This window comes from Perca fluviatilis, chromosome 19 (genome assembly GCF_010015445.1).
Source record: "Perca fluviatilis chromosome 19, GENO_Pfluv_1.0, whole genome shotgun sequence".
Classification (NCBI taxonomy): Eukaryota; Metazoa; Chordata; class Actinopteri; order Perciformes; family Percidae; genus Perca; species Perca fluviatilis.
The window spans coordinates 6,595,802-6,739,980 of NC_053130.1; the positions used below are offsets into that span (position 1 = coordinate 6,595,802).

General features: G+C 40.9%; 1 protein-coding gene across 1 annotated transcript; it reads left to right on the forward strand.

The window, feature by feature from the left end:
* Positions 1-239: 239 nt before the first annotated feature.
* LOC120548221 (G patch domain-containing protein 8-like) lies at positions 240-76,223 on the forward strand. Its single transcript, XM_039784314.1, has 5 exons — positions 240-767; positions 59,596-59,700; positions 66,872-66,999; positions 70,221-70,345; positions 73,255-76,223. Exons 1-5 carry the CDS (start codon positions 657-659, stop codon positions 76,152-76,154), a joined length of 3,369 nt encoding a protein of 1,122 aa, XP_039640248.1. The 5' UTR covers positions 240-656; the 3' UTR covers positions 76,155-76,223.
* The last annotated feature ends 67,956 nt before the right edge of the window (positions 76,224-144,179 follow it).

Below are 144,179 nucleotides of genomic sequence, written 5' to 3' on the forward strand. Positions count from 1 at the left end.
GAAAAAAAAAAAAAAAAACCCAAAAAAAAAAAAAAAAAAAAAAAAAAAAAGCCTGCTAAAAAAAAAAAACCCCAAAAAAAAAAAAAAAAAAAAAAAAAAAAAAAAAAAAAAAACTGAGAGATATAGAAAAGTAAAGAGGGGCAGGAGACAGATAAATGAGGACTCAAGACTAATCAATGAGAGGTCGGATACATAAATTTCAGAGCAATAAAGAGAAAAAAATGTATTTAAAAGGAAGACCTAGTGGGAGGCTTTTCTTTTTTTTTTTGAAAAGAAGAGAAGAATTAAAAAAAAAACACATTTAGACAACGACAAGAAGATCAGATTGGAAAGAAAGGAGGAGCAGAGGGTGAAATATTTAAAAAGAGACTGAGGCGAGATGAGCAGAGAGAAGCCAAAGTCAAAGAGTCACCGGCAAAAACTTAGAGAAGAGAGAGAATAAATCAGAGCAGCTGGGGGGAGAAACTGCGCTACGCCTTTTCTTTTTCCTTATTTCTTCTGTCCCTCTACTACTTCATAAAACAGAGGAGGAGAGACACAATGAGGAGAGCGGAAGAGAGTCGAGGAAGATAGAAGAAGAAGGAGGAGAGGAAGCAGACTTTTTCTTCAAATTCCAGATAGATACACAAGATATTTAAGTGCAAGAGACAAATCCAATGGCGTGCTACTACATTGTGATCAGTTCCACCCACCTGCATGATGGGCAGCTGAGGAGCATCAAGGGGGTGTTCAGAGGTCCAATAGGAACCAACAGCCAAAGAAACACGGTAAGGCCTTGTGTCCAATGGTTACTGGGCTTTGTTTTAGCTGAAAAGAAAAGTCAAATTGAAGTGCTTTTATTTTGAAAAGGTTAAGTGTTTGACGTCTGCAATGTGGGACACTGATTTTGACGTTGGGACTCATTTCAGCTTTGAAGCTACCTACAGTACATTTAATCCAGTTAAATGCAAAGTGCATGTTAGTCTTTGTGAGGGGATTTTTTTTTTTTTTTCTTTGCCAGAAAGTCATTACCTCTAAATCAGCATGGCTCGAACCACTCCCACTCAGTTGATTGTCAGGTCCTTAATCATTGTGTTTGCTGAGTTAATTAATTGCCACTTCCATTAGGTTAATTGACTTTGTATTGGAGGCAAAAAGATGCAGATGGGAGGGTGGGGGGAGTTGGAAAAGGGTCGCCCTCTTACACTAAGAGCTCCTCTGGCTCCGTGTCCGTCATCAAACATGCCCGTCATCCTGATTTCTACCTTTTAAGTGTTTAAGATGTTTGAGGTCAGCAAGAAGTCAAGAGGTTTTTTTCTTCTCTTTACATATATATTTATCCTTAGTTTGACACGACACATATATGCTTTTTTACCAAGGGACTCTCTAAAACACATGCGGAAGCCACACATTCACAGTTTTATGCACGTTTGGTGGTAGAGTTGAACCTAATCTATTTAAAATCCTCCTTGTCAAAAGATTTAAGTGAGCTGCTAAAAATAAAATAAAATAAAAATCTTATTTGAAACTTCTGGAAGTCAAAATACTAATCTAGTATAGTATAACTGGAAAACATTTTATTGCGTTAAAAATATAACTTGGTGACAAATTAAAAACCTACGTGCATTTGATTAAAATCTGAATGAAAATGAGTCGAGAGAAATAACTTGTGGAGTGCAGTCCTGGAAACTGTGTGGGTAGATTCGAGCCGGCCAGATGAGTCAGAGGCTTCTTGACTTTTTTGTTCTCATAATCTAAAATCCAACTAACACTCGTACTTCATTCCCCCTCGTTCTCGCCGAGCGTTACAGGCAAACATAATTACGGCGAGTCCTTGTAGAGACGCACCAAAAAGTCCTACAGGGAGAGACATCAGATGAGACATCAAGAGGTTGTGTGAGGGCAGTGCTAGAGTAGCTGCATCACACATAAAACACCACAGACTCCTTTATAGATGAAATGAAATCACATTTACTCATTTTCATTATAGTCTATTATTTCAAATAAACCAAAATTACAGAGTTTACCCTCTTTAAAACAAGAACAATCATCATTAGAGTCATGTAGCGACCATTAAGAATAAATTAAAGACATCATTTTTACACAGGCAGCGCAGTACACTGTCTTTGTTCCGTCTCTCTCCGCGCGGCCACTTTGCCTCGTGCGATATCACTGTCAGATCATATTTCACTCCCACTTATGTCAATACTATCAATAAGGGTCATTAATCATAAATGATGATGGCATGTCATGAAATGATATAGGGCTATAGGTCTGTGAGAGTGACTCGGCTCACAGTCAGATCAACAATGCATCTGACTGCAATTAACTTGAAGGCACACAATAAAGCCTGCAGCAGCACTGAACCGTTTGTGTTGTGTTGTTTTGTGTTTTTAATTAAAATAGCAACAACAAAAAGTAATGAATACATAAAATAGCAATGGTATGGTATAATTCTGGTATGTATGCTTTAAAATGAAAACTAAAATCCCAAATCTGGATTACCACAGAACTGAGAAAAGGTGACCAAATCTCATACTGTAATCTCGTGCCGTGTATCGCAGAGATGGAGGTGCTGACAGCAGCAAGAAGTGTCTTTAAGCCTTTGGGCACAACGCATCTTTTAATGAGCCCGATGAAGCACTGAGCGAAACGCATGGCTCTTATCAGTGTTAATAAAAGATCCTAGACCCTATTTTTATGGAATGGAATGTGCGGTCACCTTGATATTTAACTTTCAAATGTATATACTTACAATCCCCAAATTAAACTACACTAGAATGAGATAAAACTGTAATAATCATAACATCGTCTGTATTTCCCCCAAAAAACTAAGTCAGGAAAAAAGGACAAAAGGTGGCACTGCTGAGGACAACAACAGCTAAAGAATAATTTTTTGATCTTTTGGGTAAATTTGTTTCCAACCTCAGCACCACAACATAATTTGTCAGTCTCCTCCAAAAGCGTTGGATACAAAAATAAAAGCGTTTCCTGATCTGACACTGCTGTGACTGAGGTTTTGTTGAAGGGATATTTTGCAGATTTTAAACCAGCTCTGTGTCATCTTTGTGTGGGCAGTGTGTTTAGTCGTTTCGCGTCATGAGGTGGATCGCTGCAGACCTCAGACCTGCAATCCGTGCACTGAAGCCACGGAGGGAAGCCATACACCGTTAATCTAAACACACTGCCCACACTGCCATGACACAGAGCTGGATTCAAATCAGCAAAATATCTCTGTAAGTGACAACATGGTCAGGGTTAGAAAAAGACCATGGTTTAGGTTCACATGACTTCATCTTTCAACCTTTGGTTAGTCTTCGTGGTTGAAGTTTGCATAATACGTTTTGCATAATACAACTTTTAATACAATTCAGTAATAACATTACAGTTATTGATCCTTGTTACAATCCATCACTTTGGGGGGCATTTTGGGAATTTGCTTGTTTGCTGGGTTGATAGCAGGACTTATTAGCTTAACTCGGAGACTGGAGATGGGGGAAGGCAGTCAGACTCTTGCTAACACCAAAGTTGTCTTATTTACGTGTTGTGGGTTCTTAGTTAGCTGGCTTGCTAACGTTAGCCACTGGTAAGCCTGCATTTAGGAATTGCTTTTGTTTGGAGTTAGGTGTGTAAACCTCTTTGTCTGCAGGGCTGACGTTAAGCTAGCTGTTGATGGTCAGTAAAGATTCTTAAAACGTAGGCCGGAGATTAAAATGTCTTGTTTTCTATGTCTACTAAATAGTGAAAATGTGTTTAAAGGCTGTTTTGACGTAGCTGGGTTGAGAAATGTAAGTATTGTAACTGATTATTTTTGCTGATGAGTAGGTAGAACAGTAATGTGATTATGATTTAAGTGAGTAATATGTCTTGTTTTCTATGTCTACTAAATAGTGAAAATGTGTTTAAAGGCTGTTTTGACGTAGCTGGGTTGAGAAATGTAAGTATTGTAACTGATTATTTTTGCTGATGAGTAGGTAGAACAGTAATGTGATTATGATTTAAGTGAGTAATATGTAATGAGTGATTGATTACATTTACAATGCAGCTTTTGGCAGGAAAACGGGAAGCGAACAGCGGTCTCCCCTGTCAAAGTCCAACATTTTGTATCTTCTCATCTTCTCTCTCTGCAGACTTTGTATAACAACGTCACACCATGATGAAAAAGAGTCATTATAACTATGGACGAAAGAGGTCTTTGTCACTTGAACATATACAAATGTAATTTTGGGGCATTTGCTGAAACGACTGATGCTGTCAGCCTTAAATATCCTCTCTTTTGTTGAGATATCTTTGTTCTGTTCTAACATATTTAATAGTTGAACCCAAATTCCTCATTAAAGACTGTCAAAGGAAAGTCAAAAACAGATGTTCACTTACTCCTCTTCCTAATTATTGTGCTTCACGATAGATGTCAAACTAATGAAGCCATTATAGCACCTTTAACAAGTTGAGAGCTTTTTCAAACTTATTTTACGGTATCAAACTCAGGAAACACAAGGTAAAGTTTCCACTGCTAACACAATACTATAAATAAATCTTCTTTAATTACCCACTCAAGAAAACTCAAGCATTTCAGAGGCACGTATTCAACTCTGTTCGTCACCTAATCCAGGAATAGAAAGCTATATCAAGAGATTTAATTGGCCAACAACCACACATAAGTATCACCAGTCACCTTGGATCCCTGTATACCCAAGCTAATTTTAACTGCAAGTTCTTTAGCGCAGGCAGTTCTGATGAAATTGCATGAAACGATCCCGTCTTCAAAATTCAAATAACATGCTCTGTGCATGGGAAATGAGAGAGAGATATGTTTGCGCCAGCACAAAAGGATTGCATGAGAGAGACATGAGCAGAAATAGTCAGCGGAGTCTGAAGCCAAAATAGTGTAAAGTGAGAGTGTAGAGATCTGTGGGATGGATGAGTGTCTACAGTTTCCTTTTAACTCCAATGACTCAAGTTCAGTCTTATGTTTATGCAAAGATGTTTCCATGTTCAGCATCTTTTTTTCTCAATCGGGAACAAAAGCTTAAATAAACATAAAGGAAGTTGTATTCTTAGCTCTTTAACTACAATTCACATAAATACAAGGAGATTTATTGATTTCTGTTCCAGACAGCCATTATTATTTACCATTCCTTTCTATAAAGGTATTAAAATCAATCACAGTGAACATCAAGTCTGTATTTTTTTTTCCCAGCGATGCATTATCCTTGCATGGTAATGCCATTTAAATTGATATTAATATGGAAAGTGTTATCTCACACTTGTGCTGAACATACTGTTAATTTTGTGTGTGGGAGGGATACACTTCCAGCTTCTGAAGATATCTAGCTCCTATTTTTTTTTTACAGAGGTTGAATGAGTTTATTTTAAAGCTGGGGTAGGCAGTTTTTTTTTTTTTTCGTTATTGGGCAACAATTCCATAATAATCTTTCAGCATATTGTAATTCAAGTACTCTGACAGAAAACTAGACTTCAGACTAGTCTCACCTCCTCTTGGCTCTGCTTTCAGGCTTTAGATAATCTAGCACGTGATGGGAGACTCTGGCTTTTGGCACAGGTCCTTTCAGAGAGAGAGAGCGCGTTCCTATTGGCTGTTCTACCAATGCAAATGTGCGTGCATGGCCCTTCAGATGGTGAAAATCCTGCAGAAGTAGATATTCCAGCAACAACTGCCTACACTGCAGAGCAACCTAAAAAAAGGGAGACGAAGTTCTCCAAAAGAGTCTAAAGAGCAACAAAACACGTGTCAACATCGGCGAAGCGTTTTAGAGATGGAGAGAAAATGTTGCTAATACTTTAGCCTTCTGCTAACCGTAGCCATAGGCTCACGGCTGCGGCTAATTGAAGCTCATGCTGCTAGCTAGAGACTGGAATCACAGTCTGACATCTCAAAGGGACTTTCTCATAAGGGTCATTCTCATATTACTGTCTATGTGCTATTTTTGTCGCTATACAACTGCATCAGGAACAAAATCGCAGTCATCATCGTGTGAGGAACACCTGGAAATGTAATGTCCAATTCAAACCACCACAACACAATCTTTTCTGTTTCGTAACTGCATTTCAGGCTTAATTCTTATTTCCTGAAATGTTTGACACTTTGTTGTTCGACAGGTGAGCATTTTGCTGCTGCGGAGAGCAAGCAGATCTCACGCTGCATGCTGATATCACCATCTTCTCTCCTTCGTAATGGAAAACAAATCACTCCAACACCCTGAATCAAATGTTTTTTTCTGTACCTTAATTGCCTGAATGTGCCAAAGATATTTGGGCACGTTGCCTGTGTGTCTCTGTGTTACTATTCCTGCTGTCAGCCCGGCTCATCTCACTGGGTGGTCCGAAGTCTTCATTTATTAAAACAACATTTAAAAATCATTCAACGACGAGCATGCCAGTCCTCTGCTCTTTATCTTATACATGTATGTGTGTGTGTGTGTGTCTGCTTGTGTCTATGCGTGTGCTTTTGTAAATCGGGTAGTTAACAGAGCCTCCGCGGCGACATTAATTCATAATAGCTCACCAGCTGTCAGGGAATTTTTCACACCTTTCCCCAATATCAGCGAGGCCAGAGTGGTGTTGCTATAGAAACATTGATTCCAGTAAGTTAAATAACACTGATTTCCTACACCTTACTTGGCCAAAAAGTTCCTTCTGAGCATGTCATTTTCTCTCTGCGGTAATGTTTCCGAGCAATTTATTTGTTTTGGAAGCTTCCTTGCACCAGATGTGTGAAGTGATGCCTTCAAGCAAGTGAGAGTGATTTGTTTTAGACCTCTAGACTTACAAAACTCCAGCAGTAAAAGAAGGGACTAGTTAACTGTGTTCTGGTTTATTTTCTTTATCAGAGGTCTCTATTTAGTGTTGAGTGCTTTCAATTAAAACCACAGGTGCTGCTGACTGTCTTGTAAAAGCAATAATGTCCCTGAGCCGCGGGGATATGGTGCAATATTCTCACTCGGTGCTATTGGCTATTTGACATCAGGCCTAACAACACCCGAGACAATACTACACTATAACCTACTTCCTCTTAGCCATTAATGCTTTAAACCTGTGTGTGTGTGTGTGTGTGTGTCAGTGAGAGAGAGAGGGAGAGAGAGAGAGTGTGTGTGTGTGTTATGAGGAGTGAGCTAAGTCTCCAACAACATGGCTATACACTCCATAAATTAGCGCCAATGAGGACACTCTGTGTGCATTTCTGCATGTGTGACTAAGTGACTGTACATGCACGTTTGTGTGTGTGTGTGTGTGTGTGTGTGTGTGTGTGTGTGTAACAGTAGTGGCCCGTCTGGGTTCGAGCGGTTACGCATGTGTGCAAGTATGTTTCTCTGTGTGTGTTCATTGGTTGTGACTTACATGGCGCGCGTGTGTGTGTGTGTGTGTGTGTGTGTTCAGTAGTTGTGAGTACATGGTGTGCTTCATTGATGTGTGAAACATCAGCTATGACTGTGGAGCCATCTGCTCCAAAGGGAAAGAGAGTGCAAGCAAGTCTCTCTCCACGCATGAGTTTGTTTTTGTGTCACAATAGTGTGTGTGTGTGTGTGTGTGTGTGTGTGTGTGTGTGTGTGAGTGAATTTCTGACACAGTCTGACTACTTGACTGAACCAACAAGTTTTTTGGACATGTGGGACATCATGAACTTTCAAAGCTAAAATGTCTCCTGAATATTTCCATCTGCACACTTTTTCCATCTGCATTTACATGTCAGCTTCTGTTGTTTTAAAAACAGTCTTATTTCAGTTACAAATTCATTCAATACAGATATTTCAAATAGTGAATGAAATACTGAACAAGTCCTTTGTAATGATGGAATTTCCTCTAGATCAAAAAATAAATACATTTTCTGATCTGATGCCTCTATCAGCAAGACAAAATCTTTTGTCTGTGCTATGGTTAAGGTTTGGTTAGATTTGGTGCGATCAAACCCCCGTTGCCATCATTCTGTCGCTAAATAATTTGATCTCTTCAGAGTTTTTGTGTCCTCAAGCAACTGTGTTTTGTGATCGCCTGGCCATATTTCGATGAGGGCTTTCACCGCCGTATTTGACCACGTCTGTCCACGGGACATTTTTCATGCCTGCTACTTCCTGACTCGATGTTGATTCCCAGTGCGGGATAAAAAGTCTCCACTCACCTTCAACTCACAATGCACTGGTTTTAGGTTCACTTCCTATATTTTGGTCGGATGGCGCTCTCACCTAAAGTGAACTGAACTCAAGCGTACATGAAAGTCAACGGAGACCCACGTTTTCACGCGGGGACGATTTTTGTTGTTTGGTCCGCACCATAGACAGTAAAATTGACCAACAGATCCCGTTGCTCTGGACGGAGACCAGTGAAGGATATTAGAAGCACTTTTCCGCTGAGCGTTACTGAGCAGCCTCCAACTGAGAGAGACAACTTAAATGTGACGTGAGCAACGTGTCTGAAAGTGTGAAGTCTTCTGGTAGCTGTGCCAAGAGAAATCTCAATCATTCCCAATCTTACAGAGACGGAGAGCGTAGGTATATGTAAGGAGATAACATAAGCACAGGCTAATTATTGCTAACTAAAATGCTAGTTAACATTAGTAATTAAAAAAAAGTTGACTGTTGGAAACCGGAAACAAACAGCGGCCTCCAGTGTTAACATTTCATGTTTCGATTCAAAGGTTCAACATTCCTCTTGATGCTGTGCTAAAAAGGCTAGTGTATAATGAATAATAACAATTAGGAAATGAGTAAAAATAGCGAGAAAAATAAATATAAAGGGTAAAACCTCAAAGCTAAAACCTAAAAATGAATGCAATATAGGTATTAAAAAGCTAGAGTGTGTATTGTCCTGGTGTGTTGGCGGGCTGTGCAATCTGTCAATATGTAAAAATATCAGATAGGCTACATGAAAACAATACAATCAAGGTCGTTCATGATGTATAAGATTTAGTCATAAATAGGGTTGGGTACCGAAATCCGGTCGACCGGTGTTACGGTTTAACTGTTTTTTTTAATTAAAGGCAGATGTGGTGTAGGCATGGCCTTCCATTCCCGACTAACCAGGAAATAACAGCCCGGTTTCATGGCAGGGCATGATATGGTCACGTTATTGAATCTATTTTTTTTCGTGTGGCGAGGTGGTGGATGGGTCAAACAACACAGGACTTTCACCCCGGAGACCGGGGATCGCATCCCGCGTGTTGCAGTTCCTTTCCTCGTTATTCTCTTCCTAACCACAACCGTCCCGCTGTTGTTGGCGTGTCCCACGTGTGACGGTTCCTTTCCCCGTTCTTCTTTTCCTAACCACAACCGTCCCGTTGTTGTGGCGTTTCATTTCCCCGTTGTTGTGAGCCCCGGCGCCTGGGGATGCGCCTGGGGATCGCGTCCCCTGAGTGGCGGCCCGCCCTGTTGTTGTGGCCGGCGTGTGGCGCCTCATTTCCCCGTTGTTGTGGCCGGCGTGTGGCGCCTCATTTCCCCGTTGTTGCGTCCCCAAGAGCAGGTTCCAAAATCGTGACCTGTAAACATTCAAAATTCGTGACGTGTACACGAAATAAACGTCAAAATCGTGACCTGTAAACGAATCAATAAATCTAAATAACGTGACTATTTCACGACCTGGCGTGAGACCGGTTTGGGAAATAAACATGCTGATCGCTTCGCCTCTATTTCACATTCATTTGTCGGTGTCTTGTGAAACTTGACAATAGAAACGAGTTCCTGAGCATCTGGTCCCGGTTAGCCGTTGTCGTTACGACATATCATCCGTTGTCTGGCGAGTGTGTCCCTCACTGCAAGCCACGGAGACACCCACATCAATTTGTGACATTTACATTAGTAAAGACTTCACCGTTAAATCAACACTGTATCTAAAATGTAAGCAAACTGGGGTATTATATATTGTAGCAAAAATATATGTCTTAATGTAAGTAATTAACTGGGGAAGTTTCATGTTGATATCTGTTATTTATTTTTACCCTATCGCCTGTAATGTCTTGCAAAATGTGTGGGATTTTGTAATCTATATCTTTAAAGGCCGTTTTCTCGAAATGGGTTTTTCTCAGACTCTGAGTCAGAAAACTCAACTTCAGTAGCACTTACATACACCAAACTTTCCAGTTTCACTCTTATCTACTTCTGAAGGCATTTACAGAGGGGTTTGTTCAGATATCATTCATAGCCTAATTTCTGTTACATTTTATATCTAAAAAACATGGCGAAAATGGATTTCTTTTTATGGCTGTTTACACCATATTCTGATTTATGCAGTGCTAAAAGGATATATCTAAAATTCCCTCTGTAAAACCCTTTGACTCTAATATGTCTACAAAGTAAAAGAAGAATTTGGAACCTGGCTTCCACTTTGTGGATATTTTTACTAGGCATAGTGAAGTTTTGAATATTTTAAATTACACTATATCTGGAATGTTTTTTTTTCATTATGTCTATCTAAAATGAAGATAACTATTAACAACTGGATTGTAGATATCTGAAATGGTAGTGTTTCCTAATAATTATATTGCAGATATTCAGCCATTCAATAACTTAAGATAGACTTTATTGAACCCACACTGGATTGAACTCCTGCCACTTCAAGTCAAGTCAACTTTATTTGTCAATTCTGCAATATGTACCAGACATACAGAGCAATTGAAAATATGTTTCTCTACGACCCACAATATGCAATATGCACTTGTTGCAATACGAGAGAGATGCTGTCTTATCTGGATGAATTAGTAGGCATAATGAATATTTAAGAATGTGGGTTTGATGAGCCTGTAGCTTTTAACATAACACATCTACGTAGACAATATAATTTAATTTCTATTTTAAATGCCTACAGTTGTATCACAAGTTAATCTGAGCGGATCACATTTTGCCACAGCTGACAGCTGTCTCCATGCTGCGTTCAGCTGGGTGTAAAAACCTCATATGTAGCTTATGTTTTCTTTTATTTTTTTTTTATTATTTTCTTTTATTGGAAAAGCATGCTGAATTTTACAATTGTTTGACAAATGAAGTACACTACGTTGCTTTACCATTTTGTAGCTTATGTTTTACTAACAGGCTGTATTTAAATATTAACAGATCTCAATACACTTGATCCATGTTGTACTGTTATTGAATTAACTTGTGATGCAGTTGCAAAAACGAAGACTGACAACGTAGGTGGCCGTGTCGATGCCTGTTCACAATTGGCAAATTTGGACATGACTGTCAAACTCCCATTTTATAGTGATTTGGATATTAGCTAGGCGCAGGTGTGGAAAAGTGAAATATCAGGTTTGTGCTTGTGTCTTTGTTGTTAGCTTGTTTGTTATCTATAATACGCCTACCTATAAGTTGGACACCGTTTTATAACTAACTAAAGCGTTTAACTATGAATGTCACTAGATAATCTAAAAAAATCGGTACATCCGTGGTTTATAGTCAGAGACCGTGGTAGAGACACACAACGTTACACTCGCCAGACAACAAGTGATATTTTCGTAACGAAAACGGCTCATTTGTTCATGTGTGTCTGTCTGGGCCAAAACTACTGTCCCAGCAACCCGTTCCTACCGTAATGTTTCACAAGACCCCGACAAATGAATGTGAAAAAGATGCGAATTGATCAGAATGGTTTAGGCTACTGCAGCCCCGCCTGCAACACATATCACCAGTTAATTTAAAAACCAATTAAACTGTAACACCGGTATCTACCGGACCGAATACTAACACGGATTTCGGTACCTCATTTCGGTGCTACTGAAATGCCAGTGATGCCCTCTGATGCTCCGAAACGGACGTTAGAAGTATCACGTTCCATCTGGTGGTTGTTTTTGTCGTTTACCAGCAATTTACTGGTGAAATAAGTTATTACATTATCAATAAATCATTTCATTTTGACCATATGGCCTTAGCAATAAACAAGCCATTCTTAAATGTCGCAGACTGTCGATTTGTGCTCCTTTTTTAAATATGTACATGGCACCATTTAAAAAGTATCTTTTTAGCACTGGTATCGAAAAAAAATAAAATAAAGGATACCCAACCCTAGTCATAAACCACCTAAAAGAGGCGGATAAGTGAAAATATAATAAAATCCATTTTAAACTAAATCTAATTTTCCATCACATCGTCCTTAAACATTGTAATACCCACTAAACTAAAACGTGGTCATGATTTTAGCGCACAGTATGCAGATTATGAACAACAAATAAACTTAGAGATACTTCCAATATTTAAAATCAGATCAAACATCACACTGTGGAAGTGAAGAATTTGTTAATACTAATTTGGTTAAACATCGGGTTAAACAGGAAAATCAATCTATGTACTTAAAAAGGATTTCACTTTCATTCCCCATTCATCCAGTCTTTCGCCAAGAATAATGTTCAGAAGATCCTGAACGTGTTATGTGATCAAATATAGGTATTAAAGTGATGGTTCGGAGTAATTCACCCTAGGGTCCTTTGCACCATGACCTCGAGCCAAACACCCCCCCAGAAGCTTTTTTCACCTGGGTCGAACATTGGGAGAGTTAGCTAGAGTAGCGTTATCAGCTGAATAGCTTAGCGCAGGGGCTAATGGACCCACGTTTGTATCTCGTAAGTTACCCCACTAATAATGCCCGAAATGATACCAAACGTCTACAAGTAGTACAAATAGGTTATGCTCTCATAAAACGATGGATTGGAAAGTTTGTAAGTAAGTGGGGTAACTTACAAGATACAAACGTGGATCCATTAGCCCCTGCGCTAAGCTATTCAGCTGATAACGCTACTCTAGCTAACTCTCCCAATGTTCGACCCAGGTGAAAAAAGCTTCTGGGGGGGTGTTTGGCTCGAGGTCATGGTGCAAAGGACCCTAGGGTGAATTACTCCGAACCATCACTTTAAAAAGCAAAAAACAAGTTTTGTACCAACACTACACTTTACACTCTACACTTAAAAAGCCACTAAGGGAATTCTACTCTCACTCTCTCTACTTATACAGCTCAATCTGCCCACCAATTGCACTATTGCAGAGTAAAATGTTTCCTTCCCACTAAAAATAACCCATAGTCTTCCACAGAAAGTACAAAACCACAACTACTATGCTTCAGTAACACAGCAGCAACAACAGCCCTTAACCTGAATACATTAACATCCTTACACACATCACTTTATAATTACGTCAAAATGAGAGTGATGTAAAGGAATAAACATAAAAAGATGGATTCTACATGTTTTATGTAAGCTAGAAGTCCAGAACAAACTTTTTTTATCCAAGCCAAATGTTTTTAATAGACGCCGACATCTTTTGGCGTGCAAATCACCGAAACCTTAAAGACTTGATGAGCTGCTCCGCGGTAGGCTAGTTCGACTTTGGAAAAAAAAACATGTTTTGCAAAATCCACAAGCTTCAGCTCCTTGAAATCTTAATGGATTTAATTTCATCTCCATAAAATCCTCTCGCTGCATCTTGAAGCCAGACACTCTCTCTACGTCCAACTCCCATCAGGTTTTTCACAACACGCACAACTGCTCAGACTCACGACATGCAGTATGTTGCTGTTAAATGCTCACAGAATAATCACTGTTTTATCTTTGGTAAAAAAACTAAACAACATATAGTCATTTTAAATCTGACTACCCAGCAGTTGAGTCAAGTCAAAATGTACATGACAATTAGCCTAGAAATCTAGACGCATCCTTGCGACAGCAAATGGTGCCATTGTGTTACATAGCAGTATAAATGTACAAACACATAAAAAAAAAATGCCTGTTTTATCGTATCAACAACCATTCCCTTCGAGCCTATAAATGAATAAGCTTGATAATAACAATGTAATTTGCAGCTAGGGTACGTCTAGCAATTTCCGTTGGCTTGCGAGCTGGAAAAAACAAACTCTGGTCAGGCCAATCACATCGTGTATAGAGTCGGTGGGCGGGCTTAACATAAGGACGGCAGAGTTGCAACGGTTCCGCGTGAATTCCCCGCTACTTGAAAACAAACAAGATGGCTGCTGCTGCTGGCGAACAGCTGTCTTTGGAATCAGATTTAGCCGCGACTCTGGAAGACTTGGAGTTGAGCTCTGAAATCATTCTTAAAAAAGGAAGATATGTTCGGAGTTTTGCTGACCGGATACGGCAAAAATTTAATCCATCAACTAGCGTTGCTCTGGTTGGCTATGAGTGTAGAGGGAATTTGAAAGACAACCGTTTATCCCGCCCCTCAGATTGAGCCCTGCCAATGGTGAGTTCCCAGACCCAAGATCTTGATGTGGGTCTGGCTTGTCAGGCCACATAACAATATCACAAATCACAGATTTGCCTCAAGGGGCTTAACAATCTGTACAGCATACAGCACCCTCTGTTCTTACACGCTGGATTAAGACAAAGAAAACTCCTCAAACAAACCCTTTAACGGGGAAAAATGGAAGAAACCGCCAGAAGAGCATCTGAGGATGAATCCCTTTCACCTGGACGGACAGAAGTGCAATAACATTGTAAAAAATAGACCAACATGATAAAGTTACAATATAGACAATCAGGACGATAACAGCAGAATATTCATTCAGTTCTTCCAGAAAAATGCAGTTTTTTTGTGATTGTTGCGGGCAAAAATCCTTGATTATGCGGCACATTTTCTTAAAAAATGCGATGGAATATGCGGTATATTTATGCAATTTTATGCGATGAAATTGCGGGAACTTGCAAAAACTGCGGTTTGATGAAAAAGAGAAAAAAAGTGATTCCCCCAACACCCTGCTTTTCGATGATGTTCACGTCACGTAAACGTCACTTCATAATGTTCCCATGGCAACAGGGGAAAATGGCTGCTCTTGTGTGAAGTAAACGCAACATTTTTTAACTTTCTGCTAAGATATTTGTGACTTTTTTGCAACAAAAATGCGGGGATTATGAAATCATGCAAGCGGAAATCGGCAATTTATGCGGTGAAAGTGCGGCGTATTTAAAAAAATGCGGCCCCCCGCATAAATATGCGGACTTTGGCTGATTATGCATTGAATTATGCGATCGCATAATCGCGTTTTTCTGGAAGGACTGTTCATTTAGCAAAGAGAACAGACAGACACACACACTCACACACACACACACAACACACACACACACACACACACACACACACAGACAGACACACAAACACAGACACACACACACACACACACACACACACACAATAACCTTTATTCACACTCAAAAAAACACATTGAGGAACAGGAGGCCCCTACATCATAACAGTAGTGATAAAAGAAGCTAAAATATCCAGTAATTGAGGGGAAAAAGTCAAGATCCGTTGTAATAACAGTAAAAACATTACTTGTAAGTATCACTCAATAGCATCAGTGTGTTGCAATGAACATGTGTAGGGCTAAGATGAACCATGTCCTTATTATTCCATGAAGATGGAGCAGTGTATCTGATAAGTTCCAGATGTCCACCTGAGAAATGAGAATACGTTAAATGTCAATCCATTTAGCAGACCTTTCAGGAATAAAGGCTTTTCAGAAGAATCAATAAAAACATTTAAGAGAAACAGACGCTATGTGGAGCTAGATGTAAGCTACGATAGGGGGGCAGGCTTCCATCTGTCTGTTGTTGCTGGTCAGCCATGATGTCAGCCACAATATGTTGACCCATACCACCTATCTGTATTTTGGAAGAGAAAACTTTTTTTTTAGTGCTTTCACACATAGAGAAAGACCAGAGACATCTCTCGCTCTGCGAAGAGTTAATATCCCACGTTAGGGATGCTTCGCAGACAGCTGAATGGAAGACTGATTTTGTGAACACGACGCCGGAGCCTTCATACCCAAATAAGCTTTGTTCTGACTCTCTCATGAGTCGTGAACTAGAAAATGTTCTCTTGTACTCATGAAAATCCTCCCCCCCCGGGGCTACTTTTACCATCATGTCACGCTTGGCGGAGCAGCTCCAGCTTCTTTACATGCCGACGACCTCACAGGTTCATGTGCTCATAAACACGCGCAGGGACGTGAGCAACACAAGGTGCTGAAATCAACTGCCGTGGCCCTTTAACGAGAGCAATGCCCCGAGAGATGAATTCTTCTCTAAGACGCTCTTAATGAGTTGTGAAGTGCTGAACGTTAAAGCATATATTTATGTAGCACGGTCGCTACTCGATTACCATGGAAACTGAGGTAGCATGCTGGAGGTGAGTGGGCGTCAACGCGACTTGGATGAACCCTGCGAATGTGGTAGGAGGGACGGAGAGAGAGAGAGAGAGAGATAGACAGAGAGAGACAGAGTCATAAAGAGAGAAAGTGACAGAGGAAACAGAAGCAGATTGAAAAAAGTAAGAAAGTTTTGCTGCTACTGTACGAGAAGTGTGCTCCTGTTTTTTTTTTTCCTTCCTTCGCTTCTCTCTTTTCCTCTTCCATCCTCTTCTCTGAAAGCGACATTTTCAACTTTACTCATCTTTTCCTCCTTCCAGTACGGTATTTAGAGTGAACAAATCAATTTGTATTTTAAATAAAATTAAATTAAAAAGAAACCAACAGCACTCTCCGGTGTTAAAGGTCCAACGTTTTGTTGACCCATCCATCTATTTCTTCTCATCTTTCCTTTCTCTGTCATCTCTCTATTCTCCTCCCCTTGCTTTTGATCTTCTCCACTTCTTTAAAAAAAGACTTTTGACTCTGTGCATTCCTTCCTCGTTTCTCTACTGTCCTCTCCTTTCTTATTTCCTCCTCATTCCTTCACTCCTCTGCTTCCCTTTCTGCCTGAGATGTTCTTCTCCCTTCTCCTCTCGTCTCTCCTCTCACTTTCTTTCTTCTTCTGTCCGTGTTTAAAGCTTTTCATCCTCTTTTCACTTCTCTCCTATTCCTTCATCTGGACTCATCCTTTGCTCTGCTCCCTTCTTCACTCCTTTTTCTTCTCTCCTCTCCTCCTCTCAACAAGACATTTGCATCCTCGCTTCCATCTCTTCTCTCCTCCAGTTTCTTATTTTCCGCTCATTTCTCTCCTCCTCTCCCTTTCAACAAGACATTTGCAACCTTGCTTTCTATTTGTCTTTTTTTCTCCTTACATCACTTCGCTGCTTCTCTGTTATTTAGCTCTTTCTCCCACTTTCCGTTTTGTTTCCCTTGACCCCTCTTCTGTGGCATTTCAACAAGTTCTTTGCAACCTTCCTTGCTACTCATCTTTTCGTCCTTCAGTCTCCTCCTCCTTGATCTGCACTTCTTCTCCTCTCCCCCTCCCCGCCCCTTTTTGTATTTTGTCTTTATTTCTCCACTGGCAGCCTTGCTTTTGACTTATCTTTTCCTCCTTCCATCACTTCTCTGCTCTCCTCCCCTCACCTTTCATCATTATTTGATGCTCCTCTTATCTGCTCTTCTCCTTGTTTTGTCACCTTTGACTCCTCTCCTTGTTTTACGTCCTTTGAAACCTTGCTTTCTTTTGTCCTTTCTTCTTCCTTTCATTTCTCTGTTGTTTCTTTTGTTCTTATCCATTGCTTGTCTCTATTCTCCTCCTTTTTTCTTTTTTCATTAGTAATGTCGTTTCTCCTCCTTCCATCACTTCTCTGCTCGCCTCCCCTCACCTTTCATCATTATTTGTTGCTCCACTTATCTGCTTTTCTCCTCGTTCACCTGTTTTCTCTTCCCCTCTTTTTCTTTAACCTTTGAATCCTCTTCTTGTTTCAACCTTGCTTTCTTCATCCTTTCTTCTTCCTTTCATTTCTATCCTGCTGTCTTCTTTTGTATGTAGGCTATTCTTTGCTCTTCTCTACTCTCCCCTTTCTTCTTTTCTGTCCACTTCTCTCCTCTACTCCTCTTATTTATTAATAATGCCGTTTTCCTCCTTTCATCACTTCTCTGCTCTCCTCCCCTTACCTTTCATCATTATTTGTTGCTCCTCACATCTGCTCTCCTCTCTCTCTCACCTGTTTTCTCTCCTTGTTTTAACTAGACCTTATCTCCTTTCCTCCTTTTCTTCCTCATGTGTTGCTCCTCTTATCACTTCCTATTTGTCTTGTCCTCCTTCCATCCTTCCTCTCCCATTTGTTCCTTATGTGTTGCCGCTCTCATCCTCCCATCCTCCTTACCTTCCTCCTCTCCTCTGCACTCTTCATCCTCAGTTTAGTGAGCAGTAAAAACAACGATAAAATAATAATAAAAACAACAACTGTCCCGTGATTATAAAACCATCTCCATCTGGATCTCTAACACCCTCACACTGACACACACACACAAAAAAAAAAAAAAAAAAAAAAAAAAAAAAAAAACACACACACACAAACACACACACACACACACACACACACACACACTGAGCCGAATAGGAAGTCAAACAGAAGGCCAATAAGACACGCTTGACTGGAGGCGACTCTGCAGAGAATGTGTGTGTGTGTGTGTGTGTGTGTGTGTGTGTGTGTGAGATAGATAGAGAGATAAAGCCAGACTGTGTGTGCGTGAACAGGGAGAGTAGTCACTCCTGTTATTGTGTGAACCTCGTGTCCTCACAGGAAAATGAGATAAATCCCTAAACATTTTCGTTGATACTCGAGGAAACATTTCAGACTGAAAACACCTGGAGGTCGCATCCCGTCGCAGTCAAATAGTAAAAATAAAATGTAAAAAAGTAACCGGTTATCAAGCTAAAACGACTGCAGTCATATTGAAACTGAACCTGATTAAAATACGTTATATTTAACTGATAGAAGCGTGTTAATGACATCCTGTTTAAGTCATTAGATGTCTGGATGTCACCCTCTAAAACATCCAGGGAGAGTTTTTTACATTTAGGTTTTAATGATCGACTTGATCATGATTTTATTAAAGTGGACGTATTATGCTTTTTCGTATTTTCTGTCACATCTACAATGTTATAATGTCGGATTTTCGTGTTAAACGTGGCCAAATAATGACTAAATAAATACGTATTTTAGAGAAACCCCTGTGAGCTAAAACGTTCAGATTTCCAACTCTTCTGAACGCTCCGGTTTCCACAGTTTTTTGTACTCTTGGCTAAGTGTTACGCAACTCTTAGCCGGCCTTCTATGATTGGTCATCTGCTCCAGGTAGGCTGGACTGGAGTGTTTTTCTACTAATCTACTGCGGTGGTGTTAACATTGTCACATGTAGCTACATGCTAATGGCAGTAAAAATGTCATCTTGGCTGCCAGTGTTCTCCCCAAATCCAGGTCAAATTACTCCTAAAAATTCCCGGTCATGTAGTATTTGGTTAAAAAGCCTTTATCTGTGACTACTGACTGTAGAAAGTGCTACTACATTAGGGTGACCAGACGTCCCGGTTTGACGATTTTGAATTGCTTGTCCCAAGTCCCGACAAAAGCCTGTTGGGACGCTAAAATGTCCCGGTTTACACCAGGAGCGGCGTCAGCCGCTTTTGCCGGTGCTTCAGCCCCGAATGTTTTGAGTGTAGCCCCGAATGTAACTTTGTCCAGTTTATTCTTATTCTTATTTATCCGACCATGCTGTATTTGTTTCTATCACCTAGCAACTGTCTCTACGTGAGGAAAGCTGTAAAAGGTGTTATTTTCGGAGGAATCATAGCCAAATCAGTCTAATACATTGACGCCATCAACACAAAGTTTAGGAGCACAATACTAATGATTTTGTCTGAAGTTCCTGTGACGTTTCAAGTCTAAGGTTCAGACTCAAACACACAGAGTTCTGAAGCAGACCTGTAAAATGCAGGGCAGCTTCAGGTTTATGGATGCGCTCTGCTGTGGACATGCTGCGGCAGATGGGTTGCGTTTGTGCTCCGTGTATTTCTGCAGTAGTTTCGGGTTTCCACCTCCGATGTATAGCAGCGTACAGCCACTTCCCTAGCTAAACTCTTTGTCTTATTCAGACAGCGAAGCGGGGCTCTGAGTCTGTCAGAAGTTCTGAGATCTACCATATCAGCAGAGCAATCACTTAATGCACAGCAGACTATGGTGCAGGTAGCCTTTAGATTATTTTTTTTAAATATAGTGACTTTATTCTTGTAATATTATAACTTTATTTTTCTCAAAATATCACGACTCCTCCAAATCACAGATATACTGTGTTTTGAATGTGCACAAAGTTTTGGACATTGCTCAAACACATTTGAAATATTACAGTCCAGGGGTTTATTAATACATTAACAACAAAAGACGCAAAACAGGAGGGAGGAGTAAATGATGCCTAGGCTACATGTGTGCTGACTCAGATATAATTAGAAAAGTTGATCCAAAGGAGAATAAATAGTTGAAAGCAATACAGAATGCCTCAGGGCCTTACTTCAATATATTCCATTATGTTTTTATGTTTGGATTGTAATCTATGTTTCCCTTTAGATGAAGATATTTGCAGCATACATTGATTCAGAAAAAGGTAGAAATAGGTGCATAGAAATTCACCAGAATGCAGGAAATGAAGTGTTTAATACTCAAAATGTTCAATAAATCATTTTAATTCTTTTGGTGTTATTGGAATAAATAACACTTCAAAAAATCTCAACATAAATCTCACACTAAACTGAAAAAGGCTGTTGCTGCAATTTTGTTAATTTTACCGGAAAAAAACACTTTCAATATTATTAGATGAGGAGCCTACAATCAAAATAATGAAGTAACTGTCTGTGTATATGTCTGACCTGGGCTGGCACATGTTCACACTAAAAAGCCTGTGCGTGCACGAGCACTACGGTCATGCGCAAAGTGTCCCGGTTTTAGCTCCGGAAAATCTGGTCACCCTATACTACATTCTATTAGTGTCCACTGCTGACTATAGTAGCTCCATGCTAACGGCAGTAACAAGATGTCATCTTGGCTGCCAAATTGTTAAATTCTTCCCAATTTTGGGTCGCATTCCTGCTGAAACATGTCCGATTGGGTAGTGTTTAGTTCAGAAGCCTTTATCTGAGATATATAGTAGTCGCCCTTTAATACAAACCTGTGTGTGTGTGTGTGTGTGTGTGTGTGTGTTTGATGAAGTTTAAGGAGCAGTGGTGCAAAACATGATGGGCACATCTGGTCATAACAGCCTGAAGGAGATAGACAGACATGCGCAAGCTTGCGCACACACGCACACGCACACGCACACACACACACACACACACGCTGAAGATTTTAAAACAGCTCATCCCAACAAGAGAAGTACAAAAGAACAAATATGGATGAGCACCAAGATTCTGTATCTGAATTCATTACCTTTTTACACATGGTATTATGTTTTTTCTTGTTATTGCAATTCTGCCCAATATTATGACCGAATCTGAATCAGGTAGACGGAGCTGCAGACAACACACAGGCATGTCTGACGTCTAGGAAAGTGATGCTGCTGTGTGGCCTTTACTTTTTTGCAAACTGTGCAATCATTTACACTTGCATTAGCATTATTTGTCCTTCATCCAGATAAGATATCCTGATATGATAGATTGCATGTTAATACCGCGTGTCATTTTCTCATCTTGTCAATGTCACATGATCAGTTATTTGCTAAACTGAAAAAAGGATCATAGTATAATGTAGATTTTGCATTTACGGCAATTACTGTGAAATCTCTCCGGTTTGAATTTATTTGCATCCATGAGTAATCGGACAGAACAGCAGCACATAGATGACAACTCAAAGTTTTTAATACGGCATATTAATAATAGATATCTTGTGTTATGTTTCAGACATTTCACTTATAAAATAATATAAATAAAATAAAATTCACATGAAAGAGAAGGCATGTGTAGTTTTAGGTCATTTTGGGCATTAAATATAGGATTTCACATGATGATGATTTATAAGCTGAATAGTTTAATTACATTTTTATTTATTTTTTGTCATTTAAAGAAGAGATGTGTTGTACCAGATTTAGCTACCAGCTCATTTTCATCTGCAGTCTCTGGGCCAGTAGACACAAAAACAACTAATACAATGATACAATAATAATAGAGTTGAATCAAATTATTGTTAGCATTTTCTATTCGAATACAACATCAGAGCAGGAACACAAACAACATGAACAGAAATGAATGAACCACATAGTTGACCCTTCCTCAGTGACCATAAAAGGACACAAACTGTCTGTGAACTACTACCTCCGTTATCTCTGCTCAGCGGTTGTTAGCTAACGTCCTGTACAAGTCCTCCGAGCAGAGCGGACGCCGCAAACACCGATGACATATAGATGCCCTTGCTCCGGGGCACGTCGGCAGTGTCGGGCGCTGTTGATACCTGAGATCAAACAAGTAATTCCTTCCTCCTGCTCGGTGGCCTCTTCTAAGAGGAAAGAAAGATAGTCCGATATTTTGGCACTCAGGCTCTGCTCTAATGACATAGCAGACGAGCAGATAGCATTGATCAGAGTGACCCCTCTTTCTAAATCAATAGAAATGATCCCATCTAGATAACGTTACACACAATCAATAATGCTCTGTCTGTTGGTGTGTCTCTGTGTTGTGTGTGTGTGTGTGTGTGTGTGTGTGTGTCTCCACTCGTTCCTGATAATCTGACCTGTGTATTGGTGAGGATACCTGTGTGTGTGAGCCTTAATATAGTTTTGAGAGCACATGTGTGTATTCGTGCATGTGTAAGTGTGCGTGTTGTGGGGGGGGGGGTAAGGTCAGCCAAGGTGATGGGTAATGGGACTCTGACTAGATCCAATCTGGGACCACTTGTGGCAAAATGAATTGGCCTCACACATAGGAGGCTGAGTCTATCCCTGAGTGCGTGCGTGTGTGTGTGTGTGTGTGTGTGTGTGTGTGCACGCCCAGCTGTCTATGTTAGTATATGTGTAAAGGCCATGCTTGCTGTGGAAAACTAATCTAATTTTGACAGGTTCGCGCAGACAAAAGGCCACATTTATTTAAAAAAAAAAAAAGAAACGCCACGTTGGCTTTTCCCTCCGAGTGTGTACAGGTTCGCATGCTGAACTCATCGAATGTTTCACACACCAGCCACCACTCTGTGATCGCCTGTGATGAAGTGTAAAATGCCACATGATTGGTTGTGTTGCGATGTGGAAAAGCATCTCCGTTTCCTGCCGTCTGGTTTGTGGCTTCGTGGTCGACTCTGCAGATCAGATGCCGTCTTATAATCTCAAATTCTCTCAGCTGCCTTTGTTGCTCCTTCACCACAGAACTGTTGACCGTCTTGTCACTGATATTCCCACATTCCCTGACTCAATATATGTGGTTTGCAGGTCAAAAGATGTCTAGACATCAAGGTTAGAACTGAGCTAGATTTGGTTAAAAAGTGAGAAGAGCTGAGATTTCTTTAAGACGTTAGGTTATTTAGAACCACACTTTCAACAGTGTTTAAATGAATATGCATCATATTAAGATATAGTCATTTAAATGCCCCTGAAACCATAGTTAAGTACGAAGTATAGTAAGTTACGTAAACCATAAAAACATGTTTACTTCTCAACCACATTTAGTCCAGTTATAACCCAGATGTCTCAGTGTCGTTTGACCTGCAAATACAGGGCTCCAGACTGCGACCAAATGGTCGCATTTTGCGACCAAAATTTGAGAGTGTGCGACTGAATTTGACATCCAGTCGCACATGTGCCTGTCCTCCCTGAAAATTGACAGACAGCAGAGCTCTGACACAAACACACACACACTCACACACACGCAGAGCTGCAGGCGATGCAAACTACGTCAGTTTTGTTGAAGTCACAGTGAGTCACGGAAATGCCGATAAAGTGGTTTCAAGTGAGGTTACAGTTTTTCATAACTTCACGCAGACAGCGTTTGCTGCGATATGATATTAATGGCGAGCCGAACGCGGTCGCGGTGCTGTTGACGTTACACTTCCTCGGAGACGAGCAGCAGGCACAACAGTGGTTTCTATGCCCTGGTGACTGACTGACAGGCTGAGGTTGTAAGGCAAGGCAACTTTATTTCTACAGCACCTTTCAGCAACAAGGCAATTCAAAGTGCTTTACATGAAACATTAAAGAGCAATTAAAAAACGGTCATGATGAAAATAAAACAATAATAAACAAAATATACATTTTTTTTTTTACTGTCATGACAGCGATGGGGCTGTCAGTTTATAATATGTTGCATCTTCAAAAGTGACACTGAATTTGAAACAGCACATTGTCATTTATGCATCTATTATCAAAGTATTTATTAGTAATACAGTGGAAATTAGTAGAAATGTGAATATTTGGTTAGCATGTTGATTTACGGTGTGTGCGCCTAAATTTTATGGTTGTGTCTGAAGCCCTGAAATGTCAGTCAATTTCTCTTTAATCACCAGCTGTCTCCGTGCAGATCAGAGTGCAAACAAGCGAATTATAAGAATTGAGAGTATACACACATTTGTATGCAACAAGGAGTTGGACCGTCTTGTTTTTAAGGTCAGTTTGACTTCTTGGTCCACCTTCCTCGGTTCCGTCACAGCACAGGAACAAACAAACACTTTTGCACTTAATGAACAATTCAGAGTTTCCCCCTTCACCTGACCTGAATGTACTTTTACTCTCTGCATGCTCGAGTGTTTGGGGAGAACTCCACAAAGTAAAGACCGCAGGTTTGAACCCAGCCGGGACCTTCCTGTTGTGCAAAGGTCACAATATTCAAGCAGTGATCCAGCGAAATGATCTCTTTTGAATATCAAATAGTCACCACGTGTTGGCCAGAAAACTTTGTAGCATGCTCTTTCATGATGGGCTTCCAGCTGTTGTCGGTTTGGATTTACAGCTGTTACAATGGAAGTCCACATCTCCACCAGTTACCTGTATGTTCAGGATCAGCGTTGACTGACTCCAGGATTATGGTACTTCAGGGCAAATCATCGCACACATAAATCCAGCCTGCAGCAACCCAGAGCTGAGTTTATTATTCCATGCCAGAGATATGATAATACATTCATAGGTTCACCAAGTTGACAGAAATAGGCTCCAACAACAGGGCAGCATTCATCATATAATCTACAATGCACACTGCACATCACAGCGTGAACAGTAAGCAGATACTGTAGGTTACATTCTTGTATCAAACTACACCAAAGAAAACTGTTTACCCACACCAAGTACAGTCAGGATGAGCTTGTTCTAATCGGTGACAGTGGCTACGGCAGAGATTTGCTTGGATCATTTCTATGGCAGATCCAGGGTCAGTTTTCCACAACACATTACTGTAGTCCCCGTACAATGAACATTCAGGCTGAATAACACAAATCAGCTCCTTAGCATTTCACTTATATTGTACAAAAACTTAAACTGTGACATCAAAACTATCACAGGTTATTACATGGCCTTGTTGAATACTTTTCTGATTCTGATTGGTCAATCACCGCATCTGGTCAATCTACGGACCGTTGCTAAGTATAGCAGACCGTTGCCATGCACATGGTTCTAATCATAGACTCTTTAAATCAATATTTGTGCTCATACGGAGGTGTCATCAGCGGGTAACATCTGTATGAGCAGTCATGTAATAAGCGAGATAATGTAGAGCAATCCAGTCATTATTGAGATTTCCAATTTGATGGAGTTGGCAGTTCAGCGTGATGAAATGCCAACAAAAACAAAATATGGCTATACTACACGCCTTTGGAGTCTGATAAAAATGAATGCATAAAATGCCCATAAAATATTTCAAATGAAGTACGCTATTTGTATCAGTATCAGTTGAAGGGGAATGGTATCGGTACTGGTATCGTAACTTTTTAAACCGATACCCAGCCCTATTGTACAAAGGGCTACATTATGGTACAAATACAATAATTATCATTCAACTCGGAACGTCTGCCACAAGTAGAAATTTAAGCAGTTTTTTGGCAAAGCAATAAACAGCGTGGTTTGTGAAGTTTCTATCGATGCTTTGTTGCCTTTTCGCCACCACTCTTGGTTTCCTTTCAAATCCATTGTAACCGTTATGAATCCAAGCTGACAGCAGCTGTCGTTCTCCATGAGAGCGAGCTGCAAACTTGGAGTGTTTGATATTCAGGAGATACAGTGGAGTATTCCTTTAACCACTGAGCCACCGCACTGACCCCCGGTGCTCAAGTCCACCAGTCGTATACTGTATAATAACAGGTCATCAATATTACCTCAGCCGTCTCTCTGTCACGCTTTCACCGCAGCTTGAATATCACCTGTCTCTGATTTGCCCTGCCACCACTATTTTAGGCTTCCCTTTTTCGGTTTACCTTATTCCTCACCACACACCCACATGCAGCGTGGAATGTAAATAAACTGAGAAGCCACAGCTACGCGCACACGCACGCACACGCACACAAAGACACACACAACCAGACACAAAGACACAGATTTGTATGCGGCGATAAGTTCGACCGTGTTTCTATTTCTGGCCCGGTTCGACTTCTTTGTAAGTCTACTGCGCCGTCTTTGGAGCATTTCTTGGTTGTAAAATAAAGGCTGCGGATACATGTACTTCTCCACAAAGATTTGTTAGCTCCCTCTATTACAAGATGTGCGTCTGAGTGTTTTTGTGTGTGTATATTTGAGTGTGTGTGTGTGTGTTTGTGTGTGAGGAGAGGGAGACAGAGATAACATTGTTCTCCCAGAAATCTATCAGCACCAACAGGATTGCTTTCCTCCCCCCGCCTCGCTTTTTCCTGTGTTTCATTCCTGTTTCCATCTTCCCCGCCTCGTCTCTCTTCATTCACTGTTCTCCCTCCTCTCTTCTTTTTCTCCCCCCCCCCCTTCTTTCTTACCTCCTACTCCCCTCTTTCCATTACTCTCTCCTCTCAAGCTCTCCCCAAACAGAGCACCAGTTGCACTTTATAACATCTAGTTTAGCAGCTGCCCACCAAATACGGAGACGCAATGGGAGACAATGGATAGCCGGGTGTGTTTGTGTGTGTGTGTGTGTGTGTGTGTGTGTGTGTGTGTGTGTGCGTGCGCGCGCATGCACTTGTGTGCGCATCGGCATGTCTGCGAAAGCTATCTTCTCTAAATGATACTCTGCCTCCCCTACACCTGACAGAAAGAGAGATAGATATGAAGACGGCGGAGAAATGGGAGAAGAGAGGGAGATGGAGAGGCGGGAGACGGATGGGAGAGAGAGAGAAAAGGAAAGAGGGGGAAAGTGAGGCGCGGAGGAAGATATAGAGGGAGGGAAATGAGTGATCGAGGACGAGAGAATAAAAGGAGATGTATTGGGATTAGGCGAGAGGGAAAAATTAGTTATGGGGGTGGTGCAGACGGGAGACAAGAGGGATCGAGGTCGGGCGCAGCAAGGTTGCACTTTGCATTTGACAGTTTAACTCTGTTATACTGTATAATTTCCTCATGTTTGGGGGGCACCTGCATGTAGCGCACAACATATTATAAGACAAGTAAGCAGCCTGGAAGATTAGATGTACTGTATAAGCAAATAAGCTCCTTATATCCCTTATAAATAAATGGGTTGGTGACGAAAACATCTGCAGCACAAAGGAGTTACAGCTGGACCTCTGTGTTTACACACACTGGTGTCGTTCAATATGTTGGATCCCATGAAAAGACCAAAACCAACAACGTGTTAGTCCGTCAATCAATACCGTCTGACTTCCTACCCCCTACCTCCTAGCCCCAACTCCACTGGTTCATACCAAAGATGCAAATCTTTAAAGTCCCCTTCCACTCAAATATGTGTTTGGCTCATTGTAACCTCACTGTGTGTGTGTGTGTGTGTGTGTGTGTATGCAGAGTTTCACAATAGAGTCTGACAGGTCTTAAACCTGAGCATTGTTTTGTGACATGGTAACTAGTTTGGGAGGCAATTATGATCCAATGTGCAACCTGAAATTGGGGAGACACCTGAAGACGAGGCCGAAAACCGACAAAGACCGGACGAATACATCGTTTCCACCAACTTGCACTCTTGACAGTCAGGAAGGAGCATCAACCTGATACACTAGACAGCACACTGAGCTAGAGTTCTGGAGGTAGACGACCCTGCAAATCCCACGAGAATGCCAATTTTTGTGGGTGTTCTTGAACCAAAATAAACATTGACAGAAAGCAGCAGCTTGTACTGTTTCTATGCAGTGCAATTTGTGCTGAAAAGACCAAAAAAGTAGGGAAAGGTGCAGAGTTTGGGCGAGATCCTGGAGGGAGAGGTGTGGGCAAAATTGGAATTGGGAATACAATTACTTGCCATTCTTCTTCTTCTTCTTCTTCATTTTGTGTTAACTTACGGTATTTCTTCCTTAGGCCACATGCACAGGTGAGGTCATAGATCTCAGACGTCAACCTTACTGAGGCTGGTAGCACCATCACACGAGTGTGATATGGAAACGGGAAACCTCCAGTTCACATGCAATGAGAATGGGCTTGAGATCTGCATAAATTCAGGATTTTTTGGGGGGGGCATTTTTACGCCTTCATTTGAATAGGACACCTTAGAATTGAAAGAGGAGAGAGAGGGGGGGATGACATGCAGCAAAGGGCCGCAGCTCGGAGTCGGAAACCTCTATATATGGGCGCCCGCTCTACCAGGTGAGCTACCCAGGCGCCCAATTCTGGATTTTTTAAAAATAAGGAAATAAGGAGTAGAAGTCATTTTAAAGAATTTCTCATGAGGTAACTTTTTGTGAAACAAAATCTTGTATTGTCTTGTCTTAAAAACATATTGGGGGGAGGGGGGGATCCGAGAACTGATTAGCCTAGCTTAGCATATAGCCTGGAAGCAGTCTATGGCATAGAGAAATAAACTATATCAGGCTGGTTTTGGTCTTTCACAGGGTTTGATGCTCATGAGAAAAGTACAAAATATCATAAGCTTAATCCTTCAAAACTGCATTTAATAGGGTTGAAAAGTGACAGTTTTTCCAGATGTCTAGGTAATATATAACTGTGTTTGAAAGGCTTTATTTCAATGTGTAGTTAGGCTTATAACACTGTTGAAACTGCAGTTATGTTACCGTAAACATTCACTTTTAGCCTGTTGACTGATTCTTAAAAATCTTGCTGGTCTTAATAATAAAATCATGGCATAGACACGGCTGTATATAATAGACAGAACAACTACCCCAATGAAACAACAACATACTCTCAAATGTCAACTTTTTATAAAACTAAGAAAACCATTGTTGTTCTCAGATTGAGTTTTTCACAAGCCCCAGGGTTCATGTTCACCTTTTTCTTTTTTCAACAACACAGGAACTCAAGTGTACACAAGGCACAATCACATTGATGATCATCACACTGAGGTCATGGATGGATTGCTGAGCGAGCCCACCGGGCTCAGGCCCTGCGACCCTGACTCACAAAATGTTGCTAACAAAACCCAAAATGATCACAAACATACAATACAGGCCAAAAGTTTGGACACACCTCATTCAATGCGTTTCCTTTTCATTTTTATGACTATTTACATTGTAGATTCTCACTGAAGGCATCAAAACTATGAATGAACACATATGGAATTATGTACTTAACAAAAAAGTGTGAAATAACTGAAAACATGTCTTATATTTTAGATTCTTCAAAGTAGCCACCCTTTGCTTTTTTATTAATAAGGGAAAAAATTCCACTAATTAACCCTGACAAAGCACACCTGTGAAGTGAAAACCATTTCAGGTGACTACCTCATGAAGCTCATTGAGAGAACACCAAGGGTTTGCAGCGCTATCAAAAAAAGCAAAGGGTGGCTACTTTGAAGAATCTAAAATATAAGACATGTTTTCAGTTATTTCACACTTTTTTGTTAAGTACATAATTCCACATGTGTTCATTCATAGTTTTGATGCCTTCAGTGAGAATCTATGTAAATAGTCATGAAAATAAAGAAACATTGAATGAGAAGGTGTGTCCAAACTTTTGGCCTGTACAGTACACAAAACAAGTACAAACTAGACAGAATGACTACAAAGAGACACAAAATGACTACAGAGATGCAAAAAGACCACAAACAGATGCTAAAGGATTGAAATTAGACACAAAATGATCAAAAACGTACACAAACTAACGTCTACAAACGCTCCAAAATGACTACAAAGAGACAAAAAACGACCACAAAGACACACAAAATGTCCTAAAATAGATGCAAAACAACTACAAGGAGACGCAAAATGACCACAAAGAGACCCAAAATTTCTACAAAGAGATAAAAAAATAGATGCAAATTTACTACAAAGGGACTCACGAATGACCACTCACGATTACTAAAAGTAGACTCAAACTCTTTGAGTTTGGATGTCTTTCTCCTATGTACCCAGGAGCCCATTGTGTTGTAATCCGTCAATGATAAGTATAAATATAAGTATAAATTCATAATTTCTTCTTCAGACAGCACTGCAACAATGCTTCTGTTTTTTTAATTGTGTTACCTGAATGAAGTTGCTTTTGTGAATTTTGATGAAACTCTTAACTTCTTTAAATTGTTTCAGATCTCATTTTGAAAAATGTAAAGCAGCATTTATTGATTTTTGGCCACAAGGTCAGCACCACCACGATGCTGGCTTACAAAGTTGTAACATGTTAGCAAGTGATTGCCAATTTACACATCCAGCCAATACAGAACAATGTTAGCATTCCTCGGGAGTCCAGTTTGTGTCCACATGATGGATCTACGTCCAATATTCAATCAGAATCAGAATACTTTATTGATTCCCTCAGTGAAATTGTTGAGTTGCAGTTGCTCACAGTCAAATTCAAGGTAAAAAAAAAAAATAGTAAGAAAAGAGCGAGTCAATAAGTGTATAAAGTAACAAAGTAACATAGCTACAGTCAGAAATCAAAATGTTAGGCTAAGTAGAAGTAAAGAGAGGTTAGGTTAAAAGTAAGATTAGGTTATAAAGATTGTTTCTAAAGCAATGGATTGTACAAATTCTATAGTGCAGTGTGAACATAAATAAAGTACAGTGTCAACATAAATAGCAGCAGTGTCTCCACCAGCTCCTGAGAGAAGTATCGGGCTCTTTAGTTGCTAAATGTTTAGCTTTCTTTGCCAGGTGCTAACTTTGTCTGACTGTATGTCTTTTGGTGCTGGGCGGGTAGTGTACAGTGTACAGGGTAGTGTAAGAACTTATTGGCTGAAAACAGTGAGTTGAGTGAGAACCAAAAGAATGAGCTATAAAAAGCTAAAAGATTTCTAAAGCTGCAGAGTTGGGTAATAAGTTCCTGTGGGTTCAGATTCACAATATGTGGACTTGACCCTTGAGTTTTTCTATTTAAGGTAACAGCATTGATTGACTGCCCAACCCAATGTGTAAATGTCTGTATTTCATTTATTATTCACTATTCAAATGCTTAAATATGTGCCTGAAATTTAACAACCAGAGCCGACTCTGCTGACAGTGATTTATCGGATTAAACGCATTCATTCTACTCTGAAATTCATTACCTAAATCTGTCATTAAAAAAAAAAAAAAGGTTTTGCCATTATGGGCTAAGTCTTGAAGTAATTATGTTGCAGGTATCTCCTACAAGAAGTTAGTATACCTTCCTAATTGCAGTATTGGATTGCTCATGCCTTGCTGCAAACTATTAAGTGAATGTCTGAGGAGCCAGATTTACGCTGTGAGGTAGTTAATTAGAATGGAACAATGCCAGCGGTTAAGACACCCCAATATAGCTACAATGCTTGAGAAATCTCGGCTAAACAACCGCTCTGACTGGAGGAGAGGCTTCCAGCTGCATTTTCACGTCCGAGAAGCTGGACGTGGGATATTGAAAGCGCCGTAGCGAGGCGACAATGTGCTTTTCACAGCTTCATTCATCAATCCTTTCCAGTGGATTGTGTCACCGCTTCACGATTTGCTAAATATTTTCCGATCTTAGCGGAAATCTCCTCCTCCGTCTCTCTCCCTGTCTGCCTTTATTTACCCACCTGCATTTTCTCTGTTTCATCCCCTTGTCTTCCTCCATCCCTCCTCCTATTTGTTCTCCTCCCTGTGCTCCTACCTGGCATCTCTATCTATTCATCTCGATCCCTTTCTATCTTTTAATATCTATCTCTTCCTCCCAATTCCCTCTAGTTGCCTCTTAGAAATTCCTTAACGACACTTTCCCCTTTGTTTCGGGAGGACAGAGATTGATGGAGTGAACAGCAATAAAGAGACAAGAGGAGAGGAAGTAAGAGTGAGGGGGGGGCGGGGATAATAGCGGGAAAGAGAGAAAGAGCAGGGAGAGAGAAAAAAGAGGAGAAGTGAAAAATCTCTGAGCCATAATCTTCACTCAGCCTGGAGAAGCTCTGCCAAGCTGACCACACACACACACACACACACACACACACACACACACACACACACACACACACACACACACACTGCGTAGGCTAAGTTTAAGACAGAGTGGAAATCAATGCAACCACTACCACTATGCATGATAATGAGAAACACTGTGCCTCTGTATGTGTGTGAGTGGCAGCATGACAGAGGATGTGTGTGTGTGTGTGTGTGTGTGTGTGTGTGTGTGTGTGTGTGTGTGTGTGTGTGTAAAGTGAGCATCTGTTTGTGTGTGTGTGTGTGTGTGTGTGTGTGTGTGTGTGTGTGTGTGTGGTCTAATCCTAACTAAGCCTGTGGATGTGAGTCTGACTCTGATATAGTCATAGGCTGATTGGTGCCCCCGAGAATGTGTGTGTCCGTGTACATGTGTGTGTACTATACATGTGTGTATAAGTGTGTAAGTGTGTAAGTGTGTAATTGTGTAACGGCCTCGCTGGAGGTAGACTCAGCTACCTGAATGCAATGAGGGAAAGTTCAGGTTCAACAAAAAGTCACTTTATTAAATGTGCTGGGAAAGGGCAGGGGTAGTAAGTGAAACTAAGCCTCTTCCTGGTCACGCTATCTTTGCTCGGGCGGTCCAGGTGGACGTCGACTGGCGGAAATAGAAGTGGGGGGAGGCAGCGGCGAGGCTGGGTGGAGTGGTTGGAGGTTAAAGACAGGGCGGTGTAACTACAAGCAGCACTAACCTGTCCAGATCCAGCGCTTGATGTCCCGATCCAAAATCGTTATTTCTGGTCACGCTGCAGGCTTCAAGAAATCCATACAAGCACAGCCGGATCCTGACATGTTGGGCAGTTCATCAGCAGCTTATTCCTCACATTAGAGATGGAAGATGGGACAGTTAAGGTGTCTGGCTGCCATATGGTGGAAGATTAAGGGGTTTCTGAATGTGCGCAGGACTGTCTTTATTTTAACTCTCTCGCCTTTAATTTACATAAAATATGTGTAAAGATTCTGCATTACCACAATATGTTTTGGGGGAAATGTTGATTATGTGTTATATGTTCCTTTAGACAGATTACACAGAGAATCAGAATTGCACATATTTTGCTAACATAGTTTTCTGGCTGGTATTTTTTTTGCAGGACCTGCATGTGGTGACTAAACTATAACAAAGTTGTGATGATGGCATTATTGTCCTTAAAGGGGCTGTACAAAATGGTTTTACCTTCACAGGTGTGCTTTGTCAGGGTTAATTAGTGGAATTATTTCCCTTATTAATAAAAAAGCAAAGGGTGGCTACTTTGAGGAATCTAAAATATAAGACATGTTTTCAGTTATTTCACACTTTTTTGTTAAGTACATAATTCCATATGTGTTCATTCATAGTTTTGATGCCTTCAGTGAGAATCTACAATGTAAATAGTCATGGAAATAAAAAGGAAATGCATTGAATGAGAAGGTGTGTCCAAACTTTTGGCCTGTACTGTATTTGCTATGTAAATATGTAGAGGATTAATGGCGTCCTGTGCAGAGAATGAAGCCACACTCCATCTGTGTGTGTTGTAGTCCGAGCTTCTCTTTTTTTTTTGGAGACTGTCCTTACCCCAAGCAGCAATTACGAATCATACCAAGGTTTATAGTGGCGGCGCCCTCTAGTGGCTGTAGTAGTTCTGACAACCTGAAAGTAATGTCACAAAGGGGCAGGTTTAGGTTGACACAGGACTTTCACCCAGGAGAATGGGGTTTGTGTTAGCCTGGCTCCGCCCTCCTACGTACTTCCGCTCAATTTTCATTTTCCTTCAGTACTATGTCTGGGTTTGCGGTATATTCGCGGGTTTTCTCCGGCCAAATCTTTACCGGTCCAATCAGCGAACAGAGGGAGTGGCTGAGAACGATGACGTTGAGGCCGTGCGCTAGTTTGAGTTGTAGTTCCGTAATGGCGGCGGAGAAAGATGCAAGCGAAGCCATTCAGTCCGTTGTGGCAACGCTATCGAAGTTAAAGCCCGAGCAAGAACAATCTTTGCTGAGTTGTGTTGGTGGCCGTGATGTCGTGGCCCTCCTCCCCACGGGGTTCGGGAACAGCTTGATTTTCCAGCTCAATCCGTTAGTGGTGAAGATGAGGCTAGGTTTGTGTCCCATTTGAAAATAAAAGTAAACGTTTTTTGGACTTCCTCAAAGTGAAGTAAAATCTGATTTTGACCCAAACCAAGATGTTTTTCCAAGCTTAACTAAGTAGTTTTGGTGCCTAAACATAACCAAGTAGTTTGAACCTGTAACTGCGACCAATTCCGAACTTAAAGGTCCACTGAAATGGTGCTCTTTGGATGCTTTTATATAGACCTTAGTGGTCCCCTAACACTGTATCTGAAGTCTCTTTTATATAGACCTTAGTGGTCTCCTAATACTGTATCTGAAGTCTCTTTTATATAGACCTTAGTGGTCCCCTAATACTGTATCTGAAGTCTCTTTTATATAGACCTTAGTGGTCCCCTAATACTGTATCTGAAGTCTCTTTTATATAGACCTTAGTGGTCCCCTAATACTGTATCTGAAGTCTCTTTTATATAGACCTTAATGGTCCCCTAATACTGTATCTGAAGTCTCTTTTATATAGGCCTTTGTGGTCCCCTAATACTGTATCTGAAGTCTCTTTTATATAGACCTTAGTGGTCCCCTAATACTGGATCTGAAGTCTCTTTACCGAAATTCAGCCTTGGTGCAGAATTACAGCCACTAGAGCCAGTCCCACATTTCTGTGTCTATAGCTATTGAGGAGGAGAGGGGGGGGGGGGCAAGGTGTAGGGTGGGGGTGTGGTCTTGACGAACTGCCACTTTGCTCGTTTGAAAGCCATGATGTCTCTCTCTCATGGGTGGGCCAAATTCTCTGGGCGGGCAAAGCAGAGAAAGGGGAGGTAACCTTGCTCCTTATGACCTCATAAGGAGAAGATTCCTGATTGGCCCATCTGAGCTTTCATTTTCTCAAAGGCAGAGCAGGATACCCAGGGCTCGGTTTACACCTATCACCATTTCTAGCCACTGGGGGACCATAGTCAGGCTGGGGGAACTCATATTAATGTTAAATTAAATTAATGAAATTTTCATGCCATGGGACCATTAATGGCATGTTCAAAACCACGAATGTCACATGACTGAAATCTCTCCTGTGGAGGGAACAAACGCCCTTTATCATTGTGCCGTTTGGAGGACTTGTTGGTTCTTTGTTTTGATAGCCGGTCCGACAGCGCGTACATGCCTTGCGTCAGTATTTGACAATTTGGGAAACGGTCTGTGAAAGCCGTGTGGAGGTAATGCCAGACCACTTTTTGTTCAGGATTTTGAGTAGAGCAACTTTAACTCAAACAAGAGTGTTTTTCCTTTTAGAGAAAGGCAGACAGACAATCTGCACATGACTCGTACGACGGGTCTGGACTACTCGAGAATTTTGTTCTGACATAAGAGATAATTCAAAGTAAGAGAAAATTAGAGAATTAATCGGTATTATTGTCTTTTTTTTATGAAACAAAACTATCACGTCATACTCAGGTGTGTGCATCTCTATATACCGTGTGTGCATGTGTGTGTGTGTGTGTATAATGTGTAAGAGTGTGTGCATGGCTGATATAATTGTATGAGTGTGTGTGCCTGTTTGCTTTGCATGAGTGTGGGGTGTGTGAGTGTGATTTGTGAAAGTGTCTGTGTGTTAATTGGAGGGCTGTTGTCTTGAAAGATCATCCATTTGTCTCCATCTGGCCCTCTGGCTGCAGATACCTTCCTGCTACATTACACACACACACACACACACACACACACAAACACGCCAATGGCGCATCCACTCAGCACCAGTGTTCCCATGGTGTGCCAAGGTCCTCACCCGCCACACTTGAAACATTTTTTGAAGAAAACGGTACTGACAGCATTTTATCAAAGCCGCCACTCAAATGCATTTTAATCTACATCTTCAATCAGCGTGGTTCTCTATGATTTCCAGGTTATGTAGTGTGCAGGATAAAAGCTTTCAATACCGACTGCAAAGTGGAGGTGAAGTGCTACAGCAGGCCCACCGGCCGCTTTTTTGAGCAGCATTGCCTCTCATTTATTTAGAGATGGAAAGGTGATGGTCAGCGTGTCTCTCCGCCGAAAACACAACACAATTGCCTTCTTTTTTCATCCAGCATGAGCAATAAAGTCTCCGTCTAACATGAAATAACTGCCATAACTGTGAGAGATGAGTTATGTCTTAAAGCATTAGTGATGAAGGCTTTCCAGTGAAAACTGAGGACAGCGTACAGTGCCTGTGTGTTTGTTTGTTTGTGTTGTGTGTGTGTGTGTGTGTGTGTGTGTGTCTTGTCTAATTTAAACAATGTTTATTCATAGGATTAGACTGTTTGGCTAGAATGTGGGTCGTGGTCACGAAACAACATGGCAAACACTCTTGAAAATGATGCAATATTAATGTCAATATGCCCGTCTCATTTTCATCTCGTTGTTGCAGATCTGGTGGGACTTCTTAAAGGGCCAGATTCATGGAAGGTTTACCATGCAAGAGTGCATCAAAGCCTTCTGAAAGTCTTTGGGGACCTGGTGTTGCTTTCCTTTTAAAATGTAACTCAGTTACGTTTACTCAGAGTTCATTTACATACTTTTTACACAAGTAACAGTACTTATGCTTGAGTACAATATTGTAGTCAATCCACCTCTGGTGTTTTCATGCTATTGCTATTGGGAATGGCAATGTTGCAAGATAACTAATAACCAGACCCAATCTAGTTTTTAGCAGGGATGCAGAATGAAAATCTGCAGAATTTAGCGGACTGTTTTTCTGCTTAGGGTGGAAATGTGTAAACAATGTAAATGAGTTTTATTTTAATTTGTTTAAAATCTGCGGAAAATCTGGAGGGAATTCTGTGTCTGCTGATTCCGTGTGGTCCTGCTTATAAAATAAGAATAGAAAAAATATTTTGTCTACATAAATCATGTTTTTTTTTATCTGATTTGAATTTAAAGATTTTTTGCTGCTCGCAACCAGGGGTTGATGCATAGACTGTATGAGTGGAGCCATCTTGATCGCCCCCACTGGTGGCCGGCTGCAGTATAGCTCATAAATGTCCGCCCGGACATGGACCAAACTAAAAGAATCAAGTACACGTCAAATACATTTTTCCCGAAGATGGTTTTTGTCATTTTAGGTAGTTCTTATCATGCTGATGTTTGTTCAATGGTACATTTTTCTGATAAGCTTGGTTTTTATTAGTTATTTGGTGCTGTAAAAACAGGGTAAACGTCATGATTGACAGCTATGATTGACTGGCTGTGATTGGCCGGGCGGGTGTATGTGTGGGACTTTGATACCGCAGCTCCACCACCTGATCAATACTGTGCAGACTCAGGCTCCAAAATTATATAAGATGGCGGCACCCATATCCAGGATATTTTGGCTTCACTTTTGTACAGTGGGAGGAAGTAAATATAAATCTTTATATACAGTCTGAGCTCGCAACTCATGGACTTTATGTGGCAAGGGGCAGGAGAGTCACAAGCCAAAATGTTTGGAACCAGATGTGTTTAGGCAGTGTTTATCTGTGGGAAGCCCTGTGAGGTTAAACAGCCTGAACAGAGTGACAATGATCAGTGGATCAATGGATAAAGGAAACCGGTAGGAACTCATGAAATAAATAGTAAAGCAAGCAGCGTGGACAGGATGGATGAACGAGCAAGTCTTCCATATAATAAGAGTTAACGCTGAAGAGTAAAAAGTAGGTGGCATTAAACACAACGTGGCAATCTGGCCGGTATCTGGCCTGTGTGGGAGCGTGCTGAGGCACAACAACAACAACACATAAACAATGGAGTTCAAGCCATATGGTTTCAGTAGGCTGATACAAATACTTTCAAACCAAAGTCACTGGCAGCAGTTTGCGCTATTTTTGAAACTATATTTATCATGTTTATTTTCATTAATTTGCCGGTTATTTTCTCAATTAATCGAATAATTGTGTGGACAACAAAACAGTGACAAATTAGTACAAAATTGAAATATTCTTTTGTTTGCTAACGCAGAAAACAAACAAAAAAAGGCAGAAAAGTATTTGGGCAGAAGAATTACTTAAAATGACATAAAATTCAAATTTTCTATTGAGCAACTAATCCATAAATCTACTCGAGCTGCCAGTGTTTCCTGAGGACTTTAAATCTTATTAGTTAGGAAAAACCTCTGAAGCAACATTAGTTCATTTTTAATTTGGAATCTATAATATAATAATACGCTTCACAAACAATTTACTAACATGAATAACGCAAGTAATACTGTATAACTCAAAAGATAGCAAAGTAAGCAAAATAAGTACAAATGTAAATCTACAGTCCTTAAAATTTTTTAATTATCATTATTATATATTATTTTATAACAAGATCATTTTAGTCCAACACCCTTTCATCTACACATATTTTTCTTTCACAAAATAAAGAAGTGAAGGAGAAGTGGGAGGGAAAGCCTGCGTAATTAACCCACAAAGTACACTGTCAACTTCAAAAACCCCTCTTAACTTCTTCCTTTATCTTTGCATATTTCCCTCCTCCATCCCTGTCTCTAGCACTCTATCTTCCTCTCTTGCTGTCTCTCTGAAGCCCAGTTGCCGAATCAGACGGGCTAATTAAAGCCGCACATAACGAGAGAGCAGAGGAGGAGGAAAGGGGAGGGTCAAAGGGAGAGACGGAGAAGAAAGGAGTCATGATTCGGGGATGTCACATTCCTATCAAAGGAACTTGTTCTTCAGACTCATTTCCCCTTCCACTGAACCATGTTGTTACGCTGCATTTCCTCATGCTTTTGTGTTTGCTTATTTGCGATTGAATAATTCAAACTAACAGAATTCTAAAATGCACACATTTGCTCACTGTTTCAATGAGAGCGCCCTGATAAGAGAAGCGGCTGATGTCTGTGGGGTGTTAATTAAGGCTAGTTTCAAAAGTTAAAGAAATGTAACGTGCAGCCTAAGGAGCTCCCTAGAGATGGCAACGTTTCAAACACACGGATCCGGTCATTTTAAATGAGCTGTGAGAGAAAGGTGGCTGACGAAGGGGACATCTGTGTGCATTTTACTGTTATATATTTCAGATTCATTATTAAATGGTCAGCCTCGAAAAGCTCCGGAAAGATAAGCACTGTAATTCGTATGATTTCCACATTTTTTTACCTTTTTTTTGCTGCGCGCACCACATTGACTGCTGCTATAGAAGACTGTGGCTGGCTGCATGTAGAAGTGGTCGGGGTGGATGGGTGGGCGTTAGCACACAGGACTTTCAAGCCAGGGAGCGGAGTTCACTTCCTGGGGAAAACAAAAGACTTTCACCCAGGAAATTGGGAGTGTTTTAATACAAACCATAATCTTTTTTCTAAACTTAACTAGTCATTTCAGTGCCTAAAACTTAACTTTCGTCGCCGCATAACTAGGGTTGGGTATCGTTAGGATTTTTACAATTCCGATGCCGAACCGGTACTTTTAAAACAATTCCGATTCCTAAACCGATTCTTGAAAAAGTAAAAAATTACATCAAAGATGTAATATGTTTACTAGCGATCACGTGAAGTGAATGGTTGATATGCTTTTACGTCTGTTTTGGTGAGCCCAGAGGGGAAATATGGCATTTTAAAAGTAGCCTACATTTACGGTAGCTAGCTAACGGTAGACTACAGAGAAAGGGTGATGTTTTTACGTCCGTTTCGGAGCAACAGAGGGAATATATTTCAGTCGATACATTAAGAGGAACTGAAATGAGGAACCGAAATTTGCGTTCTAATCCGGTCCGATTCCTACCACAGTGGAACCGGGTTTCGGTACCCAACCCTACACATAACGCTCACTTTTTCTTGCCTAAACTTAACCGCAATCTCCGCTGAAATGACCGGCAGCTCTCGGTGCTCTTTACCCGGCACACAGTCACCTACTCTTGGGTAACTGAACCACAAACTACCGCTGTTCTGACGGAGCACCATGCGGAGCATCGTAGACGGTGTCGCAGAGCTCTGATGGCGGCTCAACGCATCTACTAACTGCCGCTGATACGATGAGCTGTGACAGAGGACTGTAGCCGTGTGACGAAGCTCTGTAGCGGCTTAAACAGCCATCAACTGCCGCTCTGTAGCACGGAGCTCTGTAGCCGATGTCACATGACCAGCCTGCGGTCTCCTAGTTTTCGTATGATATCAGACGTTTTAGTGTGCATAACGTTTCATACGATATCCTACGAACCCGTTCGTGATAATGCGTTGAAATGGTATAAGTGTGACAGAGATATGGTGGTTATTCCTGTCTGAGATTCACCTGGATATGAGCTGCATGTTAACTGAAGGTGTAAAAGGACGCCCTGCTGCCATTTGCTTGTGTGGTCATTTTGTGTATTTGGTTGGCAATCTCTTTGGGACCATTTTGCATTTCTTTGTAGTCATTTTTTACTCCACTGGGTAGTCATTATGTGTCTCTTTGCAGTTGTTTGAAATCTCTCTGTAGCCGTTTTGCGTCTTTCTATGTGGCCATTGCGTCTCTTAACAGTTGTTCTGTATATCTTTGGGCCGTTCTGCGTCTTTTTGTTTTCATTTTTGCTTGACTGTGTGGTCATTTTGTGTCATTGTAGTTGTTTGCGTCTCTTTGTGGCCACTTGGCATCTCATTGTAGTCGTTTTGTCTCTCTTTGATTAATTTTGCATCTCTTTGTGGCCGTTTTGCTTCGGTTTGTCACCATTTTGTGTCTCTTTATGGTCGTTTGGGTCTTTTGTTGCCATTTTGGTTCTCTTTGAAGTCGTTTGGCATCTTTTTGTGGTTGTTTTGCGTGTCTTTCAGTGACATCTTCGGTAGGCCCGGTCAGTAACCTTTCCATGGATGTGAACCACCAAGAACTCCTTTGCGGTCTCGGTTCAAGTGAAAATGAAATAGTCCCGGATTGATTTTTGACCTGGCCTTATCTCTGCTGTGTGGCAGATGATGAAATGACTTGAAATATGAGAGACAAACGCAAAAAGATGGAGATATGGAGAGACAAAGAGAAGATGCGGAAGGAGAACAAGACAAAGACAGGAGACACAGAGATAGGCAGAGACAATAAGGAGGATGTTATTCCTGCATCATTACTTCAACACCCATTCTCCCTCTACTGTCTCATCTTCTCTTTTTTATTATTCGCACTCCCTCTCATCTTTTCTTTCTATTATTCATCCTCTCTCTTCTTGTCTCTATCATTAGTTTTTATCTCTGTCTCTCTCGCTTTCTGTTGTTCAGACACTCAGTCAAATGAGCCATGAAATATTCGCTATCAAGACACAGAGACTTTCTGTGTGTGTGCGTGTGTGGTTTGTGAGTGTGTATATGTGTGTGCGGGTGGCAGGCTGTGCACATGCATGTGTGTGCACACTCATTTTGACTTTGGCTTTGAAGTCTGTCGGGTCTACTAGCCGCTCTGGAAGGTAGCCCACCTGTGTTCCATCCGACTTTTGTGATCCAAAAAATAATTTGGCAGGCACAAAATCACATTGGCTGCTAGAAATTGTGAATTCACTGGCTGCTGCACAGCTGACCAGCCAAGAAGGATGTTTCATGGCGATCTCAGCCAGAAATCTCACAAGAAAATTCACCAAATGAAAACCCAACACTGAAAAAATGGGCATAACAGTTTGTAACAATCTGATGGCGAAGATGCCATAAGTAAGATTTCAAACATATCTGCTGAGACCTCTGCTTTACAAAGATCGGTCTTCTCTATTTAATTGGATTACTCAAAACTGTTTTAAAATTATGATTTTTTTCCCCCCAATTAATGCCTTTTTACCCACAACTATAAACTTTACCTAAACTTAGCCAAGTGCATTAGTATCCCTTATTATAGTTTCTTTTCCCGCCATGACCACAATTTTTCCTCTAAACTTAGACATACCATAGCTGCCGTGTGCAGATATTATAGAAAGTATTTTAAAAACACTGAACATAATCTGGGATCTGCAGAATAGTCACGTTCCTGTCTTTATTTTAGCCGTCCATGTTTTCATCAAAAGGGAAAAGAAATTTGTTCCTTCTAAGAACTACTCATTTAAAATAATGTAAATATTCATTGCTCATTTATTATTAAATAACTTTTTCCTCATCGTAAATGCTGAATTGTAAGCTGTCCTGTAGAATCATTTCTCATATTTGCATGTTCAGCTCACCTGATGTGCACCCATTATAAGACTCTCTGGGTTATACTAGCGATTCATTTCTTGGTGGGTACCAATTCAAAGTCAGCTGAGGAAATAGAGTATTAAAGTGCATCTGACGGGTAGAGTATGGTGGCTTATGCTGGAATCAGACTTTACGAAATCAGACTGATAATGGCCACACACAACACGCGAGTTGTCCAGAATGACAATTAGTGTTACCGTGTCAATTGCTCTATTCGTCCCTTAAAGTGTACATATTATGCTTTTTGGCTTTTTCCCTTTCCTTTATTGTGTTATATATCTTTTTTGTGCACGTTATAGGTTTACAAAGTGAAAAAGCCCAAAGTCCACCCCAAAGGGACTTACCATCTCCAACAGAAAACACTGTTCACCAACTGCTCCAAACCAGCCCGGTCTCATGGCAGGGCGTGATATGGTCACGTTATTGAATCTATTGAGTCATGGACAGGACACGATAATGTCATTTTTTTCATGTGGTGATTATGAATTTTAAAGTAATGTATTTTAATGGGAAGCATATTTCGTGATCACAGAACAATGACGGTATCAAATAGTATTGATAAGGCGAAAGTCTGCGCAGGGTGGTTGGTCGGGGTGGTGGATGGGTCAAACAACACAAGACTTTCACACCGGAGACCGGAGATCACGTCCCTGTTCTTCTTTTACTATCCACAACCGTCCCGTTGTTGTGGCGTTTCATTTCCCTGTTGTTGTGTGCCCCTGCGCCTGGGGATCGCGTCCCACATGTGGCGGTCCGTCCTGTTGTTGTGGCCGGCTCATTTCCCCGTTGTTGCGTCCCCTAGAGCAGGTTCGAAAATCGTGACCTGTACACGTTCAAAATTTGTGGCGTGTACACGACATAAACGTCAAAATCATGACCTGTAAACGAATCAATAAATCAAAATAACGTGACTATTTCACAACCTGGTGTGAGACCGGGTTGTCCAAACAGCTCTATTGTAGTCCAGCCTTTACTTCCGTCACATGTGCGACTCCCAACAAAGATGGAACAGAAGTGAGATGTCTCCCTCTGTAGCTAAAACAGAGAGCTCAACACACAGGGTGAAAAGAGGAGCTGCAGCAATGTGCAGTACAACAAAAATATGTTTTTTTTGAAAATTAAACCATGTACACCTATTCTGGTACAACCTCTAAATACAATTATGAACCTGAAAATGAGCATAATATGACCACTTTAAAGTGTTTCAAAGTGGAAGAAAAGTGATGTACACCACCTCGGAATTAAAACAATATTGTGTAATCTATTTATTTCCATTAGTTGTTTTTTTTTGTGTGTGGAGATTACATGTTCTTTTTCCAAAAACCAGAGCACACACACAGTCTGATCAGGTGAAAAGGAAACTCTAAATTGCCCATTATTAAGTATGAATGTGTTATTCAAAAAAAAAAGGTGAACCGAGAAGTCAGAATGACCTGACCTGAAAGATAGGCAGTTAAGCCATTTGCTGCACATACGTAAATGTGTTGGCACAGTGAGCTAAACTTGTATTGTTTAATTATTTTTAGGGCTGCAACGATTCTTCGAATAACTCAAATAATTCGATTACAAAAAATTCTTTGCCTCGAAGCTTCGTTAAATCAATGTAATTAAGGTTGTACGGCTCACTGTGTTTCCGCACGGAGGATTATTACTAGCGCACAAGATGTTTGCGCTTCTGCGGACACAAGACTGACGGCCCATATTACAAATGAAGGAAGACGAAAATAGCGAGGGTCTAAAAGGAAGAGACAGGCAAGAGAAAACGACAGAAAGTTTGGGATCATTTTAAGCTGCAAACATGCTGCTACATCACCTCTGTAACAAACCTCCAGTGTACTCATCCATTCCACGGAGCTAACCCGACACAAGGTAGCTAACGTCTGCTGCTCTCGTCCCACCGCGCGCTGTTTACACAACTGTAATAGCCGGCCACGCTATTTTAAAAAAGCTACTTCAACATGCTACTCTGCTAATAGCGATGTTTTACCAAGCTAAAACGAAAGCTGGGTTTGGTTTGTAGTGTAACTTTTTATTAGTTTGCTTCTAATCTTTGGAAATGTAGCTGCTGCCGGAGACAAACCGGCTCCTCCCCCCAGCATGGCTACGTAATATGCACGTGAATGACGTCATCATGCATTCTTTATTCTTTCTCCTCACCATAGATATATCTATGCTCCTCACTGTGTATTAGGCTTCTGAAAATGTGTCCCCCAGAACAGTGTAGTTGAGTAGCCATGCTGTAAACCCTCTGGTCAGTGAACAGCTCTTTTGCATATCCAGTGCAAAGAGCCAGAGGCAAGAAGGGGAATTGGGTGAAAAATATTAACATTTGGGCCACCAAAAATGTACTATTGTAATGTATTTCTTTTTAAAGTGCCCATATTATGAAAAAATCACTTTTTCTGGGATTTGGGGTGTTCTTTTGTGTCTCTGGTGCTTCCACACACATACAAACTTTGAAAAAAATCCATCCATGCTGTTTTGAGTGAGATACAGTTTCTGAATGTGTCCTGCCTTCAGTCTCCTGGTGAGCTGTTCAAAATCGGTCACAGTCCGAAATGAGCTGGCTAACCACAACCGTTAGCTCGTTAGCATGCTAACCGTTAGCATTAGCATGCTAACGCTAACGCTAGCATGCTACGTCGTTCTCAATAGCAAAGCACTGCTACAACACACACAAGTTCACTATAATCTACAAAAGAATTACTTACATGTGTGCCCTCATTTAGAAGTCTCCCAGCTAATCCTGCCTTGTAACTGACCAAAGTTGGAGAAACGGGCTCTCTTTTACTGTCTCTAGAGTTAGCTAGCTGACATGATCTACATCTGAACTACTGAGCATGTGCGAGTGCAGTCAAAGATAGTACAGAAGAAGAAGATGAAAAGAGGTCTCACTCTGTAGCTAAAACAGAAACCAGGTGAAAAGAGGATCTACAGCAGTTAGAGAGAGCTGTGCAGTACAACAAAAATATGGTGTTTTTTGAAAATTAAACCATGTAAACCTATTCTGGTACAACCTTAAAATACAGTTATGAACCTGAAAATGAGCATAATATGGGCGCTTTAAGGGTCTTGGAATTTGGCAATAAAATTTTTTGCTTTTTCTAAATAAAGGAAACCAGTCTTTTGTATATATATACACAAGCGACAGGTTTCCTTTTTTTTAGTAAACAGCAATAATAAATATTTACTATTGCTGTTTACTAAGTATTTCTTACTAAGTATTTCTTATCCGATTACTCGATTAATCGATGGAATAAATCGGTAGAATATTCGATTACTAAAATAATCGATAGCTGCAGCCCTAATTATTTTCACTTCACTTTGCATATGATGATTAGACAGACACAAGCAAACCTTCCAGCAAACACTGATTTGATGATCTGCAGGTCAAAAGGCAGCCCAGTTTTGAGCTAGATGTCTTTTGACCTGCGTGACCTGCAAATCACAAAAAATTATTGGTTTAGTGGCATATTGCTTTCCATTAATGGCTGCTACAGATGTGTCACAGATCTGTTGATGTTGCAGCAATAACCTGGTTCCTGAAAGAGGTCAGTCAAAGTTTAAACTGAGGTAATGTCCCATCAAGATAATCAGGTTAACTTGTTCTAATTAAGCAGGCACAGAAGGGACGAAACACTGGACTGAACCAGAGGACAGCAGTACAAAACACATCCGAAACATTGTTGGAAAACAGCCTGAAAAGTCTACAAAGTTTGACTCATCAAGGAGAGAAAAAACGGTTTTGCAAAACCACCTTTAGCAAAGGCATATTTGGCTGTTTATCCTCAGTTTTGGAATGTTTAAGCCTGGTGGCAAAGAGTTGGACTCAAAATTCATCATCCACGTTACATAAGCCGCTCTTTGGATGTGCTATTGTCAAAGGTAGTCAGGAGCATCAGTTTAAATTTGTTTGCAGCACAGCCCCGTTCCAAATGTTACTCATCCTCTTTGCCCCCTTTACGCAACACAACTTTGTCAAATATGCATAAAATTCTGCATTACGGATATTAAGCCAGACGCACTGCCATATGTTTGATCTCTCACATCTTTAGGCTACAGCCTACATTCACACACATCTTCCCCTTGTGTTCGAGACTCTGCATCCAGTGTGGGTCTGAAGAAAATTGACGTTCTTTTAAAGTCATGAGCCACCCGTCCTTACAGAGAAAAAACTGTTCTTGACCCCTTTTTCATGTAAACATTAATATATTTTTGCACCCTTAATGCTGGACTTCAGCTCACTGCCGGACAAATTAGCCAGGATCAAAAAAATCTTCCCAGTTGCCATTGAAATTTTAAGAATGGTATCATTTTGAGCAAGTTTTGCGCAAATGTCCTTCTTTGTCGTTGTGTCATCAAGTTAATTACATGGATGTCATGTCTGTGCTGGTAGTAAGTGTGGTAAATAAAACTGGAGCCCTCCTCTTCAGTGCCTACAAAGAAGGACATTTGCGCAAAACTTGCTCAAAATGATACCATTCTTAAAATTTCAATGGCAACTGGGAAGATTTTTTTGATAGTCATACCAGCTATACTGACATGAAGCCTAAATTAGATACTTTCACTGTGTTACATATTTTGTAAAGGTTCATTAAATCACAAATATAATAAAACCGTGCGATACTGTTCTTCTGATTAGTTGAATCAATTGTAGTTGTGTTTGAATTACATTTCCTTTATTTCCCATTTTGGCACTAATTTGTTGGGACTTCTGCGGTTTGTTTTTTTTAACTGGGAGATCTGGAATTCCCTGTATTCACTAGCTCTTATTACGACAACGAGGCTGACATGAATGTTTTCCTACTCGGCTGCCAGATTTCAGGGTCTGTATGGTATGACCGGTGTGGCAAACCCTCAGACTGAAGTTTCTATACTTGGCTGCATCGTAAAGCGTAATTTATGCTTCTGCGTAAAATCTACACCGTGGCTACATACGTAGGGACACACCGGACCGCGATATTACAAATCCCACTATGGCCACGCCAAGACCCGCCCTTCAATAGCATTTATTGGCCAGGCGTGCATGCTTACGCAAGGTAACGTAACCCCATTTGTACAGGTCCTATCCCATTTCCCCCGACTCATTTCCTGGTTTTCCTTCTCCATAAACAACGTGAAATCAAGGAGAGGGTTAACTTTTCCTGCTACAGATCTCCCACCGTGGTCAGAAAGCACAGGGGAGACACTTTGTTTCTCTCACTATGACTCTAGAGTCACTACTCGCTCCGAAGCTAATCGCGTCACTCTCTCACTTCTCCCTCGCTCTACCACACACTCCCCACACACGTCGGCTCGAAGCACACACCAGCGCACAAGTATAAACATCAGGCCACTTACGTAGGCTACGGTGAAAGCTCTGCGTGGAGCCTCCGCACAACCATAAATCACGCTTAATCCTGCAGAAGGCATGCTGTTCCACCTGATATAAAAACACAATAATGAATGCGTTTGAAACGGCACACAACAACCAGCGAGAATGGAAATGGACACATTTTGCGTTACTAGGTGATTATGCTAGGCTATGCTAGTCAGACAACAGTCAGAACCCAGGCTGTTCACATGAACCATTCGTACATATATCTATGAAAAGTAAAGCACTATAGTTTGTATGTATTCCACTTATTTATTACTGTACGCCCTACATTTACTGATGCTCTATAAGAATATAAGAATTATTGGGAGGTCGTCAGTGATTTTTCTGTTGTTTTTTTAATGCCTTAGCTTAACTGTCACGTTACCCATCTCACAGTAAGTTTTGGCAGCTACGTTACTGGTCACCTCATCGTAATTTTGTAAGGCATCATATGAATTGTTGTGCATTAGTTTTCGTGCGATAACATACAAATCCATTTACGAGAATGCGTTGCAGAACTATAGCAAATAATATATATACTTACACACCTGGCTATCTACAAACATACAGCACCCATTAATCAAGACATCCCAATCAAAACTGGGTTACATTTTGGATTAAAGTGCTCATATTATGCTCATTTTCAGGTTCATAATTGTATTTAGAGGTTATATCAGAATAGGTTTACATGGTTTAATTTTCAAAAAAACTTGCTGCAGCTCCTCTTTTCACCCTGTGTGTTGAGCTCTCTGTTTTATCTACAGAGTGCGGAATCTCACTTCTGTTCCATCTTTGTTGGGAGTCGCACATGCACATTAGCTAGGTAAGGACTACTAGCCAGTCAGAAGCAGAGTATGAGGCGACGCATACGCAGCTAGGCGAGCATTATAACGTGTGTTACAAAGTGACCCACGTTTGTCTCTGAAGTAAAGGCTGGACTACAATAGAGCTGTTTGGAGCAGTTGGTGAACAGTGTTTTCTGTTGGAGATGGTAAGTCCCTTTGGGGGGGACTTTGGGCTTTTTCACTTTGTAAACCTATAACGTGCACAAAAAAGATATAACAATAAAGGAAAGGGGAAAAGCCAAAAAGCATATGAGCACTTTAAGTTTTAAAATGCCTATATTACATATAATCATTGTTTCAAAGAGCATATCTTTATGTATAGTGAGCCTGCTTCACAATAAATTACAGGTTTTTATGTGGATTTATATAACCTAGACATCAAAAAACTTAAATTTGAGCCAGTTTTGACCTTGATGCCTTGACATTAATGCTCACTAGTTGACCAGTTAGTTATTAGATGCCAATAAAATCTCTCTTGCTTCTAAAGGCATTGGTTGTTTCTTTCCGTCCCACTGGGACAAACACACTCCTTCGTGCTGAAAAAAAACAAACTCAGTGCAACTCGGTGGGCAGCTGGAGCCCAGATAGATCCAGTGGGCTCAGGGCATCTCAGCCTTTATAGTCCCAGCTCGAGCTGCAGCTGGCGGGCAGCAGCAGCAGCAGCAGCAGCAGCAGGAGCCTCTGCTTCTCTTTGTTGAAGTCCCTCAGCACACACAACCCTGACTCTGCCAGCATGCTTTGACTCTGACAACATTTTATGAAATGTGAAGTGATCCAGGAGGTCCCCTGCGCGTACAAAAGGAAAGTTGTTTTGGCTAACTGAAATGCAGCAACTCCAACAGCTGAGTGAGCAGAACACAAGTGTGTTTCCCAGAGGCAAAGACTTGAGAAGCAGCTAGACTCTCCCGTGTAGCTCTTTCACCATCAGCTTATTCATCAGCTAAGCTAACTCACCAATAGTGATAAACAGAACATTATTATCATGATAGACCGATGAATGATGCATAAAATAAGGTTGAAAATCAAAATATTGTACATTGCTATGACCCTTTTATAATTGATTTAGTTTTGCGGTTTGTCCACATTGGCATTTGTTATGAAGCACCTTATTAGCAGAATTAACAGTTATTACAACTATCAGAAGAATCTTTACACATTTTCAGCTATTATTAGTGGAGAAATAAAGCATGCATCTTTTGCCTGTTTGGTCATTAAGGTAACTGGAGGCAAACACAAGACTGGCTATCCAGGTTGTCAGCTTTTAGACATAATATTTAGTGTCAAGGCGAGGTTTGAAATATCAGTTTTATACTGAGGAGTTAAGGTGTTGGGAGGGGATATGTTTGACCAATCAATCCCTGTTGCACGTACGCACGCACGCACGCACGCACGCATCTGTGAATTCTGTTTACCTGACCCCTTAAATTTAGTATTTCAAATTTTTGAATTGCTTAATTAATTCCTTCAAAATACTATATTGTGTCTCCAGGTACTTGATTTGTATTTCATAAAGAGGGTAGAAGTAGAGAGAGATGCAAACCTACAATTAGTGTCTTGTAACTGGATATGAATGAGATATAGACGTCAAGAACAATTGGAAGTCTTGTCTTTCTGTAAAGATGAATCGTGGGACATAGTATTCTAAAAAGGATTAAGAACGAATTACCAAACCTTTTCCTGCACATTAGTGGTACATCTGCTTTCCCCATATCTGGTCAGCTGAGAGGAGGATGGGTCATTCTGTTCTTGACCTACAACTAATTTCCAGTAAATGAACAAGAGAAACCACATTTGCCAAACTAACAGACCTTGCAAAGTACTCATTGATTTAACCCACACAGAGACAATTTAATGAAACGTTTTCTCTGCCTTTAAACATATTATTGTTTATATCTGATTTGGGCAAAGAGAGCTAAAGTAAACTACAGGACTGCGGTTGGATTCTCGGTTTGCTGCTCGGCTATTACGTGGAAGTCTGGATGCCTTCAAAACAAATATAATATGAACTCTTATTTCCCTCAAGAAGCCCAGAACAGTCCACTATATATAATTGAATATAATATAATACATTATAATATCATAGTTCCTTCTATCAGAGTTGAGTGGTGCATTTGGTAAAATGAAGACGGTGGGAAGGTGAAGCACCGGTTTGCTTTTCCTTCCAATTAGAAAAAGGCATTTATTCTGATTGTATGGCGGATGTTGGCCGCTAAACACACACACACACACACACACACACACACACACACACACACACACACACACACACACACACACACACACACACACACACACACACACACACTTTATTTCACTTCACTTAATTTCCCTTTTAAATTAAACCTTTATTGTCCCAGAAGGGAATTCTTTTTGTTTGTTTCTAGATGAGAATTCAGATGAAATACATACAATAATAAAAGCAATTAAACAAAACAATAAACCGCATAGAAAAACATTATAGAATTTAAAATATGGCCAAAAAAGCAATAGCTCCAGAGTCATATAGTTCTATTAAAAGTTGATTATCAGTGGAAAATATGACGTTCTTGTGCAGTTCAAAAGCGACATAGTTTTTTCTCCAAATTAAGCAAATAAACAGTGTGAGTAAAGTAATCCTATATTATTTTAGTCTTAAATTTTGGCACTCTTACATGTTACCCAGAGGGCTCACATCCCCCTCGAAGACAGGGGGGCGGGAGGGGGGGCAGTCAGGAGCAGCATCAGCTTTCCTCGCCATATGCTTCCCAAAGGTTGAGTCAATTTGTCCTGCTGCACGCCAGTAACCGTCCTGGCTACTTTTCCCCAAGCTCACTGATCTGTCGGGATTGCTAAAGTCAAGATTCCAAAATATGTGCAATCAAACACTCATGAAACATTTAAAGAGTTGATCCACTGTTAGTCTATATCCACAACATTCCACTTGCTCCGGTGCCGTTGGAAATTCTGCCGAATGTCCCTCGTTTCAGCTGGATGTCCGTTACCTTCCACTTTCTTTGTGTTAGAGTTTTAAACTCCGGTGGATTTCTGAGGACTCTGGTTAACTGCTCCTCAGATCTCTGCAGGGTAAATCCAGACAGCTAGCTAGACTATCTGTCCAATCGGAGTTTTCTGTTGCACGACTAAAACAACTTTTGAACGTACACTTTCCACCAAAACATGTTCCTTCCCGAGGCTATTTTGCAGAGGCACCGTGGCTCCGTCCGGCGCTTAGCGCTGCCCATGATGATTGTGATTGGTTTAAAGAAATGCCAATAAACTAGAGCACGTTTTTCTCCCATCCTGGAATGCTGTGTGGACTCGCCAGACCCTCCTCTGCGGCGCAGTGGAGGAGGGTCTGGCAATGCGAGACTAGACCACTGTAGGAGGAACAAACGCTGCAGTGACTTCCTACTGATTGCGTGTCCGATAGTGTTTTTTCATAACACACTGTTTGCAATCAATAACAGATATTTGCAGTTCCACCAGTTCAATTATATTTCCTTTTATCACAGAAGGTTCCAGTAAAGGTTGTGACTTTGTCCTCAGTTTTTAAAGCAACATGGGGATGAATCTGCCACACCATTGGGACACTAAGTGATCAACATAAAGGCCGGGTCTATTTTCTCTCCTTTGTAAAAGATAAAAAATGACCTTAATGAACCGCAAACTTGATAAAAAAAAAGAAAAAGAAAAAAAGAAGTCTATCTACATACTAGCTGCGGTTAGTCATTAGTGTTAAGAAAGTAGGAGCTTGGAGAAAGAACATAACCCTGAGGGAGAGAAAAAGAGATCTGTCAGTAAGAAAGTCATTTACAGGAGCTGCTCGGCAGCTGGAAAAAAACCAGAGAGGCGCTACACTTCACAAGTCTTGACACTTCAGACTTATCAAGCCAGTTATAACGCGTCCAAAATCAAATTAGTTACAGCCGACAGCTTTGTTTCAGCAGAAGTAATACATTTCAAGATACTGAGCTGAGCGAGACAGCCTAATATGTAGATTATTTGATGCTACCGTTCCCCTTTTTATCATATATTTCAGTCTTCAGTCTCAAAGAGAAGTCAAAAATAAAACACCCAGTTCAGCTAATTGGTTGTTCATCAACAAAACAGAACATCCAGCTCTGCAGCTCTGAGCACATTTTTGCCTCTTTTAGATGGCTGTCTTGGTCTTACAGCTGAACATGGGCTGCAGCAGCCGTCCCCAGTAAACAAAATCAGACAAGCCGAGTGTTCGCTAACTGCCTGCATCAAACGACAGACCCGAAGTAAACAAGTGTCTGGTGAGGAAAGTGGAACATCTACCCGCTAAAGAGACCAATAATCTTCTCAGGAGTCTAAAACTAAACCGGAGCTTGAAGGACAATGAGTATTCATCAAAGAAATCATATTTCTTCCCGTCTGTGTCCGTACTACCCCTCTCATCTAATATTACAAACTCTTGTAGAAATCTAAGAATTATCTTTGACGATCACCTCAACTTCGATCAGCACATTAATTAATTAATTAATTAATTAATTCAAACCTGCTTTTTTCAGCTTAAGAAACATTTTAAAAATGAGGTCATTTTTAACCGCCACAAACTTGGATTTTCATTTCATCCCGGTTAGATTACTGCAATGCACTTTTCTCATGTCTCTCACAACAAAACCTCAATAATCTTACGCTCATTCAAAATGCCGCAGCCAGACTCATTACCAGGTCCAACAGGAGAGAACAGGGGCGTCGGACTGGGGGGAAAAAGGGGACTGAGTACCCAGGGCCCTCATGTGAGGAGGGCCCAAAAAGATACTAGAATGAATAGCTGTGGATGCGGGGAGGGGCCCATAGAAAATGCCTTTCTACAGGGCCCAGACTTTTGTGCTATGCCCCTGGGAGAGAACACATAACACTGATTTTAAAATCGCTTCATTGGCTCCCAATCCGTCTTCAGAGTGGATTTTAAAATTGTAATGATCACTTTTAAGGCTTGTACGGGAATAGCTGCAAAATATATAGCTGAACTTCTTACCCCATACGAGCCAAAACGTAACCTGAGATCCTCTGGTAGGTCACTCTCGGTCACTCCCTGGTCAAAACTGAAAACCAAAGGTAAACGGGCCTTTTCTGCTCGCCCCCCCCCCAGTTGTAGAACGACCTAGAGGAGATCAGGAAAGCAAACACATTGTCTTCTTTAAAGCCTTTTTATTGATTTTATTGAGTTTATTATCGGTCATTTCCGTTGTTCTCTTGTTGTTGCTTTTTAAATGAATGTAAAGCACTTTGTAACTTGTTTTAAAAAGTGCTTTATAAATAAAAGGTATTATCATTATTATTGAACTTTTTGATTACTGATTAGAGCAGGTGGACAGAAACACGACTTCAGTGGGTGACGAAATGTCAGGGTTTTGTTTCTGCGAGTCTGTTCGGGAGTTTCTCTGTCCCCCTAACTATGGCTTAGTTCAAATTGTGAGTAATGTAGTCTGGGTGAACCTGAACCTGTATTTCCTCAGTCGATTTGGATGCTCAATATGAATATTCCAACACGTCCTCCAAACATACGACGATAAAGGTCTTTTATTCCTACCCTTTTATATGACCCATAGGAGCGTTTCAGAAAGAGGTGGAAGGAAAACGACCCACAGCGTTTTCCGCCCTCTCATCTAAACCAGAGAACGTAATGGCGTTTTGAACACGCTCTTAACGTTGTGAAACGGTTGCCGTTTGGTTACAACGAAGCAAAAGAACTACCTAATTAAGTTTAGAAAAAGATCGTGGTTTGGGTTAAAGATCAGCTAATTTGTTATGTTACTTCACTTCCAGTTACACACGTGACGCAGAACGTAATGTAGTTCCATTTAACACCAACTTATTACCACTAGTTTTACACTTATTTTTGGAATTCATGGTCAATAAACCTCATTTATAGAAAATTATACCCAATTCTTGAGTTACAGAAGCAGAAATCATGAATTATTTAGAATAATATTAAAGCAAGGATCATCATTATATTACAGATACAGTACACCTGTAGCTTAAATATTAATATAATATATAATATAATAGTTCTCAAGGTTTGGCGATTGAAGTGGAGGCGAGACACATCATCATCTAAAATGTATCCGAACACGTTATCAACACGCATCTGGTCCGGCTGAGTTGCTTTCTAAGCAGTTATTTTCATGACAAAAATCGAAACTTGCAAGTTATAGTCTGACTTTAGGGAGGTTTGTTTTTTGCCTCACAACCAGGCATCCGAGAATTTGTCCAGTGGGGTTTTGAAAAATTCATTCTCACTATGGGTCAGGCATTTTCCTAAAATCTTCCCACAAAGCTCTCCCATTGCTTAAGTAACAAAAAAGAGAATATGTTTACATGGCAACAAGACAACATGTCCTCAATTTTGTTGCCACGCAGTGCACCAAAAAGCTTCTAAACTGTAATGTCTTTTAATTTGAGTTTACTGAGCAGCAATGTCCAAGCTATCCAGCAAGCCATGTTTAATGGACATCAAAACCCATCTTCAGCGGGCTAATGCAACCCAACGACATCTTTAATGACATAATGCAAACCAATGTCGTCTTTGATTAAATAATGCAAATGTAATGTTTCGTTCGGTAATAGAATAATGTAACATAAATTCGTTACTCAATGGAATTATGGTAGCTGCAGTAATCACTTGTCTGACGGGCTAATGCCGACTGAAGGAGGAGATCCCTGCGGTAATGGCCGAGGATGTTCTGGGACCGTGAGGGATTAAACAAGGTTGCCTGTGTTTCCCCTCTGCTTTTGTCACTGTCTTTCTGTTTGTCTCCATCTGTCCTCTGTCACATCTTCAGTCTGACTCGCTCACCGTTTGTCTTTCTGGCTCTTTCTGCCTCTCCGTCTGTCTGCTAATGGAGCTTAGGGAAGCTTCTTGAAATGTGTTTTCTTTTTCTTTTTTTTTAAGAGACAAAAAGTTGGAAATTTCCAACTTAAGCAAACTGTGACACACACACACACACACACACACACACACACACACACACACACACACACACACACACACACACACACACACAGCGGAGAGACCTCCACTGAAGGTCGTGTCACAGATTGAATGTTCCCTACTTTTAAAGATAAATCAATCTTCCATTAATGGGGATGTGGATGGTGTGTGTGTGTGTGTGTGTCTGTGTGTGTGTGTAAAAGCCTAAAGTAAATCCTACATTACTACCTCTGTGAATGTGTGTGAGGGCTTAAGATACACTGCTGTATTTAATGTAGTAAGGGCTATGGATGTACAGTACAGGCTAAAAGTTTGGACACACCTTCTCATTCAATGCGTTTCCTTTTTATTTCCATGACTATTTACATTGTAGATTCTCACTGAAGGCATCAAAACTATGAATGAACACATATGGAATTATGTACTTAACAAAAAAGTGTGAAATAACTGAAAACATGTCTTATATTTTAGATTCTTCAAAGTAGCCACCCTTTGCTTTTTTATTAATAAGGGAAACAATTCCACTAATTAACCCTGACAAAGCACACCTGTGAAGTGGAAACCATTTCAGGTGACTACCTCATGAAGCTCATTGAGAGAACACCAAGGGTTTGCAGAGTTATCAAAAAAAGCAAAGGGTGGCTACTTTGAGGAATCTAAAATATAAGACATGTTTTCAGTTATTTCACACTTTTTTGTTAATTACATAATTCCATATGTGTTCATTCATAGTTTTGATGCCTTCAGTGAGAATCTACAATGTAAATAGTCATGGAAATAAAGAAACACGTTGAATGAGAAGGTGTGTCCAAACTTTTGGCCTGTACTGTATGTGAAACAGAAACGTGTGTTTGTTTGTGTGTGTGTGTGTGTGTGTGTGTGTGTATCTGTGTGTGTGTGTGTGTGTGTGTGTGTGTGTGTGTGTGTATGTGTGTATGTGTGTGTGTGTGTGTGTGTGTGTGTGTGTGTGTGTTCACTCAGACACTCAGATTGCTGATCAATAGTTGTGATTGAAAGGCCCATTAGGCAGCGGAAGCAATAGAGACAGCATCACTCAGACAAGCTTAAGGGGGAACACAACGCGATACACTTACAACACACACACAAAACACACACGTATAAAAATTAAAAGCTTGAGTATGATGAATATGCATTTCCCATAAATACATTTTACAATCTATACTGACTGTAACTGTGATTCACTACTCACAAACACACACACACACACGCACGCACGCACACACACACCTGTTTTCATTTTGCTTTTACGACCAACCTTAAAGAGTCTGAAGACATTGTTTACATTTAGACAAGAGCAAGGGAAGTGAGGAATGGATTAAACTGTTTATTAATCTGCTCTAACGTAAACTGCAAATGTTGGCATGTACAGCTAACTAGCTCACTACCGATAATACAGTGTACGCATCGTAGTAACTATAACTAAGCGTTAACTCCCAAAGCCAAGGGGCCCATCATTAGCTAAAAAAAAAAGAAAGCCTGGGTCACGACAAGCACATCCACTATGTTGTGTTTCCCCGCTGGGAGGCTGGACCTGGATGCTATCACTTTTTATTCACAATATGTTCAGTTTTTTTAATACAATACATGTATTTTAGCAGAATACTGAGTGCAGCAGAAAGGCAGAACTGAGTACAATTTAAAATCTTTTTATTTATAAGTAACAACGTTATTGTGATCAGCGCCGGCCAGAGCCTTTTGGGGGACCTAAGCAGAATTTGATTTGGGGGGCCCCTCCTCCCACCACGCGGAGTCACCTGTGCTTGACGATTATTGACATAGATGATTATTGCTCCCCCAGAAATGTTTTTATTTGGTAGATGTGATTTCCTGTATTCTGGTGCATTTTGGGGATGGTCAGCTGAAGAAGGGCAATACCTAAATTTGTTCAGATTCATAGCCTTTTGCTTTTTGATTTTTTAAGGTAGTAACTTCACCCAACTACTTGGGCTTCAGGGCCAAACAATACTGACATACTCTGTGTTAGTAGGAAGTAGGGCTGGGCGATATGGCCTCAAAAAAATCCCTGATTTTTCCACAAAGAATCTGATTCATGATTTAAATCGATCCCCCCACACACACACACACTTAAAATTAATCTGCAGATGACAAATGACAAGATCTCACACACACACACACACACACACACACACACACACACACACACACACACGGGGCATGTATACCATTATGATTATTCATGCCAATTTTATGTAAATATTGGTTTGAGTGTTTTCCCTATCATTGTATTGGGGGGGGGGCGCCCTCTGTGAAAGAGTGAAAAATGATATTATGCTATATATTGAACAAATTATATAATAATGCTATATATTCAACAACACTAAACGGATGCGTGAGATAAAGCTGTTTTCACACATAAAGGTAATTCACTTCTCGTTCCTCAGTAAAAGTTCAATTCATTTTAACTTTAGTCGCGCAACCTTGCCCCTATTTTCACCTGTTGCTGAGTAATGTACATTAACATGCCATGGTCTCATGAGTGTAGCATACCTGTAGCAAGCTCCTTCGTAGTAACTAGCGGTAAAAACAAACGTCGAAGAGGAGCTCCGTGCTACAGAGTGGCGATTGCTAGTTGTTGTAAGCCGCTACAGACCTCCGTCACAGCTCGGTCGTATCAGCGGCTTTTAGCTAGTAGATGTGTTGAGCCGTATCAGAGTCCCTCAACACCGGGTCCGGTGCTCCATGGTGCTCCGTCAGGTAGGCGGTAGTTCAGTAATCCGAAAATAGGTGACTTTGAGCCGGGTACAGAGCACAATGAGCTGCCGGTCATTTAGGCGGATATTACGGTTAAGTAAGTAATGAAACGAGTAGTTAAGAAAATAACAAATGTTAGCCGCTGTCGCTGCCATGTTGTGTATCACTATGGCAAACGTGCGGGGGGAGGGCTGGGCCCATTCGGAACTACGGGAGCCCAGATGGGACCGTCGGCGAATGTTAAGAGGGAAAAACAACACTCGGTTGGGGGCCCCCTAGTGGCCAGGGGGCCCCAAGCAGCCGCTTAGTTCGCTTATGCCTCAGGCCGGCTCTGATCGTGATAGTCTACATTATGGGATATTTCCCTCATTTCCAGAAGGCCGACTGGATGCTATCATCCTTTAGGCTAACGTTAGCAGCTCTGTCCTGGATCTTCACACTCACACACAACACCAGCTGTCAACTCGCCAGCTGGAGACATTAAAAGTCAACCGAAGATGGTGTTTTGAACAAGTTGTTAAGCTGATATTATTTAATTAGCTAGCTACAACGGATAAAGATAAGGAGTGTAATTTCAGCTGGGAGAATCAATGGTCGCTGCTTTTGTCTAACAGTCTGCTTTTGTGTAACAGTGTCTGATATCAAGGACCAATTGTTTTGAAAATTACAAAGAATTTCAATGGTTAACCTGCCACCGTTATCTTAGCTTGACAGGCGTAGCAGCAGTTTCTAAGAAGGGCAGTGTTCATTTAGCAGAATAGTTGTCTTATAGTTTTACTCAGAGAAGCGCAAACATGGCATGAAAGATATCCGTTTTTCTCTGATAGGTCATGAGTTATGGCTTCCATTTAATAATGTCATGACAATAATCATTGTTGTCCTGTGGACAGCAAGGGACAGGCAGGAAATCCAGATTCAGCAGCCTGCACCTTAAATCGTCAGAGCTCAATGTTTTCAGTTTTATTAAAGAAAGAAAATTGGACTGGATTGCAACCTCTCTGTAATCTCTGTAGAATCATCTCTTTGTTTGTTTCCTTTTATACAATCAGGTAGATTCTGCTCAGCTTGTGTTTTTTCTTTCCTTTTTGTAGAAGAAAACTTTACCTATAAGTGAGATATTCTCTCTCTCTCTCTCTCTCTCTCTCTCTCTCTCTCTCTCTCCAATTCCAGGGGGCTTTATTGGCATGAAAGTTTCAATAACAATGTTGCCAAAGCATCAGACAAAACAATAATTGAATGGTATATGAACATTAACACAATATTAGGATGGATTTATATTAATTATATAAATCTATTTGTATGGCAAATATAAAAACAAAAATTAAGCAATATGAAACAAAAAAGTATGTTCTAATAAAACTGTAAAGACATAGTACAGTTTAACATTAGATATTATAAATACGTACAGATATTTAAAACGTATAACTAAACTCTCTCTCTCTCTCTCTCTCTCTCTCTCTCTCTCTCTCTCTCTCTCTCTGTGTATGTAGGAGGAAGGAGACTCCAGTTTTTACTGCGAGCTTTGCGATAAGCAGTACGTGAGACACCAGCAGTACGACAACCACATCAACTCCTACGACCACCACCACAAGCAGGTGAGTCACCGCCTTAACAAGGCACCCAGAGGTCTGCTTTATGCTGCCACACACAACACCTTAAAGCCTCCCGACCAAGGTCATGGATTTACCAAACACTCTGCTCGGGTTTCTGTTACACACTCTGTGGTCGACAATATCACACACAAACACATAAAAACATCAGCTCTTATGACCAGTAGGACTGCCAACATCTACTGATTGATTTTATGATACGGGAATGTTTTAGATTCAGTGTGACTTACAAGGATATTATTAATGTCAATAAATGTGCTTAGAAAATAAAGGGTTACTCTTATGTAGATACCTTCAAGTAAAGGGTTACCAAATAAAGACCCTCCTTAAAACTCCAGAACTTGTCTGGGAATTATCACGTTTTTCAGGTTTCTTTAGTATCAAAGCTTTGCTTCAGGACTCGAACCTCCTATGGCGCCATTTTGATGCTACAAAGCCATCACTTCCCGTTAGCATTCCACTGACTAGCATTCATTTTGACGTCACTTTGACAGTGAATAACTTTACATCTGAAGCGTTTAAAGACTCTATTTGTCCATTGTTTAGTTCTAAAGAAACACGACAATGTATAAAAGGCTCCATTACCTTGTACCTCACGTTATGGCTCCGTAGCAGACGTTTTTGTAAAAATAGGCTAACGATTGTGTCACATAGTAGAGGAATTACCGTCTAGTACAGGATAAGCTCGCAGGCAGTTTCGACTTACATGAGCTGTTTAGGTTTAATTACTAATGTTAACTAGCATGTTAGTGATCAGTAATTAGCCTGTGTCTATGTTATCTCCTTACATATACCTACGCTCTCCGTCTCTGCAAGATTGGGAATGATTGAGATTTCTCTTGGCACAGCTACCAGAAGACTTACAACTTTCAGACACGTTGCTCACGTCACATTAAGTTGTCTCTCTCAGTTGGAGGCTGCTCATTTAAGGCTCAGCGCTCACCAGAAAAGTGCTTCTAATATCCTTCACTGGTCTCCGTCCAGAGCAACGGGGTCTATTGGTCCATTTTATACTGTCTATGGGAATAGAGTTGAAGTCCCTCCCCTTCCGGTGGACTTAAATGGGACCTTAATTCGGAAAAAATATGAACAGAGGCAAATATTTTTTTTTTATCCCGTTTGAATGGAGCCATAGATTACAAATATGATGTTTGTCAATTTAAAAGATCATTTTTCAACTGAAGGAAGTCTCAATTTGTCTTAGGTTTGTCGTATGACTACTTAGAAACCGCTCAGTGAACTACATCTCTCGTCTCGCAAAATTAACGTCACCTAGCTTGACGCTCGGCTTGCTCGCTAGTTAGTTAGCTTAGCGCTGTTCCACAACACACGTAACGTTATCTCTCCTGATGTGTTTTATCCAGTGAAGTTTTATCAGCAGAGAAGCGACAGAACCAGTCATTGGAAAGAGCGAGCGAGATCCTCTGCTTGTGTGAATAACGTTACATCCCGGTACAAATCACACACAGACACTGTAGCTTCAGCGAGACGTCATCCATGCGACTTTGAAGTGTGTAGTCTTCCTAATTACGTATTTTCACAGTCCACTACTTCAACAGTTTAACAATAAATTGAGACTTTCTTGACTTGCAAAATTATCTTTTAAACTGACAAACATCACATAATCACGTTATTAATGGCTCAATTCAAACGGGATCAAAAAATCCCCATTCACTACCGTTCATATTTTTTCACCGGAAGGTGAGGGACTTTGCCTCTCTATACTTTTAATGGTGCCAAAATGTAAAAAAATATCGGCTTAAAATGGGGCTCAAGTTGTAGCCCAGAGCTAACTCACTGAATCCATGGCAACATTATACTTCCTGTTTACATCCCTATGACAAAGAATAATAATAACAGGGACAAAATCTATTTATTTAAAAGGTCCCATGGCATGAAAATTTCACTTTGTGAGGTTTTTTTAACATTAATATGAATTCCCCCAGCCTGGCTATGGTCCCCCAGTGGCTAGAAATGGTGATAGGTGTAAACCGAGCCCTGGGTATCCTGCTCTGCCTTTGAGAAAATGAAAGATCCTTATGAGGTCATAAGGAGCAAGGTTACCTCCCCTTTCTCTGCTTTGCCCGCCCAGAGAATTTGGCCCACCCATGAGAGAGAGACATCATGGCTTTCAAACGAACAAAGTGGCAGTTGGTCAAGGCCACACCCCTCTCCACCTTGCCCCCCCCCTCTCTACTCCTCAATAGCTACAGACACAGAAATGGCACATCCTAAGGAAAGCTCATTGTGGGACTGGCTCTAGTGGCTGTAATTCTGCACCAATTCTGAATTTCAGATACAGTATTAGGGGACCACTAAGGCCTATATAAAAGAGACTTCAGATAAAGTATTAGGGGACCACTAAGGTCTATATAAAAGAGACTTCAGATACAGTATTAGGGGACCACTAAGGTCCATATAAAAGAGACTTCAGATACAGTATTAGGGGACCACTAAGGTCTATATAAAAGAGACTTCAGATACAGTATTAGGGGACCACTAAGGTCTATATAAAAGCATCCAAAGAGCACCATGTCATGGGACCTTTAAACTTGGTCCTGGTTTATAACATTTCTGGACGTATAATTATGGGCAACATTGCCAATCAATGAGCAGAATTGCTTCATGGTAATATTGGATTTGTAAAAGTGATTAATGTGATTAAGAATTGGGATTTTTTTAGCTATTTATTTCGATTTATTTCCAAAACAACAGACTTTTCTGGATCTTTATATCCATTAACAGTTTCTTAATTAATTGTCCAGAGATTTATCACCATTTTACATCACAACGTAGAAATTGTGACGGACAATTACATATATTGTGATAGAGTTTTTATTTTTACAGATTTACTTAAAGGGATAGTTTGGATCTTTTGAAGTGTGGTTGTATGAGCTACTTCTCCATAGTCAGTGTGTTAGCACATAGATGGCGGCCGGCGTGCCTCCAGATAGGGAACTGAAGCCGTTATCTCTTCTCTCTTCAAAGTCATTTTACATCTCAGTACACGGGAGTTGCTGGTCCACCGCTGCCTCATTCAGATAGTTAGTTAGTGTTATTGTTTAACTTTGTGTTTTTATAAGGGTTAGTAAGGGTTAGGAATAGGGTTGGGTACCGAAACTCGGTGCCAATAGGGAACCGGTGCCGACGTAAACGGTAGTAACGAGACCGAATAAGAACGAAAGTTTCGGTGCCTCATTTCGGTGCTTGACTTTACACTACACCTGACAGCATGTAACGTTAGCCTACCTTTAGCTAGCAGCTGGATTAAACACCAGTAAAATGCTGACAGCTAACGTTAAACAGTGTAAAGTGTGACTGTATTTCACTGTGGAGGACTTCAACAGCGGGATGTAACAGTCTGCTCTGCAGCGCAGCAGCTTCCGTAATTCGTAGATATACAGTATGTTTATATGGTCGGAATTAAACAACACAGACGGTGCTTTCACTTGCAGCTGCCGTCGTCGGAATTAAACAACACAGACGGTGCTTTCACTTGCAGCTGCCGTTGTCGGAATTAAACAACACAGACGGTGCGTTCACTTGCAGCTGCCATTGTCGGAATTAAACAACACAGACGGTGCATTCACTTAAAACAGGTAGCCTCGTGGTGCATTCACAGTAATTGTAAAATACCCTTTTCCCATCTGGGGTTCAACAGCAATATACTGGTGAAATAAGTTATTGTTATTGTTATAGTTATTACATTATTATTAAATCTTTAATTTTGACCATGGCCTTAGCAATAAACAAGTCACTGACTGTTGTTTACTACCCTTATTTTTTTTCTTCTTCTTTTTTTTTTACTTTATTGAAAAGTACCGGTTTAGGCACCGTTTAGGCACCGGCACTGTTTTAAAAGTATCGATTTAGCACCGGAATCGAAAATAAACCAAACGATACCCAACCCTAGTTAGGAACTAAGAAAACTATCAAACAAATTAACCCATCGAGGCGGTAGGCCAGTGGTGTAGTCTACGTGACACGCAGGTATACGCAGTATACCAACTAAGAAAGCTCCAGGATTTCTATATACCCACTTAAAAATGCCCAATGACATGCAACAACATACTTTCCATTATATTTTTGATATATTTTGAAATGTCATCTGTGTTTTTCTTCTTCGCATAGGCTAAATCAAGGTATTTCCACCATAAATTGGTGCATAAACGTGTATCCGAATGCCAGAAATGGGGAGGGCATCCAGCGCCCCCACTATGATAAGGTCACTGTAATCTGAGTTTATCAATTCTGAATGCCGATTGGTATGAATATTTCTCTTTTTCTTTGTTCTTGAGAGTACTCTCTCTAGAACTTGTAGAATTAATCAAATCCTAAAATAAGCAATTCTATTAACTAATTTCCTCAAAAAAGATTTTTTTATTACAATTCTATCAATACAAAAAAATATTTACGACCGTTACCTAGGGCATCCTTCTAGGTTAAAATCAATAGTACATCATCACTGATTATATAACACACAGGTTATCAATAGTGATATAAAAAAATAGGGGGACTTATGTTTTATGTCTTATGATATTCCTTTGCTTTCTCTGATCATTTTTCTGTTTTCAGTGTAAAGTAAAACAGTTTGTTCCTCCATAGTGGGATTTGGAGGAAGGCGACTCTGAGAACTTGCAGCTGTTTGGGTATTTACAAAATTATAGGTGCTGGGAGGAATGTATTTGCTGCAATTATCATTTGTTCACTTGCGAGCGATGAAAGGGGTATAATATTTTTCACAGTTAGCTGTGTGTCAGAGTTATTAGGTTTACTTGAGGATGCAGCGCATTTAGGGCATATTGTTCGAGACTGCAACACTTGCAGGAAATGGATTTTCTAGCAGTAATATTCTCCAGTCTGCGCACACACACAAAACACACACACACACACACACACACACACACACAGAGCTAAGCTGCCCATCTTTTGGTTCATGGTCAGTCACGGTCCCATATTCTTTTGGAAATGAAGTGGTTTGCAGAGAGGCTACGTCACAGGCACTTGATGTGCTGCTGCGACGGATGCAGACTGAGAAAAACCAGCCAGTTTACGCTACATTATTCTGCTTAAAAGAGGCTGTATGTTTTTTCTAATTGAATATCTAATTTACAGAGTGAGATCTGTGAGTAGCAGGAAGGTGACACATTATTTGTTCTGCTAGTTCTGTGTTCAGTGCTCTGGAACTGAAAGGAAACAATGCCTCTGAGGTTAAAGAGGGTTTACATCCACATCTGATGAACTGTGTTAGACGCAGTCCTCTCTCTCCTTGGCTCGTTAATCACAAAGACACTGTTTATTCAAAATCCAATGTGCAAAAGTACCAAGTGTCACTATCCTTGTACTAGAAGGAATGTCCTACGTTCATCAATCTGTACGGTGGAGAGTGGTAAAACACAATACTGTCCTACTGGGGAAGGTTGAGTGGGTTTGCACCTGTCCATTTGGCATTACCAGAGACATATCACTTCAACATTTAATATAATAACAATAGATCCTAATGCTCACAAAACAGATGCAGCATGGTTTGCAGTTTGTCATTGACAGAGGAGTGGGCCACATGTATAAACAAAGTGTACACACAAAAGGATTTCCCACAAACTGGTATTTATAAAAGAAGAGTGTGTGGTGAGAAGCCATACATCAGACCAGGCGTACACATGGTTTTGTAGAGATAAGGACATGAAATATAAGGTTAGAGACGTAATCTTAAAAAAGGTATAATATGCAGTATTTTACTAAAAAACAATCTCTAGACTAATACAAACAGTATACCTCTCAATCATCACTTAGGACCCACTAGAAGTGTGTCCCTGTCCTGCCTGTCCTCTGCCTGGATTTTCTCTTTTCTTTTTCTTTTGCTGTGTGCCGGGCGTTTATGGGCGTCAGCAGAGAGCCTTTTTGTCCCTCCGTGGGCAACAGCGTGCAGGTTGTGCAGCCCGTTTTCATTCCTCCCACGTATTGCTTTGTCACGCCCCTCGGCTTCTCATACCGACACGCAGGCCAACTGCCCACTCCCACGGAGCTGTGGGCGTGCTTATTTGTGCTCAAGAACTTAACAGCTGTGAAACAATCAGAAAATAGCATGTCATTATTCAGATTCACTGCTTTGTTTGGTGCTCCCTCTCTTCCTTCATTCCAAAATAGCAAGTCAGGTATTATATCAGTACTAGTAGAAGAAATGATACCCAGCCAAACTTCCCACTGGCAGTATCAAATAAAGCATAAAATGGATTTTACGTCCCGCAGTTTTAAAGATATCTCACATCTTCGATTTCTGCCATTTTCATGTAACCGTCGGCAACATTAGAAATGTTTTTAGTAATTAACAAATTCACTTTATACGTCCCGTAAACAAAAAAGTCTACATGTTTTAACACATAAGAAGTCAAGTTTTTCGCTTTCACTGTCACACGGGTGTTGATTTGACTCTATGGTTATTTTTGGTGTTGTTTTTGTGTGGTCTATTATGAGGTTTTCTTGTCATTTCCCCCTGTCCACCCCTCACTGTATATGTACACCTTCTAAGAAATGCTGAAGCTACACTGCAAACTTTAAAACAACACCACCACCACCACCACCACCACCACCACTGTGTCTTCCTGCCTGTCTCTTTGTCTCACTGTGTTTGTATCGGTCTGTCTGTCTCTGTGTTTTATCTCTCTGTCTATTCTGGTCTATCTGTTCATCTATTTGTCGGTTTCTCTGCTTGCCCCGCTGTCTGTCTGTTGTCATCTGTCTGTCTGTGATATGAACCCACCGGTATATTATTATTATTATTTGTGACACACACACTAGCATGCACAGTATCAGTATCTCCGGCTTGCAGACAGTGCTCACTAAGTGAATTAAGCTGGTCTGGACTGTACTAAAGCTGACACTGGCGCGCACACACACACACACACACACACACACACACACACACACACACACACACACACACACACACACACACATAGATAGAGAATTGCAGAGTGGAGAGACAAACTCTCACACAGATGCACAGAAACAAAATGCATTGACAAATTTAGATAAATTGACCTCTAAATCTAAATCTAAAATAATACTTATAACCATACAACTACTGCTACCACTATTATCTCCACTACCACTACTACAAATATTAACAATCCTAATCCTTGTGCTTGTCCTTCAGCGCCTCAAGGAGCTGAAACAGAGGGAGTTCTACAGAGCGCTGGCCTGCAGGAGGCAGAGGAGACGCAGGGAGGAGAAGAGAGAGCTGAGGAGGCTCCAGAAGCATGAAGAGAGGAGAACGGGGGAGTGGTGAGTAATAGGGCTGCAACTTACCATTTCTTTTCATTGTCGATTAATCGGTTGATTATTTCCCGATTAATCCATTTGTTTTTTCGTCTATAAAATGTCAGAAAATGGTAAAAAAAATGTCGATCAGTGTTTCCCAAAGCCCCAAATGACGTCCTCAAAATGTCTTGTTTTGTCCACAACTCAAAAGATATTCAGTTTACTGTCACAGAGGAGAGAAGAAACTAGGAAATATTTACATTCAAGAAGCTGCAATCAGAGAATTTTTACTTTTTCTTTATGAAAAATGACTCAACCCGATTAATCGATTATCAAAATAGTTGGCAATTAATTCAATAGTTGACTAAACTAATGGATTCATCTTTGCAGCTGTAGTGAGTACCATCCACCTCTACACGGTAACCCAAAGCCCCATCGTGGATTAACAAGCACGGGTATCACTAGTAGATGGAGATAGTTTATGCCACTTGATATAAAAGTAACTGTTTAAAAATCAAAAGTGCATGTTATCAAGTCACGTTTTAGAAAGAGAACTATGTTTTCTTTTTCTTTATGGTGAGAAGAGGACAAAACAAACACTAAATTAACCTGTTCCCTGAATGTCCTTTCACTACGAAGGACTCAGTATTTCAGTAAACCTACTTTAGTAATTTAGGAATTTAAGCATTTAATGTTTAAAGCTGCAATAATCAATATTTGTATATTAACATTTAGAATTGTTGGTGCTTTAAGCATCTTTTAACTCAGTGTTTTGGTTTCATGGCCCTAAAGTTACATGGTTTATTCTCACCACTTAAATGAACCCTGTTTCCAGCAGCAGTTGGCAGCTGTTTTCAGCAACAACAACAAAAAACTGATAAAACTGACCGTACACTGACTTACAGCTTACAGCTGTGTGTTTATGTTACTAAAAAAAATCATCATATCTTTCGGTGTGCTCATGGGTTGATGTAAAGCTCCAACATCTGGGACTTTTTCAAGGGTGTTGCCCTCACATGCCCTCACAAAAAAGAAGAAAGAAAAAGAAGTACAACCTTCAAGACAAATGATAAACAAACACAGAGGTCTGGAAACAGATGATTTGGATGTGGCTGCTTCTTGCTGAAAACATGATATGATGAGAGCTCATCTATTGGCAAGCTACCAAACAGAAAATTTGGTTTCTCAAAATATATATACGATAGCGCATGAATGCAAAATTTGAAGCTGAAGAGCTGCAAGTCACAACCTGAAGATGCCCACGCAAAAATAAAGAGAACGTAGCTCTCTGCCAGAAAATAGTCCCTGAAGACACGATCAAACATCCAGGAATTTCAAATCCATGCATGAAAGTTAGAATTTGAATGAACTAGCTGACCGTTGAGCCAAATGTGTAGACCTATTTAGAAACACTTTGTGTAACTGACTGACATGTTTGATAGATAGATAGATAGATGGATAGATGGATAGATGGATAGCACTTTATTGTCTGTAGACAGAAATTTGTCTTGCAATACAAGCTCCAACAATTACAACACAACAACCTAAAGAGAAAAAGCTAAAAACATATAGGCATCAAAAAATAAAAACATGAATAGATAATTAATTAATATGAAGGGGGCCCTGCCCTGCAAGAGTGGTCTTAAGTAGCCATGCATTTATAGGTGAAAGTGTGTGTGTGTGTGTGTGTGTGGGGGGGGGGGGGTCAGGGGGCATCACCTTCGCCCCCCCCTGTGTTGATTCAGCAGAGATATTGACAGAGGAACAAATGAGGGTTTATGGGTGTTTCACATGAGTCCAAATCAAACCGGAGAAAAAGAGAGATCACTAACTAGCTCCCTGGTTACGACGAGCGTTGGCACAGCAACCAATAAAATGCATCTTGCTGTGCTTAATGGGGCTAATCAGCATGGCTATAAAGTGTTTCTGACCAATCACGTCTCGCTGCTGGAACCCATTCGCTGCGCAGAAAGCCGTGTATCGGTATCGGCTGTCACTGCCATTTCCAGGTTTGCAACAATGCAGTTTGGCTCCTGGCACGGAGCGAGCGGGAGGAGAAGCGTGGCCAAATTGATTTTCAGCTGGATTTCAGCTCCACTCTCCTCTCGCCCTCCGCAACGCTCGTCCCCTTTGTTTCCCTCCTGTTGTCTTCCTTTCCTCTTTATTTCCTTATACTTTTAATCGTCTCCTTTCCTCCCCTTTGCCTTTTGTCCTTGTTCCTTTTGTTACACCCCTTTCCTTTTCATCCTTTCCTCTCATTTCTTTCCTTCTCTCCTCTTCATTTTTTACCTCTCCTCTCATTTCTGTCTTCCTCTCCCCTCCTCATTTCTTTCCTCCTGTCCCTTTCTCCCTCAATCCTTTCTTCCTTTTATCCTCTCCTCTTTTCATTTGTTACCCTTTTCGTCCTCACCGCTCCTCTTTCATTCCTGTACACCTCCTCCTTCAATCGTCTCCTCCTCATCCTTCTCCTTTTTATTTATTCGTTTATTTCATTTGTTTGATCCTTTCATCCCCGCTTCCCTCGACATCCTCTCCTCTTTCCTTTCGTCCTTTTATCTTTTCACATCTTTCCTTCTCCCCATTGTTTTTCTCCTTTTTTCCTTTTCATTCTTTCTTCTTCTCCTTTTTATTTCCTTTTCTCCTGCTCTTCTCTTTCCTCCTTTCCTTCCTTCTGTCCTCTCCTCTCCTTTAATCCCTTTATTTTTTCCTGTTCGACTCATTTCATCTCCTCCTTCCTTTCCTACTTATCCTTTCCTCTCATCACTTGTTTCCGCCTCCTTTCCATTTCATTGGTTTCCTTTCATCCTCACTTCCTCTTATCCTCCTCTCCTCTTTCCTTTCATCCTTTCATTCTGTCCTTGTCTCTTCTCCTTTTTCTTCCTCTCCTCCCCTTTTTCATGCGTCCCCTTTCGTCCTCTCCTCTTCTCCTTAATTCCTTTCCACTCAATTTTCTCCTTTGCTCTCTGTTCTCCTTTTCATTTATTTCCTTCTGTCCTCACTTTTTCATTCTTTTGTTTTTATTCCTTTCCTCCCATATAATTTTTTCCCTTTCATCCTCCTCTTCTCTCCTCCTTCAGTTATCTTTTTCTCCTTCCTTCTTTACTCTCCTCTTATTCTCACCATCTTTTCCCTCCATTACTTTTCTTTTTGTTATCTTTCATCCCCAATTTCCTCTTGTCATCCTATCTTGTTTTCTTTCGTCCTTTCTTCATCTTTTCACTTATTTCCTTCTCTCCTCTCCTCAGCGCTCCAGGTTCTGGTCCCATGTTCCGGTCCACCACAGTGGCAGTGGAACCAGCAAACCAGACCAGACCGGACTCTGTGCAGAACTGGGGCGACAACAACACGAGCAGCGCCACACAGGGAACAAGTAAGAACTTGGCATGTACTCTGCATGAATAGTTTATGAGTATGTGTTTGGTTTTGCTGATGGAGATATCACTCTTGATATTGAGGAATAAAACGGCGTGCGGTCCGCTGCAGTAACGCTGAAATATCTTTATCGACAGCAGACTTTAGAACGGCTCTGGAATCTTTGGGTGAGATGTAAAATGCAGATGAGAAGTTGCGGTTTAGGGACCAAGTGCTACACAACCGAACAAGTGGAACAATTATTTAGTCAATGAAATATTGCTCCGGGTGGCCTCGGTCATAGTAGCAGAAGGGCAGACTGAAATCAACTGATTTCAATTCTGGTGAACTTTGTCACACAAATTCCTGCCGTTGACCAATTGCAAACTGTCTTGACAGTGCTGACCTTTAAGTGAATATACAGTAGAGTTGAGTCACGCCACCCTATTTAACTGCTTTGCTGGGAGAGCAAACTGCTCCACAGTCCACAAACGAGATGCAGCATGGTTTGCAGTTAGTCATGACAGAGGAGTGGATAGTACAAATATACATTCCTTTAAATTTAAAGGGGTGGGGGGGGGGGATTTCTGGTTGTGAGTTAAGGGTTTGGGGTGTAGCTACAGAGCCTGCGTGGAGCCGCCGTAGGCTATAACATAGGGCTGCACAATTAATCAAATTTTAATCACGATCACGATTTTGGCTTCCCACGATCAAATTTGCGTGATCGAGCGATATTTAAAATGCGTCATTCTCTTCATAGAACAGTTTTTGCAAAGCCAATCTAGCGCTCCATAAACCACTGTCTGATCACATGTCTCCATGAGCCAATCAGAGCTGTTCCCTGCCTGCACCGCGCAGCTTAGTTTCTAGATGTAGACAGTCAACAGAGGACAGAGTAACGTGAGGAAAATTCCACAACAGGTATCAGTCGGTCATCATAAGCCGGTCACAATGTTTACCAGTTTACCAGTAAACGCAACGTTTTGTCCCTTCTGTGTTGTTTTTCAGACAACAGCAGTGACCAGTGCTAGTTTGTGTCTTTTAGCTCATAGCTTTAGCAGCAGACTGTTGGACGTGCCGCTGTTGGAATCCTACAGTGAAATACAGACACACTACACTGTTTAGCAGTCAGCATTTTAGCCGTGTTTAATCCAGTTACTACTGTGGCTAACGGTAGGCTAACGTTACCTGCTGTGTAACGTGTTACTAGTGTTTACTAGCGTGACATGCAGCGATGTGTATGTTGCCTCTAACGTGGGTTTCGGAGCATCAGAGCGCAACGCAGACATGTAAGTGGCAGTGTAATGAGCCACAGAAATCCGCGTAGCTATTTCGTCTGGTAGATACCAGGCATACCAGGCACCACATGCGCCGTTAACGTGAACAGAAAATTGCGTTGCCTGTATCTTTCACGGCAAACATGCATGTCTGGAAAGCGGTCGCACAACAGCTGAAATGGCATACTCCTTCACAGTATCCTTCAATAAAGGAGGAATGTAGCACAATATGGATGTATTAGTAGGAATGTAGCACAATATGGATGTAAAAGCAGTTACAATTATATAATTATGTGACAATAAAATTTGTTTTGGCTAAAATCAACAAATTATCGTGATAATTAATCGTGATCTCAATATTGATCAAAATAATCGTGATTATCATTTTGGCCATAATCGTGCAGCCCTACTATAACACATCTGATGAACATCTCCTCAAACAACATTCAGAAAGTTGAAGAAAGGCTTAGTAATCTTCTTTTCACACATATACAGGAAAGCCAACTCCCCTGCAAATCCTATGCACAAACTCCATTGCTACTTTTGTGGTGATTTTTACTTTTCACACTAAGCAAAAAAAAAACACGTAGTTGCAAGTTCATTAGGTACAGTACTTTGTCCTCCCCATTCATTTCAAGGTAGACTATTATAAATACTTCTCAGGATAGCACAATTCAAGTCCACAGCACCACAAACGACAGCCTTCAAAACGACCATGAAGTAAAATCAAAACCTCTCAAAAACTGAACCTTGAGAATGAGTTTGGAGTAATATTTTCCATGTTAATGTGTCATTTCCTCTGAATTTGTTCTGATTCAGGAGGTGATATCTGCTCCCTTCAGTCCATCTCAAGCAGATTTTAGGGTGCAAGATTATTTATTTTTTTGAATAAAGAAAGCATGAGCATGAAGGAATTGGAAGCAGCGTTCCTGTGGTGTTAGAGGATCAATCGTCACCCTGTCTTTTTCTGAAAAATACATGTGTTGCATATTCAGTAAAGACTCTTTTCTCATTTTAAAGTTGAATCCGATGGAAAAGTTCGAACAACTGCATTTAAAGGCAACCCTCTCCGAGTGATTAATGCATTTTCACATTTAGTACTGGAAGAGTAATAATTCATTTGAAGGCTTCCCTTCTAAAACTCGAGTGTTGAACAAAAGAGGCTTCTGGTGTGGGGGGGAAGGCACATTATGGATTACTTTTAAAGTTATGAGTCATCTGGAAACCTTCACTCAAGAAATAATTTGCCTAAATCATCTGCCACACTGATGTATAGACAGATGAATGTCTGGCAGCATGTTGTGCTCCAAAGTGGAGGAAAATTTCAAGTTGCAATAAAACCCTTAATCTTCCCCCCATTTCTAAGTGACACACATTCATCCCTGTGCTTACGTTTTTGTTAAGTCCATCCTACACCCATTAATTCAATTCAGATGTGTTAAAAGCAACAAAAAGAAGAGCCAGAATGCTGAATAAATGCATAAGAACTTACTGTATGGGAAGTCTTAAAAATGAATGCTATTCGTCTACATGTATCCCTCCCTACTCCCTTTATTTTTAGTCAAGTTCGGCAGATAATCCTGTTATGTTTTGCATGCAAATGTAACCAGTTTCAGCTGCTCTAATCCTTTCTGCTCTCCCCTCCATCTAGATCCTCAAACACCGCTGATCCAGCCCTTCCTTCCCCTGGACCCTGCACTGGAAACCAGACTCCTGAGCAACACGCAGTGGGCTTACGACCCAATGGACACCAACAGCACTCAGACTACTGCTGCTGAATCCTGCATCCTCAACGAGACCCAAATGGACTACAATGAGCTGACCACAAACAACACAATGAACACAAATATCAACACTACCAAAACCAGGCACTTTAACAAGATCCCTTGGGCTCACAATTATTTAAGCAACCCCATTACTCCCAATAACATCCCAACGACTGCCACCAACACCGCCACTAATGGCTCCATTTTCAACACAACCACCGCGACCAACTTCAGCAAGAAAATCACCCCGGCCATTACTACTAACGCGGCCGACATCGGCGACAACAGTGGCGGAGCAGTGTGCGGACCAAGCGTCCAGTCCATCCGCAGCAGAGTCCGCCCCGTGTCCTTCTCACTGCCCAAAAGGAGCTGTGTCCTCCTCCACCAATCAGCTGCCGTCTTCATCCAAGCCGGGCGAGGCTCTGGCTTGTCGGGGAAGCAAGAAGGTGTGATGGCGCAAGAAAGAGTCAAAGATCCGGGGGAAAAAGTTGCAGATCAGCAGCTCAAATCTCCAGTATCTGCAGACGTGGACGTTGTAGGCATGTGCCACTCGGACACTGGAAACCAGCGCAGTGTGGACATTAAAACTGCAATCCAGCACTCTGAGGCTGGAACCAATATGCCTCCTGAGAGGGGAACTGGAGGACTCTCTGGGACTGGAGCCCAGGTTTCTTTATTTAATCGCAATGTAATCAGAGTTGAGGACTTTGTTATCAGTGGGAATGGAGCCCAGCACTCCTTATGTAATGACAACGGGACTGGAGCCCAAGTCGGCAGGGAAAGTGGGACTGGAGCTCATCAATATTTAAACAGTGGGATACCAGGGCAGATTTCTGACAGTGTTAGCACAGTTGATGCTAAAGATTCAGTATGCAGAGACAGCGAGGCTGAAACCCACGGCGATGTGGCCTATCGTACAGAGTTAAACCCCACCCAAGAATTGAAAGATCTGCTTAGTCCCGCTACAAATCAGCAAAAGTCAATAGCTGGTGTTTTAAATGACACCAAAGAGTCTTCAATCCAAACACAGCCCAAAGAATCAAGTTTCTCTCTGTCAAACGGGGCTAAAGAATCAACTTTTTTGCCTACAAATCGCCCCAAAGAGCCGTTTTGCCGCGTCCTGAGCAGAGACGGTAGCCGGGTTCTTCTCTGGCCGTCGGAGATGGTTAGCTACACCAAGACCTTGCCCTCCATCTCCTACAGCATAAACCCTCTACTGTACGACTTCAGAGCACATAACAGGGCCAAGGAAGGGGGTGAGGAAAAGAAAGGGCTAGAGGAAGGGAGGGAGAGAATAAAGCCGTCTGTGATCAAACAACCTGACTGCCAACAGAGGCAGGAAGCTATGGAGGGAGGAAGGGAGGTGAAGATAGATGAAAGGGAAGAAGGAAGACAGGCAGGTAATCCTATGGAACCTGTAGCCCATTGTAGCGGTGGCGGCGCGGTTCCGGCACGCTGCGGCTGCCGCGATGAAAGCGCTTTAAAATTTGTTCCAGTTTCCGCAGAGTGCCACCTTGCACCGTCGCTGGGCCTTCAAAAAACAGGCAGGAAGAGGAGGAGGAAGAGGAGGGGAGGGGTGAGGAGAGGAATGAGGAAGAGGGGTAGGAGGAAAAGAGGAGAGGAGACCGAAAGGGGAAGAAGGATAATAAGTAGAGTTTCTGAGAACCAGATGTTTGAAGGGAGAGGAGACGAGAGGTTGAAAAGAGAGGGCAGCGAAAAAGAGGAGAGGAGAGAAAAAGGGCTATTAAGTAACCCTGCAGTGCATCGGCTGGTAGGAGGGAGAGAAAAGAAGATGAGGGGAGAGGAGAGAAGGATAAGAGGAGATCAGTCAGAGCGAGAGAGGGCAGGTAGAAATGACGAGAAGAGAGGAGCGCTATTAAGTAATCTTCCTGTGAATCGGTGTAATCGGTGTAACCAGCTGTGTCTGCAGGTGAAAAGGGAGGCCAGCAAGCATCAATCCCAGCAATCAGCCTCCGGGTGGGGCCAGGGGCTCAGAAAGCTCCTCTGTAGGGGTGCAGCATGTAACTCAGTGATTAGCCCCGTCCCTGGGTCTGTTATAGAGACGCCATGCTGTCCTGCAATTACACCCGAGCCTGCTCTGAATGACAGAGAGACGGGGGAGATGCACAAAAATACACAAGCAGGGAAGCACGAAGGGCAGAGACATGAGGAGCAAAGCAATCTGAGCAAGACAGAGATAAGCGCCGTTCAGGATGCTAAAGAAAACGCGTGTAACCTAGTGATTAGCGGTGATTCTTTTCCCTGTCGAGAAGCAGCGCGCGAGCCAGAAATGTGTCTTGTTCCTACACCTCATAGGGAAACAGCATGGGATCCAGCGATTAGCCTTGTCCCCGCACCCTTTAGAGGAACAGCGGGTAGTCAAAGACAAACAATACCTGCAGCAAGCAGCCATCCTGCGTTAGGCCTGGCCCCACGCTGCTCCGCACAACAGACAGAAACACAGCCGAGAATCAGATCGGCCTGCGGAGACATGACCCTCCCTGGCGGTGCAACGTTTTCGATGTTGAAGAGAGTAGAAACAACCCGGCAAGAGAAAGACAGAACCGCCCGAGGCTGGGGAAACGCCAAAGAAGAAACGGAAAAGGGGAAGGAGACAAACGAGGAGAGCTGTAGGTGTTTTGAGACAGGAAAGGGCGTGCGAGGATGCCGCAAAACTCAACAAGACTGGGACACTTCTGGACAACTGCCTGGGCAGTCCAGAGGGCGACAGGACGGAGAGAAACACAGACTGCCACTCCGGGATGAAACACCGTCTGTGTCATGAACCAAATAACAGCGAGGGAACGTTTACCTGTAACAGCGCTGACAAACTCAAACACCACTGCCGCCCTCCGCGATGTATTAAGCAAAGAGAGGAATAAGCGCTTGGACTGAGAAACCTTTGAGTGACTGTCACACCTGTAGCACGCCAAGCGACGCTGCTCATGACAATCCTCGCGACAAACGCAGCCCGAGCTGCAGCGGCAGCGAGACGGGCAAAGACGAGGATCTTTCTCGCGATGACGTGGACAAACGTCGCTCAGCTAACGGGAGCGACGACCCTACCTGTAACACCGCGGACGCACCTGTTGACCTCTTCACCCGTAGCGCCGCTGAAACACACGCCGACCACTGTCAATGTGAAAACAAGCCGGCAAAGAGTGAAGAAGTGGCAAACGACGCTGACAAAACGGCAGCTTTTTGTGGGCAAACTGCAGCTCGGAGCCAGAGCTCAGACTGTAACGACTGCTCCAAGTGTAAAACAAATGGCACATGTCATCACACTTGTGATTATAACCAAACAAATCGGCTCGGTGAGGAGGATTTAACCAAACCGCAGTGTCACATTCAACACAAAAACAACCTCTCCGAATCGGCAGTTGATTACAGAACGTGCAGCGGTATTGATCCCGGAAGCGCGGACGGCTGTGATGATATTGACGGCGGTCAGCGCGATTATCGTGACAGTAATCATGTCACTGATTGTAATCACTGTGCTCGTGTTGTTGTTGTCGAGAACGGCGCCAGGGGCGCGACGGAAGCCGCCGCTCTCGTGAGCGCGCGCACGGAGCAGAAAGAGGCAGAAACAGATGCTGAGAGGGAGCGAAAGGAGGAGGAGGAGGAGAGACAGATGGAGAGGAAAAGGGTAAAGGAGAAGCAAAAAGAGTGGGAGAGGGAGTGGGTGAGGAGAAAGGAGAAAGAAAGAGAGGACAGGGAGAGAAGGAAGGAGATAGACTTCGAACATCTCTACGCGGAGAAGAGGCCTCGTTTTCCTCCCGCCCTCCCTCCGCAGTGCATCCCCCTCCACGCTCCCCTCCTCCTCCCGCCTTCCCTCTCCTCCTCTTCCTCCTTCTCCTTCCGCCACACCATCATCCAGCATCACCTCTCCCTCCTCCCCCCTCCGTCCCACCTCCCCGTTCATTCATACCCTCATCTTCTCCCCTCTTTCTCCCCACACCTGTCTCCTCTCACTCTTAATCCGCCACCTGCTCCCCCACCACCACCACCAACTCATCCTCCTCTCCATCCGTCTTTCTACTCCGCGTCCCCCATCCCTTTCCTGGATGCCCCCGGTCCATATCCCTTAGCAACCGCGTTTCATCCCATGCAGAGTCACCATCCGTCTCTGTATCCCCGGCCCCATCCTGCAGTCATGCCCTTACAGGTGTTGTTCTAAAAAGAAACAAAGAAATAGACTCATTAAAAAAAGGTACATTCTCCCATTTTTCCAAGACAACCGTTGTCAGCTGGGTGAAAGCAGTTTGCATGTGTCGTTTACACCTGCATCCGCAATTCACAATTTAAAGGAAGACCGAAGTAGAAAAAAACAAAGCCGATCATTCTAAAAAAAGCCAAACCCTTCATCACCCCGTTCAAACACGCAAAGCACTGATTCACACGTGAAAAAAAATGAGGGCTAATTATCTTCATCAGTTGGAATCCCGCTCGAAATGAGCCTCAGGTGTGCAGCCAGTGGAATCGCGGTGGGGATACACAGCTGGGCTCGTTTCCCTTGGCAGAAATCAGTCGACGCTCCCATTTTTGCATTTTAAAAATCAATGATTTGCTCGGTTTTAAATCATGTCGGAAAATATGGTTTGTGACTTTAAAAAGGACAAAGCTATCCTCGGAAATCTTCAATCTGTGATAATAAATGCAGGATGTTCTCTCTTTCTTGTTGAAATTTACATTTTTCCTCCCTGAGAGCTCTTACTACAGTTGGTAATTTCCTACTTTGAATGACTTTCTCAGCTGGAGGTTATTAAGAGCTGATGGCCTGCATTACTTTATAAGCTAGCCTCTGTTTCGGTAGCCCCGGTGAGGGAGTCTATTTTCCCAATAGAGGGTTTCTATAAAGGTGGAAACAAGCTCCTGGGGCTTTCTGTGCAAAATTATTATTAAAATGAACATATCTGCTACTTTACTGGGTGGTACAATTTGAGTGCCTCATCATTTTAACCTTTTGTCACAAACGTCTCTAAACAGCACCCATGTATGTTCAACCTTAGCCGGAGATTAATTTATTATTGCTGCATACAGGCCAACTGATTCCGTCAATAAGTGTATAAATTGTATCTCAGCCTCTTCTGAAGTGTATTTCTCCCTGTGTGAGTTTGAAACAAAGCCTTTGCTCTTTGATTTTGAGGGAGTGACTCAAGGCGTCTGACCTTTACTCTTGACGTTTCAGTCGTAGTTGATTTTCTGCCATCTCTTCCATTGCAGCTCTGCACTAAAAATATCCCAAAAGTGCTTTACACTTTACATGTAATGACTCATGCAAAGAAACAAAGGCCAAAACACACGCAGAGAGTGATTCAGCACGTCCCGGGACACATCAAGGCTTCAACAGGGCCGTGTCCCTGGGAGAGGCAGATGTGGAGATGAAGATTTGATTGTCAGGTAATCACAAAACAACCCCGCCCGGTTGTCATTCATTGGTTGCTTGTTGCAGTTTGACAGGTGATTTTCCACGCTGTGTTCCGGCGAACGAAACCACACCAAAGCATCTCTGCACTTCGCAAACTCACTCGCATCCTTTCATTCATGTGCAGGAAGGTTCAAAGAGTTCCTTGCTAGCAGCACTTTTCCATGTGAACAGCCCCTCAGGGTGGATTTTGACTTTAAAGCTAAGGGGTTAAGCGTGGATCCACCCTTCTTACTTCAAATTGTCTTATTTTGAGTCTTACTTTGTGTCATTAAGTGAAGCAGAAATACCTCACAAATAACAAAACGTGCAGAGTGCCGTGTGACGCTCAGACTTTCAGAGATGTGAACGGCAGGAGTAACGACTTGTACCACATTGTTTTTTCTCATATGTTTTTCTCTCACTCGTCTGAAGTCTAAAGAACATCTGGCTGCGATGGCTTTGGGGCATAACTGGCAGCGCCTACCCATCTCAGCGACTATAGATCATTCCGGTGCAGGCGGCAATGACAAACAAACCAAAACAAATAAAAATATGCATGAAAATTACACTACAAGAAGCAGATTTTGTGGGGGCGAATCACCATCCTTATTCTCACTTAGACCTTTCAGGCAAGCACTGTAAGAAATAGCTTGGACGTATTGATCCCAGAAGCCTGGACACACACTGTTTAAAGCATTACAGTTTTCAGTTGCAGCCCAGCACACTCTGCCCGCTTTCCCAGAGGTCACCAAATGATCTTGAATACATTTGTCATGTCGCTATGGTGACACTATGGAGCCCAGGGTGTAGCTTTTGCTTTTTTTTGGAGGTATTTACGAACAGGTAGCGACTTGAAACTCACGACTTCATCTACTTACAGCCTCGGAGTGCACGAAATAACGGCAGAATCCCATTTAGCCGGTGTGACAGCACTCCTCACACAGCAACGCGTTCTCTCGCACTGTATCACAAGGGGTTTGAAACCATATGTTCTTTATGAACGTAGGTTTTATTTATTATTGCGATAAAAATGTGTAAATTAGAGAAGAAAATACACTGTTATTAGATGTATTTTTGTAGAGAAGCCTCAGTTGAATGAGGCGCAGTTTTTGTATCCTGTACTCTGATGCTATTTTAGCTAGTAAATGAACTCCACGCCCATTTTATTTGTCCTCCTGTTAAAGCTGTTATACTGTATGTTCTTTAAAGTCCTGGTAATCAATGAATGGGTTTTAAAGGCCATGTTTAATGTCCTCCAGAAAGCAGTTTTTACCCAGTTTTGTCTAAGAAATGTCTTGAGATCCTGACAAACTAATATTTGGCTACATTTTCCTTGTGTGTAATCTAATTTCAGCAGACTCATGTCTACAGATATTATCCCTGCTAATATAATAGATCTAGTAATACCATTGAGAAAAACTATTTACTCTGAAAATTGGAAATAAATCAGTAGACTTGATACCAGTATGTCTTGTTGTCACTTTTTTTCTTTAACAGATTAAAAGAATCACCTGAAAATGACTCGCTTTCATAAAAAGTCCATTATCAGCAGACAAATGTGTGAAATGAAACCTTTTACCGCCACATTCCTGTCATTTCCCCTGTGTGTGAAATAATAAAGCAAGAAACGCAGAAAGACAAAACGAGTACGGGGCTCATTCAGAGAATATTTTTATCACGTTTCAAACTAAAGTGTTATGGTGTGTGTGTGTGTGTGTGTGTGTGTGTGTGTGTGTGTGTGTGTGTGTGTGTGTGTGTGTGTGTGTGTGTGTGTGTGTCTCTCCAGAAGGCTCTCTGACAGCTGGGACCATCATGTTCAATGACTAAAATAGCGTCAAAACTCAACATGTTCAACACCTGGGGCTGTGTGAGAGTGTTTCTTACATGTGTACAATATTTCCATCTTTTGTGTGTGTGTGTGTGTGTGTGTGTGTGTAGGTTATGAAAGCAACAAACGCAGCAAGTGTGACAAGTCGAGTTCACTTTATTACGGAATCAACGGTTCTCGGTAATTTGCTTCGGTGACCTTTAAAAACCAACAGAAAACCCTTCTGACATTAAAACTTGACTTCATGGAATAGTTTCAAAGCGTGCGTGCGTGCGTGCGTGCGTGCGTGCATGCGATGGCCCTGAACTCAGCTTCTTAAGGTCTTTGTAATTTCTTTTTCACCGCACGCTTTCCAGTAAGGTTGTTGGACCTCTCGACTGAGGCACTTTACGGTGAATGAGTCAATAGACTCTTTACGGTTTGCTTCCTCTCTCTTCAACCACAGAAACTACTCGACAGCGAGTTAAGAAAACCTCAGTAGTGGCCTATTGTGTTCTTCTTCGGGGCAAAGAGACAAAGCTCTTCAGAAACACATCCATTAATGAACCATTGTGGCTGCCTTTACTCTCTTTGGGCTTAACGAAACATCAAACATGTTAAAAAAAATTATATTTTCATACATATATATATATAACAACTTTAAAATAATTCATGTATGACAGAAGGAAAGGTAAACTGCTGTTGCCCTACAGCATATTAAAGCCTCTGAACACCCACACAGGTGATTTCAGTTATTCTGGCTGATTAGACTAGCCTAGCTAGCTCAGAGGCCTATACTACGAACCAAGATTTGGCGTTAACGAGGTAAGTTCAGGTTACGTGTGTATCACGATGGTGGATCACTTGTTACCAGGTTAAATCGCCGTGGTAACTTATGCTGAACACCTAACCTGCTCAGGAGCAGGTTATGTTGGAGATCAGAGATCAACCGGTGTAAAAGCACCGCCTACTGACCAATCAATACTCGACTGATAACGGCGTCACCGTTCTTATGCTACGTTTACACGTGGCCGGCTATTTTCATAAACGGACATTTCAACCTCTCGGTTTTCAGAAAAGTGTTCGTTTATATGTACCCGTGTATATATGCCGTCAAGAGCATGCCAGACCTGTAGGTGGCGGTGTAACGAGAAGCTCAAGCCCACGTTAGCCAATCAGAATCCTGACAATAGCAACAACAGCAACCAATCACGTCCTCTCTCTCTCTCGCGCTGCTCTAAACCTCCTTTTTTAAAAAAAAAAACCTCCGTTTTTTTTAAAAAAAAAAAAAAAAAAAAAGTTGTTTTTAGAAATAATCGTTTTCTGTGATAAAAACGGGGTTTTTGTGTGAGAGGCCAAACCGCAGGAAAATATCTGCGTCTGCCCTTCGTGTAAACGGGGCCTTAGAAGATCAGGCGGAGCTCGGTGCGCGGAGAGAGAGAGAGAGAGAGCGAGAGAGAGAGAGAGAGAGAGAGAGAGAGAGAGAGGTGCGCTCAGAAAAGATGAAAGATATAGATTTTGAGCGGAGGGAATAACGTAGAGGCTATTTATCGGCTTCTCGAGCCGCGTGTTGCCAATGCCACACATCGGTTTGAATTATGTTTTTATATTTTTTTATTTTCTCTCACGATCGCTTACCACTGCCAGGGTTGCAACTGATAATATAATAGTCTAAAGCAACGACAGTTTATGGAAAGCACAAGTGTAATTCTGGTCAGGTCTTGTGCCTTGAGTGATATTGATAAGCGTTGTGATTTACTCATCTACGGCGTCGGCTATTTTTTTGCCAGCTTTCCTTCCTGTTTTAGGAAGCAGTGACTGTACTGCGTTTTCCCTGTTAAACCGTGTCTGTGTTCTTCATATTTATGTAGAATTATAGTTTGCTCTTCTTATGTAAAATATGCGGCTCTGGTAGATGTTTGCGATTGGTCGTGCTGTGTAAACCCCGCCTCTTTTATGTGAACGCGCGCACCGCTGGATTGGGAAACCCTGGGTTGACTTAGTTGTTAGCCACCGTCGTGACACAGGTTATGTGTAAATACCTAACATTGGCAACAACAGCCGATTTACATTTGTTTAAGCTGTGTTTGCTAGTTAAAGTTTATTTTTGCTTTAAGGCCGTGTTCAGAAAAACAACACTGTGGGGGGGGGGTATATGTCAATATATACCATGAGACAATATAGATTTGTCAAAAATCATAGATGTGGTACCTTGATTTGTCAGGTTTTAATTCAGTGAGTTTGTCAAAGGCAGATAGTTTTGTCTAGAAAAAGAGTTTATTTTTGAATTTCTAGAAATTGTACATTTTCATATAACATTAAATATACTGTGATATATGATTTTATCCATAACAGATGTTGCGAAATAGCTGCTCTATCACATCCTTCAAACTAGCATGCCGCCCACTAAAACACCACAAATAAAACTCTTATTAAATTAAAATATTTGCATTTTCTGAAGAAAATGCGTGTGAGAGCTGGAAGCTGCTGCTGCTCTCAGCTATGGCTGCTGCCACAACAGTAATTTTTCAAATCTTTTAGCGCCACCTACAGCTCAAATTGTATGAAATGCTACAGACTTGTTCAGCATCGGATCATGTATAACTTTGCTATATTTGGTTACCATGGTACATTAAAGAGTTACAGCAGTTCATAAGTAGTACTGTGGTGCTTTACTAATGGCCATGCAGCGATGCCATGCTTAAATATGTCATGCACATGCTAATGGAGAAGTTGTTTACCAAGTTTTTACTATGTCAATATCCATATCAGAGCAAATTTATCAAAACATTTCAACAGCAAGCACAGCTGCCACAGCGCAGTCAAGCAGGCTGTTCTCATGAACCGTACGTACATTAAGCGGGGCAGAGCAATGCACTGTAGTTCTAATGCTTTCCTCGTATTTGTTGCTGTGTGCACCACAATGACTGCTGCTGTGTAAGAGCCAGGGCCGGAGTGGGACTCTTTTTCAGCCCTGGAGTTTCTTGCCTTAGACCGGCCCACTTCACTTGAGGACTGACTATATATATATAGTACAGGCCAAAAGTTTGGACACACCTTCTCATTCAATGCGTTTCCTTTTTATTTTCATGACTATTTACATTGTAGATTCTCACTGAAGGCAACAAAACTATGAATGAACACATATGGAATTATGTACTTCACAAAAAATTGTGAAATAACTGAAAACAAGTCTTATATTTTAGATTCTTCAAAGTAGCCACCCTTTCCTTTTTTATTAATAAGGGAAAAAATTCCACTAATTAACCCTGACAAAGCACACCTGTGAAGTGAAAACCATTTCAGGTGACTACCTCATGAAGCTCATTGAGAGAACACCAAGGGTTTGCAGAGTTATCAAAAAAGCAAAGGGTGGCTACTTTGAGGAATCTAAAATATAAGACATGTTTTCAGTTATTTCACACTTTTTTGTTAAGTACATAATTCCATATGTGTTCATTCATAGTTTTGATGCCTTCAGTGAGAATCTACAATGTAAATAGTCATGAAAATAAAGAAACACATTGAATGAGAAGGTGTGTCCAAACTTTTGGCCTGTACTGTATATATATATATATATATATATATATATATATATATATATATATATATATATATATATATATATAAAATTTAATTAAAACCTATAAGTCTACAATAGCACCCTGTTCTCTACAGCCTTGCCGTTACTGCTGTTAATACTAGAGATGCACCGATTACAACTTTCTAGGCCGATTCCGATTTTCTTTGAGTTAGGCCAGCCGATACCAATTTTAGCCGATTCCGATTTAATTTTTTCTAACCACTTTACAGCACACGCAAATATTTATTTTCGATCTTTTCTTTAATAGAACATTTTGCACAGAACATAGAACATTTTTTGAACAGATAATGGGTCACTATATAATAGAACTATATAAATTACTCCTGGTGTGGGAAATTCACACACATCTAAAGTGCAATGTTAGAACCATTTCCTTCTTTTCACATCCAATATCCAACAAAAAAATGTGATTTTGGTTTTTGGTGTCGTCCCTCCACGCCCTACTTTTTCCTTGCAGGTGTTGCATATAGCAAACTTGTTATCTTCTGCACACACACTGAAGAATTTCCAAACAGCTGACATGTTGCAGGTTAATTCACAAGTTTCCTACATGTGCGAGAATAGCGCGCACTTCACACCGCGAGCGGGTACGTGCGACACACGGCGGAAAAGTTGAGAGAAAGGAAAAAGAAAGCGTGCTGTCGCGTCCGTGTGTCCGTGTCGTATAACTTATGTTGTCAGTTAATTGTAGCGTTGACCAGCATGAAATCGGCATACGTTAGACTGACCTGCCGGTCGCCGGTCATGGCCGAGCAATTGACGGCCAATTCCGGTCACTGGCCGGTCTATCGGTGCATCTCTAATTTAAATCCAAATGGCAATTTGTTGTATTTTAGGAGAATACTGAAAGCAACAGAAATGCAGAACTGGTTTTATTTATTGCAAGTAATCATTATCATTATCGTGACGTTCAAAGTTATCGGGTAGCGCACATTTTTCTCATATTGTGCAGCACATTTCTCATTTTCTTCTTTCATTCTTTCTTTAGTTAATTTTATAAAATTCAACATACTGCATTTTGTTTTCATGATTTTATCTTTAAAGCTATGTTCTTAAACTTATTTTTCTGTCTTTGTTAGACAATCACATACTTATCTATCTATCTATAATTGCAGGAACGTCTGTCTGTCTGTCCGTCTATCTATCTGTCTGGGTGTTAAGCGCATATCTCCGAACCGTTAGTCCGATGGATTTCAAACTTGACAGGTGTCTTGCTATGGGCACGAGTAAGTGCAGTGCCAAGTTTGACGTTGTTTGGATAAGAAATGCAAAAGATATCGTTAAATATATAGGTAAAAGAAGCACACATTGGCTTTTGCCGCTCTAGCCGCTGGCCACTCCCCCTCTGCTCACTGAGTGAGCAGGAGCAGAGACAGAGAGAGCAGCGCAGCTTTGGCAGCTAAAATGTGTGCAAAGTAGCACTACTTTGGACTGTCTTTGACTTTGAATAAACAAACGTTTCAGAATCCCACACATGCAAAGCACAACCAGCTACAACAAGTGCAGACAGAGCGTGATGTCACTTATAGGCAGGCTATCTATCTTATAAAGCGAGACGTATCTGTATGTGTGTCCGTGTTTGGGGGGGAAGGTAAGCTGCACATCAGCACCTCTGACTCTTTTCCTGCTATTGTATTACATTGTTGCGAGCTGGCAGAACATAATGTAGCCTAATCTCGGAGATTATTCCTTCAGAGCGCTGTGCAATGTGAGCAAATCTCAGAGCTGAACCGGACAGATAGCCTACATCAGATTTCATCAGACTCAACCGCAAATCAAATCCCCTACTTCACCGTTAACCGTCAAGCCAATAAACCTGTATGAAAATGAACACCTCTGCTGAAATGTTAAATTCCTTATCCGACAAGAGACATCTCTCTCTCTCTCTCTGCGTGCGCGCGCACGCACACACACACACACACACACACACACACACACACACACACACACACACACACACACACACACACACACACACACACAGGTTCTGGTGGTTGATGATCGCAGATATGTGCTGTTTAGCTCTCATAACGGGCAGGGTGGGTAGCCACTGCCACAAGTCCATGACGCTAATGTCTGATTAGCCTACTCCACATTTTAATTGTGATATTTTGTGATTACATTCTGATTCGGCAATGTTCTCTGTCAGGTAAATATAGAAGCACAATGTCTTCCTCCATAGGCGCCGATTTATGTTTTCCTCCGTGGGTGCTCACGGGCGCAGCAGCTGAGCTTGTAGCAGGTTTGAATAACCTCGACCACGTGGATCATATTGTTTATTTTTTGCTTGCTCATTTTGCTACATCGCTATATAAAATAAACTTATTATTATTCTTCTCTAATATTATCCCCAATGTAAGTTTCAGATCTGACTATAGAAAATTTACTACTGTCACAAGAAAATTCCCAAAAGGACTGTGTGGCTTTTGCTGCTGCTAAACCTGCACAAATAAGACAAAAAGAAATGAATTGTGTAATTCTCAAAGCACCCGCAAAGGATGAAATGTACCCAGAACTGTGCTGCCAAGCAAATAGCATCTTGGTGCTCCTGAGCTCTTTGCACATATTTAACCTTCCTGTTGCCCTCGTTTTAACATTTTAAAAATGTTTCTATATCAGAAATCTGGGTTTCTTTCAACCAAATTGTCAAAAACATGGATGATTCCATAAAACGCTTTTTCACAAGTAACATAAATGATCAGTTCACTACTTTCATTAAATTTGGGTGTTTTGTTCAATTTTATAGCATTTGAAGAAAAAATAATAAAAGAACGTTGAAAAACGTGACAAAAATGTTGGAAAAAGCTTCAAAAAAACAACAAAAGTCCAAAAAAGCACATACAAAAAAACATTGAAAAAAAGTGACAAAAACATCGGGAAGGAGGCAAAAATGTAAAAAATTTCAATTTCAATTTTTACCCAGAAAAAGAAAAAGTTGAATGGTCGACGGGAAGACAACATGAGGGTTAAATTACAAAATATGCAAACATTTGGCACAAAACTGAATTCAACCGAACTTTTATGCACCAATTTATGATGAATATGTTTTCATTTATATTAAAGAAAACAAACTTGATGCGGCAGTGATGATTCAAAAAGTAAAGATAAAATTCAGAGTCCAAGTTCTGGATTGCTTTCCAATACTAATGTTATCCTTGCTGAGTCTACACACAGTAACCTCTTTAAATGTGCATGTGGCACCTATTCACATCAATGATAAATTAATTAGTTTTAATTAAAAATTTTAATTATTGCACTGCTGATATAGTAGTTTCCCCTTCAGTGGGTCCGACAGACTGACATCCCTGTTTGGGACCCTGTCTGAATGAGTCATCAACATTTCTGATGTGTCTTTGAGGATATTCTTGTGCAAGATGCATTTTGTTAATAGGGTTTTAAAAAAGGTTTGACAGAAGTAACTGCAAAGTAGGGGTGTGCCTTACAGGGTACCTCATGACACATGGGGCACGATACAGAAATTCATATATATTGCTGGACAATCCTATGACGATTTACTTTTACTTTATTTACTTCAAGTCAAGTCCAAACTGTTAGAAAACAGCACAATTCTGCAGCACAAGTTTTTCAGTCTGTAAATTAATATTAAACAACTATAGAACTATGGGTTCGGGCATCTGTTATTTTCCTCAAACTGCTGTCCGCCATCCCGTTAAAAACTTCATGTGTTTAGCGCAGCCTCTTCTGATGAACCATACGTTCAAAAAGCTACGAAAAGTTAAGTCTGTAATTGGTATGATTATATGTTTCACTTGCCAAATGCAACACAGTGACTGCTGCTGTATAAGAACGTGGATTGCCGCGTAGGGAGGTGGTCGGGGTGGATGGGTGGGCGTTAGCACACAGGACTTACAAGCCAGGGAGCGGAGTTCGCTTCCTGGGGAAAACAAAAGACTTTCACCCAGGAAATGCTTGTTCCTTGGGAGCGTTTTAATACAAACTACGATCTTTTCCTAAACTTAACTAGTCGTTTTAGTGCCTAAACTAAACTTTCCTCCCCGCATAACGCTCACTTTTTCTTGCCTAAACTTAACCGTAATCTCCGCTTAACGGCAGCTCGCGGTGCTCTGTACCCAGCGCACAGTCACCTATTCTGGGGTACCTGAACCACCAACTACCGCTGACCTGACGGAGCACCACGACTGGCAGCTCGCGGTGCTCTGTACCCAGCGCACGGTCACTTATTCTGGGGTACCTGAACCAACAACTACTGCTGACCTGACGGAGCACTGTAGCCCGTGGCACAAAGCTCTGTAGTGGCTTAAACAGCTAGCAACTGCCGCTTTGTAGCACTGAGCTCTGTAGCTGATGTCACGTGACCAGCCGGAGGTCTCTTAGTTTTTGCATAATATACATTTTAGTGTGCATAACTTTTTGTACGATATCATACGAACCCGTTCATGACAATGCATTGGTTGAGCGCCACCTCGAGGAGCCAGGAAGTAACGATGCTGGTAGCAGGGAAATCTATATAGAGCCCCTTATTTTATTTGTTAAAATATCAATATTTGGCGCCACTTTATTGATGATCATATCACACAAAGAATAATATATTGCCGTATCAATATTTTCTCCCCCTCCCCCTTATGCATAGTAAAAACTGAGATAGGTCTTTTTGTGATTTGCAGTTAAAAAGCTGTATATGTACATTACAATAAGGCTAAATTAAATTAATAATTTTTTTAAATTAAGAATTATTTTACAACTGCTGTTGTGTTTGAAAGTGTTTGACTACAAATTCTGCACATTCAGTACCGAAAATGTGAACGCCCATACAATTAAATAAAAAAAAGGGAATAAAAGCCAGTTCAATGAACATTAAAGTTTTACAAAAACATCAAGAGGTCTGAATATCTATGTAGATGTTCTATGGGTTAATTTGAAGCACTTTGTGACTCAGTGAATGTGACAAGGAAGGTCTGTGCCAGATATAAATAATAAATGTAATTTATCAATACTAAATACTAAAGTTAGCTAACTAACAACTTGGAGTGGAACAACATCAGCAATGCAGGGATGTGCAAGATGTGCCATGAAGGTGTTGAATGCCAACTAAACACAGTGGGAGGGATGTCACACCACATTTTAAAAACATTAAGTTAAGTAACAGGCACCCAGACATCTAAGCCCACAATCGTCTGTCTCGTTATTGTTTTTTCTTGAGAACTTTGTCGACACAAACGCCAATTGTTTTTTCTTCATTATGCTATGTCTATGAATTAGTATTGCTGCTGTTCAGCTTTTAAATCGGCATTACAGGGATAACAAGGGAACTTGTAAACAGTGCTTAAAGTTTTAGAACAGATACTTCAGGAAAGTTAAGGAAAAAAGAAAGATTCCCCTGCCAAGTTCTGGTTTACTTCTTCTGAGGAGCAATAGAGCTCAACAGTGGCCGCTGGTTCCGGAAGTGATTTTCACCATTCAATATCTCTATTTATGTTTCATAAAATGATTAAAGAATTTTAAGGCTAAACCAACCAGCTACGAGATGAATGATGACCATGACACAATTGATTGAGCGCAAAAGAACATTTAAAAAATGGCAAAAAAGGCAAAGGTATGAGACTGTGTACAGAAACTATCATAGACTTCTGTTGTAGCGGCTCGCTATAGCCGTTCGCAGGTTCGATGGTGCGGTTAACATTTCCATGGTAACAGCGACTCCACCAATCAGAGGCCTCACGGTTACGCTTAGGCAAAATGTAGTACTATACATTGCGAATTAAACATGTTTTGATTTGGAAAAAAACTGAAGGCACATGGGGCATAAACCTTTGTTTTTACAATCTCATAGCTTGTGGTCAGTCTACGTTGAATGGTTCAGACATTATGGCTAATAATCAAAATCCTTATGGAGTACAATTAATGGGATCCTTGAGCTATAGAAATCCTCCTTACCGGACACATTACAAACTAGCATGGTTTGTGCACAGCCCAGGACAGGAGGGCTCTGCAGCGAGTGATTAATACTGCCTAGAACAGTGGTTCTCAACCTTTTTTGTGCCAGCGCCCCCCTATCCATTATCCAGGTCCCTAACGCCCCCCATCAAATATTATGTAGGCTAAATGCCCTGAATATTAATGATTACGCCCTAATATAGGCCTATTATTGTTGTTACTATTGTTATCAAAAATAATCAAAAAATCAAATCATTGAATGACAAACAACACATGTATTAGTTTCCCAGGTATCAAAAACGCCATGTGAATAGAAATTATATATATTTACAGTTTTTTTTTAAAAATGCAACCATTTGACATTCAAATTAAATAACAGCAGCCAATCAGAACGACTAGATATGTAACATTCAAACTATAAATAGGTATTATCAAAAGGCCTGCTGCATGGTGTGAACCTCAGCACCTTTAGAAGATGACTATAATTTGAAGTGACCTTTTTTGTTTGTGAAGTGACTTTGGGTGTCATGAAATGCGCTTTAAATAAAATGTATTATTATTATTATTATTATTATTATTATTATTATTATTATTACAAACACTAACAGTAGCCAATCAGAAACAGCTAGCACTTTAACATTCAAATCTATTTTTCATTCAAATCTAAAATCGAATTGTGCCAACGGAAAACAAGCTGGCACTTATCAAGGGGTAAAAGCAGAAGGATTACACACACACACACACACACACACACACACACACACACACACACACACACACACACACACACACACACACGTATTTTGGTGATGACAAACGACTTGAAGAACGACACCTACTGCCGAATGGAAATAAGTTTACAACCTTTGAAAGTTAGTGAGAGGGCGTTTTTAATGCTTAGAAGAGTCTAGCTATGTTTGCTATCGCCTGTCTTGGGAGTAAATAGGAAAAAAAAACGTTTGAAAGAAAACGCACCCCCACATCGCGCGCTGTGTTTTGTGGAGGTGTGAGAGTCCCGTACAGTAAACAGTGACATCACTGCCTCTATGGCTTCCATAAGAAAGTTTTAAAACACCAAATATAAGCCCTGAACTGCCCGCGAGTTTATGGAACAGCTGACTGTTTGCCAAACAACAAAGCACAGTCGATATCTCTCATACGTCTCTTTTCTTTCTCTCTTTCTCCGTGAAATGAAGCTGCATTCAGGTACAGTAGGAAACGCTGTGTTTTTAATAAACCATCTGACGAAAAACTGTTACTGTGAAATATAAAGTCTACTTGTGCTACATTGGGGGGGGGGGGGTAAAGAATACAACAGGACGTCGCGGCGATTGGTTTATTCTTATCTGAACGCAGCTTCACGTAGTAGCTACAGAGCTCATTTAAGACGATGCTCTGACGGCCCGTTTCCATGAAGGCGCCACGAGGCTGCACCAAACAAAGCTGACAGAAGCACAGAGAAGATACCCGTCTGGTCCAGTCGCAGTGCTGTAAACTGGCAGCTTTTAATGTTGCAGACTACTTATTCTTTAGTAGTTTAAGTGTAAACATGTATTGTTATTGTGAATCTTTGGTTTAAACTAGCTTTCAAACAAACGCCCCCCAACGGCACCTCAACGCCCCCCTTTCCAAAATATTTGCTCCAACGCCCCCCATCATCTTCTGAACGCCCCCTGGGGGGCAGTACCGCCCCCGTTGAGAAACACTGGCCTAGAACATCATTGGTGTTTCACATTACTTTGGAAAAAAGTGATGCCAAATGAATAAATGTAAATATGAAAGAAAACTACAAGACAATTATGAGAAAACAATTTGGTAATTTGAAAAAAACAACATAACATACTGCAAAACGCCTCCCTAGTAACCGTAGGGTTGGGTTATATGTAATCATATCCCATGAGCAATAGAGATTTGTCAAAAAGCAGAGATTTGGTACCTTGATTTGGCTAACTGACTGCATAGCTTATATCTTATACAGTCTGTATAGTCTCTCAACACAAACAGAAACATGACTACGCACCTTACTAAATGAACAGTATTTGGTGGTTAAATCATCAACAGGAACATTTTATGCTGCTCTCTGTCTATTAAAAACGTTGCATAATGTAATTTACTGCAGACAGTAAATCAGACATGTTAAATGATGTTTGAACATGATCACAGACTTAAAATCACAGTTAAACAGCATTTCAGAGAAACTTTACTTGCATCCTTTGTTTTGTGTTCAGTATTTCCTTTGGAGAAAAGGATTAGGGGGCAGACGATGACGGCAAGATGCAATCCAGAGGATGAATGTAGGGATAAAACTAAAGATAGAAAGGTAGTTTTAGGTAGCTTTGTCAGGCTAAAAAAGGCTGAATTGCTCCAGGGAAAGAAAAACTTCAAAATCATTTTGCTTTGGACTTTGAGCTTTTCAGCACCCCAAAACAAAAAAAACTTTTTTAAAAAAAAAAAAAAAAAAAAAAAAAAAAACCCTGGCAAAAAATTTTTTTAACCAAAAATAAAAATAAAAATAATTTTTATAATTTGAAGTATACTTTATTTCCTTTTTTTTTTCTTTTTTTTTCCAAAAAACAAAATGATGAATACTTCCTTCAGCTCCATGACTGATAGACATCATCTGAGGAGCATGAGAGAATTTTTCTCAGCCAGTAAAGGAGCATGTAATCCCCCCTTTTGTTGGCTCTTAAACATTTTATCTCCAGCTATGGAGATTTTCATGCTTCATCATTTCATTTTCTCCAATTTTGAGGATTTAACACTGTGACATAGAGCAATTTTCACAATGAGCACTTTTAATTTCAAGACTATAGGAACATTTTACTGCTAACTTTTGCACACTTTTACCAAAAAATCAATGCAGGACTTTCACTTGTAATGTAGTTTTATTCCATTGTGGCATCGCTACATTAACTTCGGGGGAAGTGGTGTCTCCTTGAGACTTTACTCAGCCTGCGTGCGGCACACCGACACACACACACACTGGTAATGGCTGTGTAGGATGGGCGAACATTTCCTCTCGCAGGAAGTCAAAACTCAAGAAAGCCTGAAACCACAGGGAAGCAGCAGAAAGCAATAACATTTGTTCTAACAGTTTTGATCACCCCTGCTACTGTGCAAAAATGGGTCATGGCTGCCAGAGACGCATCAAACATTTTGTAGTCGTCTGAGTCAGTGGAATCTCTGATGGGCCTTTTTCACCACGCTGTCAACAGCGCCCTACCATTTCAAAGCTGACAATGTTTTAGTGCTGAGGAACTAAAAAGTTTTTTAGCCTTTCCACTTTTCTGCTCATTTATGATGACTGATTGCGTCTCACTTCCTCGCCTGGAGTCACTGTTTTCTTTTTGCCATGGCTCCTGTTTAGGTTATTCTGCATTGAATATCTCTCCACTGCTTCAATTGCTCGCTTTGTGAAGTGATTCATCACCTACTGTATGATCAGCCCGACAACTGCGGCATCGTCTGCGAGCTTAAACAACTTTGCCCACTCATCCTGGGATACACAGCCAATTGTGTGATAAAAACACAGAACACAACAGATGTGGGGGAGGGGGGGGGAGCAGCCTTGAGCAGCACCCTGTGCTCAATAACCCAGTGTTTTGGAGCATCCCTGACTACCTATTTTCGTTCTCCATAAGAAGTCTAAAACCCAATTACACAAAGTCTGGCTCCCATTCAAATTCAGAGTTTCTGGGAGCGTAATTGATTTCACATCGAGCCGCAGTCCGGAAAGAGAGAAATCGCTAGCGGGGTCTTGGTTTGGTCATGATCGACAAATAAAATCTAACTGAGGAGGAGTCTGAAACAAGCTTTGTGGGTTTCTGGGTGCTTTTCAGTAAGTCAATGTACATCCTTTAGAGAAAAGGATTTGGGGGGCAGAGCACGGCATAACCAGACTTCAGGAGATGTAAATTCACGATATAATAAAAGGGGATTCGGATTTCTCATAGAAATTACATTTAAATGTTGGTCGTATTAAATATAAGTATGATTAGACATTCATGTATTCACAATAGCGTAGCACCTGCTCTTGCAGTACAGTACAGAGAGTGTTGCATTATGGGTCGCTTGTAGCCCCACTGTTGCTAAGCTAGCAAGTTTCTTCAAGTGTGTTTATAATGTGTCTTTTAGCATAAGAGCCCCCTAAAAGTTTAGAGGAAATCCAGTTAAACGTCAGTGGTTTCCCACAGGTCGTATAACATGCTTCACTGCCACACAGGGAATAAATCCCTGAAGTGTCTCTTAACATTTTTATTACAGAAACAGACTGAGGACCAAATTATCTGTCAAACAACCGAGAATGATCCAATAAAAAAAAGTCTGAAAAACTTTGATCGCTCCCAAGAAGCTGACAGGAGTGTGAGTATGTAGCTACTGTAATAGACAAACTACACAAATGGAGGATTTATGTCTGTGTTAATGGACATATTGCGTGTTTCATTAAAAGGCTATCTCTGTAAATGTTTTGTATCTTCAAAAAGTCTTTTTCCAAAAAGAAAATGTTCAAAAGCAGCGGATCGTCTTATTATCAGGGTTGTCTTATATATTTGGATAAATATGTTGTGTATTCCCCCCTGACCTAGAGCTGCAGAAAAATCTTTTGTAGGATCTTGAATTGACCTGAAACAAGCTGGATATATGCCCATTGCCTTTGGTGTTTTAAAGGTCCCATGACATGTTGCTTTTTGGATGCTTTTATGTAGGCCTTAGTGGTCCCCTAATACTGTATCTGAAGTCTCTTTCCAGAAATTCAGCCTTGGTGCAGAACTACAGCCACTGGAGCAGGTCCTACAATGAGCTTTCCTTATTATGTGCCATTTCTGTGTCTGTAGCTTTAAATGCTATTGAAGAGGAGAGAGGTGGGGGGGGCAAGGTGGAGGGTGGGGGTGTGGCCTTGACCAACTGCCATGCTTTGCTTGTTTGCAAGTCATGATGTCTCTCTCTCATGGGCGAGCCAAATTCTCTGGGTGGGTAAAGCAGAGAAAGGGGAGGTAACCTTACTCCTTATGACCTCATAAGGAGAAGATTCCAGATCGGCCCATCTGAGCTTTCATTTTCTCAAAGACAGAGCAGGATACCCAGGGCTCGGTTTACACCTATCGCCATTTCTAGCCACTGGGGGACCATAGCCAGGCTGGGGGAGCGCATATTAATGTTAAAAAAACTAAAGTGACATAAAGTGACATTTTCATGCCATGGGACCTTTAAAGAGTTAACTCAGATTCACCAAAGTCGCACAATAACACAAACAAACCAACCGTTCGGGGCGGCGATAGACCAGCAATTTCTATATTCTGCGAGGTAAAATGACTGTTTTTGTCAGATGGGTCTGGTGGCTTAGAAGAGACCAGAGATAACCGCTTCAGTTCCCCGTCAGAAAAGGGCTGTCTGATGGCTGTTTGATGGCAAGGTTAAAGTGATGGTTCGGAGTAATTTCACCCTAGGGTCCTTTGCACCATGACCTCGAGCCAAACACCCCCCCAGAAGCTTTTATTCACCTGGGTTGAACATTAGGAGAGTTAGCGTAGAGTAGCGTTATCAGCTGAATTGCTTAATAATGCCCAAAATGATACCAAACTTCTACACTAGTACAAATAGGTTATGCATTCATAAAATGATGGATTGTAAAGTTTGTAAGTACACCAGAAGTTTATGTAAATAACACTTGCCTGCTGGCTTCAGCTCTCTGTTGCTGCTGCTGTTACCTGCAGTTAGACGAGTGCTTAGGGCCGTCTACAAATTACAACACCGAAAAGAGATGCAACAAAAATATTTATTAATTTAATGATTAAATAAGGTAATGTCTCCGAACTTACCTCAATTATAACTTGTCTCCTGCTAGTTATACTAGAGCACTTACTTTGAAAAAAAAGTTAAATTAATAAATATTTTTGTTGCATCTCTTTTCGGTGTTGTAATTTCTAGAGGGCCCTAAGCACTCGTCTTACAGCAGCAACAACAACAGCAGAGAGCAGAAGCCAACAGGCAAGTGTTATTTACATAAACTTCTGGTGTACTTACAAACTTTCCAATCCATCGTTTTATGAGTAAATAACCTATTTGTACTAGTGTAGAAGTTTGGTATCATTTCGGGCATTATTAGTGGGGTAACTTACGAGATACATCACTGGATCCATTAGCCCCTGCGCTAAGCTATTCAGCTGATAACGCTACTCTACGCTAACTCTCCTAATGTTAGATCCAGGTGAAAAAAGCTTCTGGAGGGGTGTTTGGCTCGAGGTCATGGTGCAAAGGACCCTAGGGTGAAATTACTCCGAACCATCACTTTAAGCAGTGAAAATATTCTAAATATAGCATACACTTAAACAATTTGTTTAGGGGTCTGAAATAGGGCTGGGCAATATATCGATATTATATCAATATCGTGATATGAGACTAGATATCGTCTTAGATTTTGGATATCGTAATATGATATGACATAAGTGTTGTCTTTTCCTGGTTTTAAAGGCTGCATTACAGTAAAGTGATGTACTTTTCTGAACTTACCAGACTGTTGTAACTGTTCTATTATTTGCCTTTCCCTACTTAGACATCATGTCCACATTACTGAGGATTATTTATCTAAAATCTAAGTGTGAAGATATTTTGTTAAAGCACCAATTGTCAACCCTACAATATCGCCACTCGATAATTATCATCACTCAAGTTTCTGCGCGTGAAAGTCGCGGGACGCCACAATCTTCTGAAGATAGCCATACTGAGAAATACAGAGAGAGTTTTGTGGAGCTGATAGTCTTAATTAGCAAGTTATTTGGCAATCGCTTGAATGTAACGGACGTTCATTATTGTAAAGAAGTTACATACTAAAGCATTAACAGCTTTAAGCTTAAATATTCAGAACTATGTCAACAACTGTCAAGTCTCACAGTTCCTGTGTGAAACTGATGCTTTGTTTTTGCTGGCGTCTCACAGTCATGAAATGAAGATCTCACAGAATGTCACTGCATGAAATTAGGGGTGGCTATAGCTCAGTCCGTAGGGACTTGGGTTGGGAACTGGAGGGTCGCTGGTTAAAGTCCCAGTACGGCCCAAAGTACAGAGTGTGGATTGGTAGCTGGAGAGATGCCAGTTCACCTCCTGGGCACTGCCAGGTGCTCTTGAGCAAGGCATCGTACCCCCCAACCGCTCAGGGCGCTGGTCCAGCACTGGCAGCCCCCTCACTCTGACATGTCTCCATTTGTGCATGAATAGGTCCTGAGAATGTCTGTGTGTATTTCAGGCCTGTGTGTAGTGCTTTCTAACAAACAGTGTAAATTGTAATTTCCCCACTGGGGATCAATAAACAGTATAATTATTAATTATAATTATAAGTAAAAAAATAGTGTTTGTTTCAATGTGTTTTAATCAAACTTCAGTGATGAAGTTCCTTCCTGGCTGCGGTGTGTTGAGCTGCTGCCAGCACCGTCACAGTGGTCGAGTGATTACGGTTCAGGAGCTGAGTGGGTGACTGGCCGGAGCTGAGAGCTGCACGTCGATTCGGTGAAGCTTCAACTTCAGCCTGAAAGGTTCTCACCTGATGTGACATTAATGTGCTGAATGTCAATCTCTTAAATTGCTTTACTTTGAGGACTTTATAATATAGTCCTAAGGAAACAGTCAGTGCCTTTCATCGTGCAGTCAAAGTCTCTCAGTTGCGGCTCTTAAGTGCTGGCAGTGATTTTCTTGTCGCCATGAGTTGAACTTTAATGCAGCCACAACTGTCCCTGCCACATCGAGAACTTCAGACTTTGAATCAGCTTTGAAACCTGGACATTTTTATTTTAACAGCATCCCTTTTAAAAGGATGGTTATTTTCTGTAACAACCTCAATCTTTGGTTTGGTAGTTAAGTTATGATGACATTTTCCTCACCAATTTTATTTGCTGGGATTTGGATAATGCAGCACAACTGGTACTGCAGTCAGAGATTTACAACAACACGGTAAGCAGTGGTGGAATGAAACTAATAAGGCTGGGTTAAAATAATTAATTCTTTGCTTAAGTGATCCGATATCTATTAATGAAATCCAGAAATCAAATTTTTAATATCTGCCTTTTCATTATGGATGGTTTACATTACATGTTCCCAGTTTTTCCAGTTTTTAACTGATATTTAAACAGTTCAAGTAAAAATAAACTGCAATGTGTTTTTTTCAATCCTTTGCAGAACAAACTCAAAGTTACGGTTACGCACGTCACAGCTGAACCGGAAGTAAAGTAACGTCTGAATTTAGCCCAAACTACAGTCTTTTTCCAAACTTACCTAAGTGGTACCGAAACATAACCAAACTGTTAATTTGTTAAAAAAACGAAACCGTTTGTGGATTAGATACGAGGATGGAAAAAGTTCCTGTGGGTGGTCTTTCCTGGCACCACTATGGGCGCTAATTTATGAAACGCTCGTGTGGGTCAAATTAGAGGGTAGGAATAACCAACTATGTTTGGTTTTGGAAATAATCCAAATTTGAATAAATTGTTCACAGTGAAGACAAATTGTGTGTAGAATGAACTGTTACGTCTTGTGTAAAACTTGCATGTCACATAAGCTTTAAAATAAATCTGTGAAAAAGATTTGTTTCTAGACAGAACACTAAAATTTTTTATAAAAACTTAGTTGGTTTTTTTTTTATTGATGAGCCAACAGAAATGTAAATATGACATTGTTACTGGCTCAAATTAACCACAAATTGGTGTGACTAAACTGGAAATAAAAAGACGTTTGTTTTGGTGTGATTGGTGACCAAGTGGCTTTTATGCTCATTGGAACAAGACTGCCCCAAATTGGATTAAAATTGCCCCAGTTTGTTAAAGGTCCAGTGTGTAACGTGTTTAGTTGTTCATTATCAAAATCTGTGTTGCACGTTCACATTTACCACCACCATCAATTCAAAGTATTCCTTTTTGCTTGAAATTTAACGTTTGCATTTGCATGAACTGGGGTAGATGCTCCATATTCATGCTCCATCTTGAAATACGTTAGCCGGCAAGGGACATACAGGACGTACTGCTCCGCCTTTAGCGTTTTCGCTGTCACATGATAAACTCACAGGTGCTGCTAATGGGTATCGTAGCTTCCCGGCCACGGCAACTTTGAAGAAGGAAACATGGAGGACCACACAAAATTTCAGAAACAGGAGTCTTCTTCTTCGCCCAGAAAAAGAAAAATTATGTTGAAAAGAGCAAGAGACCAGCTTTTTGAAGCGTGAAGGCTACCGTAGCTGTAATACGTACTTTGAACTGCATGGTGCGAGAGAGTTGATTGCGATATGTGATCTCAACGCTAGATGGCAGAAATTCCCACACATTGGAACTTTAAGTGTGTATGCAGTACATATAAAAGTATATGAAGTAGTTTAAATTAGCTCAATGTTGACCTGCTATAATGTTAATCTGCATCTTTTTACATTTACAGATTACATTTTAAGCGCATACAGAGTACATAGAACTAGAACGAGTATTTTTTAATACTGTGGCATTGCCACTTTTTCCTAGAAAGTAAGTTAAGGATGTGAATTCATCTTCCACCTCGGCTGGTAAATAATTTGACCAAATAAAAGACTTCGGTATCACTCCAAAGTCAGTTGCCATCTTAAGAGTTTTCCATCTCAAAAAGGCCACAAAAATGTCCCCTTTCATTTTGTGCTGTCAAATGTTTGTTTTTTCTTCTTTCTCCTCGTTTTTCTCCGTTAGCCTTTTAGACTTTTCCTTTCTGTCAGTTGGTCAAATATAAATATGATATTTCCTATTTGACTTACTGGCTAGCTACAACACAACATGTAAAAGGGACTTTTTTTTGCCCTCAACTGAGCTTCATGGAAATTAATGGTCTGTGGGTTTAACCATTAAAGGGGCAAAAACAGCCATAAAACCTTCTCTATATGTAGTAAATGCATACAGGATACACACACAAATCCACACGGAGGCTATTTTGGCAGACAGCCACTCTTGAAGCGGTAATCCATAGTGATTGAACTGTGACATCCGAGCTAAAGCTTTACAGATGATAGTGCTGAGCTCTGCCTCTCATTTAACTGCTGTTCATTCATCAGCTTGTCCACCGTTCAGACAACCAAAACAAAAAAAAAAGATTGGGAGGTGATCTCAGAGTTGCAGTTCTGGTGAAACTGCGTCCATCCTTTTAAGTGTAAAAAACAAGAAAAAGAAAGTGAGATGATGGGTCGGTTAGTCGGTAATAGATTTGTGAACGCAGGTAGTGCTCCCCGGAAACATCAGCGAGTGTGACATCTCGACCACTGTGATTTACGGAGAAAAGTATTTGTCTAGTAAAGCATGCTGTCAAGTGGCTTATTGCTTCTGTAAAAGTCTTAACACCAGTGTAATAAAAAGGACTGCAGCATTATGAATAAGTTAGAATCTGCTTTTTTTATATGAATTTATATAAATGCCAGCTTTGCTTTGGTTGAGTAACATTAACAGCAGTGAAAGACAGAGGCGAGGAGCCGCAGCATTGTGTGAAAGTACCGAATGCGTGAGGAATGAGAGGAATATGTTCCCCCACCGACATTAAAAGCGTACATGAAGCAGACGGCAGCATATGCAGTCACAGGCCTGACAGTGAAATTGCAAAGTGCAAAGTCAGAGTGTGGAGGCTGAGCTTGATGGATCAAAGTGTGTTTTTACCTTCAACTCCAGTGACCTGACTTAAAACCCAACGCGTGCCAAGAAGGTTTCTACTGTCAGGTCAAAGTTTTCATTTTAAATCAAAGGTGGAGCTCGTATAACTCCATCAAACCAGACTCTTCCTCCTCCTCAACCGAGGATTTGGTTGTCTGTCTAACAGGATGTTTGACTCACCGGAAAATGAATAAGCCAACATCAGCTAAACTTGTGTTGTTGCAAATACATGAAAATAGTGTCCAGTTCATACGGTTGCCCCCTAATGAATAATTTAATGTTTGCATGCAGAGCTGAGATTAGTGAATAAACTGATTAGATGATTGACAGGAACATCATTGGCAGCTGTTTCGATAAATGATTAACTATCTGAGTCATTTCGCAAGCAAAATGCCAAATATTCGCTGGTTTCAGCTTCTCTTTCTTCGGTTTTGTATCACTGTTAAATAAATATCTTTAGATTTGGACTGTTGGTCAAACAAAATGAGAAATCTGAAGACGCCCCAGTGGATTTGGGGGAAATAGTAATGAGCATTTTCCACTATTTAATTAGTTGCAGCCATGCGAGATTTACATCCACACATCTTAGCTGCGTTTCAGAGCTTGAGTTCCTTCACTTCTTTAAAAGAAAAACCCTAGTAAAGTCAGCATGACCTGCGATAACAATCAAGGATGGAAAATACAAAAGAAAAGACCACTGCTGTGTGGTCGACGGATTATCTAAAGAAAGAGACGTCACAGTACTGGCCGCAACGACAAATGATCTCTGGGAACTGCAGTGCAAAAATAGTAACAGAGCACCAGCATTGGCGCAGATAACACCCATGAGGAAAAGACAGAAATGTGAACGTCTGATGTAAAAATAGAATTGCATGAAAACTGTGCAAACCCCATCGGCTGATAACAATTATATGATCACAACTTAACTTTTAACTTCAACGACTCAAGAGGCTACACAAGGATGAAGAAAGGAAAGAAATACACAGGATCTGGCAACTTTCCAAAATAAACAAAAAAAACGTTGATGGTTTCAGTTATTCTGTCTGATTAGACTCTGCTCAGGTTGAAAGGGGGTCGGAGCTTACCGTGCGTTCATGGACATCGGAAAAACGTTTTTCCGAGTGAAAACGTCACCATTCACGTAACGTCCTGTGGGAATCAGAGGTGGGAAACTCGGGCTGGATTTTGATAACCGAGTTCCCCCGTTGGTGACGTGTTTGACGTTTGATGGAGGCGACTTTGGTTCACTGAACATATTTCAATGACAATAAACTGTTTATTGTGGACAAATGCCTCTGCCAAGAAACATACACAGACATAACATGTTTAAAATTATTCATAAATAGACCTATGTATGAAAAAACACATTATCCGTGTCTTTTCCCGTTCGTTGTCCTGCAGATAACACAAACAAACACCTGGCGATGTGCTGTTTGGATGCTCGCATAAGAAAACAGCAGAAAATCTTTTTGTTATTGTGGCCTCCATGTTTTCACACACCTGATGCTCTCGGCTACGGCCAACCGTTGGTGGCAGTCATGCAACAAGTTGTTATGCCAAACGCCAATATAACAGAAGAAGAAGAACACGCATCCCGACCATATGAACGCTGCCAGTCGGAAAAACAACGTAACCAGGGGGGCGGTGCCTGATATTCCGAGGTGGTATGAACGCAGCATTAAATGGGAACTTATTAGGTCACAAATTCTTTCTACCAATAAGAAGCTGTCATTTGTCCTGCCCTAACAGGTGGAACAGCACTAACAGGGGACTCAGGAAGATGTCACTCAGTCTATCCACACCCACACAGTCCTAGGATTGGGACTAATCAGCCACATTCACTGAAAACACATGTGTGGGTGTTCATGGCCTTTAAGCATATGTAACAGTCCTTAAAGTGCTCATATTATGCTCATTTTCAGGTTCATAATTGTATTTACAAGTTGTATCAGAATAGGTTTACATGGTTTAATTTTCATAAAACACCATATTTTTGTTGTACTGCACATTACTGCAGCTCCTCTTTTCACTCTGTGTGTTGAGCTCTCTGTTTTAGCTACAGAGTGAGACATCTCACTTCTGTTCCATCTTTGTTGGGAGTCACACATGCTCAGTAGCTAGGTAAGGACTACTAGCCAGTCAGAAGCAGAGTATGAGGGCGTGCCACGATAGCAGCTAGGCGAGCATTATAACGTGTGTTACAAAGTGACCATTTTGTCTCTGAAGTAAAGGCTGGACTACAGTAGAGCTGTTTGGAGCAGTTGGTGAACAGTGTTTTCTGTTGGAGATGGTAAGTCCCTTTGGGCTTTTTCACTTTGTAAACCTACAACGTGCACAAAAGTATATATAACACAATAAAGAAAAGGGAAAATGCCAAAAAGCATAATATGAGCACTTTAAATCTTATTTTCATGCCAAAAAAAATCTATAATTTTGTATGTTTTCAATACAAATTAACTTGTTTTTATTCCCCTTACTGCACTGATCTGCCTCGCTTTGTTCTCTTAATGTGCACTGAAACAAGGAAAACTGCACTGGGAACAAACCAGGGCTGTAATGAATGTCTTTTTTGAACATTCAAAACTTCTATTGAGGCTTTTAAATTAAGCTTTGAACTATTGTCTGATCACCTCATTGACAGATTTGTCTTTCTTCAAAATATAAGGCTGGCAATATTTTATATTTTTCTTATTGTCAACCAAAAATAAAGGGATCCTACTACGTATTGTCTGTGTAGTCAGAGCCTGATGAATCTTATTCCTCCGTGCCACAGAGCTTCATTGTTGCCCAGAAACACATCAGTGAGTCACACTGTTGCACTGGGTGACATGTTCCTTCATTAAGAACACACACACACACACACACACACAAGTTTACTTTGACTCAAACAAACATACACCGCCCCGCTGCTGTAAATACTCACTACTTCACCAAATGGGGATTAATCCGCATTAATACACAACTTTACTCCTGTTTGAGAGACAATTGCTCGCCTCAAATAAATCACATTGAAGGCACAATACGAGACTTAATCAGAGCTGCAAAGATTAATCGATGAATTGTAAACTATTAAATTAATTGCCAACTATTTTGATAATCAATTAATCGGTTTGAGTCGTTTTATATTAAAAAAAATACTTCTGATTGCAGCTTCTTAAATTTTGAATGTTTTCTAGGTTCTTCACTCCTCCATGGCAGTAAACTGAATATCTTTGATTTGTGTAAAATGTATGTTTTTTTTTTTTTTTTTAACACTTAAAATAATAAACCAGCCAACTAGAGCCCGATATTATCGGCCGATATTAGGCATTTTCCAAACTATCGGTATCGGCATTTATAATGGCCGAAATGAATGTTTAAAAAATAAAAACGGAAGAAACACCCTTCAACCATGTTAGGAGTGTTGGCGTTGCATAGTTTGTCCACCAGAGGGCGCTCTACAACGTAGTTGGCAATACTCGTGTTTAACCCTTCAAGTTGAATATCTTAAGTTTCTATTTTTATACATTTTATTTATCAGATTATTTTTAAAGTAAATAAAAAATAAAAATTATTAATGTATTATATATATATATATATATATATATATATATATATATACAGTACAGGCCAAAAGTTTGGACACACCTCATTCAATGTTTCTTTATTTTCTATTTACTATTTTACTATTTACATTGTAGATTCTCACTGAAGGCATCAAAACTATGAATCAACACATATGGAATTATGTACTTAACAAAAAAGTGTGAAATAACTGAAAACATGTCTTATATTTTAGATTCCTCAAAGTAGCCACCCTTTGCTTTTTTTGATAACTCTGCAAACCCTTGGTGTTCTCTCAATGAGCTTCATGAGGTAGTCACCTGAAATGGTTTTCACTTCACAGGTGTGCTTTGTCAGGGTTAATTAGTGGAATTTTTTCCCTTATTAATAAAAAAGCAAAGGGTGGCTACTTTGAAGAATCTAAAATATAAGACATGCTTTCAGTTATTTCACAATTTTTTGTTAAGTACATAATTCCATATGTGTTCATTCATAGTTTTGATGCCTTCAGTGAGAATCTAAAATGTAAATAGTCATAAACAAAATAAAAGGAAACACATTGAATGAGAAAGTGTGTCCAAACTTTTGGTCTGTACTATATATATATATATATATATATATATATATATATATATATATATATATATATATATATATATATATATATATATAAATATAAAATTATTCTAGTGAGGACTCATAAATAACTACAAATAACTAATGTTGGGGAAATCCGTTTATGTTTTGTTACGCGTTTCTGGATTTTTTTTTTTGAAATATATGGGCCGATATATCGGGATATCGGATTTTTTAAATCACCAAATATTTGTATCGAATTTGGCCTTAAAAGTCCTTTATCGGTCGGGCTCTACAGCCAACAGTAAAACTGAAATATTTTCACTGGTTAACTACTTGGGTCTATGTAAGGCTCAATTATTTTTAAGAGAAGCTGTGTAATTGTCTTTTCTATCAATGACAGCAACTTCTAAACCCTGAGTCTGGACTGCTGTGTTTTTTCTGGTTACAACCAACCTCATGGAGAGAAAAAAAAAAAAGATTTATCTGGTACTTTGCAACAGCTTCTAACACGATTCAGCCAATCAGATCTGAGAGCCGCAACTAACTACTATAATCAGAGGGAGTTAATGGCACGAGGAAGATGGAAGTACAACGTATTACGAGGCATGAAGAGCAGAAGACATTACATTAAGAGCAGGAGGAGGAGTAGGAGAACGGTTTGACAGGGGGAAGAATGACTTGGAAGAAGAAGAAAATGGCCAAGATGGAGGAGGAGGAGGAGAAGATGTTCTGCTGTCTCCACCAGCAGACGCTGAGGGGTCCAACAGCACACACAGCAAAACTCTCCCAGTCCACTGCCAGATAAATAGCTTTACACACACACACACACACACACACAAAACTAAATAAATAGCTTTATACTCAGCAACAGCCAAAGTGGGTCAGACATCAAAGTAGCCACTCGAAAAGCTGCTGGAGCTGTCGACACACACACAAACACACACAGGCACGCACACACTTTCTTACTCCAAATTGCTACTTGACTTGTCTACACACTCGCACACACACATTTGGAGACATACTTGTGCTTACTACAAATTGCCACACTCTTCTCCTCTTCTTTCCCCCCCCTTATTCTTCCTCAACTACTTTCTCTTCTCCTCACATACACACACACAACCTCTTGCGTGTTGTAAATTGCAGCAAGCGGGTGCCATGGCTGACCAAATAACAGCAATCAGAAGTCTGAGTGCTGAGGGACAAAGGGCTGCCGGCCACTTAAGACACACAGATACACACAGACACCCACAGACACACACACTTTGTCACACACCTTCAGCAGCGTGATAGTGTCCTTTCATGAGAATCGGCTAATAGGAGGTCAAATAATGGGAGTCGACATAGTTAACTAAAAGTATGTGGAAATTCAAGCTCTAATCATCTTAAATATTAAGATATTCTTTATATACGTGACTGTATAAAATCAAAAATGGTCTCTCGTAATGAGAATTTGAAGCTCTATTTCACTTTTTAGCCTCTTTAAGCTCATTGTTTGCACTTTAAAGCACGGTTCAGCCTCAGTGCTCTCATCAACCTTGTTTCAAGCAGCAGCAGCTGGCAGCCATTTTCTTCCAACATGCTCCAGTAATCCCACCACACACTACCTGCGCAGCACCGAGCGGCAAACGGACAAAGTTAGAGAACAACTAGCAGCTAAAGAGTCAGATACAAATACAATTAACACAATAATACAACAGCTGTTTTCTAATTTAGCAAAGTGATAATATGTCAGAGATGTGTGCCTTTGAGATTGTTTTAGAAGTTTTCTGCCCGCCCCCCCCGGGCCAAAAATGGATTAGAACTTTAAATACACTTCAAAATAAATTGAATGTAAAAGGTAGTTTTACTGCTGATTAATCCTGCTGATTATTTTGTAACCATTGCAAAAAAAAAATACATATCAAAGTCTCCTAAGGCAAACGGTGACATCCTCAAGATGTATTTTTTTTAACAACAGTTTGTTCAGTTTGTTACTTAAGACAAAGAAAAGCAGCAAATCCTCACAATTACACTGCTGATCAGAAACTGTTCAAATGATTGATGAACTAATTGCCTAATAATTTGAACTCTAAGGCACATTTTGGAAGAAAAACAATACTTTTACTAAAATTTGTATCAACACTGGTAATTGGTGATTTACTTAAGGGAATTAATCAGTTATCAGAGGTCTACCAGATGGCCACAGATGGTGTAATGTAACTAAGTACACACTACTTTGAGGTACTTTTGAGGAACTTCCATTGTATGCTATACTTCACTACATCTCAGAAGGCAAATAATGTACTTTGTACTCAACTACATTCATCTCGGGGATTTCCGAACAAGACTTCTCCGTGAGCGAGACTTGGTTAGACAATAAACATACTGAATCAAGCGAAAGTTAAACAAATTCACTGCAGCATCCTTTCCAACATCACTTAAAATTAAAATCTGAGCCTGTCAGGGGCAAAAACAAACAAACAATTAAGTGGCCATACATTGATGGTGCATAATTGTCCAATACAATTACATTGCAGCCAGTTTTGCAGCCACCAACTGCAGAGCTTTCAATCAATCCTGGACAGATTTCAAAAGTTGTCCCCATTAGTCACTAAGGCACAAAAATTGTTAAGTAGATGATTTGAATACTTCTTTCACCACCGATAAAAGAGATATGACCTAAGGCTGGGCGATATGGAGAAAATCAAATATCACAATATTTTTGACCAAATACCTCGATATCGATACCGCAACGATATTGTAGTGTTGACTATTGGTGTTTTCACAAAATAGTTACACAATGAGATTTTTGATAATCACCTAATGTGGATATAATGACTAAGTGGGGAAAAGGCAAATAATAGAGCAGTTACAACAGTCTGGTAAGTTCCGAAGATTACATAACTTTACTGTAATGCAGCCTTTAAAACCAGGAAAAGACAACACTTATGTCATATCACGATATTACAATATCCAAAATCTAAGACGATATCTAGTCTCGTATCACGATATCGATAATATCGATAATATCGATATATTGCCCAGCTCTAATATGACCCTTGCACCCAGCGCAGCGCAGCCCAAAGCCCAACACAAGTGTCATTGCTGTGTAACCCCCAATTTCCACCGGTTGCGGAACGGCTCTGAAACGGCGGCGGAGTCATTAGGTTTCCATTAAAGTCAGTGTGTGTATTTCCACCGGTAGCATAACGGCTGTGTTCCGACTGCGTCCCAGCTCCGGTCTACGCCGAGCTTCTATTTTTGCCGGACGCCGGAGAGCTCCGCAGCAATTCAGCACAATTCAGATAGCGTGGGACAGGAAGTCGAGCACAGAAACAAAATAAAACATCCGGTTCATTTTCAAAATAAAATACACCGTGCTCACCGCGAATCATATTTCCCTACACTACACCTTGAAAACACAGCACAGAGCTGTTTCCCCTCTACTCTGGATGGAAACTAACTGGTGTTGGTTTTGTGGTTCTATTCTACGTGAATTCGCGAGATCTCATGGGTCCTCGGGACTTCAGCTGTCAGTCATGGCCGCAGCCGTTCCGCAACAAATCCGGCCCTGCTGGGTATTGAAAGACGACGGAGCACGCAGCCGTTCCGCAACCAGTGGAAATTAGGAGTTAGACCGACGCAGTTGTCAGATCGTTAAAATAGGGCCCGTAGTCATAAATGTATTTAAACTATTGAGACATTTATAGACATGCAGCAGTATTTTGCAGTTTTTGGGGGGAGACAAGAGAAAAAAAAAACAGACTTTTGCTGTTAATATTATAGTAAGCAGACTTTGTTACGGACTTGATGTTGCTATTAAAGTTTAGTTCTAAGTCTATTACTCCACCAAGACAAAACAGGGAGGGGGAGGAAATGGAAAGCACCATTAATGTGCATAGCAAACACATCAAAACCGTTAAATTCCATCACATTAATCATGAAAACATACAATGATAACTCATCTCTGGCTAACCTAAATTGTAAACATGATCATCCATTAATCCCTCTGTACTTACTCCACTCTTCCTTCTGCACACAAAAGTTACGTTTCCCCTTTATTGAAGTCAAACTTCCCTTTGAGTGCGTCTACAGTAGCTTTCTGAATTTAGCTCTTGCAAGCGCAGGCACCCCATAACACAAACAGGGAGTGATTTATTGTAGCAGACAGCCAGTGTTTTCACTGTCAGGAGGTTGGTAATGGGAGCCAATTGAAGACTGAAAGAAACATTGTGTTGCTTTGAGTGTGGGAACTATAGCGAGGAGCGCTGTGGGAAATGTGCTGTTCTTTTCTGTCATCCTCCTCAAACTCCAGAGCCCAGCACACCTCCGCAGGATCTGGACTCAGTCTTTACCTCCCATACAACTGGCTGACAGCCTCACACTCTCACTGGTAATTGTGTAATGCAAAAATCAAGGATACGAATTTCATTTCCTTTTTTTCTTTCATCGGGTTTTCAGTGGGATGTTGGTTTTCTGCACGCGTGGACTGGTAGGTGGGGAGAGTAGAAAATAGTCAAATGAAATGTGTTTTTAAAAAAAAATGTGAAGCTCCAAAGATTATGTTTAAAATTATTTTTCTTACTGGAAACTTTTGGAATCCATTAAGAAAGATATTTTGTCTGTCCAAGATCAGTACATCTTCCAACCTTTTTTTGCAATATTGAAGATTTGTATTTACTTAAGTTCGAGGACTGATTTGTGCAATCAGGAGTTTCTCCTTTTTGTCTTGCGCTGCATGCTCGTTTCTTATTAAAAAACACTTCATCTATCCTCACCCTGACCACCCTGCGAAGAATCGCCTTAGCCATATGCCGAATCTCCCGAAACTCATCTTATAGTGGCCCACAGGGCAGAGGAGTCGCACTCAGGCGTGAACACACGGGATGACAACTCAATGAATAAAATGGCTGCAGTAATGACTCGAGTGAGGCAGCTGCTTCACTCCACTAGTTGTAGAGTTTTAATCCTGCGAGGAGAAGAAGATTCACCCAAACAGGTAAACCTGAAACCAAGAAATATTTAAAGTTGCAACATTTCGAGCAGACACTTCATGCTGAGTAATTTTCATTAAAGTGGCCACCACCGACAGTGATTTTAGGGTGTCTTGAACACATCCGGAATGCATTTCTAAATCCCTGCAGCAAGGTGAAGTGTTCAACCAGTGAACGTCAGCAAAAACTTTCAGCTGGTGTCAAGTCAATGTTTGAGGTTCTCGTTTTTTATTTTTAAATCGGCTTGGCAAATGGTTTATTAGGAAAGGCATTCAGTTTTGGTGACAAACACTGAATGTAAACATAACTTTGTGTGTTTTAAAGAATACTTGACAGGCACCCTGCCTGTAATGTCTTAGAATTGGTTATGATTACATTATTAAAAAGAGTGGACACAGTACTAAATGTTACAATAAATATCTGTACAGTCTACTGCACACCAAAACTATAGCGGAAAGGGAAAAGGATACCTTTATTTGCTTAGATTTTTATCATTAAAAGGCTAACCTGACCACCAGAGGGTTTGTTGCACAGAACCATCGGAGAAGCAGTCATTGAAAAGTTGTTTGGCAATTGGCCAAAAATAAAATATATTTGGCAGGTGACTGGATAGACCATCGGATTATCAAACTCTTGCCGAATCCAGTCGGGAGAAAAGCGGAAACATCTTTTCCATCGAGAAAAGCCTTCAGTGCCGTTATTTGTTCTTCTATCAATGTAGAAATACTCTCCAGTTCTGATTAGGGCTGGGCAATATATCGATACTATATTGATATCGTGATATAAGACTAGATATCGTAATATCGTAAATGGCTTAAGTGTTGTCTTTTCGTGGTTTTAAAGGCTGCATTACAGTAAAGTGATTTTCTGTGTTACCAGACTGTTGTAGCTCTTCCATTATTTTTACCTTTACCCACTTAGTCATTATATCTACATTACTGAAGATTATTTATCTAAAATCTCATTGCGAAGATATTTTGTTAAAGTACCAATTGTCAACCCTAGAATATCGCCACAGTATCGCCATCAAGGTATTAGGACAAAAATATTGTCCTAATACTGATTTTCTCCATATCGCATAGGCCCTAGTTCTGATATAACTGATGCTATCATAATATCTACGTTTAACTCTTCAGGAGCCGCCATTGTTGTTTTGAACGAACAGTCACCTCTCGGTGTCGTCGCACACACCTAAACCAAGCCCGTAGCTGCCTGTGGCTCCAGGATCGATGATTGGTCAGAACCACTGGTGGATCAGACACAAATGCATTACTTGAAGCCTGACAAGATGGCAGTATTCTTGTCAAGGCCACCTAAACCGAGACCAAGTCATCACCAAGACCAGAGTGTATTGAGACCAAGTCAAGACCAAGACGTTAAGAGGTTGAGACCGAGTCAAGACCAAGACTGACCAGTGCCAGACAGCCAGAGCTTTTTCTTCTGTCTCCCGCATTCACTTTCTTGGGAGTGCGTGTTAAGGGGGCGGGGAGAGGAGGTCATTAGTAACAAATTTCAAACTAGAAATGAGTCAAGTTATTGGTTGCATTTGAAGCAGGACGTTTGATGTAAATCAGACGATACACAGGCAATTAAGTGATATCCCTGAAGTTGTGGTCTTGAAATAAAATCCTGAGTCATCTTTATCTGAGACCGAGACATGACAAGTGAGTAAAAACGCCGTTGATTCCAAGATGAGACCTTCAAAAAGTGGTCTTGAGGGCGGTCTTAAGACCAAGACCGATCTCGAGTACACACATGGCTTTCCATGTGATATCCCGAGAATCCATCTGCTGTGCAAGATAAAAAAAAAAAAAAAAAAGACATGAATGGAACAATTATAAACAGATGGCGGGTTACAGAAGACAATATTTACGCTTACTTAAGCACCATTTACTACCCTTTTATTAAATTAAAATATCACAATTTACAAATAAATAAAGCTAAAAGTAAAACATCTAGACAGTGACAGCTCATCAAAAGTGCATTTCATGCCCGAGGTGTCAAGTAACGAAGTACAAATACTTCGTTACCTTAATTAAGTAGAAATCTTAAGTAGTATCTATACTTTACTGGAGTAATTATTTTACAGCATACTTTTTAACTTCTACTCCTTACATTTTCACGCAATTATCTGTACTTTCTACTCCTTACATTTTAAAAATAGCCTCGTTACTGCTATTTCAGTTCGGCTCGTTTTCATTCCGGCTTGTCATCGTTCAAAAAAACACACACAAAAAAAACCTATCCAGATAAATCGCACCATCCGGATAGAGTGAATTTGATTGTGGTTAGATGAGAAGTATAAATCTATACCATTCCGACACCATATTGGTTTGTAAGTGATCCCTTCGCACCTGCACAGACCCGGTGCTAATACGGCACCGGTGCCTTAACGACCGTTATCTACCGGACCGAATAGCAACGCGGATTTTGATGCCTTATTAGGTTCCACTTAAATGCCTGCGTTTCTCGTAACGTTAGCCTACCGCTAGCTAGCAGCTGGAGTAAACACGGTTAAAATTCTGACAGTTAAACGGTGTAAAAGTGTGTCTGTATTTCACTGGAGAGGATTGTAACACCAGACTGTAGCTGCCGTTGTCTGAAAAACACAGAAGAGATGTGTCACCTTTTTCAGCCCTTCTGAGTCTGCACGTATGATTTTAATATTACATTATTATAGTCATTATGGCCTTTAGAAAAAAATTTTTTTGTGAAAGTGGGGTAGTGCTCTATTAGGCCCCTGTGGGGCGGGCTAAGCTTTTGTCCTTAATGGCATTTTTTCCCTCTTACATTACTTTTACTTTATACTTTAAGTAGTTTTGAAACCAGTACTTTTACACTTTTACTTGAGTAAAAAGCTTGAGTTGATACTTCAACTTCTACAGAAGTCTTTTCAAACCCTAGTATCTATACTTGAGTAATGAATGTGAATACTTTTGACACCTCTGTTTGATGCACAAACATAAAAAGATGTGACCTGTGGGCTACTGACAGTCCATCGCTTTCCACTGGTGCCTTAAAGGCAATGTGTTGGACACCTCCTTTAATGCAAAGGGCTGTCCACTCCATTCATCTGCAGCAACACTCCTCCTTCAATCTATAAAGGTGACCAGACTAGTTCCTGGTATATTAGAAGTTCATATCTTAATGTAGCGTGTTGAAATAAAACTAATCCATCGCTTCAACAGCACACGGCCTCGTGAGTAACTGTTGATTTGAGTCACCATCACCTCTGTGACACAGTCTCAAACAAACCTGAACATTACAGGCTCGTAATATTAGCTTTGCTGCACAGCTGTCGTATTGTTGTATTATACATTAGACTGAGCGGGTATTCGTGTTATTGTGTCCACCCCTGTGGCAGTGCTCCCCTGCTGTTCCGTGCTATTGAGGTAGTAATTGCACACGTCTCACTTTGCTTTACGCTGTGTGCACAACCTCATACTACACCAGCATTTGCTCTCTGTGCCATTTTACAGCCGCGGGAGTTATGTAAAAAGCATTGCAACTCTTACAACTTACTTGAGAAGTTCATGCAACTTTATGCTTTCGTCAGCAGGATTCAAAACTGGACACTGTCCAGTATTACTCCCTATGCACGGGGCGCTCGTATAGATTCCTGCTTTATTATGCTGCACGGCCTGATAAAAAAATGTTCTGAGCGAATATATAATTACTCTAAATCATTAATGTGTAATGCTGTTTATAGTTAATCCTCGATTCATATCCTATAGCTTCTGTTTCTCTTTTTTTCCACGCTACTGTAACAAAGTCAACACAAATTCCTGTAATTTTACAACGAATTTAGTCTCTAGCCGACCCTTTTCCTCCAAACAAATGCGATGACTCCTGTCTCTGAGCTCCATCTGTCTCCTCTCTGCGACCCCTCCTCTCCTATTCTATCTCCTCTACTGTCGCCTTCTGTTTGTCTTGTACCCGCTTGAACCCTGACCGACATTGTCCCAGTGTTGTCATGGCGACGATATGGCGAAGTTTAAGTGTTGCTAATCGTTGCACAGATATATATTTTTGTGCCGTTATACGTCCCCCTGTCTGTGCTGCTGTCTTTAACCCCAGACTACTTCCTCACTCACGCGCTCACACTGACGGTGCACTTCAGCGATGAGAAAGGAGTCTGTGCAGACAGAAATCAATGGCTAATGAGCCATGAAATTCTTTTATTCCTTTTGTGGCATCTCATAATTTTCTTTTGCCACTTTTGTCTTTAGTGGAGTTGATGTTTTTAAAAAGCCATTTACAGGCGTTGTTGTAATCACTGCAGTTTAGCAAAGACTGTCGTAATCTCTCCATTGTTCAGAACTCGACTTAATGTGCTTGGATAAGATGGATAAAAAAAAAAACACATGAATGTACTGTAAAGAGCTAAACAAAGACAAGTGTAGGTATATAAACAGCAGCACAAAACAGCTGCAATGATGGCCGATAGGGGTTGGGGGGGAAAACCAATACAGCATAGTATCATGATATTATCCGTGGCAATACTGTACTTGATACATGGACACCAAGTATCAATCTTTTATTATATACACATTGCACATGAGAATTTAACTTTTCAATACTAGAATACAAAAAAATCTATTGCTTTTTTAGGCCTTTAGATGAACTCATTGAAGTGAGATGAACAAACAGAGAAATGTATTTTTTTTTTTTTTTAGATAAAACGTTGACAAAGATTTCCTTTGGGGGACATCATTTGAAGATGGAAAAAAGGTAATAAATTACGATATATTGCAGAATATTGCAATGTGTTTAAAACAATTGTATATTGTATCGTGTATCGTCTGGTGGTTCCGATCACTTACTGCAATCTGGATGTGTGACCCGGTCCAAACATAAAGCCACCAAACACTTTCTATTCTAACTCAGCATTTGAAACAGATACTCGACAATCACTGAGGGAGAAATGTATCAAAGAGCAGGCAGGGGCGTAAACTGACAGTTGCCTTCAACACAGTACAAAGAACAACGCAGACACAAGTTTTGTTTTGAGTAAAAACACGCAAGGAAAAGCTCTCATCTCCTGCTGCAAACCTAAAGCTCAAACTCCTTCTCTGGAAGTTTGTCCAAGTATTCTGGAAAATGAAAAGTAGAAGGCAAGTTGAGGAAAAAAAAATAACAAATGACACGTTCTCTCTCCAAGTCTGGTTTCTATAGCGATATATTGATGTCAACGTGAACTAAAATCTGAACATTTCAAATACAGAACGACGAGTGTGTGTGGATTTACAGTGAGTGAGATCTGATTCTTTGCTTATCAGTATTTCCAGCTACAGCACATATTTTACCATCTCCTGCTGTCAGCTGTGCAGCTTTGTGATGCTGGGGAATGAGAAATAACAGCAGGAGGAGCAGGAGTTATCCATTCTTCTTCTTCTGGGCTTGAATTTGCCGAGTGAATCTCTAACACAAAAATTAACCCGACCCAGAATGGCAGCACATCAGATTTCTGCCACGCATGCATTAAACCAGAGCTCTTTCCATGGCAACCGTATCAGTGGCTTGTTTGGCAGCCGCCTGCAGTGTACCAACCAAATGACAAATCAACAGCGCTTTCATTCCTGTGTGTGTGTGTATGTGTGTGTGTGTGTGTGTGTGTGTGTGTGTGTGTGTGTGTGTGTGCGTGCGTGTGTGTGTGCATGTGTTTTCGCGCCTGTCCACCAAGATACGTCTACTGCGAATCAAGATAGAGCCGAGCAACTAAAACCAGAATGCTGAGTGGGCCCGTGGGAAACAAAAATAACTAAATAATAGAGAGTGGTTTTATTTGACAGGAAGGACACAGTCTGGATCACACAGATAAAATACATATTTGTTCCTGCACGTTATCATTAAAAAAAGATACAGCGGGGGAAGAGGAATTCACATCCTTAGCTTAAGTAAAGGTAACAATATAACAGTGAAACTAAAATTAACTCTGGCATTACAATTTTATTTACTTAGTAAAAGGCACTGAAGTAGTTTTGGCAAAATACTTAGAGCAGCTATTTGTATAATAACCAGCGGTGGAAGAAGAATTGTACTTAAAGGTGCTCTAAGCGATGTCACGCGTTTTTTTAGGCTACAACATTTTTTGTCACATACAGCAAACCTCTCCTCACTATCCGCGAACTGCCTGTCCCCTGAACACACTGTAAAAAAAACATCTCCTCACTATCTGCTAGCTGACTGTCCCCTGAACACACTGTAAAAAACATCTCCTCACTATCTGCTAGCTGACTGTCCCCTGAACACACTGTAAAAAACATCTCCTCACTATCTGCTAGCTGACTGTCCCCTGAACACACTGTAAAAAACATCTCCTCACTATCCGATAGCTGCCTGTCCCCTGAACACACTGTAAAAACATCTCCTCACTATCCGCAGCTGGCCTGGCCCCTGAGCACACTGTGAAAAACATCTCCTCACTATCTGCTAGCTGACTGTCCCCTGAGCACACTGTAAAAAACATCTCCTCACTATCTGCTAGCTGACTGTCCCCTGAACACACTGTAAAAAACATCTCCTCACTATCCGATAGCTGCCTGTCCCCTGAACACACTGTAAAAAACATCTCCTCACTATCCGATAGCTGCCTGTCCCCTGAACACACTGTAAAAAACATCTCCTCACTATCCGATAGCTGACTGTCCCCTGAGCACACTGTAAAAAACATCTCCTCACTATCCGATAGCTGACTGTCCCCTGAACACACTGTAAAAAACATCTCCTCACTATCCGATAGCTGCCTGTCCCCTGAGCACACTGTAAAAAACATCTCCTCACTATCTGCTAGCTGACTGTCCCCTGAGCACACTGTAAAAAACATCTCCTCACTATCCGATAGCTGCCTGTCCCCTGAGCACACTGTAAAAAACATCTCCTCACTATCTGCTAGCTGACTGTCCCCTGAGCACACTGTAAAAAACATCTCCTCACTATCTGCTAGCTGACTGTCCCCTGAACACACTGTAAAAAACATCTCCTCACTATCTGCTAGCTGACTGTCCCCTGAACACACTGTAAAAAACATCTCCTCACTATCCGATAGCTGCCTGTCCCCTGAGCACACTGTAAAAAACATCTCCTCACTATCTGCTAGCTGACTGTCCCCTGACACACACTGTAAAAACATCTCCTCACTATCCGATAGCTGCCTGTCCCCTGAACACACTGTAAAAACATCTCCTCACTATCCGATAGCTGCCTGTCCCCTGAGCACACTGTAAAAAAGCGGGGTCTCTGGAGACAGCCCAGCGCTCACCAACCCGCACCCACCACACACCACTAACAAACATTGTTCCAGCGCTACAGGCAATAACCGACAAGAAGGATTTGGTCCGGGGATTGTTGGGGGTTTGGTTCGCTGAAGCACGGAAGGGAGGGGAGGGGAGGGATGAGGAGGAGGAGGAGGGTGGGGCGAGCTAGTCTCGTTTTGTTTGAATACTTTGACCGTCAACAAGAATTAACGTCTCCCAACATCGCTTAGAGCATCTTTAAAGTATCAACAGTAAAAGGACTCTATTTGCAGAATGGCTACTGGCGGTGTTATTGGATCATTAATATTGATGTATTAATATGCAAGTTGTACTTGCATGTTGTTGTTGGTCAAGGTAGAGCTAATTTTAACTACTTCATATACTTTTGGTAGTTTAATCTGTAATAATGGATCCATTTTTTTTTTTTAACTGATCAAATGTTTAGTATGTAAAATCTTAATTTAAAAAGTGCCGCTCCTAAATGAAGTGAAAAGTAAAATACTTCTCTGAAATGTAGAGAACTATAAAAGTAGCATACAATGGAAATTCTCAAGTTAAGTACCTACGTGCAATACTTGATACTTTGTGTGATATTAAACAGTTTAAAAGTTCAAAAGTTTGGACACACTTTCCCATTCAAGTGAATGAAAAGCGTGTCCAAACTTTTGACTGGTACCATACCTCAAAGTGTACTACGGTAGTCAACATACTTGCATACGTGACGTTCCACCGCTGCATTTTAATAAGAGAAAACACAAGTATGAACCTGGAAATGAGAATATATGTCTCCTTTATTACAGCTTCTCTTTTTTTACTTTTGCAAATTGAATATCTTTTAGATTTTGGACTGTTGATCAGACAAAAACAAGCAATTTGAATAGATCACCTTGAGCTCCAAGTCATTCTTTTTATTTAATGGATACTGGAAGCCCTAATCCTAAAATGTAGCAAATCCTGATGTTTTTGGTGTTTTTAGCACTTTACTGAAAAGCTGATTCATCATACTAGTGGATGTCCTCTGAGTATCCTCTCATCCAAACATTTCAGATATTGTTGCAGTGTCAGTGTCGACTCCCCTGAAATTGACCACTCAGCTCTAACTTACTGGAGCTCTTCAGCCTCTTCTATGGCTGACAATCACAGCAGCAGCTCATTAGTAGAGAGGCTGCTGGTGTGAAACGACACCCAGACCGGCCTGTTGAGTGGTAGGTGGGGGAAAAGCACTGAAGAAGTGAATCGTTAAAACTACAGCGGATTGACTTCAAACTGAGGAGAAAAAAAAAAATTCACAGATGTGTTTCACTCTGTGTTTACCAGCTTAAAATTAGCTTATAAGGCTGCAGGGGAGTGAAAGGTATTGGTTCTCTAATGCAACAATGAAACATGCCTTTTATTATGTGCTCCACAATGTTCGACATGGCCAAACCTCTGAGTGGAATGGTTTTAACGGCTTTAGTCAATCTCAAAATGGTCCTATAAAGCTCAAGTAAAAACCCAGTAAATGGTACTAGGGCTGTCAACGAATATTCTAAGATTGAATATAGATAATAGAAGATTTGGAGATGACAGAGAAACACAACTGGAATATCCTCCCGCTTCCCTGGAGTCTCCGGTGTGGCCACATTTTGCCTTCCCTGAGTAAACAAACAATCAACCAACCAACGGTAAAGCGTGTGGGCTCAGAAAGGACTTCATGGTGCATTCAGGTGTCCCTCGTTAAACTCACAGTGCATTCAAATGCACCCAGTGAACCCTGAAAACAAACTTTTGTTGTGGCATTGCCATCACTGCTGAAAAAAATTTAAGTTTATATCGAAAGTCAAAGTGAATCGAAGATTTGGAGAATCATGACACCCCTAGTTTGGATATTACACTACAATATGAACAATAAAGAAAACATGTAGAAACATTTCTCTGATTAACTGACTTATCAATTAATTGATTAATCACTTCTGAGTAAACTACTACAAAGATACAAAGATGACTGAGATGCTCACAGCTCTAACTGTTAGATATACTGAAACGTATACATTTACAAATGTAAACTGCAATTTTACGTTTAATAAAATCAATAACTTTCTCGTGTTCACAACTGACAGTGAACATCGCCCTGTTTAACAACCTGATGCAATCTCGTACAAATTACATAATTTAATATTTATTATTTATATAAGTGCCCATATAGGTACAGTAAAACTGTACAATAAACAATAATCTAAATCTTAAGCCACATAGTTTTTAACAGTTTTAAGTGTTTCTATTGAAGATTATTATATACAGTCTTTATCCTATTTTGTTATATTTATGCTTGTTTTATTGTCATGATTATTTCCTTTGATCTAACACACTTTGATACGTATGCATAAATTGGTCTATAAAAAAGGTTTATTATTACTATTATTACTAATTACTAAATGTATATTTTAAAGGCATATTTGAATAGAGAGGAGCCAAAACACATATATAAGTATCCCCATTATGTTAGGCATGGCACTCTATGTACCAGAACAAAGGGATAACCTTTATGATCCAAGTTTAAGGACAAAGCCTTTTCAAATTTTGAATTGATCGTTCACTAAAACCCTCACCCAAAAAGCAATTGTCAGAAAGCCTAGCAATCGTGACACAGCAGGTCCCTGTGTGTTGGATTTCTCCCAGTGCAAAAGCAGTGTGCATGAGGCTGCAGTAAAAGTGGTGCTCGGTGTCTAAAGGCTTTGAGTGGTTGTGTCTTTATTTAAAGACCTTTCCAAAACCAAAAATACATAATCAAACATTTAAGGAATGGATCAAACCATGTGTTTGTCTGTTCTAATGTAAGCCATTAACTTAAGCACTTTTTCTGTGAGTCAAATCCAAAATGGATTTCTTGTTTTTAAAAGATTAATTCTTGCATGCCAGGTTTTTCCACGGGTCTGTTTTTGGAACATTTTTGACCTGTGAAGCCCTCTAACATCCACTGAATAATGGAAGCCGGTGTTAAGGCATCTCCCAGATGCTACTATATTAGAGTTAAGGGATCTTAAAGTTTATATCGGAATTTTTATCGTCGCCACCCCAGAAATGAGAAGGATGCTTTTGTTTACCTATAAGTTATTATTGTAAAATGCAAAAGTAACTAAGGGGGGCAGGTTATACGTATCAATTCCTCAGCCCTCTGAGAGTTTATCTCACCAAGTTCACTTACGTTTTTCAAATGGAACGACACTTACGATGGCGATGGGGATTCCCCCGAGGGCAACGAGGGCATGCTGAAGACTAATGAAACACAGCCAACGTCACCAGCACAAAGAGCCCGCTACAGCAATCAACAAGGGGGCTGTTTTTTTAACAAGGCTCTGCTCTGATAGCCTGGAAATCCAGACCCAAATCTGAAAGATTAAGGGTCTGGCAATGAGTAATGAAAATGGCCCAGTTCGAGGGGCGGCACAAAGCATGCATTTGAAAATCTCACTGCACGCCATTGGATAACACTACGACCAATCACAACAATAGAGTGGGTTTTCGCTAAGCCCCATACGCTTAGCTACCAGCGGAGCTAACTGGTAGATAAGATTCTTGCCGTATCCGGTCGGCAAATATCAAAAACGTCCTTCTTGCAAAGGAACGATTTGAGCGCCGGCTGCTGTTCCTCTTTTAGATAAAAAGCCAAGTCTAACTCGTTCATTGTAGCGGCCAAAGCCGTTTCAAACAACTGGTGTTCATCCGTAGCCATCTTGTGATGTTTACTAATGACTTTGACGTCGCAGCGCTGTCGTCATCTTTTAGCTCGCCTCTGGCCCTCCTATAGCAGATACACCGATGTGATTGGTGCAGCTCGGCTACAAGGGCATAGTTAATGAGAATCATTAGTGAATGCCAGAGTGACTCGCTCAGCAAATTCAAATTGTGCTCTCGTGAGAACTCCAGGATTTCCAGGGTACTGCTCTGAGAGCGGGAATGAGAGACTAGAGCATGACTGTGGGTCTTGCTTGAACTAGACTTTAAGAAACTTTATGTTAGGGACTGTTCGTTATTTATTTCAGGGGACACCGGAGGAGTTTTGGGACCTTCAGTCAAAATAGACCTGACCCTCCCCTCGCCACTAATAATTTTTCTATGACCCTCCAAAACGATTTGGAAAAAAGGCACGACCCACAATAATTTATCGATACCTTCTGCACTGGTTTGCACTTGACAAAGATATACAGACTCCTGTTGTTTTTTTACAGCAATACTCTGGGTATCAGTCAACACACAAACTGGTTGCTATGGACTCGTCACTAGGCTTCCTCCACTTCGCTGTTTAAACAAAGTGGAATAAACGTAAGTCCAAATCTACACAAAACCTGCAATCAAATAGTAAGCTGACATCAAATGTGGCATTTAGGAAACCTTTATTGCAACCTTGGCACGGTAAGATGTCCAGATAGTGCAACAGTCATTTTCGTTTTTTACATCCTGCTGCTCGCATCGTCAGCCAGGAAATATGTTTTTTACTATAGCAATATATATAAATTCAGATATATTACCCGTTTCAGCCACCAGGGGGGGGGGGGGACAGTGCTGCCTCTGCCCCCCAGCAAACTCATGGGTCAGACCCATCTGGTAGCGGAGGCCAAGACTGAGAGCTACATGGATAAATATGCACCAAACAAGCCACTTTGAAATTTTGCTGTTTCTATGAATACAAAAGTTGGGTAAACCCTCCCCCTCTGGACTAACAAATTCTGGATGACCCTCCCCTCAACAAAGAATAAAAAGACATGACCCTCCCCTATTTTCCACCGGTGGTCCATTCCATAAATACCGAACAGTCCCTTAGTGAAGGTTTCTGTTACCCAGTGCTGAAGCTGGAATGATTTCAACTTTTTGGTTCACGATTAAACAAACCACCATTTTTTTTTTTATTTTTTTTTATGAAAACTGTTTTGACCTGCCTGCTTTTTAACAATGCCCATGCGGTTTTCAAGTTTCATAGCCTCTCATGACACCACAATATACTTTTCTAATCATAAAACATATTGTCCAATTCGCAGAAATGGCTAATTAGATTATATATGTTTATTTTATTTCCAAATTGTTAAGGCACAAGGATAATTACTGCTTCCATTTCACACCTGTGATCTCCAGGTTTCCGCTAGATGAAAATCCCTTGCGGGACTGAAACTAATAAATGTATTTTTCTCCTGTGAGCGTTTTAATTCTTCTTTTCAACCTGACACAAACACAGCAGAGCACAAATGCCCTTAAGTCCTCCTGCAGCAACACTCCTAGCAGATCACTTGTAACAACGGCTAATTTAAAATTTAAGAAAAGTTAATTATTTCTTTCCGTTAAAGCTTGTTCCTTCCTCGACATTGTCTTTTTTCGTTCCTGGCGAGTTGCGGCGACGCTGGCGGCGATGCGACGCAAATCTCTACAGTGTTTTTCTCAACAAATTCTTTGGAGCTCCGGACATTCACCTCATCTTACAGACAAATGCTGCCATGGCAACAGTGAGGGTTCAAATCCCACCTCTTCCTCTCCTCCTCCAATCTCCTCCCCTCTCGATCCAATCTTCTCTCCCGGTGAAACCATTAAATTATCAATCCCCAGCCCCCTCAGGGTCCATATCTCCACCTCATCTCACTCGTACTCGCTCTGTCAATATTTACAGAGTTTCTTATAGACTCTCTCAGGTAATAGTGTCTTATTCCCAAAGCTCTGCACGGTGCCAACATCACACACACACACACACACACACACACACACACACACACACACACACACACACACACAGTGTAACAATGGCCATTCCATCTAAATAAATGCTATTCAACTAACTGTCCCTACTGACAGCTACAACTGTCTGCCTCAGCATGTGTGTGGCTCCATCTTTACCCATCTACATGTGCTTGTTCAAGGTGGATGCATGTGTTCTCGCTTGTGTGTGTGTGTGTGTGTGTGTGTGTGTGTGTGTATTTCAATGTGGTTGTATGTTACACTGATAGCTCACTGTCGCGTCAGGTAATCTCATGGTTGAGAAGAGAGAGAGAGATAGAAAAGGGAAAGAGAAAATAAAACCGACAGAGACATCCACGCTGCAATAACTGAAAAGATCTAAAATGACAATAAATATGTATGTGCTTATATATGTATGTATGTATGTGCAGATGGCAGGCGCATATATACTTGGTAATATTCACCTGCCTGCCTTTACTCTTTCACAGCTCAGTTTTACTGTTTTTTTTTTACTGGTCGTTATTGATTTCCTACCAGTTTATTTCCTCCCTATAGTATAATTTACCTGGTTTTACTGTCGTCCATGAGATCTTCCCCAACACCAAAGGCTAAATGTCACGTTTTTATTGAATTATTAACAGTGTTAGGTGACTGGGTTACTGTAACGTAACTACTTTTTTCGGGAAAAAGTAAAGTAACACGTTACTACTGAAAATTTGGTAACGAAACGTAGTTCCTTTCTCAATTCGGCGCAACGTTACCTTTCCCAGGGACAGATTTCACAGCGACACTGCCTTCTCAGCTGCGCGCTCACAAGCTCCACAAGGTACAGTACGTGACAGAGGCTGGTAGTAGCGGAGCAATGCTGCAGTCAACAACCTCACAGATGGATGCGGTGGAGACGGGCTCATACATAGACTAGGCTACACACAGCAGACCGCTGTGGACTTGTGTCGGTCGCACGGACACGCAAGGACTTCCAGAAAAGAGGCTGCATGTGTCTATTAGGGTTGGGCGATGTCCCCTAAATTGCCAGTTGACGATGTTTACAGTAAAACATCGTGATGGACGATGTTATCGTCGTCAGGTGGGTTAAGCACTTTTTATTTTACTATATCTCTTTAAATAAACAGTTTGATCAGACATAAATTGCAATGCCCTCTGTAAATGGACAGTATTACGTGGCTATGCTGCCGCCTGCTGGTAGGGGCAGGAATTACAGTTTGACCTACTTTCACGGCGCCGTAAAGTCTAGACTCAATCAGATGTCGTGATCTGCTTAACGACAGTACAGTGGAACGTTTGCCTTTAACAGAGCGAGAATAATAACCTAATATACCATCATTACTGAGATTAAACTACATTCTCGGTTTGTTTGCACTGAATAACGCATTAAATAAACAGAAACATAACTCTTACAGCGCACATGAACAGATGCGCAATATAAGCTCACACAAATAGCACCCTCGTGAATTAGCCTACTGTTGCTAACGTACATTCATAAATCCTGCATAACATCGTCCCATACCTACAGGACATCAGACTGACTTATTGATGCACAGCAGTGTCCGTAAACTTAGTCCAATGAGGGGAGAAAGGAAAGTGTGATAGTGTTCCACGTTCGTGCCTTTTCTCTCTCAACTTTGCGTTAATTAGGGATGCACCGAATATTCGGCCACCGAAAATACTTTTATCACAGAAACAATACGGCCAAAATGTTGTGATGACGCAAACAGAAACCGCGACCTGCACGTGTGTCAGTACCCGATCCGTTCCACCTGCAAAGCGTCTCCTAAGCAAAGAGGTTGAGACGGACCACGGAGTGAAAACAATGAAAAGTACTCTTAGAGTCTGTCAGCACACGTTTCACTGAGATCTGTTCGGATCCTCTGCACTTCATCGCGACTGTACTTGATCCGCGATATAAAGACCGTTACTTGGATGCGGAAATAAAGCAGGGCGCACGAGAAATGATCCAGGCCACGATGGATGCGGAGAACCCGCGTGGAGACGGAGACGGAGACGGAGCGCGCACGGAGCAGCGCCCAGCGCAGGAGATCAGAGCGCAGAAACAAAGACTCGTCTCTCTGCACCAGATGAGGGGCATGCACCCTCGTTGTCTGATATGTTCAGTGAAATCCTGCAAAAAAGTGCCTCAAATAACAATAATAACAATAGGTAAGCTATTCTGTTCTTAGGCTACTATATACTGTATGTGACTATCAGATTGTAGCCATATTTCTGCTAGATATATTTTTAATTAAACTTTAATATTAATTTATACAATTGCAATGCCTTGATTTTAGTAAAGTTAGTACACAGTCATAGCCATAAATGCAATGCTACTAATAATTGGCATAATTTCTTTCGGTGTTTCGGTTTTCGGTCTTGGTTTCCCCTTTTTCGGTTTTCGGTTTCGGCCAAGAATTTTCATTTCGGTGCATCCCTAGCGTTAATAGTCCAGGGCTACTACTGACAGGGAGAGAGAGAGAGAGACTGTATTACTAGCAGCCAATCCAGTCTGCTCAAAGCCATGCTCTATTTCACAAATAGGTTGCACGTAAGGGGGAAAAAAAAGTATCTTCCACTCAAAGGGCCCTATCTTGACTTGCACCCTGTGCACCACAGTGCAATGCCCGACGCAAGTGTCAATTTCCCGCCCAGCACCCGTGACTAGGATAAGCGCGTGTTTGACAGGGTGGGGGGTGTGGCATCGCAATGGTGGCTCTCCATCGTGATGTTGGCCAGCCATCACGATGGACGATGATATCGTCCATCGGCACAACCCTAGTGTCTACAAGTAGATATGGACATTACACATCAACACTGTGTAACGCCGATGACCTGCCAATGTGCATTCAACCCGCGCTGGCCTCGTTCATAATGAATCAGCCGTCACTCTGTGAGTAGAGAATCTGCAATGTAGCCTAGTTCAGACACTTCACTGATAAACCATAGATTGGCTTTATGGTCAAAGATAGCTTTTGTATAATTAACTTCAGTCTCTGCCAGAGACACCTGCTTTTAAAAGTAACATAAAAGTAACAAGTAAAGTAAAAAGTTACTTTCCATAGGGGGTAACTAAGTAAAGGATTACTTTTTTAAGAAGTAACGAGTAACGAGCAAACACTACTTTTTAAAAGTAACTTCCCCAACACTGCTTATTAATTAGGTTATTGCTAATAAACAGAATACAATATACACTACATAGCCTAAAAAGGATGTCTGAACAGCCTCCACTCATCTGGGAAAGTTTTCCACACAATAATGGAATCAGGATTTGCTCCTATTCAGCCATAAGAGCATCGAGGCCCGCTCAGACCAATCACCGCAAGCGACGAGTGATTGGCCCACTACCGCAGCAGCAGCTAGTGGTGGAGTGGTGTTGGGGTTTACACAACTGAACGTTTTTACATGCATTTATTTGATGGGTATCAAATGAAGTGTGGGGGGAAAAAAATTTATCAAATTAAGTATTGTTATAACTCTAAGGGTACTAATCCTCTCCTGCTTGAGTACAAAATTCCACAACAGAGTAATGGTTTGCAGACTTTGATGAGACAGGAGTAAATGGTACAAATACATCTCCTTGAATAAAGTATGTGAAGTTATTGTCCCATTAGCGACTGAGCTGAGATCTAGCTAAGAGAAATGATCCACCTAAATCTAATCAGTTCATCAGTGAGTCCAAGTGGACATTTTTGCCAAATCTGAAGAAATTCTCTCAAGGCGTTCCTGAGATATCACATTCAGTAGAACAGCACGGATGGATAGATGGACAAGCCGAAAACATAGTAAAAACGGTTTATCATGTAATAAATTCACATATAGGCACTTTTTTTTAGAAAACATCTATTTCAATGTGACCAAATAGTGTTATCGTGTTCGCCACAGGTGTACATGCATATTAACCTGTAGACACATCCTGTAAATCCAACCTGCAGATCGTTGCAAACACACGTTAAAATGCACACACACACACACACACACACACACACACACACAAACATATAATAGCCGTTTCCCCACAGCAGCCACATAGGAGTCAAGCTTGTGAAAATGATATCTCAAGATGTTAAATATTTAAATCCCCAATAGTTTCACAGCTGGTGCCAGCAGATAGTGAAATCAAACATGCAATATGGCGTGGGCGCACGCACACACACACACACACACACACACACACACACACACACACACACACACACACACACACACACACACCAAAATGTTTGCATCGCAGACTTAATGAATATTTTTGACTAGAAGTAAGACATGGTGACCTATAGAAAGGAAAGGGCACTCTGAGTTATCCGGGCAGTTGTTAATAACCACTTCATGTTTACTTTATGAAGCAGATTTATGATAATTTAAAAAACGTATCTTACTTGAACAGAAAGTTAGAAATTCTGTTGTTTCTCTTCTTCCGTTTCTTTCTTCTACCGTCAATCTCTTAATGTCTCCATTATTCTCTCATTTTCACCAAATCCCTTTCAATTTTTCTATTACATCTCCTCTCAGGCTGTACTAATGCAATTCTAAAATCAGTGGTGCCTAATGCAAATGAGACCAGTGCAAAACGAGAGCAGACAGTTTGACGGGCAACAAGTCAACCGTATTGAACATCAGCTCGTCTGTGTCTATATTAAAACACGGCAGATGACAATTATCGTACAAGTGCCTAAAAAACTGAGGCAGCTGTCAAAAACGACAGGACGGAGGTAATATTTAGGCCACAGGGAGCATGACAAAAGTGTCCTGCCGGCTGCACGATGAGCTGCGTGATGGCCTCACTGAGAGAGGTCCGACTTAATTCCATAAGAAATTCTAAAATCTCTTTGATGTGGTGTTGTGACACGGTTGAAGGTTTTTTTTTCTTCCTGGTGGCAGCAGGTAGCTGAGAGTCTACTGCAGCAGCAGCAGCAGCAGCAGCAGCGTGACCAGTCAAATCCGCATTAATTAAATGAGCTGCTGCTCTGCTGCTGCTGCTGCTGCCGGCCCTGCCAGCAACAAAACAGCTGATGAGCAGAACCTGATCATGGATCAATGCTCAGACTACTTTGTAGTGAGGCAGGAACAGGGCCGAGACTCTGGACAAAGCCGTGACTGACTAAATCCCAGTTACACGTCTGATCAGTTTGACAGCCCTGCAATGACAAGGAAGAGAGAGTCAAGGGCAAGACCAAATATACCCGCTGCACTCTCAGATTAAAGGCTAACGCCACACTGCATCCTGTATGGCGGAAAAGCTTTGCTGCACTGACCTCTATGGGTTGAACAATAGAAGTCTGATGATCACAGCTGGGTGTGGTCTGTAGTACCGTACTTGTAGCTACTTGTAGCATTTTGCATTAGAGAGCTGAAGTTAGACTGAAACTTCTGGCTTCTTTTCCAGAAGTAAGAACGCTTCATTCAAAATCCAATTGACGGTAACGGTAAACAAAGTTCATGGAAAAATATAATAAAAAAAGTTCACAAAATAAAAAATAAATCATTCATTTTGAAAAGTATGAACATTAAACAGTGGCTTACTGGCCGGCAACATCTTGGAAGGAAGCAGAGAAAATTTGGTATGGAGTTGGGTATGGCTGCAGCCTGGAGCCCATGCATGAGACGGGAGGGCGTGAGACGGGGGGGCGTGAGACGGGAGGGCGTGAGACGGGAGGTCTCCAGCCTGCAGCCATACACTCTTGCAGCAACACAATCCCTTTTTTTTTTTTACTTTTGAGTCTGACCTTCTCAGCGCCACCTTTCCCTTTTCTTTTATGGCTTGCCATCATTAGACTCACACACTGTCTGTTAACATTACCAATAGGCTTCCAAACGTGCGGCCGGGGGCAGCGGCCGGGGGCAGCGGCCGGGGGCAGCGGCCGGGGGCAGCGGCCGGGGGCAGCGGCCGGGGGCAGAAAATCCGCACTTCAGTCACATCCACAGCAAACCTGAAACGGCACATTGAACTGACTGGATATGAAGATGAAATCTGACGCATAGTTTCAGTGTTAAAACTGATAAAATAATTGCTGTCTGTGGTTCTATACGGGCTGTGGCAATAATTTTGAAAAATAATAGCTCGCAGCAACATATGGAAAAAAAGAACTATGAACCAGTTCATTTTTGGAACTGTGAACTTAGTTCAAAATGTTGAAGTATGAATTATGAACTGAACTAGTTCATTTTAAAATTTGTGAACTGAACTTTGAACTAGTTCATGTAGAAAGTGAACTTTCCCAACACTGTCAAATTGTGAGATTTGCAGAGGAAAGAGGTGTCAATGGGACTTTGAGGTTCTATGTATGCCTATTTTACCCACCGAACTGTCGTTATTCAACTATGACAAGGTAAACTCGGTTTTGTATTCTATCGCCCCTTTAATAATTCCTGAACTGGGCTGCAGATTGCGCTCAGGCACTTTGACCATATGCTTTAATTATTCTCTATGACTGAGTGTGGTCGCATATCCGCAGTGACATAAAGCATTAGTTTCTACTTTGGCACGGTTTGAATCTGCAGTGGGAGGCTGCCTTAAACCTGTGGGGAGAAGGACTCGCCTTCCAGTCGGTTTTTGTTTCGTTCAATTAATCGACACGTGGGTGATGCTGTAGTAATGAAATGTTTGAAGTGTTTCCACAGACAGACCCAACTTCAGCTGGACAATGTCAACATACAGTTTGAAACAATGGTTGTCAATTGAGCTTGACAAACCTGGCCAACTGGACTAAATGGACTAGCATGCTACAGCTGATAGACAACAACTAGTGCGCTGCCAAAACTTTCTGGGTAAAACTCATGGTCTTTTGTGCCTAAACATAACCAAACTGTGAAAACTTTTTTTTTTTTTTTTTTAACTCTTTAACTATGAATGTCACGTTCAGCATCATGTGCGTAATTGGAAGTGGAGTGACGTCTGATTTAACCCAAACCACGATTTTCTAAACTTAGTAGTTTTTGTGCCTAAACATAACCAAACTTGCAACCATTCCACCATTGAAATTGCAACCTTTATGTTCAAACTGCGACCTACGTTCTCTTGGTTAGATATGAGGTCGTATTTGCGCCACAGCTAGGTGCGCTATTTTATGAAACGCTCCTGTGGGTCGTATTAGGGCGTTTTCACACACCTTATTTGGTCTGGACATTCTGACTTTTTAGTTTGATACGAACCAAAATTACAGGCGTGAAACCTCCCCCGGACCACGGTCCAGATCAAAAGACCAAATTTTGGTCCGATAAAAAGAGGTGGTCTCGGTCCAGAACAAATATGGTCCATTTCGTTTATAGTGTGAAAGCATTTTTGGGATGGTTCGGACTTTTGGACCAAATACAAGAAGCTCTGGCAGGCTCCCCTTGTGTTACAAGACTGGGGAAGCTCCTTTAAGGAATAGCTCGGTGCTTAGTGAGAGAGAGAGAGAGAGAGAGAGAGAGAGAGAGAAGAGAGAGAGAGAGAGAGTGTGACGGTGAATGCGCTCAGAGCTGACAGCTGTCGGCTATCAGAGCAGAGAATACATCAGCAGTTTATTTGTTAAGTGGTAGTAAATGTACAGTGTAGGTTTCAGTTTGTCTCTGAATAAATGCTCCAGAAAGAAAGTTCCCGTGTCTTGCTTCTCAACATCACAACAAAACAAAAAGAGCCGCAGCAGTAGGGGAGAGCAGCAGTCAGTTGAAAAAACTCCGACACGGAGAGAGGAGACGAGAGGACGGGGGCAGGCTGTCAAACTTTTTCCAAATTCACCATGTTTACAGGTTTTCCAGTATGTACAAAAAAACGATGATCATAAAAACTTGTTTTATACAGATCATATCGACATCGGACAACATTTTCATATCCGTGCCTCCCTAGGAAAAATAAACAGTTTATTCTGGTGACTGGCAGAAAACTGTGCTATACATTGATAATAACAAGTATAACAAGTATACAATGAGTGCTCCAACATTCGTTATAACCGCAAACCTATGATGTGAGTTAATGACTAAAGGTTTGGAAAATAAAGTGTCCTTTTGAACTTTTCTGCAAATGAATTCCTGCTGTCATGAACCTAAAAGATAGAAACCTATGTTAAAAGTATGTTTTTTGGTTTCTGGTGAAAAATAGTAATGGGATATGAAACAAAAGCTGTATAGCAGCTGACAGATCTTTCTGGGAATTGTAGGAGATGTCTAATTGAAGTGGGAGTAGTAATTGAGACGTGTAATTGTGATGCGTTCTGACAAACTACAGTGTAATGGTTTGCCTGTTGTAATCTACTGGAAGTTATCACAACCATTAGTAACCAATGCAGTCTGTAATGGAAACCATTACAAACCACTGCTAAAAGATGTGGTGGAAACCATTAAATCAGAGTCCAAAACTCACTGCAAACCATTGTGCAATGGATCTAATGGGTTATGAAGCTTTTTAATGGTTTGCAATGTTTCAGTAACAATGTAAATCACAAAGGTTCATCTAATGGTTTCTGATAAATGTTTCTTTTCTTTTTTTTCACGGTAAGTACACCAAAAACTTAATTACAGCGCGACAGAATAACTCCTGGAACACAGTGAACCTTTACAGATTGACATTTAACAGTCTAAGAGATGCAGAGGTTGACTTTTTCATTTAATTTGCTACTGAGATGATGCTAGAAAAAGGTCTACTGTACATTCACCAACACCCACATAAATAATATAAAGTAACAGCTTTATGAATCATACAAGACAGAAATTATCAAGGGGGTCTCCTTTATAAAACTATTCTGAAAGATTTTCGTGGGACTCGCAGGTGCAGAAAGACAACATATCCACACACAGACGCCTACAATAAGACACGCCCACACCCACCCCCGCACACACACACACACACACACACACACACACACACACACACACACACACACACACACACACACACACACACACACACACACACACACACAGCAGGCCCAGTTAGGAGGAGGACACAGTTAAGTTTCATAGCACCTACAATTATTACACTTGGGTCCAGTAGACATGGAATAGTTATGTGTAGGAGGTTGTACTGTGTGCAGTCATTGAAAATAAGTTATTTGTTATGTTCTTCACAGAAAATGAGCCAAGGCCGTTTGTTCAGGTGCCTTTGTTGTTCTTATTGACACTAAAAGTCTCCTTTAGCGCCCGTTGCATGGTGTGGGAGGATCCCCTGCCTCTCCCCGTTGCTGGCAGCCCCTCGCCGGGCGCCGTGACCGGCTCTGGGTTGGGTTTGGAAAACGGGGATACCATCGGAGATCACTAAAACGCAGTCTACAAAACCTTGGGAGCATTACGCACGATCACACGCATGGTCAAAAGGCTGCGGAAAACTGGGCACATTTTTACGCATTTGGAAATTCTTTATAAATCCCGACTTTTGCGAGGAATGTTCCGACGGCATATTTCACCCTGCTTCACGCAACATTTCTTGCGTAACAGGTTTTATAAATGAGGCCCAAGGTTTTGATTGTGTTTTCATGGGTTTTGAAGCAGTTTTCTTTTAAATATTCCCTAATATATTATGTACCTGATGTTTGGAAACTATATTTTAATATTTCTTTTAATTTCCCCAAGTATATAAACACTAACGAAGGATGTATCCTCTACATCAAACCTTTTAACGCAGAGGATAATTCCTCCAGGGACCTACACCAGTTGTAATGACGTACCTACCTACGTCAAGGGCAATGGCAGCATGCATTACCCAGCATGCACGTCTTTATCTTGGGAGGAACCGGAGCATTCGGAGAAAACCCACTCATGGGGAGAACATGCAAACTCCACACAGAAAGGCCTGGCTCCAGGAATCAAACCCAGTACTCAGGAGTGTCTACTTGCTGTGAGGAGGCAGATGGCTCTTTATGGATTTTTACATCATATTCATTTGGCTGATATAGATAGTTCCCAAACTAATCTAATCTGTCTGTCTAAATCTGTTTAACTCTATCTGAGAGCCTTAGTTAGGCCAACTTTACATTGTTTTTCATACACAACATACACTTTTTTTTTTATAAATTGCCAGTTTATACAAGTACAGTTGGGGCTCTGGAAGATTTAAAGGTGTTTACCATTATCCCAAAAGTGAGAAAATAATAAAGATTTAACAATAAAGAACAAAAGAGACAAACACACCTTAGAGCCAACATTGGTGCTCTGTAAAGACGAGAAGCGCCAACAACACCAAGACAGCTTTGGGATTTGTAGTCTGCAACTATGGTAACATTTTAGCACATAATTAATTCTTTTCCCAGGTATAAAGTCTCACTACTTCACCTCTTTCACACACGGTCCTGAGACTCCGAGACGGTGCTGGTTTCAGCCTCCCATCAGGTGCCGAGCGAGGTGACCAACGGACCAAATTAAAGACGTGTCATCGTTTACGTCACCCAGGGTGCAGGAGGTGACGCCATGACACAATCTATTACGGCAATATCCAAGCTGCTGTGGAGGAATGTCTGCTTAACACACACATACACAGCTAATCCCTACCACCCATACACACACTTACAGTACACACACACACACACACACACCTCCTCATTCCCTATTCCAGTAGCTTGCCGCCTGGAAGTTATCGATGGCCAATCAATATTTTCTGATCGATTGACCCTATCACCATGGCAACCACCATTAAGCCCACTATCTTGGGCCATTCATTATAAAAGCTATTAAGCCCTGTGTGTGTATGTGTGTGAGTTATTGCGACCATTAGAGAGAGAGAGAAAAAAAAAGGCTCCGACTGTCTGTAAACTATGCTTACAGAATCCCAACCCTGAACTCAGCAGCTACTGCCTGCAGATACGTTTTATTCTTCATACATGAAATTAAAGTTCCTGAAGACAAAATTCCCTACTCACCTTTTTACATGAACACCTTATTATCTGCCAAAGTTAGAAGCACACTGTTACCATCTCAAAGAGATTTTTGTATTTGTGCTCTTGTAACTGGTTTGAAGTAGGAGGGGCCTTGTTGGAAAAGGGTGATGTAATATATTTCCACCCACCTTGAGATTTTAATAATTTAGGAACCTTAATCTGATGAAAGTGATTGGGTTGTTCTCTTATGATGCCAGGGAGATGCTACTGTCAAATTCAATTTAAAGAAATCACATGCGCACAGTCCTGAAGAAGCAGATTTGTTGCATTTTTTACCATCAAAATTCTTATAAAGTTAAAGCTGAAGATATTTTTTTTATTTGTTTATATTGCTTGTTTGGGCACAAATATTTTATGTTAGAAGAGCAGCATGCCTTTGGCCGAATGGCATAAAAGCAGTTTATAATTTTTTAGACTTTTCCATTTTTTATTTAACCTACAGGATCTGATCATACAAAGAGTAATTTTGCGGTGTTTGTGACAATTAGTTCATCATTTAACAGCCATACCTTTGTATGTTTCTTCTGCCTGACCACATATCCTTCCTATGGGGCTGACTGACAGCTCTCACTTGGGAAGAGAAATTCGACCAATCGGTGCTCTGTGGGTCAGTTTTAAGCCTGTCGTCCTCCTGCGCCAGAGCCAGAAAAATAGCAACATTCATGAAAAGTTGGCCACAAGCGTGCATCAGTTCACCGCAGCTACACAGTCAACTTACCAACATAATAACTCTTAAATCTGAATATTTCTTTGATCGGTGTGAAAGATGCAAACAGCTTCTGTGTCGACTGAAAAAGATGTCTGCGGGATGGATACGTCTCTCTCTACTGATGGTTTAAGGCAAAACTAAATACTGTAATCCCCCTTTCAAGAGAAAGCTGCTTACATGAACATCATTTCAAACTAATTATTGACACAAACTTAAATTTCTGTCTGTCTGTCTGTCTGTCTGTCTGTCTGTCTATCAGGCCAGTTGGGACCTCCCTATGTACTCATAAAAGGTTTTCTTTTTAATCTCATCGTCGTTTTACCCAAGTAGAAAGAAAGAGCAAAAAACATCAAACAGGACCATAAAATATCAAGCTTACTGTAGACGCACAGTGAGATAGAAATAATGATGTTCACAAGCCGATACACATCGATTATCACGCAGTTAATGCATGCGATTGATCCTTTTTCACTGTCACTCATGTGTAGGTTGTGGTTTAACCAACAGTTTTTGTCAGTGCTTTCAGACCTGCAAAACAGGAAGTCTATTAACATAATCAATACAACACTGGCATTTTCACTTTTCTTTGATTGTGCAGAGCTAATTGGCCCGCTAAACCCTTGTCGAATTCTGCCTGCCACTACAGATCAGTGGCTATCAAACCATGGAGAATTCCGGATGTTCAAATAACTCACTGTTCAACAAAACAGAGTGTTATTGGTTCAAGTTTTCTCCTTTATGTAAGCGTATGCATCTTGCACACTACTTTGCACTATTACTTTTTGCACTTTACGTCCCACTTAATGTGTTATTTTTATAACTTCAAATTTCTGTGAGTGATTTTTATGTATGTGAGATATATGTGTGTATGTGTGTTTGTTGTGTTATGGTGGTCTAAGCTACTGGATGCCTAAATTTCCCTCGGGATGAATAAAGTATCTATCTATCTATTGAATGCATAGAGCAGGGGTCGTCAACTACATTTTTTCAAGGGCCAGAATTTTTCTAAGCAGACACTCTGGGGGCCGGACTTTCAAATAAAGAAAATAAAATTAATTTATACATAATAGCCTACGCTTATTCTTGTTCGAAATTTCCACTTTCTTACTGAATTAATGCTATATTTTTTTTACATGTATTAGTGTGAGCAAACTCATACATACTGATAACAAGGCTCTTTAACTGGAAAATGATCTCAGACTAGGAGGCAGTTCACTGAGGAGTGATAGTTAAAGTCTGTGATTATGGAAACATTATTGTAGTATGCCTATGCAGCGTCCTGATTGGTGGAAAATGCTTGCAGAAAGAAATGGCTGTTGTCGGGTAAACATGTCACTGTCAAAGACGTGGAAAAGCCAAGCTTTAATGATGAATGACTGATAAGCAGGCTATGCACTCGTCATTTATGCTTCATTTACAATGAAAGATGCTGTTGCAAAATAATACAACCAGCATCATCATCATCAAGAATGAAGAACTCGAACATAATAATCACGTCATTCACGTGCATATTAAGTATCTGTCCACATGTATCTGTTTTGGTCTTATAATAGCCTACCTCCATAGATTTACCGCTCTAGCGGAGAGTTTGGTTTGTTCAGCCAGCAGTGAGGTTTACAAGAATTTGTCCAAATTTCCAGATTCCCGGCAAACTAAGGTAAACAGTTAGACTAAAAACTGACAGCTTTTGTTTTAGCTTGTTTGTAAAAATTGCAGAGTAGAGCTACGTTTGTGTAAAACAGCGCGGTGGACAAGAGCGGACTGAGCAGACAGCGCAGACTGAAATATCGCTTTCTACATGTTTATGCCGGTCTCCACAGGTGAGTGCATTGATAAGTATTGACTTTTTACTCACAAAGGTTTTAATGTAGCCTACTTACAGAGAAGAGACTAGCGTGAGTTCATCTGCCCCAGCGGCCGTATCGTTCCCAGTCAGGTGCTGCTTGTTTTAACGCACACACATCTTGGCTCAGCTGTGTGTGTGGAGCTCGGGCAGAATCCCGGCATGTGAATAGAGATGCAAATACAGAGGGCTGGGTTTTTGCTCTAAATGCTTGAAATGATAAATAACAGAACGCATTTTTTCCTCTTTACATTTTGTGAATTCATAATTATTCTGCGGGCCAGACTAAAAGCTTTGGCGGGCCGGATGTGGCCCGCGGGCCGCCAGTTGATGTTGACTGGCATAGAGTTAACACCTACTGAAGTCAAATCCTTGTGTATGTAAGTATACTTGGCCAATAAAACTAATTCTGATACAATGAAGTACAGACAAATATGTATTGGTCTGTACTCCATTCATCATTTCTTTCGGTGTTCAAATTTTTGGTAGGTCAACATGTTTTTGCTTCCCTGCTAGCAGAGGTCACTGTCAGCTGTTTGGTCCGTCCGTCTGTCAGGCTTTTGGTCCATCAGGCTGCCATTAAATTTGTTCTGAATATTGAAGGGTCCCCAGAAGAGGATTCCTCATGATTCTGGTGACCCTCTGACCTTCCGACCAAAATGTTCCACTCGTACACAAAAAGTATTAAAATCTAATGACCAAAGTGGCACATTTACTGAGGAAATTCATATTCCCCAGAGAACCACCTATTTCTATTTTGGACACCCCATGAGCTTTACTGTGGTATCGCCCACAGAAAAAGGCTGCTTTATTCATAAAGGTTTTTCAGGTTGTGGTGGAGTTCTGCCAGGTGGCGCAAAAAAAACAAAAAGCTTCATTCATCAATATTGTTTTATATTAACAATCAATGTGAATATAGTTACTCGGTGGAGCTTTGTAGCCTCTTTAAGCTCATTCTGCCAGCTCTAGCTCAGTCCGAAGGATTTGGCTTGAGAACCGGAGAAAATAAATTTCCCCAAGTGGGCAAATATAATATATTACATCGTCTTGGTTTTAACTCACAATTATAGTATGTTTCAGGCAAACAGAGAAAAGTAGCAACTAGCTAACAATTAGCAGCTAAAGTGGCAGATGTTTTCTGTCAGAAGTTGGTGGAAACCAAAATCAGAGCTAAAAGGAGAGTGAATATTGAACTTACATTTATCAGGTGGCCCCAAACACGACTCCAAATTAGTGCTAATGTTGTTCCATGTTTGTTGGTTTTGTAAATAGGCAACTGTTTGCTGAAATTTTGGTCATACCAACTTTATAAGGTGATAATTCACCAGCGCTGCGAGTTTCCTAAGCCCCAAGTGCCCAAATATCGAATTATTGCAAACCTGAAGCTCTAAAAAAATAATAGAATTGTAATTATAATGTCAGATTACAAGACTATTTAGGGGTTACCTCGCCTCTCAACATGAATCAAACATTATGAGCAAACAGAAGTGAGGGGTGTAATTTGGACAGAACATGACATCTCCCAAAAATAGACACCAAATGGTGTCAAAATATTCCTTCGACCCCAAGATGATCCTGTAAGAACAGATTTTCAAATATCACTTCAAGGCAGGAGTGTGTGATTCAGAGGGGAGAGGGGGAGGTGGAAAACTGTAAAAACAAATTACAAAGAAAGCCTGGATTGGCCCGTGTCTTTCTCTCTCTTTCTGTCACTCACACACACAAACACACTCCTCTTGATGCATACTGAATAGTTTCAGTGTGATGAAGACCTTCTGATACAAGGCACAGTGTGTTTATAAAACCCTTAAAAAAAATGTGTGTATGTGTGCGAGATAGAGAGAGAGAGAGAGATGGCATTTAGTCTCACCAGCAGATAAGGACAAGTTGGCAGAGACAGAGGGTGTGTGTGTGTGTGTGTGTGTGTGTGTGTGTGTGTGTGTGTTTGTGTGCGTCACAGTGGGAGCTTGACATGCCCAGTTGTCTATGTCCTGCAGATTTCTACTCCCCATGGGACACACACACACAAACGCACAAATACACACTCCAACACACACACACACACACACACACAACACACACACACACACACACACACACACAGTGCCCTTCTTGCTGACACTGCTTTTTAATATTTCACTACATGCAGGGCTAGCCATATGCTGCCCTGTCAGACACCTCCACAAACAGACACAGAAATATCAACACTTGCACGTACACATGCAGCACATTGTTTTGCATTACTGCAGCTGTGAAAGCACTTTATACTTTGTCATTGAAAACGTATTATTCTTAAATATTTGTCGCCGTGGCTCCAACTCTAACTCTGAATCCTAAATCTAATAAAACTGCATTTTTACCATCTTTGTGAGGACCACTGACTCTCACAAACACACTCCTCCAAACAACTGCGGTTTGCTTTCTTCGGCTCAGCAGAAATACCTTTTAGTTGCGTTTTTGAGTTCGGTTTTTCTACTCTGGTTTAAATAACAGTAAAGATGACTCGCAAACAGCAGCTTGAAACTGTACTGGAAAAAAAAAAAAGTAGTGGGGAGGAGGAAAGCAGCTGTCGGTACTTCTCGCCATAATTTGCTGCAAAGGAAAGAGCTGAAAATAAACAGGAATTTAAGTGTTTAGGCTCTTGAAGCTGCTGCCTGTCAGATGGCAACATCAATTCACTTACAGTCAGGAATTCCGTTTCCAGACGTTTCTTGTTGTAGGTTTGCATTATGTTTTCACTCTGAACATCTCCATTTGAATGTCTATATTCTTAACTTCCAAAATCAAACCTGACTGACGGAGAAACGCCTCGGCTTTAGCCTGACAAGCCAGACCCACATCCAGATGTTGGGTCTGGGAACTCACCATAGGCAGGGCTCAAACCGAGGGGCGGGATAAACGGTTGTCTTTCAGATTCCCTCTACACGCAATAGGACAGCGCTACAACCAGGCAGAGCAACGAAGAAGGTAGCAGAGCTAGTTGATAGATTAAACTTTTTCCGTGTCCGGTCGGCAAAACTCTGAACACATCTTTTTTTAAGAATGACTTCAGTGCTGTTCTTTGTTCTTTTCTCAAAGAAAAGCTGAACTCCAAGTCTTCCAGAGTCGCGGCCAAAGCTGATTCGAAAGGCCGCTGTTCGCCAGCAGCAGCAGCAGCAGCCATAAGCCCGCCCACCGACTTAATACACGATGTGATTGGCCACGCCAGAGATTGTTTTTTCCAGCTCGCAAGCCAACGGAGAGTTGCTAGACCCCCTGGCTGCAAATTACATTTGCTGCCGCTAGGGTGCGTCTAGATTTCTAGGCTACCTCGGCTTCAGACCAAGCCTACACTGAACAGATTTATCTGAAAATGGTCCTTTTTCCTCTCTTTTTATCATTTTTCACACCCGAAAAACAAAGATTTTTGTAAACACTCATCAGAGAAAAGGCAGCATGAATAGTGCCATGATACTGCGATTCACCATGGCAACAACCACAAACAAACTGGTCGGCGGAAATACTCATGCGCACAAACAGCGATTTTGAACATGTATTTTGTTTAAAAAGCAACACAGCAGCTGCTGCAGAAGAGAGAGAATTGGTGTAGGAGATAATTGCTGCTCGAGTCAACGCATAAGCATCGACAGTGTATTCATTTCATATTTAATCACAGGTAACCTATAATATTACTGGTGAAAACTGGAATGGTATTACACTTATAATTTCATTTAGGTGCAATCCTGCGGGTGAAAAAGTAAGCTGATCCTATTCTGAGCCTGCAGGACCATGATCATTAACAGAAATATAATTTAGAATCATTTAATTATTTTTATTGTCTCTTACTGGTTTGTATCCAGGGAACACTACAAAAACATAAAAAAAAAGCATGTCCACGATGGGTGACGTATATTGATATGAGGACAGATAAGGTATCTACATATCTGATCAACTGAAGAAAATACCTCTCAAATCGGTTATATGGAAATGAAAATACATCTATAATCGGGACTCAATATCATCTCCCGACGTAAACTCTCTGGGAAGTAACACAGCTTTTTCATCAACGGGATCGTCGACAAAAGGACATGCAATGTTTGAGAAAAAAACGTTTTATAATCTGCTTAACATAAACCACTACATTTTTTATTCATGAAGATAACAAACTGCGCTAAAGCGCCTGATACAGACTGAATGAATGAATGAGGAAATGAAAGAGTGCTGTGTCAGAGGGAGGAGACTGAGAGAAACTCAAGGTTTCTTGAAGAAAACCTGCTCCCGACCAAGTTAGGTTCACAGACTCAGTCTGAGGTTAAGTTCCCTCTCTTTCTGAAACAGGCTAGAGTAACCCCCACCCCCCCTCTCTCAGGTTTGATTAACCTCTCTTTCTTAAACAGAAAACCCAGAGTTTCCCTCATCTCAGGGTTAACAAACTCAGAGTTTTCGCTAAACCTGCTTTCTGAAACGGGCCTCAGATCTCCAGTCAAACTCCTGCACAACCCAGGTCACTGAGTGTTGGTGGTTTTATATTCTGATATTAAACAAACTACTATTGATATTAAACAAACTACACCCAGTAACACAATTGTTTGACAGAGTTCAAATGTAATTAATTATTCAACAAAATCAGTAAAAAAAAATATTATTTTACAGTTTTTCTTGATTGCTTTGATGTGCAGTCAACTCAAACTCCACATTTTTCAAAACCGTTAACACAGGCCGAAACAGTGGCGCTCATGGTCAAAATGACACATTTTCTTTGCAAAAGGCTCTAACCGTGCCAAAACATTTAAAATATGCAACAAAAGCAAATTTTGCCTTCAAACAGCACAACTTGCAAACAAGTGTATGAGCTCTTCCAATCAACCATTACACCGTGGACAACAAATTACAGCACTCAGTGCAAATCAGTACACCATTGCTTGTCATTTTAGCCTATTACTGTACATAGCTTTCATGCCAGTGCCATTTGTTGTCAAATTTGCCTTTTTGCAAAGAATTGGATCCAGAATCATAAATGCTTTGATGCAAATTTGATTTATTCCATCGATTCTTATTTTCAAACTGTGGCTGAAAACTGTAATATTACACAAAATACATGTAAACCAAAATAAAATCTATTACCGTAAAGTATAAACATATCTTACTGTAGAGTGTAAGAAATAACCACTATTGATACTGAGTCTCTGTCTTGATGATGGGGCCACATGGCCTAACCCTGCACACTGATCTATGGGGCCACATGGCCTAACCCTGCACACTGATCTATGGGGCCACATGGCCTAACCCTGCACACTGATTGCTAATTGAAGATTTGTGTGAAGGAGTGTCAAACCGGTGCTTTAGTGATTTCATACTGATGTAGGTAGTTTCTAATAGTTAGGAACAGATGCTTTCCGTTTGGTTACCATAGCTAAAACAACGGAGTTTGGACTGCTTGAATGACATCCGTGTTAACTGTTCTGCAAAAGGGTGGGGAAAATGTGTCAATCCAATGAGAAAGAGTTAACACATTTGCAAGAGGTGTCTTCTGCTCTGCTGAGACAGTGATGATGAAAACCGAGTGGATCCCAGTTTCTTTAAGCAGGTCAAAGCAATCAAGAAAAACTGTAATCCAATCTGTGTCTTTGAGTACCATTATTGTTATTTCAGATTTCCACCCTCAGCACATCAGGTAACTTAATTTCTTTACAAGCTTATGAGCCAATATGCAAAAGAGGTTTATATTAATACAGCATTTTCTAATGGCAAATGCTTCCTTACAATGCTCCAATATTTTCTTTGATCTGCCTCCTCGTGATAATGGTTTTAAAGTCAAACTGAAAGCTGGGGAAACTCTGCAAACAGTATCTAGATTCCTGTTTTGTTTTAAAGAGTATTTAATGTTTCAGATTTTGAATAAACCCAGGGTTTCCCGCAGCACTTTGCAGTTAAGGCAGCCGCCTAAGCAACACACGCCTGCCGCCTTAACTACATCGTCAAAAAAGAAAAGTGAATGATCTCAATCTAATGAAGCAGAAATGCTTAATGTCAAATAACGTCCATAATAATTGGACTTTGGGTTTGATTTGTTGACGGTTTTCAGCGGTTAATCAGGAGCAATATGTCGTCACGATAACAAATTTTGCTGGACGATAAATTGTCCCAGAAATTATTGTGATAAACGATAATATTGTCGTTGAGAGACCATTTTCATCTAATATAATGATAATGGCATAATAATGCAGGTACACCTTTTCAAAGATCAATACACTTTTATTTCTAATGAATATTTAACACTGGAAATGGAAGACATTTTAAATATCCACAATATGTCTATGATCTCCTTTAGTACGTCGTCTTTCACGCTGTTGTACAGGTGTGGAATTGACGTTTGTGACACGTATGTACACACACACACACACACACACACACACACACACACACACACACACACACACACACACACACACACCTCTGACATACTTTCCACACTCCGTGTCCGGACAGCTGTAGGCTTGTACCGTTAATGTTCTGTGCATTGTCGAACACATGCAGCCACTTTCCTGAAACCGCTTGCGAGACTGACAAGTCCACAGCAGCGTGTATGTCCGAGCCTGTCTCCACCGCCTCCACCTGCAGGTTGTCAGCTGTGTGGTTTGGAATGAAAGGGAGAAAACAGGACGCCGAGTAACACGTAACACGAGTGACACAGGTGGACATACAAATAAAGGAGAAAAAGATGGGAGAAATCAAACAAATAGGTATGGGATGGTAGAAGTAGTGAGTAACAAAACAAGAGACCTTGAATCTAACTGACTGTGTCTGACTTTAGGAGGAAATACCTCTCATCCAAAGTTTACGTTTTTTTTATTTAACGTGTAGAAATGGAAAATGAGACATTGTGGTTTAACCCTACAATTTAGAGGGATTCATGCTAAAGTATTGGACAAATTGCTTAAAAGACTAAATATGGAGCTAGATTTGTTTCTTTATTACATGCGAGAAAATAAATGATCTGAGAGGAAAAAAAAAGTTTGAGAGCAAAAGTTATCACACTGATAGCAAAAAAGCATTTTATAAGAGAAAAAAAAATATTTGAGAGAAAGTTTTCATACCAACAGCAAAAATAATAATATTTGAGACTAAAAAGTTTTGAGAGAAAGTATTTTCTCTAGAACAAAAAAATAAAATTTGAAATTTTTTAATTATTTCTGAGAAAAGAAAAATCTCTCAAAAATACTTTTAAACTCTCAAATATATATTTTTGCTATCAGTGTAAAACATTTTCTAAAAAAAAAGTGTTTCTCTCAAAACGTTTTTCTTCTTGCTCTCAAACCTAAGTCTTTGCTCTCGATGCAATTTCTTGCCTCTGTCAGGATTTTGCTCTCGCTGTGAAAATAATGTCTGGGGCCACGTCCTATTGGCCAGTCGGGTGAGCACCGTCTTGTCTTGGGAGTCGAATATCAACACTGGCTGAGCAAGCTCAGCATCACTGAAGATTAAACATTAAATAGGCTAACCCTAAATGTAAGCTAGTTTGCCATTACTGATGCTTTGTCAGATTGACATGGACAAAGAATAGCACCTCATATTCATGAATGTGTATTATATTATTAGCATGCTAATTGCTAGAAAAGCTAATCACTAATTAGCCATCATGCTAGGTAAACTTCAAACTCACCTGGTTTGTACCTTTTTAAATCAAATGCCAAATGAATATGTTGATTTAGATAGTTTCACCCTTATTTAGTGAGCTAGTTTCTACCTTTGCCCTCTAGCCTCAAAGCACCTGAAGAGTAACTGCTTGATCATCATATACAACCTCCTGTACAACTTTCAGCTAGTCTGCATGGAAGGTGGCAACCCTATAGCTAGCCAACGTTAGATAGTGATTGATATACGTTTGAAAGTGTCCCACCTAGTTTTGTGTAAAATAGTCTTTGTATGGTTGTTGCACACTATGGTTGTTGAAAACATACCCCTATGAAATGAGACGCCACTTGGGTACATCATCATATA

Excerpts from the sequence above, each read along its gene's own strand:
- LOC120548221 (XM_039784314.1), top strand. The coding sequence starts at position 657 with ATGGCGTGCTACTACATTGTGATCAGTTCCACCCACCTGCATGATGGG. Across the intron at positions 768-59,595 it reads CCAACAGCCAAAGAAACACG|GAGGAAGGAGACTCCAGTTT; the intron begins GTAAGGCCTTGT and ends CTGTGTATGTAG. Across the intron at positions 67,000-70,220 it reads GAGAGGAGAACGGGGGAGTG|CGCTCCAGGTTCTGGTCCCA; the intron begins GTGAGTAATAGG and ends TCCTCTCCTCAG.